The 142,094-nt window shown below is 45.7% G+C and overlaps 7 protein-coding genes across 10 annotated transcripts in view; 3 read left to right on the forward strand and 4 right to left on the reverse strand.

Annotated features, from left to right (window-relative positions):
• Nucleotides 1–45,662: 45,662 nt before the first annotated feature.
• On the forward strand, nt 45,663–49,119 carry HIGD1B (HIG1 hypoxia inducible domain family member 1B). Of its 3 annotated transcripts, none has more exons than XM_063081216.1 (5): nt 45,663–45,744; nt 45,902–46,033; nt 47,452–47,602; nt 48,215–48,349; nt 48,989–49,119. In XM_063081216.1, exons 3-5 carry the CDS (start codon nt 47,503–47,505, stop codon nt 49,051–49,053), a joined length of 300 nt encoding a protein of 99 aa, XP_062937286.1. In that variant the 5' UTR covers nt 45,663–45,744; nt 45,902–46,033; nt 47,452–47,502; the 3' UTR covers nt 49,054–49,119. The 3 variants fall into 3 exon arrangements, with proteins under 3 accessions (XP_062937286.1, XP_062937287.1, XP_062937285.1); XM_063081217.1 differs by lacking the exon at nt 45,663–45,744 and adding an exon at nt 46,522–46,614 and having other exon boundaries at nt 45,999–46,033; XM_063081215.1 differs by lacking the exons at nt 45,663–45,744; nt 45,902–46,033 and adding an exon at nt 47,177–47,363.
• A 468-nt stretch (nt 49,120–49,587) lies between these two features.
• EFTUD2 (elongation factor Tu GTP binding domain containing 2) lies at nt 49,588–86,250 on the reverse strand. The gene is made up of 28 exons (XM_063080325.1): nt 86,169–86,250; nt 82,949–83,057; nt 75,489–75,654; nt 74,702–74,780; nt 73,353–73,428; nt 72,799–72,864; nt 71,893–71,928; nt 70,745–70,835; nt 69,681–69,763; nt 67,492–67,658; nt 65,401–65,525; nt 62,044–62,107; nt 61,585–61,675; nt 59,869–60,004; nt 58,220–58,347; nt 57,308–57,501; nt 56,272–56,383; nt 55,718–55,858; nt 54,796–54,897; nt 53,678–53,760; nt 53,138–53,224; nt 52,772–52,898; nt 52,350–52,437; nt 51,607–51,725; nt 51,342–51,436; nt 50,703–50,856; nt 50,410–50,517; nt 49,588–50,044 (listed from the first exon to the last, which is right to left on the reverse strand). Exons 2-28 carry the CDS (start codon nt 83,051–83,053, stop codon nt 49,949–49,951), a joined length of 2,919 nt encoding a protein of 972 aa, XP_062936395.1. The 5' UTR covers nt 83,054–83,057; nt 86,169–86,250; the 3' UTR covers nt 49,588–49,948.
• Nucleotides 86,251–86,578: 328 nt separating this feature from the next.
• Nucleotides 86,579–89,815, forward strand: CCDC103 (coiled-coil domain containing 103). Its single transcript, XM_063081462.1, has 4 exons — nt 86,579–86,659; nt 88,013–88,163; nt 88,567–88,699; nt 89,363–89,815. Exons 2-4 carry the CDS (start codon nt 88,015–88,017, stop codon nt 89,813–89,815), a joined length of 735 nt encoding a protein of 244 aa, XP_062937532.1. The 5' UTR covers nt 86,579–86,659; nt 88,013–88,014.
• A 969-nt stretch (nt 89,816–90,784) lies between these two features.
• On the forward strand, nt 90,785–92,029 carry FAM187A (family with sequence similarity 187 member A). The gene has a single exon (XM_063080348.1). It carries the CDS (start codon nt 90,785–90,787, stop codon nt 92,027–92,029), a length of 1,245 nt encoding a protein of 414 aa, XP_062936418.1.
• Nucleotides 92,030–92,812: 783 nt separating this feature from the next.
• On the reverse strand, nt 92,813–101,974 carry GFAP (glial fibrillary acidic protein). 2 transcript variants are annotated; one of them, XM_063080557.1, is made up of 10 exons: nt 101,514–101,974; nt 100,510–100,570; nt 100,220–100,315; nt 99,241–99,402; nt 97,962–98,087; nt 97,540–97,760; nt 96,949–96,992; nt 96,472–96,591; nt 95,128–95,213; nt 92,813–94,443 (listed from the first exon to the last, which is right to left on the reverse strand). In XM_063080557.1, the coding sequence occupies exons 1-10, from the start codon at nt 101,972–101,974 to the stop codon at nt 94,402–94,404; spliced, it is 1,419 nt and encodes a 472-aa protein (XP_062936627.1). In that variant the 3' UTR covers nt 92,813–94,401. The 2 variants fall into 2 exon arrangements, with proteins under 2 accessions (XP_062936627.1, XP_062936626.1); XM_063080556.1 differs by lacking the exon at nt 96,472–96,591.
• An 8,474-nt stretch (nt 101,975–110,448) lies between these two features.
• KIF18B (kinesin family member 18B) lies at nt 110,449–120,572 on the reverse strand. Its single transcript, XM_063081028.1, has 15 exons — nt 120,260–120,572; nt 119,481–119,638; nt 119,060–119,164; nt 118,743–118,853; nt 118,465–118,662; nt 118,133–118,309; nt 117,402–117,476; nt 117,161–117,261; nt 116,547–116,733; nt 116,076–116,203; nt 112,756–112,948; nt 112,570–112,581; nt 111,949–112,499; nt 111,024–111,113; nt 110,449–110,548 (listed from the first exon to the last, which is right to left on the reverse strand). Exons 1-15 carry the CDS (start codon nt 120,570–120,572, stop codon nt 110,449–110,451), a joined length of 2,499 nt encoding a protein of 832 aa, XP_062937098.1.
• A 17,475-nt stretch (nt 120,573–138,047) lies between these two features.
• C1QL1 (complement C1q like 1) overlaps nt 138,048–142,094 on the reverse strand; it is a 6,827-nt gene continuing 2,780 nt past the window's right edge. Inside the window, exon 2 of the mRNA XM_063081235.1 lies at nt 138,048–138,695. Coding sequence (XP_062937305.1) covers nt 138,516–138,695 — 180 coding nt within the window. The 3' untranslated portion in view covers nt 138,048–138,515. The remainder of the gene's footprint in view (nt 138,696–142,094) is intronic.

A 142,094-nucleotide genomic window follows, 5' to 3' on the forward strand; every position in this document is an offset into this window, starting at 1 on the left:
ATGTATAAAAACTGGGGGCTAGCCCGTTAGCTAGGTTGGTTGGAGCACGTTGTTATAACACCAAGGTCAAGGGTTCGAATTCTCATACTGGCCAGACACAAAATAAACAAACAAATAAAAACTGGTACTCTCATATACCTCTAGTGGAAATATACAATGGTACAATCACTATGGAAAAGTTTGGCAGTTACTTAGAAGTTAAAACGTATACCTACTATGCTAGCCATTCTGCTCCTAGGCATTACTCAAGAGAAGTGAAACTATATGTCCATAAAAACATCTGTACACAAATGTTCATAACAGTTTTATTTGTAATAGCCAAAACCTGGAAACAACACAAAGACACATCAGCAGGTTGATGAATAAACAAATTGTGGTATATCCATACAAGGGAATGCTATTCATCAATAAAAAAGAATAAACTACTCATATATACAGCATGGATGAACTTCAAAATAATTAAACTGAATAAAAGAAGCCAGACAAGAAAGAGTACACACTATATGATTACATTTATATAAAATTCTAGAAAATGCAAACTAATCTACAGTGAAGAAAATCAGAACAGCAGTTGTCTACTGACGGTTTATAGGTGTGGTGCAGGGAGGAACAGGACGATGGGATCACAAAGGAGTAGGAGGAAACTTTTGGGTATGATGGATATGTTCATTCTCTTGATTGTGGTGATGATTTTCCATGTGTATACATATGTCAAAACTCACCAAACTGTATACTTTAAATATGTGTAGCTTACTGTTATGTCAATGATATCACAATAAAGCTGTTAAAAAAAAGATAAAGACTTTTTTCCAAACATATAAAAGCTAAAAGAAGTCATCCACAGCAAATCAGAACTGTAAGAAATATACCACTAGATGGAAGTCTGAATCTACACCAAAGAATCAAGAACATGTATGAGTAAATATAAAAGACATCTTTTCTCATCTTTAAAAATTTTTTTAGAAGATAATTGGCTATTTAGAGCAAAAACTGCAACAACTTATTGTGGGATTTAAAACTTTTATACATACTTCTTCTACACAGAGGTAAAAGTATAAAAATAATACCACAAAAGGCTGAGGGAAGAGAAATGAAAATATACTGTTAACAAGGTTCTTATACTGTACAAGAAGTGGTTTAATATTACTCAAACACAGACTGTGATTAAGTTAATTATGAATATCTTAAACCCAAAATCAACTACTAAAAAACCAAAGTTATAGCTAATAAACCAACAAAGTAGACAATATGGAATCATAAAAAACAGACAAGACAAAAAGGAAACAAATAGGAAGATGGCAGAATTAAATCCAATCATATCAATAATCACATTAAATGTAAATGGTCTAAACATCCCAATTAAAAAGCAGACCGTCACACTAGATTAAAAAGCAATCTCCGACCCGAGGGCGGCGGGGAGAGCGTGCCCTGTAGCAGGTTTCTTTAGGGCAGGTGGGGAATGTTCCTTTGGGAGCAAAGAGGCCCAGGCCGCGCAGCTAGGCTCTGCTTGCACACCACTGTCAATATTAGACAGATCATCTAGGCAAAGAATCAGTAGAGAAACACAAGATCTAAACAATACTCTAGACCAATTGGAATTGGCAGATATCTACAGAACATTCCATCCAACAACCTCGGAATATTCATTCTTCTCATCAGCACATGGATCATTCTCCAGGATAGATCACATATTAGGTCACAAATCAAGTCTCAGTAAATTCAAAAAAATTGGAATTATCCCATGTATTTTCTCAGACCACAATGGATTAAAACTAGAAATTAATAACAAATGAAACTCTGGAAACTATACAAACACATGGAAATTAAACAGCATTCTACTTAATGACATATGGGTCCAAGAAGAAATCAAGAGGAAATCAAAAAATTTCTTGAAACTAATGAAAATAATGATACATAATACCAAAACCTGTGGGATACTGCAAAAGCAGTATTAAGGGGGAAATTTATTGCATTAAATGCTCACCTCAGAAGAATGGAAAGATGGCAAGTGAACAACCTAACACTTCACCTTAAAGAACTAGAAAAACAAGAACAATCCAAACCTAAAGTTAGCAGACGGAAAGAAATCATTAAGATCAGAGCAGAACTTAATGAAATTGAAACCAAAAAAACAATTCAAAAGATCAATGAATCAAAAAGTTGGTTTTTTGAAAAGATAAATAAAATTGACAAACCATTAGCATGGCTAACAAAAAAAAGAAGAGAGAAGACTCAAATAACAAAAATTAGAAATGAAAAAGGCGATATTACAACTGATTCATCTGAAATATAAGGAATCATTCGAGACTACTATAAACAACTATATGCCAACAAATTTGAAAATCTGGAGGAAATGGATAAATCTCTGGACACACACAAGCTCCCAAAACTGAACCATGAAGATGTAGAAAATTTGGACAGACCAGTAACAATAAAGGAGATTGAAGCTGTTATCAGAAGGCTCCCAACAAAGAAAAGCCCAGGACCAGATGGATTCACAGGAGAATTTTACCAAACATTCAAAGAGGAATTGACACCGATTCTTTACAAACTATTCCAAAAGATTGAAACAGACGCAAATCTCCCAAACTCATTCTATGAAGCAAACATCATCCTGATACCAAAACCAGGTAAAGATATAACCAAAAAAGAAAACTACAGGCCGATATCCTTGATGAATATAGATGCAAAAATCCTCACTAAAATACTAGCAAACAGAATACAGCAAGACATACGTAAAATTATTCATCACGATCAAGTGGGATTCTTCCCAGGGATGCAAGGTTGGTTCAACATACGCAAATCAATAAATGTGATACACCATATCAATAAACTCAAACACAAGGACCATATGATCATCTCTATAGATGCTGAAAAAGCATTTGATAAAGTTCAGCACTCATTCATGACAAAGACCCTCTATAAGTTAGGTATAGAGGGAAAGTATCTCAACATAATTAAAGCCATATATGACAAACCCACTGCCAATATCATCCTGAATGGGGAAAAGCTGAAAGCTTTTCCTTTAAGAACAGGAACTAGACAAGGATGCCCACTCTCACCACTCCTATTCAACATAGTGTTGGAAGTACTAGCCAGAGCAATCAGAGAAGAGAAGGAAATAAAGGGCATCCAGATTGGAAAAGATGAAGTCAAACTGTCCCTGTTTGCAGATGACATGATCCTATATATCGAACAGCCTAAAACCTCTACAAAAAAACTCTTGGAATTGATAAATGATTTCAGCACAGTAGCAGGATACAAAATCAACACACAAAAATCAGTTGCATTTCTTTTCTCCAATAGTGAACATGCAGAACGAGAAATCGAGAAAGCCTGCCCATTTACAATAGCCACCAAAAAAATAAAATACTTAGGAATTGAGTTAACCAAGGAGGTGAAAAATCTCTATCATGAGAACTACAAACCACTGCTGAGAGAAATTAGAGAGGATACAAGAAGATGGAAAGATATCCCATGCTCTTGGATTGGAAGAATCAACATAGTGAAAATGTCCATACTATCTAAAGTGATATACAAATTCAACGCAATCCCCATCAAAATTCCAAAGACATTTTTCTCAGAAATGGAAAGAACTATCCAGACATTTATATGGAACAATAAAAGACCACGCATAGCCAAAGCAATGCTGAGCAAAAAAAATAAAGCTGGATACATAACACTACCTGACTTTAAGCTATACTACAAAGCTATAATAACCAAAACAGTATGGTACCGGCATAAAAACAGACACACTGATCAATGGAATAGAATTGAGAATCCAGAAATCAACCCACACACTTACTGCCATCAGATCTTTGACAAAGGCACCAAGCCTATTCACTGGGGAAGGGACTGCCTCTTCAGCAAATCGTGCTGGGATAACTGGATATCCATATGCAGGAGAATGAAACTAGATCCATACTTCTCACCATATACTAAAATCAACTCAAAATGGATTAAGGATTTAAATATACACCCTGAAACAATAAAACTTCTTAAAGAAAACATAGGAGAAACACTTCAGGAAATAGGACTGGACACAGACTTCATGAATATGACCCCAAAAGCACGGGCAACCAAAGGAAAAATAAACAAATGGGATTATATCAAACTAAAAAGCTTCTGCACAGCAAAAGAAACAATTAACAGAGTTAAAAGACAACCAACAGAGTGGGAGAAAATATTTGCAAAATATACATCTGACAAAGGATTAATATCCAGAATATATAAGGAACTCAAACAACTTTACAAGAAAAAAACAGGCAACCCAATTAAAAAATGGGCAAAAGAGCTAAGTAGGCATTCTCTAAGGAAGATATACAAATGGCCAACAGACATATGAAAAAATGCTCAACATCACTCAGCATCTGGGAAATGCAAATCAAAAGTATACTGAGATGCCATCTAACCCCAGTTAGGATGGCTAAAATCCAAAAGACTCTGAACAATAAATGCTGGTGAGGTTGTGGAGAAAAAGGAACTCTCATACATTGTTGGTGGACTGCAAAATGGTGCAGCCTCTATGGAAAATGGTATGGAGTTTCCTCAAACAATTGCAGATAGATCTACCATATGACCCAGCTATCCAACTGTTGGGAATATACCCAGAGGAATGGAAATCATCAAGTCGAAGGTATACCCATTCCCCAATGTTCATCGCAGCACTCTTTACAATAGCCACGAGTTGGAACCAGCCCAAATGTCCATCATCAGATGAGTGGATACGGAAAATGTGGTACATCTACACAATGGAATACTACTCAGCTATAAAAACGAATGAAATACTGCCATTTGCAACAACATGGATGGACCTTGAGAGAATTATATTAAGTGAAACAAGTCAGGCACAGAAAGAGAAATACCACATGTTCTCACTTATTGGTGGGAGCTAAAAATTAATATATAAATTCACACACACACACACAAAACCGGGGGGCGGGGGAGAAGATATAACAACCACAATTACTTGAAGTTGACATGACAAGCAAACAGAGGGGACATCGGTGGGGGGAGGGGAGAGGGAGGTTTTGGTGATGGGCAACAATAATCAGCCACAATGTATATCGACAAAATAAAATTTTTTAAAAAATAAAAATTAAAATAAATAAAAAAATTAAAATAAAAAAAAGCAATATCCAATAGGTGCTGCCTACAATAAACTCATTTTAAATACAGACACAAAAAAAAAAAAAAAAAAAAATACAGACACAAATTACAAATGCACAATTAGCTTCAGATTTCAATATTTCTCTTTCAATAATTCATAGAACAGAGAAAAAGCAGCGGATAAAAGACTTGAACAGCACTATCAACCACCATCAACCAGAAACTGATATTTATATAGTACAATCTATCCAACAGCAAAAGACACATTTTTCATGTACACACAGAACATCTACTGAGATGGACCATAACAAAAAGGGCATAAACAAGAGGCTCAATAAATTTAAAAATGATTCAAAAGCATGTGCTCTGATCACAATGGAATTTATTAGAAATCTTTAAAATTTAGCCATCTTTCCCCCATTCTCTTCCATCAGTGAAAAATATCCTTATGGGGCCGAGCCCGTGGCGCACTCGGTAGCGTGCTGCGCTGGCAGCGCGGCGACGCTCCCACCGCGGGTTCGGATCCTATATAGGAATGGCCGGTGCACTCACTGGCTGAGTGCCGGTCACGAAAAAGACAAAAAAAAAAAAAAAAAAAAAAAAAAGAAAAATATCCTTATGGATGTTCTAGCAAAGAGGACATGTTCCTAAAAGTACTAAGTATCTTCTTTCCCTCCATCTCAACCCTGTTTACTTCCTGCACTTCCATTACCAATTAATAGCACTGTGAATTTCTTTTCCTTTTTTTTTTTTTTTTGGCTGGCCAGTATGGGGATCAGCATTGTGAATTTCTTCAGAAAGTAATCCTTAGTTTCCCTATTAAAAAAATAAACAACAATAAATCAATTTAGGATTTACTGGAGACCTGTGAGCCAGGAACTACACTAAGTGTTTGTTTACTTTAATCCTCACAAAACCTTATAGACAAGAGACAGGTTCTGAACCATTAAGCAACTTGGTCAAAGTAACAGCTGCTGGCACTGGTTGGATTCAACAGGTTGGTTTAACTACAAAGTTTTCTATTTTCACTATGCATATTCTATTAACTCCAATATCCAATAAGCCACCAATCTATGAATTATTACTTCATGATGCTCTCAAATATATACATCAAATCTGTATATCTGAAAATATCTGAAGAATTGAAAACTACCTAAATGACTAACATTGGTGATATATATAAACTATATATATCCACATGATGAAATGGTACACACTCCAATAAGCCTTCATACCACCCATATACCAAAATTGCCTTTGTCGCTGATAATTCAATGGTGAATTCTCTTATCCAACCTTTTAAGCCATATTTGATAAAACTGATCACTCCCTTCTCCTTAAAATACTTCTTTTTTTTCACTTGGACCTCCTAATACCATACTCTTTATTTTTCTGTCTCTATTTCAGTCTCATTTCTCCTTTTATAAACTTCTAAATACCCTCATAATTTTTATCCTATCTTACTAACCAAAGAACATTTCTCAGTGTTCTTTACTTGTTCCTCCACCACTATTCAAGCTGTAAATTATGTCCCATTTATGAATCTCACACTTTAAAGATTAACCTATATGCTAAAGTTCCCCTAATTTCTACTCTAGCTCCAACATCTCCCTTGAATTTCAGATCTGAAATTCAGCCCCTACTCTAAATCTTCTCTTGGGTGTCTAATAGGCACATGAAACCTAATATGTCCCAAACCAACATTCCCACCCTACAAAGACCTACTACGTCTTTGGTTTTCTCAATCTCAGTAAACGGCTCCACCATTTATTCAGCTTCTCAGACCAAAAACCCTCAAGTCAACTTCTCTCCTTTTTCTCACTCCAGAGCCAAACCATCAGCAAATCCTGTCAGTTCTATCTTCAAAATACATTCCCAATTCAACCACTTCTCACCACCTCCATTGCTACCACTCTGATCCAGGTTACTCCATCTCTCACCGAGATCACTGTTAAAACGAAAGCCTCTAACTGGCCCCCTAGCTTGTGTTCTTACCCTCTCTCAATCTGTGGTCCAAACAGTAATCAGAGTAAAGATTTTAGAAGGTGAGTCAGACTACTCCCTTCTTCTCAGAACTCTCTAGTACGAGCTTCCCATCACACCTGGAATAAAATCCAAAATCCTTCTGTAGCCTGCAGCGCCCTCTGTCAGTTCACTTTCTGGTCTCATCTACCTCCATTCTCCCTCTTGCTCATTCTGATTCAGGAATACCTGCATCCTCTGTTCTTCAGATCATAACAGACATGCCACGCTTTTGCCTCAGGACTTCTGCACTTGCTGTTTCCACTGCCTGGACCATTCTTTTCATGGATATTGGCAGGACTCTCATGATCTACTCAAGTCTTTCATCAAACGTCACCTCCTTAATGAGGCTATCCTCAGACTACTTTTTTTTTTTTTTTTTAAAGATGACCGGTAAGGGGATCTTAACCCTTGACTTGGTGTTGTCAGCACCACGCTCACCCCGTGAGCTAACCGGCCATCCCTATATGGGATCCGAAACCGTGGCCTTGGTGTTATCAGCACCACACTCTCCCAAGTGAGCCACGGGCTGGCCCCTATCCTCAGACTACTTCTAACAGCTCCTGTCATTCTCCAGCCCCTTTACTCAGCTGTAATTTTCTTTATAGAACTTAATCCTCACATTACTTACTTATATATAATTTTTAAATTTTATAATAAATAGTTCCTCCATTAGAATGTAAGTTCTCTGATGGCAGAGAGATTTTGCTCTTTTATCCCCAGTATCTGAAACTCCAGGGCGTTGCAAATAATGATTCTCAATAAATATCTGTTTAATAAATTCAAACATTTAGAAAAATGTTCACAATGCATTAACTGAAAAATGTAGAATACAAAACAAAATTATCCTAATTTTGTGAAAATAAATAAAATTTATGCATAAAAAAAAACCCTAAAAGAAAAACAAAAACCCTAAGAGGCTATAAAGCAATACCTGTTCTCCCTTCTTCAGCCTGTCTTCTACATCTCCATCAGAATTCTCTCTATAAAACGGATGTTTTACTCCTCTGCTGAAAAGTCACTAAGGGAGGTGCCTCCTCAAATCAGTGGGGGCAAAGATGGAATTTTTAATTAATGGTGTTTGGGCAACAGGATAACCACCTAGAAAAAAAGATAAAAGAATTCATACCTCACATCAGATACCTAAATAAACCCCAAATAAAATATTTAAGTATAAAAAACAAAACCATAAGAAGTATTAGAAAACAGCTGATGTCTGTTATAACTCTGGGAAAAGAAAGAAGCCAAAAATGTTTTTATAAATATGAGTCCCCCCCCAAATATATACACACACACATATATATATATATACATACGTATAAAAAAAAAAAGGTATAATATCCCCATGGTTTTAAAAAAAACATGCACCATAAGCAACACTGAAAAAGAAAACGAACTGAGGAGAAAGTTTTTGGTAGTTCTTTTATAGGCAAAGAGCTGATCTCCCTAATATATCAAGAAAATCTACAAAAACAGCCAATAATACAATAGAAAATGAGCAAGAGACATGAACACTCCACAGAAAAAGAAACACAAATTTCCCTTAAATGTGATGCACAATGTGAATAAATCCTGAAAACATAATAAGTGAAAGAAGCCAGACGCAGAAAAAAAAAACATACTGTATGATGATTCCACTCATATGAAATGTCCAGAATAGGCAAACCCATAAAAACAGAAAGTAGATTAGTATTGCCAGGGGCTGGAGGGAATGGTAAGTATCTACTAACATATATGGTGTTTCTTTGGGGGATGATGAAAATGTTCTAAAAACCAATGAACTGTTACTTAAAGGGTGAATGTTAAGGCAGCTTAATTATATCTCAATAATTAAAAAACCTATTTTGAGATACAATATTTCTCCTATCACATTGGCAAAAATCCAAAAGTTGGGGAAGCAATGGAGAAAGAGACATTCTCATATATTGTTGATGGGAATGGTACAACCTGTGGTGGCAACTTGGCAACATCTAACAAAACTACAAATGCATCTATCCTTTAACTCAGTAATCTGACCTTTCGCAATTACATCAATAAATACTTGCACATTTACGAGGTTAATCACCACAGCACTTTTTCTATAAACAACTCAAATGTCCACTGTCAAGAGATTAGTTAAATGCACTATGGTATTTCCATACAATAGAGTAACATGTGATTGTAAAAAATAATGAAGGATATCCAAGACATTTCATTGTATTGAAAGATTGCATAGAAATACATCCAAGACATTTAAGTAAGCAAAAATAGCAAGGATATATAAATGTATACAATGTGTGCTTTTTAAACATATAAGGAGGGAAAAAATCTGTTTTTGCTTATATTTCTATAAGGAGACAAGGATACATTTTCAAAAAAACTAAGAAAAGTGGGGGAGGAGATGAAGGAGGAGGATGTAGGATCAAGACTTTTGATTACATATCTTTTCACAGTATCTTGTTTTTTGAACCAAATAAACATACTGCCTTTCTAAGGAAAACACCCCTAAAAGCAGTCCACTGTCATGGAGAACACAGCCTGCTATGGATTTTTTTTTTTTTTAATTGAAACATAATTGATTATACATATTCGTGGAGTACAAAGTTGAATATCAATACCTGTGTACAATATGTGATAATCAAACCAAGATAATTAATATATTCATCATTACAAAATGTAATATATGACCCCAAAAGCACAGGCAACAAAAGTGAAAATAGATAAATGGGATTACATCAAACTAAGCTTCTGCACAGCATAGAAAGCAATCAACAGAGTGAAGAAGAGAAAACCTATGGAACAGGAGAAAATATCTGCAAACCATACATCTGATGAGGGGTTAATATCCAAAATATATAAAGAACTCAAACAACTAAAACCCTGGTTTAAATTTTTAAAAATTCTTAAAGACTTTTTAAAAAGTTAAATGTTTTATTCAAAGTATCATCTTGGGAGCTGGCCCTCTGATTAGAGCATGGTGCTGATAACACCAAGGTCCAGGGTTCAATCCCTGTACCAGCCAGTTGCCAATAAATAAATAAACTGATTGATTAAATTTAAATTAAGAAAGTATCATTTCACCAAAGGAACAAAAAAATTATATTTACATTTTACAGCACACATTTTCCCATATGCATTTGTTGTTTCCTTGTATGAAACTGTCTTCCCCTGGAATCCTCATGGTTTGCTCCCATTTCATTTATGCTTCTCTCCAGATGTCACCTCTCTTGGTGAGGCCTTCACTAACTACCTCCCTACAATCACACACCTCCATCATTGTCTATTCCCTTAAGGGAAAAAAAATCCTTGGCTTGGGATATTAGTACCTAAGCATGTCTCACTTTTTTCCCTTACAATTAGATTTATTATACATTAACACTGGTTTACACCTCCAGAGAGCAAAGTTTTTGGTCTAAAAATGTAGGGAAAGACTGCTCCAGTGTTGTAACACCAAGGTCAAGGGTTCAGCTCCCCCAATGAGCCAGCACCAAAAATAAATAAATAAATAAAATTAACTTTCTATAGTTTCCTACCTGGAAAAAATTTTCATCCTTTAATATCTAAGTGAAAGATCACTTCAAGTTTCCTTGACCTCCTCAATTAATCTCCTCCCCAGAAAGCCTGTAATAATTTTTCCACTTCACTAATATCACTGCTCACTCTATTAAATCAAGGTTCGTTGTATCAGTTTCAGCTGCTAGAATGAGTTTCTTGAAGTAAAGTCCATGTTTTTAATTTTGTGAGTCCTTATTACCTAATATGCTGCCCAGGACACAAAAGGCACTCAATACATGGTGGGCTTTATTAAACTTAACACCTAAATGAATTTGTAAGAAATAAAAAATATAGAGCTGGCCAGTTAGCTCAGTTGGTTAGAGCATGGTGTTATAAAACCAAGGTCAAGGGTTCAGATCCCCATACAGGCCAGCTGCCAAAAAAGAAAAAATATAAAATATGTTCACCAATACAACTATATTACAAAATAATACAGTCAATGGTATTAACAGTACAAAAAGTGGAAACACACAGAGAAGGGAAAGAAACTAATTCCTATGGATTAAAAAGTATAGGCTTACTGCTGAAGGCAAGTGGGTCTTTGAAGGACAGGTATGGTTTCACCAGGCAGAGCTGGGGTGGGAAGTAGAGGCCAGGCAGATGGAGAAAATGGTGTGAGTGAAAAGCTGCACAAGAAGTCTCTTGGACTGGAACATGATGGAGGATGTTTGGGAAGTAGTTGGAGAGAAGGCTGAACAGAGAAGTTAAAGACCAGTTTGCCGAGAACCTTAGCACACCGTGGAACCTGAAATTAAAGCATGTAAGTAATAGTAAGTAAATGTTCCTCAAATGTGGCCCACAGATCACCTTCATCAGAATTATCCAGAGGGCATGTAGAAAATGCTGATTCCCAGTTCGTATTTACCTAACTCCCACACCCAGGCCCACCAATCAGAATTTAACCAATATTCTGGGCTGGCCCCGTGGCTCACTCGGGAGAGTGCGGCGCTGGTAGTGCCGAGGCCGCGGGTTCGGATCCTATATAGGGGTGGCCGGTGCACTCGCTGGCTGAGCGTGGTGCAGACAACACCGTGCCAAGGGTTGCGATCCCTTTACTGGTCAAAAAAAAAAAAAAAGAATTTAACCAATATTCTATAGTTAGACATTTAGGTTGTTTACAGTAGTTATTATTCTTATGACTTCGCACACACTGCGAATGACAAATATTGGATAAATTTCTAAAAGAATTGCTGCATTAATATTTGTGAGAACTGTGTAAATTTATTGGTGTGTAAATAAAGTCAACTTCTTTGCCAAATTATCTCTCCAAAAATTCTAAAGCTTTCCACATGTATTACACTGGCAGAGTCGGAGAATGTTGTTGTACTCATGGTCTCACCAACATCTTTGTTTTTTTTTAAGAAAAGGCACAGATAAATCAGAATTTAAACTATAAGAAGTTTTAAATTATCACTAATCACTAGAGAAATGCAAATCAAAATCTCAATGAGACACCATTTCATGACCATTTGGATGGCTATTATATTTTAAAAAATAAACAAATAAGAAGTAGTGGTAAAGATATGTGGAAATCGGAACCCTTGTGCATTGCGCTGGTGGGAACGTAACATAGTGCAGCTGCTGTGAAAAACAGTATGGCATTTCCTCAAAATACTAAATATAAAATTACCACATGATGCAGCAATACCACTTCTTGATATATAACCAAAAGAATTAAAAGCAGAGACTCAAATAGATATTTATACACTCATGTTCACAGCAGCATTACCCATACAAAAAGTCATACAAAAGACAAATGTTGCCCAATTGCACTTATATGAAGTGATTAGGTGGCCAAATTCAGAGACAGAAAGTAGAAAGGTGGGGCTGGCTGGTTGGCTCAGATGGTTAGACTGTGGTGCTGATAACACCAAGGCCCAGGGTTTGATCCCTGTACCTGCCAGCCTAGCAAAAAACAAAACAAAAACAAACAAACAAAAAAGAAAAACAGAATGGTGATTGCCAGGGGATGGGGAAAGGGAAGAATTACTGTTTAATAACTAGAGAGTTTAAGTTGGGAAGATAAAAAAAAATCCTAGAGATGGTTGGTGGTGGTGGTTACACAACAGTGTGGATGTACTTAATGCCACAGAACTGCACACTTAAAGAATGGTTATGTATATTCACAATAAAAGTATTTTTAAAAAAGTCTTAGACTAAAATTCATTCATGCAATATTTACCTATCGTCAAGAAGCTTGCAATCTAGCAATTTATAGGAAATTTACAAACACTTTTTAAAAAAACTATAGTTGTACTCATGAGGTGTTCAATATGCAGTTATATATGCTGTGCAACAGAAGAGCAGAGAAAGGTGACTGGAATCATCTGTTAAAGTTAAACATAAGACGTGTTAGGGCCGAGCCCGTGGCGCACTCGGGAGAGTGCGGCGCTGGGAGAGCAGCGACGCTCCCGCCGCCGCGGGTTTGGATCCTATATAGGAATGGCCGGTGCACTCACTGGCTGAGTGCCGGTCACGAAAAAGACCAAAAATAAATAAATAAATAAATAAATAAACAAACATAAGACGTGTTATATTCTAGTGACTCCACAGGGAAATGCTTTACTTTCCAGTTTATCTGATTCACTTTTTCCATTACAATTTCTTTACTATAACATAGGCTGCAAAACCACTGTTAATCCAAAAACATCACTTTCATATCTATCTTTGGAAAAATCCCTCTACTAGACTCATATTTAAAAACCACCCAAGGTTTTTAGATTAAGAACTTATTAAATTTTTTTCCAAAATTTTTTATGGTAAAATACACATAACAAAATTTACTATCTTAACCATTTGTAACTGTACAGTTCAAGTATTAGATACATTTATAATGTTGTGCAACCATCACCATCATCCATCTCCAGAACTCTTTCCATCTTGTAAAACAGAAACTCTTTGTCCATAAACAATAACTCTCCATTTCCCTCTCCTCCTAGCCCTGGCAATCACCACTCTCCTTTTAGTGTCTATGAATTTGGCTATCTAATTACCTCATATAAGTGAATCACACAATATTCGTCTTTTTACATGACTGGCTTATTTCACTGAGCATAATACCTTCAAGGTTCATCCATGTCGTAGAAAGGGTCAGAATTTCCTTCCTTTTTAAGGCTGAATAATATTCCGCTGCATGTATGTACCACACTTTGTTTATACATTCATCTGTCGATGGACACTTGTGTTGCTTCCACCTCTTGGCCATTGTGAAAAATGCTGCTATGAACATGGGTTTACAGACATCTCTTAGAGACCCTGCTTTCAATTCTTTGGGGTATATATAAAAAGAAGTGGAATTGCTGCATCATATGGAAATTTTATTTTTAATTTTTTAAGAAGCTGCCATCTTGTTTTCCACAGCAGGTATACCATTTTACATCCCTACCAATAGTGCACAAGGGTTCCAATTTCTTCGCAACCTCACCAACATTTGTTTTCTTTGTTTGATAGTAGCCATCCTAATGGCTGTGAGGTGGTACATCACGTAGTTTTGACATGCATTTCTCTAATGTTTAGTGATGTTAAGCATCTTTTCATATGTTTATTGGCCGTTTGTATATCTTCCTTGGAGAAATGAATATTCAAGTCCTTTGCCCATTTTTTCAAAATTGTTTTGGCTATTTGGGGTCCCTTGAGATTCAACATGAATTTTAGGATGGGTTTTCTATTTCTGCAAAAAATGTCATTGGGATTGTCACAGATTGCACTGAATCTGTAGACTGCTATGGGTAATACTGACATCTTAACAATATGTCTTTCAATCCATGAACATGGACTATGTTTCCATTTATTTACATCATCTTAATTTCTTTCAGCAGTACTTTATAGTTTTCATTCAAATCTTTCACTTCCTTGGTTAATTCCTAAGTATTTTATCTTTTTGATGCTATTGTAAATAAAATTATTTTTGTAATTTCCTTTTAAGATTATTCATTGTTAAAACATAAAAGGGCAACTGATTTTTGTGTGTTGACTTTGTATACTGCTACTTTGCTGAATTATTTTATTAGCGCTAATAGTTTTTTTTTTTTGATGGACTCTTTAGGGTTTTCTACATAAAACCATATCATGTGAACTGAGATAATTTCACTTCTTCCTTTTAAATCTTGATGCTTTTTTTTTTTCCCCCTAACATGGCCACAGGAGTGAGTTGATCAAATTTGGATACTTTTAATTTCTTTTTCTTGCCTAGTTGCTCTGGCTAGGTCTTCCAGTACTATGTTGAATAGATGTGGCAAATGTGGGTATCTTTGCCTTGTTCCTTTTCTTAGAAGAAAAGCTTTCAGTCTTTCACCATTGAGTATGATGTTCACTCTGCATTTCCCATACATGGTTTTTATCACGCTAAGGTAGTTTCCATCTACTCCTAGTTTGTTGAGTGTTTTTATCACAAAAGTGTGTGGAGTTGTCAAATGTTTTTTTCAATTGAGATGATCATGTGCTTTCCCTCCTTCGTTCTGTTAACGCAGTATATTATGTTGATTGATTTATATGGTGAACCATTTTTGCATTCCAGGAATAAATCTCACTTGGTTCTGGTGTATAATCATTTTAAATATGCTGTTGAATTTGGTTTGCTAGTATATTGTTGAGGAATTTTGCATCAACATTCATACAGGTATTGATCTGCAGTTTTCTTTTCTTGCGGTATCTTTGTCTTGTCTTGTATTATTAGGGTAATACTGGCATCACAGAATGAGTGAAGAAGTGTTCCCTCTTCAATTTTTTGAAAAAGTTTGAGAAGTACTGGTATTAGTTCTTTAAATGTTTGGTAGAATTCAGCAGTGAAGCCATCATGTCCAGGACGTTTCTTTGTCAGTTTTGTTTGTTTGTTTTTGGCAGCTGGCCAGTATGGAGATCCAAAGCTGTGACCTGGTGTTATAAGGCTGTCCTCTAACCAACTGAGCCAACCAGCCAGCCCTATCAAGAGATTTTTGATTACTGATTCAATATCCTTAGTAGTTATACATTTATTCAGACTTTCTATTTCTTCATTATTTACTCTTGGTAATTTTTGTGTTTCTGTATTTGTCCATTTTATCTGAATTATCTAATTTGTTGGTATTCAACTGTTCATAGTACTCTTATAATCCTTTTTATTTCTGTAGAATTGGTAGTAATGTCCCCATTTTATTTCTGATTTTAGTAATTTGAGTCTTCTCTCATTTTTCCGCAGTCCATCCAGCTAAAGGTTAGTCAAGTTTTGTGGATCTTTTTAAAGAATCTGCTTTTGATTTCACTGATTTTCTCTATTGTTTTTCTATTCTCTAATATTTATTATTTCCTTCCTTCTGCTAGCTTTGTGGTTAGTTTGTTCTTTTCCTAGTTCCCTACATTGTAAGATTATGCTGTTGATTTGAAATCTTTCTTGGTTTTTTTTTTTTTAAAGATGACCGGTAAGGGGATCTTAACCCTTGACTTGGTGTTGTCAGCACCACGCTCTCCCAGTGAGCAAACCGGCAATCCCTATATAGGGATCCGAACCCGTGGCCTTGGTGTTATCAGCACCACACTCTCCCGAGTGAGCCACGGGCCAGCCCCTCTTTCTTGGTTTTTAATGTAAGCATTTATAGCTAAAATTTCCCCTTAACACTGCTTTGGCTGCATCCCATACATTGTGACAGGTTGTGGTTTTGTTTTCATTCACCTGTAAGTAATTTCTAATTTCCCTAGCGATTTTTTTTTTTTGAGATGTTAGTTGTTTAAGAATTTATAAATTTCCACAAATTTGTCAATTTTCCAGTTTTACTTATGTTACTGGTTTCTTTTATATTTATTTTTGTTGTTATTATTATTTTTTTGCAGCTGGCCAGTACAGAGATCAAACTCTGAACCTTGGTGTTATCAGCACCACACTCTGACTGAGCTAACTCGCCAGCCCCTCTTATGTTACTGATTTCTAACTTTATCCAGCTATGGTCAGAAAAGACACTTTGCATGGTATCTACCTTTTAAAAATTTTTAAATTTTTTTAAAAAGATGACCGGTAAGGGGATCTTAACCCTTGACTTCATGCCGGCCATCCCTATATAGGGATCCGAACCCATGGCCTTGGTGTTATCAACATCATACTCTCCCAAGTGAGCCACGGACCGGCCCTTACCTTTTCTAATGTATTGAGACTTAGTTTGTGATATAGTCTATCCTGTAAAACGTCATTTTTTGTCTCATAACCTTTTTGATTTAAAGTCTATTTTGTCTCAGTACAGCCACCTCTGCTCTCTTTTGTTACTATTTACATATGTCTTTTTCTATCATTTCACTTTCAACCTATTTGTGTTTTTGAATCTAAACTGGGATTCTTGCAGACAGCATACAGTTAGATCATGTGTTTTTATCCATTCTGCTAATCCCTGTCTTTTAGAGAGTTTACTCCACTACATCTAAAGTAATTACTAATAAGGGATGATCTACTTATGTCATACTGCCATTTGTTTACTATATGCCTTAACAGCTTTTTTTGTCCTTTATTTCCTGCAGTGTCTTCTTTTATGTTTAGTTGACTTTCTGTGTATATTCTATAGCTATTTTCTTTGTGGTTACCATTAAGATTATATTTAACATCCTAAAGTTAATTAAACTTATAACAGTTTAACTTCAATAACATACAAAACTCTGCCATTTTACAACTCCATCACCACCCCTTTCAGCTGTTGTCTCAAAATTACATCTTTATACATGTGTGCCCCAAAACATATTTCTTAAAAATGCATTAGTCTTGCTCTCACTCTTGCTAGTCTTACCATGTGATACCCTGGTCACCATGAGACCCTAAAGAGCTCACACCCAGAAGGTTCTCACCAGCGGTACCCTCTGGACCATGGACTTCTCAGCCTCCACAACTAACTCTGGAGAGTAGGACACACATGAGGAATTAGCACTGGAGTAATCTATCTTTGAAAATGATATAGGATGCCAATAAATTCCAGTGGAAGGCAGGGTAGCCTATAACTGCTAAACAAGGAACACGGATTGTACCCAGCTTCTAAGAGATGCTTGACTCAAGATAACAAAGAATGAGTGGGGGAAAACAGTAAAAAAAGGTGGATGCATGGTGGTAATGGAAAAAACTTAGAAATGTTGCACAATGAAGGTGTGAACCAGATTTCCCTGTTATTCTGAGGACCACTTCCCCGAAGAGATAATCAGATAGTAACACGTATGTAATGAATCATATATAAGGCATCCCAGTTAAAGTTATATAGACTTAATTTAAACCACCTTCAATCTCAAATAAAATTAAATGTATATAATAAAAATATATAAATGCATTAGTTTCTTTAAATTATGCATAAAACAATATGTGGAGTTACAAACCAATGTTGCAATAATATTGGCTTTTAAACTAATAATAGTTTCAATGTATTAGTCTTTCATGTAGAAAACAAAAAGTAGAGTTATAAACCAGTTACAATATTACCAGCTTTTACAACTGTCTGTGTACTTACCATTATTGAGATCTTTACGTCTTCAAGTTACTTTCCATTTCATCTTGCAGGACTCCCTAGAGCATTTCTATCGGGGTAGGTCTAGTGATAACTCCAGTATTTATCCAGGAACGTCTTAACTTCTTCCTTACTTTTGAAGGAGTTTTGCAAGATACAGGATTTCTGGTGGACAGTTTTTTTTCTTTCAGCACTTTGAACACACGAGGGTACTTCAAGTTGTTCACGGAAAAATAGAATTGAAAGACAATACAAATCTCTCCATGAACTTAAGTACCCTCATATCAGCCCACTGCCTTCCAGTCTCCAAAGTTTCTGATGAAAAATCTGCCAAAAATCTTACTGAGTTTCCCCCTGGTATGTGAAGTCACTTATCTCTTGCTGGTTTGAAGATTTTCTCTTTGTCTTTTGAAAGTTTGATGATAGTTTCTCAGTGGGGATTTCTTTAAGTTCATCTTATTTGGAGTTTGTTGAGCTTCCTGGGTGCTTATATTCACATCTTTCATCAAATTTGGAGATTTTTCAACCATTATTTCTTCAAATATTCTCTCTGCTCCTTTTTCTCTCTCTCCTTCTAGAACTCCCACAATATATATGTTGGTCTGCTTAATGGTATTCCATATGTCCCTTAGGTTGTTTACTTTTCTTCAATCTTTTTTTCCATTATGTTCCTCAGACTCATGATAATTTCCATAATCCTGTCTTCAAGTTCACTGATTCTTCTGCCTGCTCAAATCTGCCTTTGAATCCCTTTAGTGAATTTTAAAATTTCAATTATACTTTCCAGCTCCAGAATTTTTTCAGTTTCTTTTTACATTTTCTATCTCTACTTCCATTTAGTTCCTACATCATTTACTTAACTTTCTCCACATGTTCTTTAGTTTTTTGGGCATCACTAAGATAGTTGTTTTAAAGTCTTTGTCTAGTAGATCTGCTATCAGGTCTTTTTCAGGGTCAGTTTCTGTTGACTAATTTTTTTCACCTTTGACTGGACCACACTTTCCCATTTTCTTGTATGCCTTGTGATTTTTTTTTGTTGAAAACTGGACATCTGAGTCAATTAATGTGGCAATTCTGAAATCTGATTTGTGGTTATTGTCCAGTCTCTCTCTTTCTTTGTTGTTGTTATAGGGTGTTTCTGCCAACAGTCAGCCTGAGTTATACACTAAAGGTCTTCTCAGGTCTTTTCTGAGCCTGCACCCTTCCCTGGGTATGCATGATTACTTCCAAATTATCCCCATATATCAAGTCCTTTCTTGAATATCACAGTCTAATGTCTGGCTTCCAAACAGAAAAAAGAGAAAAATGAAAGGGGGGAGGGGATATGCCAGACCTTTAGATCCCCCAGAAGACACTTAAGGTAGAGAAGGTAGAGGGGGAGTGGCTTGCAACAGTGGGGGAGAATGCAACAACAATGACCCCCTACTTCTGTGTTTACATCTCTGTGATCAGAGGCAGCAATCAACATCAGGGCAAAGATCTCTGATATTTGGAGGACAGTGTGCTTTTTGCTCAACCTGGCTTCTGTAAGCTGTGTGCAGGCTAATTTGGAACACCTGCCCAGCTGCCTGCCACAGGGGTGGAGAATGGATACATGCTACTGTGCTAACAGTTGAAACTGATCAAAATTAACTGCACTTTACTTTGGTCTCAAGCGTTCTGCTGGAAGATGCAAGCCTTCAGTACCCTCCAGGGTCAAAAATAGTTACATCAGGCTGTCCCAGTGCAATGGTGTTAACAACTAATTGATCACAACCAGTTACAAATTTCTTTGTTCCTTCTCTACTCCCACTGCTTCACTTAACTTGCATAAAACAAAAAACAAAACAAAAAGTTACATCAGAAAGATTCTGCCAATGCAACTGCTGTCTAGGTGGGGAAAAAAATTCCTGGTGCTTCCTACACTGTCATCTTCCCAGAATTCTGACAATTTTTTTTTCGGGGTGGGGGGGAGAGTACAGGGATCAAAATCTGTCCATTTTTATTGCTCACTAAACTATAAAAATTGGAAATTAAAAAATTTAAAATAGGTAGTGCTGCTGTTTAAGTGCACTGTAACTGCAACAACCAAATGCAAATAGATTAGAACTAAATTTTAATCTCTGAAACACACAAACACACAATAGATAATCCATATTTTAAAATCTTAATTTCTTTCTTTTTTTTTTTTTAAAGATGACCGATAAGGGGATCTCAACCCTTGGCTTGGTGTTGTCAGCACCACGCTCAGCCAGTGAGCAAACTGGCCATCCCTATATAGGATCCGAACCCGTGGCCTTGGTGTTATCAGCACCGCACTCTACTGAGTGAGCCACAGGCCGGCCTAAAAAATCTCAATTTCTAAACAAAAACAAAATCCAAGGTGAAATAAAATTAACATTCTAGACAAGGGATTCTTAATCTTGAATTTTATCAAACAGAGAGCAAGCAATGGGACTAGGAGCCAAGAGATTCTTTGTTGTTGTTGTTGTTGTTGTTGTTATGGCCGGCTGGTGTGGGGATCCCAACCCTTAAACCTTCGTGTTACAAGGCTGCGCTCTAACCAGCTGAGCTAACTGGCCAGCCGAGCCAAGAGATTCTAATCCCAGAATGTGATCTTCGGGAATATGTTCTTACTTTCCATACTCTCATTTGGAATAATGCCCCTTCCATTAACATTTGGTGATAATTATCTCAGGCAGAGTAAAATTCACAAAACAACCAACAAATTATGCGGAATTCAGAACTCAAGGACAAGAAAGGACAAGAAAGAAGCAAAGTAATGGCAGCAAAATTAAACAATAACAAGAGGTTAAATTTTGAAAAAGGCATTTCTCAAACAGTAATCCCAGAAAATTCGTGGTTGGACTAAACTAAAAATTTCAACACTGGCTCACCATGATTCCAAAATAAGTATTAACTGCCTGGACATCCCAGATCATGAGCTGAGCAATCCATTAAGAATCATGCTAGTGACTCACAGCCCTAAAAGGAGACTGCTTTATGTGCAAAGACAAAGAATCAATTAAAGTGTTTGCAATGAGGTTTTGTTTAACTGGAACATTTTAAGTGGAATTTAATTCCACATGAGCGATAATAGATGTTTAATAACTAGCTAGTGACAATTTCTAAGGAAAAGCAGTATGGCAGCTAACTAGCAAACAGTAATTTATGTATTACAAACATGAAAACATTCAAAAGAGCTCCTGTCTACAGACAATATTTGAAAAACACAAAATATAATTTGTTGTGAATTAAATAATAAAAGTTCACATAGAGAGAATAGTTTGAAATCTTGGCTCTATCAACCAACAAGAAAACAAAATGCACCATTGTGGGTTGAAGTGGCAATTTACGCTGGCACACAGCCATTCTATTTGAATCTAAGAACCTTCAGGAACCAGCTGGAGAAGTATAGGGAACCTATACTGAGACAATGCATTCATTCACTGTGCATCGTATGTAGTACTGTCTTCATGCAAAAACACCAGTACCTTTGCCCAAAACAGCCTAAGCTTAGGTCAAACCAGCTGTTCTGAACAATGCTTAGACTAGGAAAGTGGACAGGTCTAAGACAAAATAAAAATAAATGTATAATATTTCCAATATGTCTAGGTTTACAGTACGATTTCTAAAAAACACCGTCATACACTGATGGTGAGTATGGTATGGTACTACCTTTCTGGAAAGCATCTCAGCAATATTTATCAAGAACTTTAAAATATTTACAGACTTTAATCAGTAATCCCATATCTAGTAATTTATCCTAAATAAATGCAGGACATTTATTATAAGAAGAATCTTATATAATTTATGGTATAACCTCTGTAATGAAATATTATACAATTATAAATTTTGTTCTAGAACAGATCACAAAGTTCAAATGTCTACAATTAAATAACAAAATTCAAAATTACATAGACAAAATTCGAATGTCTAAAACTGTACAGATAGATTAGTGGTTACCCAGGAGGAGAGTAGGGTGGGGATATGGGGAGGGACTGCTAATGGGTATGAGATTTATTTCTGGAGAAAAAAAAAAAACATTGTAAAATTAGATTACGGGATTTTGGTTAAGGACGGTCAGGGATGGTCAGGGAGAGTAGAAGGGGCAATCTGGAAGGGAATGCATGCAGGAGGTTCGTGATCTGGCCATGGAGGGGGAGCAGGGGAATGCAGAGGAACCTCGCATGACAAAAAGGGCTTGAAGACCTTGTCTTGATGAAAAACAAACTCAGAGAGGAATGAATTGTCCAAGTGCACAAAGTTAAGGAGCACGGATTAAAACTCAAGTTCTCTGATTCCCAATTAAATAATCTTTATAATAGGCTGTTTCTTGTAGGCTTCTCAAATTGCATTTGCTAAACTATGTTTGGTTGCCCAAAAATATCTTCAATAAAGAGATTTCTATCCAAAAAAAAAAAAAATTTAGATTATGGTGATGGCCATATAAACCTGTGAATATACTAAAAACATTGAATTGTGCACTTTAAAACAACTATGAACTGTATGGTGTGTAAATTATATCTCAGTAATGCTGTTTTTAAAAAAATGTTAATATCTAGATACCAGTAAGGTGATACAAATAACTAACTGAAACAAGAAAACAGGGCCTGGAGCAAATGGAGAACACAGGTGCCATCTAAAGAAGGCTATGTTTAGCAGCTCCAGCTATGGGAGTTACCAGCGTGTCAAATCTTTCAAAAGAACTCCTCAACCTGGATTTTTATGTGATATTTGATTTTTTTGGTAAATTTTCAACTGAAATATAAAACACCTACAGAAAGACGCACAACGTAAGTGTACTGCTCAATGAATTTTCACAAACTGGACACACCCACGTAAGCAGCATGGAGATCAAAAACAAAACATTACATTACCAGCCACCCAGAGCCACCATGTCCCTTACTACCCAAGGGAAACTACCAACAGGACTTCTAACAATGTAAATTAGTTTAATTTGGGCCAGTCTTGGCTTTACTGACATTTTGGATAATTCTTTGTTGAGGTGGGGGGCTGTCCTGTGCACTGTAGGATGCTCTGCAGCATCCCTGGCCTCTTCCAGTTGCGACAACCAAAAATGTGTCCAGATATTGCTAAATGACCCTTAGGAGAAAAGATTGTCCCCCACTGAGGACCACTGGTTTAACCTGTTTTTGAGTTTTATAAAAGGAATCATACAGAACAGATCCTCTAGTTAGAATCACAAAGAATATACTCTTGTGTCTGGCTTCTTTTGCTCAACATCATTTGATAACATCCATCTTGTTGCATTTAGCTCTAATCTGTTCATTCTCTTTCTTCCATTGTATTGCTATTGAATAAATATATCACAATTCATTCATTCTACTGCTGACGGGCATTTGAGCAGTTTCCAGTTTGGGACTATTATGAACAATGCTGCTATGAACATTCCATATATGTCTTTTGGTGAAAATACGTATGCATTCCTGTTGAGTATCTAGAAGCAGAATTGCTAGTCATATGGGTACACGTGTATCAGCTTTAGTAGATAAGTAGTTCCCAAAAGGGTTGTATCAACGGACTCGCCTACCTGTTTTTTTTTTTTTTTTATGTTGGCAACTACCAAAAAAACATTTATTTATTTTATTTATTTTGGAGGGCAGCTGGCTGGTACAGGGATCGAACCCTAGACCTTGGTATTAGTAGCACCATGCTCTATACAACTGAGCTGACCAGCCAGCCAATAATAATAATAAAAAAATTTAAATCTAGGGCCGAGCCCGTGGCGCACCTGGTAGAGTGCTGCGCTGGGAGCGCGGCGACCCTCCCGCCGCGGGTTCGGATCCTATATAGGACTGACCGGTGCACTCACTGGCTGAGTGCCGGTCACGAAAAAAAAAAAGACAAAAAAAAAAAAAATTTAAATCTAGACATTTGCTATCTGTGAGAAAAAGAAAGGAAAAAATTCAAATAATACTGAGCCAAACAACTTATAAGCTGAATAAGAGCCACCAAATTGTGACCCACAAGGGCTAGCCTGTGGCTCAATTGGGAGAGCGTGGTGCTGACAACACCAAGTCAAGAGTTAAGATCCCTTCATCTTTTAAAAAAACACAAACAAAAACAAATTGTGACCCACAAAAACCCACCAAAAACAAACACACACAAAACGATAATATGCCTGAATGGAAATATACCAACATTAATGGCAGCATATGTATGATCTCTTCTCTTTTATATGCTTTTCAATATTTTCTACAATAAACATGTAATAATGGAGTTGGCTTTACTATGCAATGAAAGCCTCAAGAGAAATTTAAAAAATAGGTCAGGGTACAAAATTTTGTAATATTTGCATGTATTCATAAAGACCTAATTAAGTAATGGATATATACAGAAGAGTATAAATATTATAATCCAAACCTTGCTAGAGCCCAGATTTTGATATTTATGCTATAAAACTATCTCACAGAACCTTGGTATAGTTACTGCATCCCCTTCGGTAGAGTGGTCCAAGATAGAACTAATAAAACGTTCCACTCCAGAGTAAAATATGGAATTATGAGTCCAGAGGATAATTCTTAATTTGTAAATATATGTCAAAGGACAGCAGTACTCTGACATTATAACAGCTTAGTACCGACAGCACTGCTCTTCTCTTCCCTTCAGAGACCCACTATAAAATGGTACAGAAGCAACAAAGAAAATTAATATACCCAATATTCCCTTGACATACATAGTTGTTGCTATTACTCCCTAATGGTTACTGCCTGGCATTATTTGGAAGGAGTTACCTTTATTTGAAAAATTATTAAAACAGCCATCACAAACTTATCAGTATCCATTACAAGTGACATGTGAAAATGCTACTATAAAACTCATACTTCCTGTCCTAATCACTGTGTCATTTTCTCTCCTTCATAGCTAGGATTCTTCTGTTGGAATAAGAATACGCCCATGAGATTGAGTACAAACTCAACAGACCTATCTCTCAAGTAATAATGAATATTAATATATAGCCCTAGATGGATTTTTTATTTTATTTTATTATTATTATTTTTTTTTGGAAAATAAAAATTTTATTTTATTTTTTTTTTAAATTTTATTTTGTCGGGCCGAGCCCGTGGCGCACTTGGTAGAGTGCTGCACTGGAGCGCGGCGACTCTCCCGCCGCGGGTTCGGATCCCATATAGGAATGACCAGTGCACTCACTGGCTGAGTGCTGGTCACGAAAAAGACAAAAAAATAAAATAAAAAATAAAAAAAAAAAAAAAAAAAAGAAAAAAAAAAATAATAAATTTTATTTTGTCGATATACAATGTGGTTGATTATTGTGGCCCATTACCGAAACCTCCCTCCCCCTCCCTCCCAACAATGTCCTTTCTGTTTGCTTGTCGTGTCAGCTTCAAGGAATTGCAATTGTTATGTCTTCTCCCCCCCCAGTTTTTTTTGTGTGTGTGTGTGTGTGTGTGTGTGTGTGTGTGTGTGTATTTATTTATTTATTTTTAGCTCCCACTAATAAGTGAGAACATGTGGTATTTCTCTTTCTGTGCCTGACTTGTTTCACTTAATACAATTCTCTCTAGGTCCTAGAGGGATTTTTTAAACCCAAAATAATCTGTTACTTTACAGCTTGAAGATTAGCTAAACTGGAATCTATCTAAGACCACCATCCTGAACACTGATCCCTTATCTCCATTTTCTTCTCTAACTCAAGAAACTACACTGATCTGTATATAATTTCAAACCGGGAAGGCAAAAAAAATTTCTTTCCTTGAGCAAAATAAATAAAAACAGTAAAAAATAAAGTTTCTAACTATTAAGAGCATTCTATCTGAGGTTAAAAATGCTAAGGCTGCAGGGCTGGCCCGTGGCTCACTTGGGAGAGTGCGGTGCTGATAACACCAAGGCCACAGATTCGGATCCCTACATAGGGATGGCCGGCTGGTTCACTGGCTGAGTGTGGTGCTGACAACACCAAGCCAAGGGTTAAGATCCCCTTACCAGTCATCTTAAAAAAAAAAAAAAAAAAAAAAAAATGCTAAGGCTGCTTTAAATTCTAACTGAACTGGTAACCACCATTAACTGGTAACCAAAATACATCTATTCAGCAGAACACTTTGCAAGCTGTACATAAATAATGTTCCTTCCAGGATACATCCTCAAATCATAAACATTATTTTCCATCTTTTCTTTCTCAAGTTCAAATATAATAGGATATAATGGCTTCAGATAACACAATTCAATTAAAAAAAAAAAATGAGGTCTAGACCTGTGGCTCACTTGGGACAGTGCGGTGCTGATAGCGCCAAGGCCGTGGGTTCGGATCCTATATAGGGGTGGCCGGTGCGTTCACTGGCTGAGCGTGGTGCAGACGACACGGAGCCAAGGGTTGCGATCCCCTTACTGGTCAAAAAAAAAAAAAAAAAAAAAAGAGAGAGAGAGACCCCCCCCATCCTAACAATTTTTCCAACTCAAAAGAAAGCTTTCCTTTCCAAGTGAATTTGAGAAGTTCACATCTGTTTGAACCGCTCAATCTATAATAAATACAAAGTTTTCACTCTGAATAACATGAACTTCTACTACTAAATTGGAATGTGAGGTCAAAGTAAGCTATCTGAATTAGACACACACAAATAATAAATTCCCTTTCAGGAAGTACTACATGGGAGGCTGGCCAGTTAGCTCAGTTGGTTTGAATAGCCTTGTAACTCCAAGGTCACAGATTCAGATCCCCATACTGGCCAGCTACCAAAAAATAAAATAAAATACAATAAAATAATAAGAAAGTACACATGACCCTTCGCACTAAAGTATTTTCAATACAAATCTAGATAGGCTACTCAATCAGGTCTTTAAAAAATACATCCTTCTAAAACTAACATTTCTGACATTATAAGCTTAACAATCATTATCTTAAGGAAAAAAAAAAATCACCACATCTTCCACAAACACACTTACAGTTTCATAGATTCACTCACTGTTAGTACTGAAAGAAACTCTAGAGATTGGCAAGGCCAGTAGTCCCCAACTTTTTGAATTTATGCACCCTTATGTAATTGCAAAAGATTTCTTGGAGTCCTATGTAATAATGGTCATACATTTATTATGTCTGGAGAAAACAAATGAAGTTAAAAAACTACTACAAACTGGTTAAGTTTTAAATCACAACAGCATCTACATAAACATTTGAAAAGATCATACATATTTTTAAGACATTACTTTTATAGTTCACAGATAATACCTGTGTGGATGCTAATTATGCAGTGGTCCACTGTCTGACACTACAATATGAGACTAATAGCCTTATTTTACTGAAGAAGACACTAAAGATCATGATAACTTGCTTAAGGTAACACAACCAGTTAGTTGTAAAGCCTAGAATATAACTCAGGACCTAATAATCTTTTTGCTATACTATGTGGGCTTGGTGTTTAATTTCATTTTAAGACTATGCAGAAAGTCACTGAAAAGTTGATAATCATAAATAATATAAATATAACTGAAGTTGATAGTTACAAACAATATAAATATAACTGAAGAGAAGAACCCATTTACAATAGCAACAAGTAGGTGAAATAGGAATAAGCCTAACAAGAAATGGACAAGATTTAAATGAAAAACACTTAAAAATACTACCAAGGAACATAAAAAACTTAAATGGATAATCATTCCATGTTCTTGGATAGAAAAGCCATCATAATAAGGTATTAATTCTTGCAGGGCTGGCCGGTTAGCTCAGTTGGTTAGAGTATGGTGTTATAACTTCAAGGTCAGGGGTTTTCAGATTCCCATACTGGCTGGCCACCAAAAAAAAAGATGTTAGTTCTCCCTAAATTAATCTAAAATGTAATGCAATCTTGATTTGAAAAAATGCCAATTGAATTTTCTGAGTCTAAAGTTAATGTGGAAAAAAATAAATAGCAAGAATGGTTGGGAAATTTCTGAAAGAGTAATGAGGATATACTACAACCTCCTGTAGACATATATTGTAAAGTTATAATAATTTATTTTTTCTTTTATTTTGTTTTTTTGGTGGCTGGCCAGTCAAGGGGATCTGAACCCATGGCCATAGCATTATAAGGCTGCACTCTAACCAACTGAGCTAACTGGCTAGCCAAGTTATGGTAATTTAAAAAGGTACAACTAAGGGCCGGTCCATGGCTCACTTGGGAGAGTGCGGTGCTGATAACACCAAGGCCATGGGTTCGGATCCCTATATAGGGATGGCCAGTTGGCTCACCTGGGAGAGCGTGGTGCTGACACCACCAAGTCAAGGGTTAAGATCCCCTTACTGGTCATCTTTAAAAAAATAAATAAATAAAAGACAACTAGCAAAAAGATTAACAGATCAATGGAACAGGTCCAGAAGATTCAAATATGTCTGGGAATTTACTGTGTGATAAATGGAAAAATATAAAATATTCAATAAATCATATTGAACTACTGTGGGTAGCCATTTGGGAAAAAAAGGTCGATCTTTAAATTCCAGACGGATCAAAGTTTTAATATTAAAAACAAAACACATTATTGCTAGCTGGTTACTCAGTTGGTTAGAGCATAATGCTGATAACACTGGCCAGCTAACATTAAAGTTAGAAGAAAATATGGAAATTTCTTTCTTAACAATCTGAATAGAGAAAGCTTTTCTTTTTTTTTCTTTTCTTTTTTTTTTTCCGTGACCGGCGCTCAGCCAGGGAGTGCACCGGTCATTCTTATATAGGATCCGAACCCGCGGCGGGAGCGTCGCCGCGCTGCTAGCGCAGCACGCTACCGAGTGCGCCACGGGCTCAGCCCGAGAAAGCTTTTCTAAAATGACACAGAGTCTAGAGGTCAAATGATAGGAATGATAAATCCAATCATATAAAATATAATTTCTACAAACCAAAACAACACCATAAACTACTCAAAAGATACACAAATGCTTAAAATTATTTGCAATTCTTAGAATAAAAGGCTAATTTCTCCAACACATAACGAGCTCCAACAGATTAATAATAAAAAGACCACTCAACAGAAAAATATACCGTAAATATAAAGAGACAGTTCCCAGGAAAAGAAATATAAATGGCTTTTAATAATATAACATGACAAGATATTTGACCTCACTTGTACCTAAAAAATTTACAAATTAAAACTACACCAATATACTGTTTTTCATTTATCCTATTGGAAAAGATTAAAAATTTGATAACAGACCACTGATACTCCTTGTGATAGTGGTGAGGCAAACTACAGGACAACTGGGAAACATCCATAAGAATTGAAATTGCACATATCTCTTGATCCACCAATTCCAATTCTCAATATATAGCCAAGAAATATGCTCAAAGACATACAGAATAATATACAATACTCACTGTAACACTGTCAATAATGGGCTGAAACAAGTATATCAGTAAAGTACTGGACAAACAAAAAATTATGGCACATCTAGTACTCAAAAAGAATGAGGCAGCTATATCTGCAATGACACAAAACAAACTAAGATATAAGATATATTAGTAAAAAATACAGACTGTAGAGCAGTGTGCTACAATTCATGTGTTGGGGAGAATATTAAAAAACATATAGGATATCTCTAGGAGGATTCACACAACAAAGAAAATAGTAATTGCCTCTGTGGAAAAAAATGGGCTGAGTGAGAAGAGAATAAAGAGCAAGCTTACTTTTCACAGTATATCCTTTTATACCTTTAGGATTTTGCATTACATAATATATTACCTACTCCAAAAAACAATTTTTAAAAAGTCAATGAAGCCTGGCCCAATGGTAGTTGGTTATAAGAAGTCATTAACATTAGTGTCACTAAAGTTGATATACAACCCCTCACTGCTAAATTTGACTGGCTTGAAAAAAATAAAGTGGGGAGCCGAGTTTCTGGCCAGTTAGCTCAGTTGGTTAGAGCACAGCCTAATAAAACCAAGGTCACAGGTTTGGATCCCCATACTGGCAAGCTGCCAAAAACAAACAAACAAACAAACAAACAAACAAAAGTCAGTGAAGTGAAATATTCAAATACAAAACTGTCAGCTTCTCCTTCCTTGGGACATTAATTATACTGACCCTTGGCCCAGCAAGTGGGAAGAAATCAATATTAGAACTAGATACAGTATGTCAAAGAAAAAACCCTAATCTTCAATTTCTTTATTCCACCTGACATCCTAAGCCTAGCAGAGATAGTCTTCCTGGGAGACAGGATTCTCCAATGTTGAATATATTATGCCATGGACGATCACCATATTTTTGGTCTATTAAAACTGCTGAAGATTGATCAGGTCATGGCTATTGGTAAGTTTACATTAACAACTATTTACTAAGGACCTAGCACTGTCTCAGTATAGAGGACAAGTAATGTGGAAAAACAACATACAAAAATGAGGCTTCTAGTTCAAAGCACAAAAGCTTTGTCAGAAGTACTTCACTACAACCAGCAACTATAAATAAAAAATTGTTAGGCACCCAAATAATTGTTGAATACATAAATGAATTATGAGCTAGGTGCTGGAGATACTGGGCTTCCAAGGTAGACATTACTGTTGACTTTACAGAATACACAGTTGTAGAGCTAGAGCTGGGCCTGAAGTTCACAGACCCCTCCAGCCCGTTCACAAACCTTTCACACACAGGTAGTAACCGGCAAAAAAGTCCTTGAAGACTTGAAGAGAGAATAGTCTTTATTCAACACACACACACGCACGCACGCACGCACGCACGCACGCACACACACACACACACTCTCTCTCTCTCTCTCTCTCTGAGAGTTAGGCAGTCCAAAGAGAAAACTCAGAAACTCAACTGCTACTGCAAAGTCCAAAGAAAGACTGAGCAGCTGCCAGCAGAGTAAACTTGTTCTATTTTTAGACCCGAGCTCTGCCTGCCAGCTCTTCTTCACAAACTGAAGAACAGACAATAGCAACAAACTAAAAAGATACATGGGTGCACATGTGCACTAACTCCAACCACACACTCACTACTTGTTTACAAAAAAGGTGCTGCAAGACCCCCAACCGGACCTAAGGGGGGGGCGGGGGCCTGACTAAATTATTCTATTTTCCCCACAACAGTACATTCAAATTGTGAGACATGCATTATACAATTAAATGAAAATTGTGATAAATTCCACAAAGGAGAAGCACAGGGTGCTAGCCTAATCTAGGAAGATCAGAAAGGTTTTTCTGCAGAAGTGACATTTAAGCATGTTCTAAAGAATAAGGAGCTGCCTTCCAGGCAGAGAGATTAACAATAACATGTGCAAGGCCCTTGGGTGAGCTTCGAACTTTCAGAGACTAGGAAACAATCAAAAAGATCACAGTATAGCTAGATGATACAGAATAAGAAAGAATGTAAAAACAAATGATGCTGGGGAAGTAGGCAAGGCCAGATCACACCTTGTTGAATAAAAATTCAACAATAAAGGAAAAACAATGTAAGTTTTTGATAAGTGACTTCATTAATAAAGACTTGTTTTATGAAGACAATTTTAGCTGCTATGAAAAGAAAGGGTATATTGCTTAGGGATAAACACATATGTAGTAAAAGTATAAAGAAATGCAAGGAAATAATAAATCAAGTTGGTGATTACTGCTGATAAGGAGGACTATAATGGGGGTGGGGTGTAGGATGCAATCAAGTAGGGAATCAGAGGACTTCAACTGAATGGTAACATTTTATTTCTTAAGCAGCAAGGTGGATACACAAGTATTTATTGTATTATTTATTACTTTTTCTGTCTTAAATATCTTATGTTAGATTTTAAAACTAAGAGTGAATGAGGAAAGACCACTTAGAAATGACTAATATAGCCTTAGGAAGGGGTGGCCTGGACTAGGATGGGGAGACTGGAGGTGAGAATTAATTTTAAGAGTCTGGCCTCAGTAAATTGGTGATAGAGCCACTTAATGAAACAGAGTACACTGAAGAAGGTCGAGGTTTAGAGCCAAGATTAAGAGCTCAGTTTGAACTCAATTCAAATTACTTCTGATTATCTCAGTAGAAAAGGTTGAGCAGGCAGCCAAAGATCTAAAAAGGGGTGTGGCCTACAGATAAAAATTTGGGAGTATTCAGAACATATATGGTAACTGAAGCCACAGAATGAATAAGATTAGAGTAAGAAGAGAGGAAGACTTGAGAAAGACCATCAATTAAAGATCTAGCAGAAGAGGTGGCTGGAGGAGACCTGAAGGAAGAGCCAGAGAGGAACAAAGGAAAATTAGAACCCAAGAGGAGAGTATTTTAGGAAGGAAAAATTTGAATCCAAATAAACACCTACTCTGGATGGGCAATTAGAAATCCCAGATCCAAGGATGAGTCAAAGGGAATTCCTTAAAAATGGAGTCTAGCTCCACTTTACTCTGAACATTCCCAAAAGGAATGTTATGACTCATTAGTTAAATAGCAATAAATTGAGTCAAAACTGATAAATCCTACAAAGATGTGGATGAAAATAATTTTTATAACTCTTTGGGAGTTAAATATAGTTTAGAAATTAGAGAATGAGAATATGGGTGGGAGGGGCTGGGTTAGCTCAGTTGGTTAGAGCTCAATAAGAGTTCAGATCCCCATACAGGCCGGCTGCCAAAACAAAACAAAAAAGAATAGGGGTGTGTGAAGTTTATTCCATTTCTATAGAGGAAAAACATCAAAACTTACTATGAAATCCTATACAGTTCTTTGTTTTCAAAGATTTTAGATAATTTCAAGACTGCTAAACCTTTTTAGCATGTTAAAAAGCATTTTGAAAGCAAAAAAGAAAAAAAAAGTGTAGTATTCATCTCTGTATCTTCAATATCTAGATCAGTGCCAGACACATTGATTAAAAAAAAAAGTTTGCAGAATGAATATGTGCACCAGAACACTTTTGTCCAAATTGTGTTGGTGCTACAGCAACACAGCCTCAAAAAATAAGCTTTAACTGAGTGCTCTACTCATTCATTCCTACATTTCTTTAGAAGTAAAATGCTATCTGTGAAAAGATCATCTCACCCTTGTCTTAGGAAAACCCTCTGGGCAACACATTCCACAGCTCTCAAAGATAAAATAACCTCTATTGTCAAGGAGTGCTGTCAGCCAACTGCAGTTTTTGCAAAACCCAAGAATGTATTACTGTATGCCAGGCAGTACTGACTATCTGGCCATTCATTCTTGAGAGCTGTAGAAAATAGCAATGCTCAGACTTAAGGGTAAGATGAACAATACATTTTAATAGGTCCTTACTTCCACACAATCTGAACTCATCAGCTGTAGTAGTAGCATATTTGAAAAACAATAGTTGGCACTTAGCTGGTATTACAGTTCAGAACGGTCTTCTATGCCTAAATTTTAGGTTAATGACATTTGCCTAAATTTATCTTCTCAAACCTGTTCTCAAAGGAATGTTTTACAAAAATAATCCTACCCTCTCTTTGTCCAAATATATATATATATATTTTTTTGTCTTTCTTGTGACCGGTAAGGGGATCGCAACCCGTGGCTTGGCGTCTCCCGCACCACGCTCAGCCAGTGAGTGCACCGGCCATCCCTATGTAGGATCCGAACCCGCGGCAGGAGCGCGGCTGCGCGCCCAAGTGCCGCACTCGGGGCCGGCCCTTGTGCAAATTTTTCTAATTTGAACAGGAGCAACATGTGTTTCTATACAAAACAAGCATGAATTTAGAAATAAGTAATTTATATCCCCAGTTGCATTTAATTATCCATCCAGATTCATTACATTAAAAATAAAAAAACACATCACATTAGTTTTGAATTTATTTATTTATTTATTTTGGCAGCTGGCCAGGATGGGGATCCGAACCCTTGACCTTGGTATTATAACACTGTCTCTAACTCATTAATTTTGAAATGTGAACAAACACTGAATAAAGCAACAGTTTTTTGGAATTGATCACTTTGCTAAATTAGGCATGGAACAAACACTATGTATTTATTGAGACTGATGCTCTGGATTTTAATAATATATATCTTGTAGTCCAAGATGCCAATTACCGAATTGATAGGCAAGCCTGGAGCTGGAGGGGGCTAATCAGAGACAGAACCCTGCATTCCTTCCCTTTGGCTGATTTATACAAATATGGAATAAGAACAAAAATTATTTGGGGCTGGCCAATTAGCTCAGTTGGTTAGACTGTGGTGCTGATAACACCAAGGTCCAGGGTTTGATCCCTGTACTGGCCAGGTGCCAAAAACAAGTAAATAAATAAATACAACACTTACATGACAATATCTATGTTGTTAAAAAAAAAAAAAAAAGAACTTAATTAACAAAGGATAACAGTAGTACTCACTTGTAAGTAAGATTGTTACATTAGAGATATGTAAACTTCTTAAATCCTTTGGATTAATGGCTAAATCTCAATTTTACCTTCATGAACTGAACAAGGAGAAAATTAATGGGTCCTTTGCTCCTTTTCTAAGAGAACTGTGGTGGTTAACCTAGAGCAAGTTGCAAACCAATTCTGAAGTCTCACAACCTAAAAAGTGCTGACTTTTGGAAAAGATGTTTGATATGTTTGTTTGCAATGCTTTGGAAAAACGCACAATGGTTTAAGACAAGTAGTAAACAATATTAAGCCATTACAGATCAGGACAAATATTAACAGAACTTCCATATAACTTCTACGTATTCGCTTCAAAATGCCCTTTGCCTACAGCACTCTGAGCACTAGGGTCTAGCAAAACCTCAGACACATTTGTCTACTACAGCTTTTTACCTTTTACCCAGAAGAGTTAGTGTTTCTTTCATTCTGCCATTACACAGAAATTAAGAAATCCAGAGCAACTGCAATGTACATACACCTCAATGCTAAAATTTAAAAAAAAAAAAAAAAAAAAAAATCAGCAAGCTCAACCCAGTTCACAATATTTTTAGTCAGGAGCTCTGGAATTAATTTTGCTTTCTTTTCTTTCTTTCTTTTTTTTTTTTTTTTTTTTTTGACGGCTGGCCGGTACAGGGTTCTGAACCCCGGACCTTGGTGTTTTCAGCACCATGCTCTACCTATTGGTCTAACTGGCCAGCCCGAGGTGTTCGTTTTTTGTTTTTTTTTTTACAAAAGGATTTGATGCCTAAATTACATTATTAATCCTTTTTCTACAGATATGAATGTACTCCAGTTATGCTGCTTTCGGCTTATCAGGGAAATATAGTCCCTTTCATTTATGTAGTTTGGTGGGGAGGGGAGGTGGCTGGCCGGCATGGGGATGCAGTTTGGTGTTTCTGGCGCCTTCACATGTACTCACTTGAACACGTACACAACGCAAACATATAGTAATTTTAGGCTTATCAGGCATACACGGTAACCCTCATCCAGAACTTACTCAAACTTGATTTACTCGATTTCAGTCTTGACGCTAACAAAACAAAGTACGAGCTCAGTGAAATCCGCCAGTTCTCAATGAACAAAAATTCCCTCAAATGATAAAACCAAACGCTCCCATTTCGCAAAGAAAAAGTAATCCCAATCAAACAAACCCAAGCCACTGCAAAAACAGGAAAGGAAATCTAAACCACACACTCACGCAAACCTTTTCAACTCCAAGCTCCAAACAGCCGCCCACCACACGACTGCCTCCAATCCCAACGTCAGCGCCTTCCCTGAATTTTGAATCTGGAGGCTCAAGGAAAAACAAACCAACAAAACACTCCAAAGTTTCGAGAAGTTGGGAAAAAGTCATTTGAAGTAAAGAGAACGTGTTCATCCAGAAGCGCCCAGCCCAGTCCTCCCGCATCCCCCTCTCCCGCGTCCAGCCCTGGAACTAGGGGTCCAGCTCCCAAACCTCCACGGGAGGCAGCAGCCCTGGCGGGGAGACGGGAGAGAGAGTCCGACGAACCCGCACGCCGCACCGGGACACGCTCGGGGAGACAAAGGCCGGCCCGCGGAGCGCCCAGGCGGCGAGCGGCGGCCCCGGCGCCCCTAACCGACCGGAGCAGTCGTGAGCGCCGCCGCTGCCTCGGGTCCCCGCCCCGCCCCCGGCCCCGGCGCGGCCGCCGTGGCCCGGGTCCTCCCCCGAGCCGTTTCCCTCCCAATTTGGAAATTGCGCGCCTGGGGACAAAGGGGGAGGGCGCGCCGGGACGCGGGCGGCGACGCCCCTCCAGGCTGGGCGGGAAGCCCTCCCAAGCGCTGTCCCGGCCGCGCTCCTCCCGGACCGCAGCTCTCCGCGGCCCCTCTTTGGGCTCCCCGCGAGTTCTCCCGCCTCCCCGGGGTCCCGCCCCTGGCCCGCTTCTCTTCAGCCGGCCCTGGGGCCGCCCTCACCGGGCGGCGGGTTTCCCCGGAGCCGCCTCCTCCGCCGGGCCTCGGCCCGTCCCGCCGGTCGCCGCCTCATGGGCCCCGCGTCGCCATCGCTGTCGCCGCCACCCTCGCGTGTCCTCCACCTCTTTCGCCGCCGCCTTCGCCTCAGTCTCCAGCCCAGGCTGAAGCCACTCCCGCAGTCCCCGCTCGCTCCCGCCGCCGGGACCCGCGGGAGGCGCCTGCGCACTAGGCGCCGCGGTGGGGGCGGGGGCGTCCCGCCGCGGCCTGGGAGCGGGGGGCGCGCGGCTCGTGGCGCTCGGGTGGGAGGCGGCGCCCCGGAGCGCGCGGGCAGCGGCGCCGGCGCCAACTTTCGGCGGTCGCGTCGGCGCGCGCTCCCGGGAGGTCTTGCACGCGGTGGAGGCGAAGCGCAGGTGCGACCCACCCGCCTGGGGTCTGGATCCCGGGTGGGCGCAGACTTCGCTTCCGGGTAGTTCGTTCCTCCAGCCTGATTCTTGGGAGGGCCGGGAGTGCCCCTTCGGCAGTGCCTTAGTTTGAGTGAGTTCCTAACGGCGCTGTAAGGACACGCCCTAGCTGGGTATCCCGGGTTTGTTCAACGAGCCTCGGAGTTGTCCTAGGTGCGCTCGGCCAAGGCCTCGGTCCATGGTAACGCGGGATGCTGATGCCCCGGGCGAGGTCCTGCTCTACTCGAGGATCCTACGGAACTCAGTGGGTCGGTTACCCTAGTGTCTTTGAGTCGTGGCTTTTAGAGACGGTCGAGATGTTTTTGAGGCCCTGGACTTCTTGGATTAGCAAGACCCTGTAAGCCATTTCCTCTTAACTCCTTGAATCCCAGCAAGATCCCTTTCAAAGGACTTTCTGAAAACTTGCATGCATAGGCATCTCTAGTTTTAAACTGCCTGGTAAGAAACTTAAAATTCCCCAAATGTAGAGTAACAAAGGAAGGCTTACTAAAGAGATGGGAAAGTACTTACTTTATATAGTGTCTGGCAACTCCTGTGCTCGAGTTAGCTCATTTGAGCATCACAATACAAATGGATAGGCTTTTATTTTGCCCTTTTGACCAGAGCGAAAATTAAGCTCTAACAAGTGAGGTGATTTGCTGCAGGTCACACTCCCCCTGACCCAAAGCCAAGCCCTGAGAGCTAGTCCAGAGGTTGAAAACTTGAGTGCTGGCCTTGCCGCCCACCGATCAGTTTGGCCAGTATGGTGTTTTCCAAAAATATGTATTAATTGTCAAAATGTTTAAATCCAGATTTCTGGCTTCTCCCTAAAAAGTAAAAAACGGCTCACTTTGAGCCTTTTATTTTTCACATGGCAACTACTTCTGAGTAACATTTGTTTATTCACAGCAGACAATGTCCTCACTCAGCTGTTTGAATCATTTACATTTCCTGCTTGGCCTCTAAGTATTTAAGTACTTCTTCCTACACTGTGTCAAAAGACAAAACTACAACAAATTTAAGTTGAAGATCTCAACTGTCTTTAGTGCAATTCTAGAATCAGTCAACATGCCATTCTATAAAATAGATATAAGTGTTCCAATGAGCTGAGCAGAGGAGGTTGGTTTTGTAGACAGGAAAGGCTAAAGAAAGCAGAAGCAAGGAACAAAAAGCAAATCGGTCACTTAAAAATTTCTTTCCTTGTAAGGTGGAGACACAGAGAACAATAGAAAAATAACTGACTAGGTAACATCAGGGGCTGGCAGGTTAGCTCAGAATATGGTGCTGATATTACCAAGGTCCAGGGTTAGATCCCAGTACCAGCCAACCACCAAAAAAAATCAGATTGATTACTTAAGGCAGAGGGAACTTTATTATCATATCTATGGAATATTTAAACTGGCCTGTTTGGGGAGGTGGCTGTTTTCTCTTTCTCCTTATTTCTTAGAAGTTAAGACCACAACCTAAATGAGGTAGAACTTAGCAGGGGTGACTCCATTTTGGTTTTTAGTCTTGGTCTTTTGGGTCCTGGTACAGTAACTTAGTTCAAAACAATGGCCTCCTATAATTTTTATTTAACACTTGCCACGTCCCAGCCTACATTACCACTCTACAGATGTATTTAAATGTGAAAACCCTGTAAATACATGGAAATATTAATGAAGAACATGTGAGTTTGTCCAAGGGTTGTGGGTTATTGTCAAGCTGATTAACATTGTCTCCCCCCACAACCACATTTGTGTAGCTTTAAAAAAAAAAAATAAAATGTTAACTTAAAATAACACAGGAGGGCCGGCCCGTGGCTCACTCGGGAGAGTGCGGTGCTGATAACACCAAGGCCCCGGGTTCGGATCCCATATAGGGATGGCCGGTTCGCTCACTGGCTGAGTGTGGTGCTGACGACACCAAGTCAAGGGTTAAGATCCCCTTACCGGTCATCTTTAAAAAATATTTAAAAAAAAAATAAAAATAAAAAATAATAACACAGGAGACAACATCGTTGTGCGTGTTGACTAAAATATTAGAACTCTCTCACAGCCTGCTAGTGCAAACGTAAATCGGTACAAAACACTTTCGAAAATTATTTGATCATGTATACTGTTGGGGCTCAGAAAATGGTACCCCAAAGTATGGTGGTTTGGTATGTTGAGTAATTTGAACTAAAGGAGTTTGGAAGACCTCAGAAGCAGCCTCTTTTTTTTTTTTTTTTTTTTTTTTGTCTTTTTGTGACCGGCGCACTGGCCATCCTTATATAGGATCCGAACCCACGGCGGGAGCACTGCTGTGCTCCCAGCACTGCACTCTCCCGAGTGCGCCACGGGGTTGGCCCAGAAGCAGCCTCTTTTTGACCTTCTCCTGCCTTCCTGCTTTTCATCCCTCTTTGTCCCCAAGCATAGAATTCCTCTTCCGCAAGGCGGATCATAGGAGCGAGAATCCTTCTCCCCTAAAGTAAGTCAAAACCTGGAAATGTCACTTCTCCCTTCTTCCTTGTAGACCCTCTTTGCAGAGGAATTGCGTCCATCCCCTGGAGGAAGGACTGTTGTACAGAGAGACCAAGAAGAATCTGAACTGACAGGCCTTGCTGGGTTTCCTCCCTCAGTCTATTACTGTCAGATCATACCCTTTTAGTCCAATCACATTTCTATCCAGCTGTTCATTCTATGTGAAACTTAAGCATAAAAACAGTTTTCCCTGGGTCTTTGGGGGTTCATTTCTGTTACATAAAATTTTGATTAAATAAGTTCATTATGTTTTTCTCTTTTTAATCTGTCTTTTGTCATAGTAGTGTTGGCCATGACCCTTACAATGGGCGAGGAAAAGTATCATACCTTTCCACCCTACACTGCTAAAGCTGAACCTATGAGTACACTATGACTTTGAGATTCCATGGAAATTCCACAGACATGTGTACAAATGTTCACCAAAGTACTTGTACTAGAGTATTTATAGCAGCAGTATTTTTAATAGCCAAAAAACTGGAAACTACCCAAAATACACATCAACCATAAAATGGATAGATAAATTGTGTTATATTCACATAATGGTACATTACGCAGCAATGAGAACGAACAACGGTACAATTACACACAGACGGGTGATTCTCACAAAAGTTTCCATTTCTATAAAGTTCAAAAACAGGCAAAATTAATCTGTGCTATTAGAAATAAGGATTGTGTTGTGTGAAAGGAGGGACGGTTAGAAGTAAGGACAGTGGTTACCTGGTAAACAGAACAGTTACTTTTGGGGTGGGGGCTGCTCCTGTTCTGTTCTCGATCTGAGTGCTGAATACAGAGATGTCTTCAGTTGGTACACTGAGCTGTGTCAAAGGATAGAATTAAAATAAATTTAAAGATCTCATTTGGCTTTATTCTGATTCTACAATCAAGCAACATGTTATTCCATAAAATAGAATAAGTGTTCCAATGAACTGAGCAAGAGGTTGATTTTATAGACAGAAAAAGGGCTGAAGAAAGCAGAAATAACAAAGCAGATTGGTCATTTCAAAGTTACTGTTCTTGTAAGGTGGGGGACACGAAGACAGAATAGAAAAATAATTGACAGGGGCTGGCCAGTTACCTTAGTTGGTTAGAGCCTGGTGCCAATAACATCAAGGTCTAGGGTTCATCCCTGTACTGGCCAGATGCCAAAAACATAAATAAAATAAAATTTAAAAAGTAAAAAAAGCAACTGATTAACATTAGGCTATCTCTTTTGTGTAAGGATTAAGGCATGGGGAATTTTATTATTTTATATATATATATAAAATATATTTATATATAATGTGTGCGTGTGTGTGTGTGTGTGTGTGTGTGTGTTTTGGCAGCTGGTGGGTACAAAGATCAAACCCTGCCTGGATCTTGGTGTTTCTTCAGCACCACTCTAACCAACTGAGCTAACTGGCCAGTCCCCCATCCCCCCAATTTTGACTTTTAGTCTGATCTTTTGGGGCCTCATACAGGAACTTAGTCTAAAAAAATGGCTTTCTGTAATTTTTATTTAGCAGCTATATCCTTTTTTTTTTTTTTTGCTTGTTTTCCTTTTCCTTTTTTTTTTTTTTTTGTTTGTTTTGGCATCTGGCTAGTATAAGTGTCCAAATCCTTGACCTTGATTTTATAACCACTCAGCCTGAGTTGCATACTTTTGTATACTTTTCTGTGGCAATATTAAGACTTCAATAAAAACCTTTAAAATGGTGTTAAAACATTTGATTACTACAGTGCAGCCTTGTAACACCAAGGAAAAAGGTTCAGTTCTCCCTACCGGCCAGCACACACACACAAAATTTTTTATTACATCTATGTATATATATGAATAAATAATACATATGTAAATAAATGTGTGCGTGTATACACACAGACGAGGGTACTTCTCAAAGTTCGTGGAAAAATGGGATTAAAAGATATGAATCTTTCCAAGAACTTTTTGAAGACCCCTCATATATAAAATTAAATGTTTATTAGGTACTATCTTCCTATAAATTCACGAATGGACCTACCAGGAAGTCTTCCGTTCTTTTACCAGTGCCCATTCTTCATGGAGATTGTGAACAATATACTTTCTAAATTTGTTACCTTATTACCAAGCAGCCCTGACTCTCTTCTGGTACAGCAATCTTTTAAAGATGGTAAAAATGAGACCCAAGGAAGTAAAGTTGTTTTACCTATAGATGGTTTAAAAACCAGAAATATAACCTAAGTCTCTTTTCTCCAAGTCAGGACTCTTCTTTCTGTTCTCTATCACTTTGCCAGCTAGTGACAACCTTTGTTCCCATTACAGGTGGGAAACTGAGGTCAGAAACTTAAGCCAGAGGCTCTTGGGCCTGGGCATTCACCAGGATCCAGAGCAAACCAGTGTGTCCACTAGAATGAGAGCTCCCTGAAGGCAGGGGCACTGCGTCCCAGCAACAAGGACAGAACCCAGCACATAGTAGGTACTTAGGAATTATATGCTGAGTGAACAAGTGAATGAAGTCTTGCCATTCCTAGAACAAAAAAACACGGGCTACTGGAGGGAAGGGAAAAAAAGTCCCAAACTTAAACAGGGAAATGGGTCTGGTTTCCAGCCTCTGGCAAGGAGTGGTGGAGCTGGGCGCTGTGAGAACCACTTCACTTTCTATTCACATGGAGCCCAGGAAGGAAAGGATCAAAACCCAATTTGAGAATTTGAGAGTCGCCCTGGGACTCTGTGGTTTGGGAACAGTAGGACCAATTTGAAAGTTACAATGTGTCACTATTTCCATTACACATTTTCCAGGGTCCCCACTTAGCTGGTAAACTCAACAGATTCCACCATCTTGGAGGATAGAAACAGAGGCCCAGAGAGGTAGGATTTGAGAATGCTCACTTGACAACAGAGTCCTGCCTGCCTGCCCCAGACTGGCTGGATAATAAGGAAGAATTGTTAAGATTCTTGATTACTGCTGGTGGTAGGGGAATATTAGTAGCACAAACCACCACTAACTCTCCGCTAATCCCCCACAGTTTTGGTTAACCTGTGGGATACATTACACTACTTTTCCCTGCCCTTTCCCACAGAGATGTTGGCTGAAGCAGATTCTTTTGTTGTCAAAAATTTTTTTTGAATAGGTAATAGAAGTAGTATGGAAAGAACAGTAAGACGATCCCCACCAGGTATCTCTCAGGAGAGCCCTTTTAACAGTGTTCTCCTGTAGGAATGCTGGATTTTAAATTAAGGTCAGTTTCTTTGCAGGAGCGAAGGGTAAATATGTGCAATAGTTGGGGGTGGGAGTAGGAGGTTGGGGAGAGTTAAGACCTGCTCTGGTACCACTCACTGGGCAAGGACTTCTGGACAAGCCCAGAACACAGTGTGCTGGCCCAGGACCGACCCTGCGTAGGTGAGAGGCAGTGGGGTAGGAGCATACTTCTTGAATGTCTGGAAGCCCTGGGTATAAAAATTCACTCTGCCCAGCTATTTGTACTCATTTATTTGTATTTTTAAGATGGTTGTGAGAATGAGATAGTGAAATGTATATGAAATCCCATTATAAATTATGTTTTCATTGTAAAGTGATTGATAGTGGTTATTACTATTGGTTGGGAGGCTCAGCCATTTACTTGCTGTGTGGTCTGAGTAAGTTACTTAACCTCTCCGAGCCTTGGTTGCCTCATTTGTAAAATGGAAATAATGAGATCTACCTGTTGGGGCTGTTGTGGGGATTAAATAAAATATGTAAAGTGCCTAAATCTTGCAGGCTCTCAAGACATTACTCCCTTCCCATAGTGCATTTTAGAGGAAGCCAGGTAATTTGGGTATTCAAAAGCACCCAACAAAAGGACCTTAGCAAAACATTTTAAATCTCTGGAGCACGCATTCATCATCTGAGGCAGGGGTCCTACTGTTGTCTTCTGCAGCTCAGAGAATTGTTCCTTCACAAGACATGATTCTATAATGTCACCATTATTACAGTCTGATTCAGCCTTCCAATCACCATTATCCATGCCCTCTTAAAATCTTTAAAAATACTTGAACAGTCTCCCCTGAAAGATTAGAGGGTACCAAAGGCAGTTTCCCAGACCCACGCCTGTGGATCTCGGGGCTGTCCTTGGACAAATGCTGCAAGGTCCTTGGAACCCAATGCTAGTTTTTAAAAGAAGGGGTGTTATCCTCCTTCCCAGACCCCTTCTAGAGGCTGCCTCTGTCTAACCATGTTATCTGGAAACTTCCATTGCTCATACCTGTTCCTGTTCTTCTACTCTTTGCCCCTCAAATCCCCCAGACACTATTATATGGCTTAATGTTTTCCCCCCTGTGATTCTCCCAGCCCTTCAGCCTGGTTCCTTTCTATCCCAACCCCAACTGGGAGTGTAGCCTATTCCTTGTCTAGTTCATTCTTCATCATGCCCTCACTCACAGCTCTCATTAGCTCAATGCAAAAGCTACATTTCCCTCTGCTGTCTGGTCACTGGGCTCCCTTGGGCTATATATAGCATAGCTGTGCCTCAGATTGTGTTGAAGGCTTCAAGAGTTAGTCCCCCCGCCCCCATCTGTTCATCTTCAACACAATAGGGAAGCTTCTAGTTAGGGAGAAGAAGCCCAACTAGATGGGGGGAGGGTGTGCTGGGGTGGGGAGGAGGATGAGAAAGGCTGTGCTGAATTTGGGACCACAAAGAATATGGTAACCTTCCCACCCATTGTCAGGGACTTTCCGCTTCTCTTCCAGCCTGCTACCCATTCCCTGCCACTTGCTCATTCTGGAGGAAGAGGAGCAGGCAGTATACAGGGGAATTCTAACAATCATCCTATTTAACACTTACAATAATCCTTTGGGTAGATGCTACATCCACTTTACAGATGAGGACACAAACCCAAGATCGAGTGTCATAACCAAATATTTAAGGTGACTTTTTGTTGTTGTTGTTTTTATGGCTGGCCAGTATGGGGATCTGAACCCGTGACCTTGGTATTACAAGGCTACACTCTAACAAACTGAGCTAACTGGCCAGCCCAATAACCAAATATTTACAGTGGCCAGTCTATGGCCTAATTAATCTCACATCTGACTCTAGCCTACATTAAATGTCTGCATCATTAATTGGACCCCTGTAAATCAGAACTTCTATTCATGTAACCTGATTTGGAAGAAAAAGAGGTTTACTAAGCAAATTACTAATGTAGTAATCCTTAAATGGAAACAATTATTAAAGACTTGACATACTGGGCCGACCCATGGCGCACTCAGGAGAGTGCGGCGCTGGGAGTGCAGCAGTGCTCCCACCACAGGTTCGCAGGTTCGGATCCTATATAGGGATGGCCGGGGCGCTCACTGGCTGAGCGCGGTGCGGCCGGTCACAAAAAAGACAAAAAAAAAAAAAAAAAAAAAGACTTGATATACTAACAAAAATGACGCTATCATAATTTTATCTTTTTTGGGGGGTGGGTACAGGGATTTGAACCCTTGACCGTGGTGCATAATTTTATCTTATTTGTTTACTAAAATAGGACTCTACAGAATCCGTTCCTTGAAATTTTAGTTACTGTATGTTCTCACAAGTTTTTAAAATAAAAGGCAATTTTATTTCTTCTATTTCAAGATTTCCCTTGCACTTTACATACATTCTCCCAAGTTAATCCAGAGCAGTGAGATTTGACTTTAGGAATGGTTGGAAGGCTGGTCCTTCTCTCTGTCACTTACTGAGAACTTTAACCGAGCCTCAGTTTTTCATCTGTGAAATGAGAATATTAATAGTACCTATCGCACAGTTATCGTGAGGATTAAATAAAATAATCTACATAAAGCAATTAGTGTAGTCCTTGGCCCATAGAAGGTGCTCAGTAGATCGTATAAACTATTATTTCTCAGCTGTGGGCTAAGATACTGTGGGAACAATATAATCTCAATAGAGAAGCTGAACTTCACTCTCCATAGCTTGGCCCGTGTTCATCAAAGGACTTGGAGTTGATCCTGACTCCTGCCCCGTCTAATCCAGACATTTTCATCGCCCCCCATATCTAGCCTAGACCAATAAAGGCATATACCATCCATCTCTTGAGAATTCAGGCTACTGTTGGGACCTGGAGAGGCAGCACAGGAGGGAGTGTGTGTGAAAGACCTGGAGGACAGTTCCCATGGACGTTGGGGATATGTGAAGGCCCTGGGGAGTTGCTGTGACCTTGAGTCTCTTCCTAGAGCAGCGAGGAGAGAAAAGAAGGACATCAGCTGCTGGACAAACTTCCAAAAAAAAAAAAAGCTGTTTAGGACAGACACACAGGGCTGAGAGTAATCTAAGGAAGGATCGAAAGCCTGGGATGGACCAAGACTCTCCATGCCGTACCCTGATCTTTCTCCATTTGCTTAGCAAGTACTTTTTCTTCTCCTAATCAAGGGTGGCGTGATTGATTAGCATCCCTAAGCTTCAGTATCATTCCGGAGAGGGTTTTAGCTTGCCAGCCCCCTGGAGGTCAGTACCGCAGTTAGGAGTGCAAACTTTGGAGCCAGCCAGACCTGGGTTCAGATGACACTGCCATGTAGCAGCTGTGCATGCTTCGGTAAGTCATTTAGCCTCTCTGAAGCTCAGTTCCTGCTCAGTAACTGCTACTTACCATATGGATTAGTTGAGAGGTCTGAAATATAGATATTTAGTAAGAACAGCGTTAATGCCAGTCACTGTCATGCTTGTAACTTGAGTGAGAATCACTCCCACAGGCAGTGTGAAGAGGTCTGGAGACGTGAGGGAAGTCCCTGTTGTTTCGACCTCCTGGACAAATCTCCTTGGTCCAGAAAGCATCCGTGAAGGACTCAAGACCAAGACCAGAGAGCCTGTCTCCCACAATCAAGGTATTTTATTTGCACATCGTTTCTAAGTGTGCTTGAGGCAGTTTATTTATTTTATTTTTAAAAGATGACCAGTAAGGGAATTTTTTTTTTTTTTTTTTATAAAGATGACCAGTAAGGGGATCTTAACCCTGACTTGGTGGTGTCAGCACCACTCTCTCCCAAGTGAGCCACGGGCCGGCCCCTGAGGCAGTTTAACTTGGGGAAGAACCCAGGCTCTCTGCCCATCCTTGCTTCTGTAACTCCATCTCAGTTCTCTACATCAAGCCAGTCTCTGATCCAGCCACTTACGTCCACAAGAATTAGAGGACTGAATCTAGTCAAAGACTCTTCTCTATCTGGTCTTTCATTACTTTCCAGTGCCTGGAGCTCCGGCCAGGAACTCGGCAGATGGGGGGTTAAGACTGATGCCCTGTCCTATCCCCTCCCCTATCTATCCCTGACTTCAAAGTCTCTGTAAAGCCTAAGTCACTGCTTCCCTGACCCCATAGTGGCAACTCTATCATCAGCTCTCAGCTGGTTCAAAACAGCAGACATCAAGCCCAGGACCGGCTGCTCACGCTTCTTTCTAGCAGTCTCCTAGGGTAAGCACCAGCATGCTGAGGACCTGTGGGGCCTCCAGTCCTTGATTTTCCAGGAGAGGAGGAGAGGCAACTAGTAATGGATAACTCCAGCAGGGAGTGTTTGGCCAATGGTTAGACCCAGAAGGCATTCCACTGGCAGAACCCCTGGCCTCAGGACCAGTACTCTGGGACTCCATCTGGTTTATGATCAGAGCAGACAATTTACGGGGGTTAGCAAATAGAGCAATAGAGGTTCCCAGCTCAGAGAGTGGTAATTAATTGTGAAGAACCTAGAAAGAGGTGACCTGGAAATGGGAGCAGATCAGGGACCAGAATTTGTTCCTTTAATATCAATGAGCAAAATATACACAAAATTATACCCAACCCATGTCCGATCATTTAAATCTCTGGCTCTGGCGATTTGGTAACCAGTGACATAACATTGTCTGAGATGCCTCTGGATTCCTGGGGCCAGATCCTGCTCTGTAGCTCCCTCAGGAGCAGCCATCACAGACCCAAGGCCAGTGGGTCCCCAAGGCTCAAGGGCTGTTTCTCTGATGCTCATCTTTTTTTCAGCTGTTTTTCTTGGCCCCAGGATCACACCCATAGAGATGCAGATGAGGAAGGGAGAAGCAGAGTAAACAATGAAGTCCGAACGAGCTGGGGAAGACGCAGATAGTAGGAAGAGATAGAGAAATGGCACTAGTGGCCTAGCTACCTGAGACAGGATATCTGGGACAGCTTTTCAAGCAGAGGCTGTGCTGGGCATGGTAAGAGAGAATCTTAGCAGGTAACCCCCCTCCTTTCCACTCCAGAATCAGGAATATCGGAGTTCTTACTATGGGTGCCTTCTTCTAGGACTGTGCTGAAGCCTAGGAGCCCCAGCTGTTAACATCTGTATCCAGGATCATGTCTGCTAACAAAGGCTGGTGGGTGCCGACTGAGGATGAGGACAGTGTATCTGAGAGGTTCCTGAGGAAGACCCGGGAGTCTCCACTGGTGCCTATAGGTGAGTAGAGAAAGAAATATGGGGAGAGGGGAGCCTTCCTCTCAGAAACCATGTCTCCTGGTCCTTTCAAAGGAGAATGAAGCAGAGGTCACAAGTGGACCTACCTACTTAACAAATGAACCCACAGCAAAGGTGCCAAGGGACAAACCCTTACAGTGAGGGAGTCTGGATGGGTGGAGGTAGTGGCCAACTCAGTACATAGGATATGGGGATACTTGGGGCACCAACACCAGAGTCAGGATGGGGCCAGGTGAGCAGTCTGGGGTCTCCCATGGCTTCTTTCCTCAAGGCCCTGGGAGATTAGGAAAGTAACTGTACCAGGATGTGGAAGCTAGCTGTGGTTGGAGAAGGGCCCAGAGCAGAGCTAGGAGTGGGGGGCAGTCATAATGATGGGCTATTTATATACGGGAGGGGGTGTCACTGGAGGGAGGCAGCCACTTTGAAAATGCCATTGAGGGGAAACAACTTAATATTTCAATGAAATCCCCATCCCCTGTGAAGCTGCAGGAAAGCAGCTGTTTATCCAGGTGCCCAGCCTGCCTAATGAGGTATCTCTCAGGAGATCACTGTACTTGGTGGCTGAGGCCCAGGGTTCACGTTCTCTGCCTATAGGTTTAGGAGGCTGCCTGGTGGTGGCAGCATACAGGATTTACCGGCTGAAGGCTCGTGGTTCCACGAAGATGTCCATACATCTGATTCACACCCGACTGGCAGCACAGACCTGTGCTGTGGGTGCAATCATGCTAGGTGAGTAGTTTGGTGGGGTCAGAGTAGGACGGGAACAAAACAGATTAGGTGAAGTCTGGCGAAATCAGTTAAAGGAACCATGACCCAAGTCCCTGTTCTGTATATGAGGTTCCACATCAACTCTTTGGTGAAGCTCCCACAGAGATGTTTTCAGGGTTCCCTGTTTAATCTTCTGTCCCAGGCCTGTCGGGATGGTGCACAGTGTACTTTCATGACAGTTAGCTCTAGAGGTGAGAAAAACCATGCAGTAGAACCCATACTGGATTTCGCTTACTCTCTCAATCAAAAAGCAGACAGCTTCTTGCTGTGTGACAGTGGACAAAGCTCTCTCACTGAGCCTCGGTTTCCCATGTATAACATGACAATAACTACCCCCTACTTGCCTACTTCACAAGCTACTGTGAGGTTTCTCAGATATATAATGTACATGGAAGTGCTCTGTGAACCATCAGATGGGTTGTTTCCTGACTGCATGGTCAGGTGCTTGGAGCAGCTGTTAGGACCAGGGGCAGAAAGATGAGCAGGGAAGCTGGACTCAAGGGAATAGCCAGGGCTGAACCCCTGGGACACCCGGGGGAGAGTCTGAGGACCGGAGAAGGGTTCAATGTCAAGGGGCGTTCTTCCTTCTCCTTCACATAGGAGCTGTGTACACCATGTACAGAGATTACATCAAGAGGACAGTACAGGATACTGGAGAGAAGTAGGACTCCTAGAGGGGCTGGGGAAGCCCCCCCAACTCAATCCCTGGTATGTTAATAAAGTCGTTCTGAGGAAAGTCAACAGGCTCTTCTTCATGGGGGAGAACAGAGTGAGGGATTGGTGGTGGCTGGGGAGAGACTTCAGAGCCAAAGGCGGGGTACTGAAGTGCTCTGACCCTCACCTCTGGGGCAAGGGCGACTCTTAAGGGGCAGTGGTCTCCTAAGGAGATGTACTAGGCCTCTAATCCCAGGAATCCCAACTCCTAAGGCACCTCAGGTCCCACCCACGAACATCATGAAGTGGGATGGGAGGCTGGGAGCAGTAAAAGGGCCTCGATGCTCATGGGAACACTGAATCAAGAGGCAGGCATTCCTCCCCCCATGGGCTGCTTCCCTGGGGACACAGGCAGGAAGGCGGCTGCAGCTGGAGCAGAGGCAGTGAAGCCTCACGGGAGAAGACATATATCCAGAACGGAAGCGCTAGGACTAGACAGGGCGGGGCTGGGGGTTGGTGGGGGATGAAAGGAGCAGAGCAAGGCAGAGGTCAGAATGTTCTGTTCACTTACAAACCATAGCTAAGGCAAACTTATAAAATATAAAATTCCACACGTAAATCCTGTAGTCACGGCCCCTCGGGGTTTCATCCCCTTCTCCTTCCCTGAGCCCAAGCTCCTCTGTTCCCTGGGAATGGAGCCAGGTAGAGACCACAGAAGGAACCAGGAGGCCAAATGCTCCTCTCCTGCTGGGGCTCTGGGTTGGAAGTCTGCAGGTTGTTCAAGATGGCAACAGCAGCTCTCAGGTACTCTCTGACAACATGAAGGCCAAGTCACACGCGGTCTCAGCTTCAAGTCCAGGGGCTGCGGCCATGGCGGGGAGCAGAAGTTGCCATGCGTCCCTGCACTCACATGGGGTAATTGAGCACAACATCCTGTTTGGCGAGCTCCAGCAACATAGGATCATCGAAGAACTTGCTGATGCTCACGTCTTCACTCAGGCCCTGAAGAGGACAGGGCAAATCCAAGAATAAGCCTTCTGTGTGGCTGACTGAGCCGGGGGCTGCCCCAGCCTGTGCTTCAGGGGGAGACCGGTGGAGGCTGGAATGCAGGTGGGGCTGTTTGTCAAGAGCCCTGCCTTTGGGGTATCATCACAGTGGAAGAGAAGGCCCTCCTTTCCCAGCCAGACTGGGCCCTAGGTCTGGCTGCCAGAGGAGTGTACAGACAGCATCTCTCTACATAGTGTAGTAAACTGTTCTCAGCCTACAGGTCCTTAGGAAAAGGAGCCAAAAGGAAGAAATAGAGAGGGTCAACTCCTGCTGGGACTGCTGGGGGCTGAGGGGTGGCAACAGGCCCAAGTAACACATACCTTCCTACGGCGCGTTTTAATCATGAATTCCCGGGCCAGGTGAGGAGCCGGCTGTGGCTCCAAGGGGCGGATGACGATGCTCTTGTCCAGAGGATCACCAGGTACAATCTAAAAGGCAAAGAAAGGACTTTCAGATGGCCCAAGCAGACTTCCAAGAGGATTGAGGCCCAGAAGTAGGCCTCCTGTCCAGGATGGTGGACATCTCACTAGGGGTTCGGAAGGGAAAAGGTCAGAAGGGGATCAGCTTTGGAGAGGTGGGAGACCAGGCTGGCTGGCCTGCACCATTTTCTCACCTGCCAATGGTGGAAGACAGACAGGGAAAAGGCTTGTCCCTGGGTATGAGTCCGGAGATCAGTCTCAAAGCCAAAAGAGTCGATGGCCGGAATGAAAGCTTTGATGGTGTAGAGAGGGGAGCCTGGGATGGGTGCATCCTGAGTCACGTGCCCCCTGAGACAGAAAAACAAAAGCTGAGTCCCTGCTCATACAGAGGCCAAAGGACTGCACCGAAGCAATCCGGTTTTTGCTTCCCAGCCCAGAATTACCATCAAAGAAAGAATAACAGAGTAGAAAAAGCCTGGGACTCTAAGCCTAATTCCCTGTGAAAGTCAAAGGGGCAGCAACCTCTGGACAGAAAAAGGAATGGGAACACTGAAGGCACAAGTCCCTGTAGACATTCCCACCACTGACTTGCTTCAGCACTTCCCCCAGGCGCTCTCAGAGGAGGAGCCCCAAGAAGAAATCTCAAATTTTAATCTACAGTATAGCTGGGGATTGCCTCATTCCTTTCCTGCTTCCTTCTGGAAAGCCAGCTCGTGGGTTTCTGGAGTGAACAGGGTGGGGGAGGCTAATCGTTCCTCTTCCACAGAAGCCGGGGTGCTTCTAGCCCTGCTCTTGTTCTCAGCACTCTCACTGCTATGCCCGGGGCTGCTTACCTGCGTCTGGCCAGGACAGTGTAAACAGCAGAGACACAATCTGCAGGGGCCTGGACCTCTACAAAGTAGTAGGGCTCCATCAGACGAGGAGTGGCCTGCAACAGAGCAAGAAGAAAGGCTCCTCAGCTTGGGGAAAGCTAAGGAAGTGAAACCCTGGATAAAGGGAAGGCTGGGGACTGTAGTGTCGAGGCCCCAAAAGCTTGGTCTTCTACTAAACCCCCTGTGTGGGGAAGCAGAATGGTCCCCTCCAGCTTCACTCTCTTACCATGAGGAAGGCAGAGTAGACGACTCTCCTGGCTGTGGGAATGATTTGGCCCCCACCCCGGTGCAGGGGCTCCTGGGCAACCACCGCATCCAGGATCTTAAACTTGACATTCCGAATCACTGAAAAGGAGATGGGGCTAGACATGGGGCCATGGCAGAGCAGCAGAGTCTCTTGCTATGCTGCCACCATCTTGCAGTCATAAAAAAACGGTACAAAAACCACACTGGAAATGGGAATTCTAATTGGATAAGCAAGGCCTGTGGCAAAGAGGTCAGAATTTAAGCATAAATTCTTAGTGTTTGTTTCAGGCCATGCTTGGACATACAGATCTTTCCTAGAAGTTTATATGCTTCTTCTGAGGACATTTAAATTTTTTTGGATGTAGGATAAGTTTTAGGAATTGCACATTTGGACCCACAAAGTCCAATCAGGGTCTATAAACCATTCCAATCTCATTGTCCTCTTGATACCTTTCTTCAAACACAACCAAAGCCAGATCCTCAGGAATGACGAGCAAATGTCAGTCTAGAAATGACTTAATTTTCAGGATGTACCAAACAGTGCCACTAGGACAGGGGAAAGGAGGAAGCTGGCCCAGGATACGGATGGCCATAGGTGGCCCTGTGCTCCTGCCCCAAGCTGCTTCTTCTGCCAGGTCTCAAAAATGGTGAGTCCACCCCACCTCCCACACACGGGGGCAAGGACCCTCGACGACTGGGGCGGGGCAGGGCCGGTGGACTTACACTCATCACAGAGGGGACCCTCCCTGGTTCCCCACTGGAAACCTTGAACGATGCTGTCCTTCACTGAGCCAAGAAGAGCCTTGTCCACCTGCACAGAAACATGAGGGCTCCTGAGCATGCCCCTGGCAATAGCCACAGAGTTCAGAGGCAGGAGTGGACACATCTGTAAGAGGACACTCTACTTCACAAGAAGACAAAAAATCCTTCTTTTGGGAAAGGAAGAGCACTTCGTAGTTTCTTCCATTCAAGAGCTCAGAGATGAAAATTTAAAAAAAGGGCCGGCCCGTGGCTCACTTGGGAAAGTGCGGTGCTGATAACACCAAGGCCAAGTGTTCGGATCCCCATACTGGCCAGCAGCCAAAGGAACAAAGAAAAATCAAAGCGCTAAAAGACGACGACAGGTCCCCCGAGCTCTCCCGTACCTCAGAGGGCAGGGTATCATCCACCAGGATGTTGGGGCCAGTGGCGTCAGGGCCAAAAGCCCAGATGGAGCGGGCGGCCAGCAGGTCCCAGTCGTACTTGGTCTGGAAGAACTCTCCCAGCTTCTTCCTGTGGAAAGAAGAGGACAATAGAGGTGGCAGACAGCTTGGTCATTTCCGGCTCTTGGGGCCACGGACTCTCCTCTCCTGGAAGACAGTCACCTCATCCTGCCCACACTGTGCCTAGGACAACAGCCAAGGGGAAGATGCAATTGCTTCCCAGAGGGTGTATGGTATTGGAGCCCCAGCAGGTTAAGCCATGGTGTCCCCATGTCCCTTCAGCCCTGATATCAAGAGTTGTGTTCCTACCTGTTCCATGTGATCTGGACCACCTCATTCTCTATGTCCTCGGCAAGGCCCTTCTCAAGAGGCTCAGCAATCATGGTGATCTTGTTCCTAGTCAGAAAGGAAATGGGGGAAGAGGAGGGTTAACAGGATGAGCGGAAGGAGCATTCCTGAGAAAAGGGTAGCAAAATGGACAGTTAAGGCAGTGAAAGCAGTGAAGGCCACGGGGCAGGTTAGAGCAAGAAGCGCTCATCTTCTGCCTTCTTTCATTTAAATCTACCAGTCTTTAAAAAAAGTAAGGTTTGGGGTAAATTTTTAAGATGGTCATATTACAGAGCAGAGGTGGCGATTACGAAACTCCTCTTGGGAGCACATACGGCAAAGAATTCCATAGCATCATGTCCAAAGGCATAAGGGACGAGAGGGCTGGGGTAAAGCTCAAGTATCCTAAGCACCCCCGCCCAAGACTTAGGGGTCTCTATGCTCACAGCACTTGAGGCTGGGGTAAAGTTGGGGTAGGGGTGGGGGCCTGTCAGTCCCAGGGACACTGTGTTCCCAGCTTACTTCTTATTGGGCGTTTCAGCAAAGCACTTGAGGGAGGACGTTTCCACCACTGTTTCACAAAACGTGACAACTGGGTCAGCCACCTGGGAAACAAAAAAAAAAATTGTTGAAGCGAGGCCTATTTTTGTTGGAAGGACAACCTCTTACCTAAGGGAATTCTGAAGCTTCCTTTACACTAGCTCTGTGAAAAGCCCCTCTGCCTTAATCAGCATAAGTGACAAGTACAAGAGCAGATTAAAAAAGCTATCCAGGGCCGACCCCATGGCGCACTCGGGAGAGTGCAGTGCTGGGAGCGCAGTGACGCTCCTGCCGCGGGTTCGGATCCTATATAGGAATGGCCAGTGCACTCACTGGCTGAGTACCGGTCACGAAAAAGACAAAAAAAAAAAAAAAAAAAGCCATCCAGGGCTGGCTGGTTAGCTCAGTTGGTTAGAGCACAGCTTTACAACACCAAGGTCAATGGTTTGGATCCCCTTACTGGCCAGTTGCTGCCAAAAAAAACCAAAACCAAAAAACAGCTCCTGTTGTCCAACAGAGCTGGTGCTGGAGACCTACTGGCAAGTACCTGTTCCCGTCTCAACCTGTAATGTCTGGGTGCACAGCTCTTTCCTGAAGCTCGGGAAGCCCAGTGTCTTTGAAGCACCAGTCCTGGGCATATCAGTAGAAGCGTTTAAGAGCAATACTGAGGGTACTCATCCCAGCATCACAGGGCCACAGAGAAAATGTGGGAGAAAAACTGAGAGATGGAGGCCAATTGAGGGATTACATCAAGACTGGACAATGAATCCCAAGATAGCCAGTCCCTACTCTCTCCTTGAAACCATCCACTCTGAGCCTTAATCACCACAGATGGGTTAATTGTGTAATTTCATAACAAAGGACCAAGAGTAACTTTGGCTTGGGAGCCTTGACTTCAAACATACGACATTAAGAATAACCCAACAGAAGGGGACAATCCAGTTCTCAAAAACCTTCCCATAAAAGAGATCATGCTTTTCCAAACAGATCTCCTCTAGTGTATCCCCTCTTCCCTTGGTGTTTCCAGTGGAAATCAGTCTGGAGTTCTGAGCTCAGCTCCTGGCCAGGCAAGAGCTGAAGAAAGGGGCACACTGATTTACCTTGATGTCTATCTCCGAGTACATCTTCCGCAAATCGTGCATCACGCAGTCCAGGTAGAGCTCCCCAGTGCCCAGGATCACATGCTCGCCGGACTCTTCCACCTGAAATGTAACAGCCCTGGCGGTCATAGCCTGGACTCTCTTGTGCTAGCACCAGCAGATACAAACAGAATCAAGGCCGGAACCCAAGAGGAGGTGCCTCAATGCACCATCAGAAATATCTACTGCTCAGCATCTGTTTCAGCCTCTTTAGGAAGGTTCTGTGGGGAGCATCTACCTGCAAGTCAGTCCTTGAGGCACTGGGACCACTCAGCACAGTGCTACTGGGTGTGAGGTCACTGATTTAATTCCCATCTTGGTCCTTTTGGGAAAACCCTACCCTATGCCTGTGGATACAAGTGAACCATTTACTCCTGGCCAGCTACACAGAAAGGTATGCGGACAAGCTTGAGTGTAAAAGAATCAGAGTAACTCACTTTTCCTTCTATCTTTACTGAAAAACCAATTCAAGGAGCACTCTCCAAGGAATATAATTTTTCCTATCTAAAGACATTTGGGAAACACACACACACACACACACACGTACAAATGGGGATTACTCCTGATATAAGTTGCCAGAAGCAGCATATCAGAAATGTGATGAAGGCCGGCCCGTGGCTCACTTGGGAGAGTGTGGTGCTGATAACACCAAGGCCACGGGTTTGGATCCCTATATAGGGATGGCTGGTTAGCTCACTTGGTAGAGTTTGGTGCTGACAACACCAAGTCAAGGGTTAAGATCCCCTTACCAGTTATCTTTAAAAAAATGAAAAATAAAAAATAAAAAAAGAAACACGTGATGGGTGTAAAGTAAGTGGTAGGTGGCACAGACCAGTCAGCTGGGGCAATAGGGTCTGGCAGCTGCTGCAGGTCTCAGGCATACCTTGGTGGTGAGGGACGGATAGCTCTTGTTGACCTTGCGCAGGCCATCAAGCATCTTAGGCAGCTCTGAGGGGTTGACTGGCTCCACAGCAATCTTGATAACAGATGTGGTATTGAACTTCAAGGGCCGGAAAATCTGAGCCTGAGATCCAAAATGCAGAGGAATGAGGGCATCTGGCCTGAGTAGGCACAGAAGGTGCAGAGGTAAGAGAGGAGCTGAGGACTTGCTTAGGACCAAACCATTCCCCAACCAGGAGCCATGGCACTACTTGGGGACAAACTGAAGGGCCATTTATTCCCGAGTATTCTGGCAGAACAAAGAGAGGAGGAGAATAAAAGGCACCCCCTCTTAATTCTTAGCATCTGAGCCAAGTATAGAGAACCTAGCAGGGTCAGAACTAGAAGGCTAAGCCCATACTGGGGCCTGGAACGAGGAAGTGTCAGTGACTCTGGGTTAGTCCCCTGCAAGTTCCACTGCTTGTTGCTCACATGTGCCATAGTTCCTTCTGACACTCTAGCTTAAACCAATCTAGTTGGCCTCTCTAGAAACTCTACCTCCTCATTGCCTCGGGGTTCAGTTATGGTCGCTGTCTTCACAATTGGTTGATCAACACCTTCAATCAGAACCCAATTGCCAGCAGGAACACGGTTCACCTCAATGTGGTACCTGGAGCAACATCCAATAAGCAGGAATGGAACTTAGGTAGAGCATTCATTGCATAAAGATTCACCGAGCACCTGCTATGTGCCAGCTACTGAGCCAGACACAAGGGTAAGCAAAACAGATACATTCTAGCAGGAGAGATGCGACAAACAACCACATATTCACACACATATACGGGGTTACAAACTGATGGATGCTATGAAAGAAAAGTGCAAGCTATTCTAAGAGGACATAATGGGAAAATCTAATTCCAATTGGAGGTTCATGGTAAAAAGTGCCGCTCATGGTGTCAAATGCAAGGGGATGCCAAGAGCATGACAGAAGATGCTTTGACTCTCTTAGTTCTCCAATTTTCTTCTGACTTCTAGGAAATAGGGTGGGTTATGGAGGAGGGAAAAGGGGCCACCGTTGCGGCAGAGCAGCCACATTAGGGAACAGGACTGCCTTGGTCTGCTTGCCAGCTGAGATGCCAAACATAAACTGACAAGAAGCCCAGAGGGCCAATCTAAGTTTGACTGTGCAGACTGGGAGGTTACAAAGGGTCCAGCGAAGCTTTCTGTCTTGGTCAAAGAATAGACAGCGGAGGCTGGGAAACAATTTCTTATGGGAAAAAACACGAAGATTATGACTTAAGGAACACAAAAGAGGAAATGAAAAGAGGATTAAGATAAATAAAAAATGTTCATACGAGTCATCCAAAATGTGAAAGCAAGGTTTATGGCTTATCACAACAGTAGCTCCCTTTTGGCCCTAGCAACCCTGAGTAGTAAGAACTAGAAGTCAACGATCTGCTCGGGGAGGGTCATCTACCCCTACTGTGTGGAGCCAGGCAGCTACTGTTTCTAAGGAGGATTATCCCTGCCAGCTCCTTGGGGGCAGGCCCAGGACAGAGGCCAAGGCATGCCAGCAGGCTCCGGTTGGCAGTACCTGGCCACAGAGATCCAAAGGCGACCCACAGTGCATATCTGGGAGTCTTCCTCATCCTCCAGGGTGTAGTTCTCCCCCAACACCTTCACAGGTTGCCCAGCATGGATGGTACCACTCAGCACCCGGCCAAAGGCGTGAAATTGAACTCCATCATCTGTGCTGTACATCTTTGTAGTGTGGCACATCAGGGGACCCTGGGGACAAAGTGCAGCTTTAAGCACATATACCCCCTGAGCAAGGACCACTGTCTCTACCTCCCTTGACAACAGTGACATGAGCTCTATGAGGAGGCAGCCCAGACCTAGAGTAAGATGTGGTGATCTCCCAGGAAATCTCCAAACTATCTCTACCCTTTCCCTCTAAGAAGGGTTAATAGGAGACAGAGGCATAGCAAAAAAATTCTCTTCCTTTTTTGGGGGGAATAAGGGCCATGGGGAAGAGAAACAGGTTTAGGATGGCAGATTGGCACTGTTGACATTACTTATCCCAAATATCCTTTGAAGATGTAAGTCACAATTCTCAACTGGCTGCAAGTTTATGATGAGCAACTAGATTGCCTAAGGAATGGCTGGGAAAGATGTTTTTAAAAGCCATGACTGACAAGATTAGCTACCATTTGCTGAATCTTTACTATCTGCCAGGCACCATGCTAAACACAACCGTAACACTTCCTTGATCTTATTTAATTCTCATAATAACCACTCACATATCATCCTCCTCATATTATAGGCCAAGACCTTGAGACACAGAAAGCATAAGTAATGTTCCCAAGGTCATACCACTAGTAGTAGCAATATCAGGCATTGAATGCAGGCCTGACTATGCTCATGGGGAGGGGCAAGCAAGAGAGGTCAAGAAGGCATGACTCCTGTGACTAGAAATCAGAGAACTGGGGGGGCCACGTTCCCTTACATCAGGGTCACAGTCGCTCATGGCCTCGCCAAGGTCGGAGTCCACACCGCCAGTGTAGGTATGCTCAATCTTGGGCTTGGCGCCCACCTTTGGAGAAGGAATATGCTGCACGCACATGTCCACAAAGCCTATGGAGGGAGAAGAGAAAGCCATTACCACCCACTCTCCCAGGGAGAAGTGAGCGGGGATTAATGATCCACTCATGACGATCAGAAAGCTAAAAGTGAGGGAACTGATTTCTAGCTCTAAACACTGCGGCACTATGATTCAGGGGGAAGTGATACCCTGTTTCCTGGGAGTAAGCTGATAAAAGATCTGGAGTCACACTGATGCCAAGGAAGAGCAAGAAGCAGGACTCAGTGTATGGTTCATTGGAACTCAGCTGATAAAACATTTAAAGTATCTACATCAGTCCATGAACTTTACTGAATATAAGCATTTACTGAGCACTTACATTGAGCTAAATAAGCACCCCGTCTCTTTCTCGATCTACTTAGAATAATCTCTGAATTGACTCTTTTGCCCATTGAGAAACTCTGCATACATTTCTGTTCAACAAGTAACCCTATTCTCCTATCACATTAAATAAGCCACACAAAAGAGAACCCCCATTAGCGCACTGGGATAGGCATGTTTGCTTTTAAATGATATCTAATGTGTCAGACTGATGGCCAGGCCAGAATGAGCTATTAAAACTATGTACTTTGGGGGTTCAGACACCTAATGCCCACCAGACTTAAAATCAGAGATTGCAGAGAGGACGCTTAGCCATCACCTTTTCCACCTCCCTTATTTTATAGGTGAGAAATCAAAGTCACAGAAGAATTAGGTGGCTGGCCCAAGGTCACCCCATGGGAGGGGCAGGGACAGGGCAGGATCAAGACTCAAAGTCTTTTTTCAACCAGTCCAGTGCTCTTTCTACTATATCACCTGCCTCTGTCTAACTAAAATACAAGACAGGAGCTCAGGAAAGAGAAACCTGGTTTGTAGCCCAAGCCTCCCAAGTCCTAGCCCAGCTTTTCCACTGCTTCACACCACCTAAGTGTCCACCTTCTTGACCGCCCCCTGGCAGATCTACCAGAACCTCAGAGTCTGCCTCCCTATCTCCTCTCACTCCTCCTGGTAGGAAATTTAATTCCTTTTGATTCCCAAGATAGAATTTTTTTCTTTTTTCGTCTTTTTCGTGACCGGCACTCAGCCAGTGAGCGCACCGGCCATTCCTATATAGGATCCGAACCCGCGGTGGGAGTGTCGCCACGCTCCCAGCGCTGCACTCTCCCAAGTGCGCCACGGGCTCGGCCCCCAAGATAGAATTTTTTTTTTTCGTCTTTTTCGTGACCGGCACTCAGCCAGTGAGTGCACCGGCCATTCCTGTATAGGATCCGAACCCGCGGCGGGAGCATCGCTGCGCTCCCAGCGCTGCACTCTCCCGAGTGCGCCACGGGCTCGGCCCCCAAGATAGAATTTTTAATGCCATCCACTAAGAAAAGCAGCTTGGGAAAAAAGCAGGTGTTTTGTATTCCAACCTGTGGATTGTTTAAAAGAGCCTCAGATCTCTGACCACCACTGCAGGGTAAGAAGTTGTTCCCGTGACACATGCGGCAGGGTCTGAGGACGGTAACGTTAATGGGCCACGAGCTCTTTCTTACCTGTGAACTCGCCAAAGAACTTTTTGCAGACCAGCCTGAGCAGGGGGCGGATATTCAGCTTCAGCTCCTCCTTGGTCAGGTGGATGCCAAGCTCGTCCAGGGTCCTTGGGAGGCTGGTGTCCACATCACCCACAACCTGAGGGTACCAGACACCATGTCAGTTGTAGTGACAGCCCTAGTGTGACGCTAGAGAGGGTGACAAGGGAAGGCCAACAGGCAACTTGAAGAGCTACTATACTGGGTTTTCTTCTACAGGGAGAGCTCTTGGCAAGAGTAACAATTTGGTTTCAGGGAAGTCCTTGGCACCTACCCTTCAAACCAACTCTGGGTGAAGCTGACTTGGTTAAATCCCCACATCAACCCATAAACTATGTGCTCAGACTGACTATTGTCAGTGCTGCCCCCCGGTGTCTGAAAAGCAGCACCTCATCCCACTCGGGAAATACCTTACCCTTCCATATTTAGACACTTCTCAGATTTAGAGGATGGTTGCACTGGAAGGAACCAAAAAAGGTCACCTAGCAGTCCACCCTGTCAGGCCAGGGCCAAGTTAAATCATCCTCGGCAGACTCAAGGCCTCTGCTGGGGCAGATTCTATAAATTTCTTTTATTAATCTTTTCCAGCCTGACACAAGATACTAAGTATTTTTCAGCACTAATAAATTTCAATCATTATTTTGTCTCGTTGCTATGTTTTGTTACTTTGTTGGTTGGAATGGCCACACACATTGTGTGTGTGCGTGTGTATGTGTGTGTGTGTGTGTGTGTGTGCGTGTGCGTGCGTGCGCGTGCGTGTACAGTCCTCATTAAACACGTGCATACTTTATTACTGTCCTGGGAAAAAGGTCTCTATAAAAATACCTGTACAACCTTTTTACCCTTTTAGTCCTGCCTTTAGATAGCACAAATTCATATATACATAATGTTATATTCCTTTCTTTGGAGCATCCCACATGTTTAACTACATCCTTACCACTTTCTGAGGCATCCTTTCAATCTAACATCACATACCTACATGTCCAAACAGTCATCAAAACTAAGTTCATACAGCAATTTTCTTATTTATTGATTTATTTTTTTGGCCATTCTCTTAATGGCTGCAAAATACTTCATTTTATGGGATATGCCAAAATCAGATTATCACTGATGAACATTTAACTTATTTCCAGTCTTTTTTTCCATTTCTTACAGTTAAAAACAATGCTATGGTAAACACCTTTATTTATATCTATATATAAATAACCTAGAGGACTTTCACAATTATATCTGTAAGATAAATTACCATAACTGAAATTATTAGCTCTAAAGAGTCACATTCTTCTGAACAGTCAAGATCTGTCCACAAACTTTCTCTAGATTATGCCTTTTCTTTCTTTCATACCTTCCCCCTTTCCTCTGATTTCAATATCACCTGGAGTACTGTATGTCCTAGATCTAGAAGATTACTAATAAACAATTGGTGACCAACCATCCTTCTACTTAGTAATACAAAACTGAGCAGGTTTAGGGGCAGAGGGAAGTCTGAGTTCACCAGCTTTTCCACCTTGTGCTTAGAAGAGCAGAACTGGGGCCAGGCTGGTTAGCTTACCTGGGAGAGCATGGTGCTGATAACACCAAGGTTGAGGGTTCAGATCCCCTTACTGGCCAGGTGCCAAAAAAAAAAAAAAAAAAAAGAAAAGAAGAGCAGACCTGAACCAGGTGGCCTGACACACTCACCTGAGCGAGGATCTTATAAAGGGGCTCCAAGATAAACTCCACAAAGCTCCTCTGGGAGCTGCTGGTTGGGGCCTTTTTTGTGAACTTTCGCCTAAAGAGAAAAAGAAGAGTTCTGATCCAGGAGGGAGAAGACAGTGGCACTTGCCCCAACGGTCCATTGCTTAAGTTCTGAATCTGAGCAGGAGTCAAGGGGGAGGAATGTGTGTGATCATAAAGTTTCCAGAGAGAGATTCCTGAGAGGACATCCCTTCTGCATGCCTGAGCAGAGATGTGAAGACCTCAGGAGAAACAGCCTCTCATCTGATTAGAGCTCAGGAAGCCAACCTACTTAGAGGAAGAAAGATGGTAGTTCATGTCTAAGGAAAGTAGGTTTTAATCTTGTAAACTCTTCCTTTACCTGTCCTCACTTACTGGGAAAATGGATCACCCCTCCAGAGTCAAGTCCCACACTCTACTTACGTCTTAGGGTTGAAGTAGATGTCACCCCAGAGTCTTTTAGCAAATTCCTGGTAATTAATGTCACCTATAGGAGAAGCCACACAATTATAATCTGCTTAGCAAAGTGTTTTTCGAAATTCTGTTTCAAGTGCCACAAGTGGTTCACAGCTGAGGAATTCTACAGCACCTTCCTTTCCAGGGTCCAGACATTTCCGTCTAACCAGGAAGACAGGCAGGGACACTGAGGCACAAAGAAGGACAGAACTGGCCCCAAACTGACAAGGGTGTGCTGAAGCCCAAATGAAAACCTGGTATCTCCACTCCCAGCAAGCACTAGGATTGAGCAATGGACAGGGCATGGCTCACATCCTTTCTTTTGATGGGACAGGCTCAGCTGCCCGTCTGCCACCCTCTGTATCTAAGCCCCTTCTCAGAAGTGGAGATTAGCGATTCCTTTGTACTTTTCTCATCCACAGAGAAGCTCTAGTCTGCTGCCAGCAGGGCCACCTTCCAGATGCAGCGTCACCATAAGGTTCTGACTAGCCACCAAGCCTCTGGTAGGCAAGCACCAAGCCCTTTGGAGAGAAAGCACCAAAGCCAACCTTTGTCTCATCTTTTACCAACTAATATTGGTAAAAGTTTGATTTTGACTGCAATTGTTAATCATGGTCATACTGAACCCAGCAACTGTGGTTTTTAAAATTCAAGATCTTCTCAGTCAAGAGCTCCTATAACACTCAGTTAGATTGCTAATACCATCAACTACCCCTACATATTTCTACCCAGACGTCAGACTGTTCCCTCTCACCAAAGATCGCATAAAGGGAATATCACCTTTCTCCTAAAGCCACACCTCCCTTCAAACTTTTCTATCTGTATCAGTAAGGCTACCTCTGGTTTTTTGTTGTGTGTGTGTGTGTGTGTGTGTTTCTTCTAAAGCCACACCTCCCTTCAAACTTTTCTATCTGTATCAGTAAGGCTACCTCTGGTTTTGTTTTTTGTTTTATGTGTGTGTGTGTGTGTGTGTGTATGGTTGGCTTTTATCTCTGGTTTTTCATCCAACCTCAAAATCTTTTTCTTCCCCAATTTATTAATTAACAAAATTCTCCCCTTCTTTCCCACATTATTAGTGACTGAAACTTTCCTTCCTCTGTGAACCACTGTGCCTTTTACTTTTACACCCTTTATGATTGTACTTATCAGGCTGTATTATAATCACTGGACTGAACTTGAATATTCACAAGAGCTGGGCCTAGCATATAATAGAGGTTTTAAGTGCTTACTGAAAGAATGAGTGAACATTTCTCAGATCCGTCTCCTTGTCAATCTCACAGATAGCAATAATGCAGTACTCACAATCCTACATCTGAATACTGGCAAAAATGTCTAAACAGGTGGCCCTTCCTGCATTCCTTCCTCTGTCTGGTCTATCTTTCCTCAGCTTTGCAGATATCACCCACTTCAATCTTTAATAGCTCCCTACTGTCTACAGAATAAAGTCTAAATTCCTTAACCTGGCATCCCAAACCCTCAATGTGATCCCAACCCAACCCGTCAGCAGTTTTCACTTGAAATTTTCTCCTTGGTGAAATAGGCCATGACCAACACCATCTGCCTCTGTGCCTCCTCTTCCAACCCTGACAATCTGGAATTCCTGGAGCCCTACCATCTACTTGCCTAAGCCCCATCTCCTTCTCACAGCCTGCCCTGGCCCCTAGGCCACTGGAGCTGATGACTCCGCCGCCCCAACTCTCTCAGCACTACCTGCCTACAGCAGCTACTTGGCACTTAGCTCACGCTTACACTGCCATACCTCACCGTGGGAGTCTGTCTACTCACTGGATGAAGTTCCTAGAAGTCAGATTATTCACCATGACTTGTTGTATTGTATTCCTAGCAAGGGGACATGGTATAAGTTTTGGCAGTGTGGTGTAAATGGATTCTAGTCCAAACTATCAATAAATTCTGTAAACATGGGCAGTTTCCCCAAATGTTAAATGAAGGAGGACTCGATGATCTCTGACATTCCCTTCAGTGCTGACTTTCTAGAAGACTATCCACGGCTTTTCACGCTAATGATGTTGGAGCCCATGGCTGGCTCCTTCATAAACTAACAGTGAGTTCAAAGGATGAGTAACAATCTCTCCTCCCATGGCTCAGGGCCATTTTCAATTAGAAATTAAATCATCTGTACATTACAATTACAGAAAGGGTCCTGGATTTTGCTTCACATGCTGATACAAAGGACATTTAGAAATACATAAACTTCTACTGGAACCCTGTTCAGATGAATTTCATTTATTGTCCATTTATGCATTTTTAAAAAAGGAAACAACTAAAATAGACATCTAATGATGAGAAAATGGTTAATGAGTCAATGCTGAGTGAAAAACACAGAAAAAAGAAATATATAAAAATATGATCTCATTTATGTAAAATAATAAACAGAAAAAGAGGCAATTATAACAAAATGTTAATAATTATGGTAATAAAGTTATGGTTGAATTTTGATTTCTTGACTAGATTTTACTATATTTTCTACTTTTCTACAGTAAGCATATTTTAAATATATACATATTTTTTAAAACGACCACATTTTAATCGCCTGTTGTTTCACAAGAGCAAGGGGATCCATACTGAGAGAGGCAGGACAGCTGCTTGGCGAGAACAGAGACCCTGGCACTCCACCACTATCAGCTGTGACACCTCTCACAGAGCTGGAAAGTAAGAGCAACGATGACTCCCCTCTAAGCAAGTATAGCATTTGAGACACACAAGACTCTCGGAACCTGGTTCCTGCTGGAATCAGAGGTCATCGGAGAGGCACAGAGATGGAAAGCCAGGGAGCCTCTTGGGTTGCAAAGCTGGTCCCAGGGACCTGGTGTCAAGGCTCCTGGGATCCACAAAATCATTCAACTGGACATGCCAGTGAAAGCTTGTACATGCTGACTGCAAGTCCAATAGAGTTCTCGATTAGGCCTGTCAACTCTTTATGTGCCCAGACACGCTGGAAAGATGGCCAGAAGCACTAACAGTGAGAGAGACTCCACCCACGAGAAGGAAGTCTGAAAGTGCTTTCTGGGTATGGATAATCCTTATTTTATAAAATCTGTCTCATTCTTGGAGAGATTTCTATTCCTAAAATGAGCTCTCTCTCCTCCCATTTCTTCCTAGTCACTTTTATTTTTCTTTTGTTTACCAATTAGACTGAAAAAAGGGTCTAGAGGCCAAGAAAAGCCTCAAATGTGATAATAACGGGTAATAAAATGCTCCCCCTGCAGGGTACTCGGACATGGAGCCAATTTCTGAGCCATTCAGCAGGAAAGGCACACACGACTCTGGGGAAGCTGGCAAGACAGACCGCCAGCCGTAGCTTACCAAAGGTGTCAGCGTAGATCTTGGCAAAGGAGCCCAGCGTGAAGCAGATGCTGTACTGGGAGCTGGAGAAGCAGACGTTGCCCAGGAGCGGGGAAAGGATCAGGTTTTCATCAGTGGAATACATGCTGAAACGGAGACAGTGGTGAACACAGTGCCAGGCCGTGCAGCAGCCCTGACACACTGCCAAGGGGAAGGGCAGGAGCTCAGTATCATAGCCGCTCTCCAGCCTTCACGAGGGCCTTACATAAGACACGAAGCTTTGCCAACAGCCTGGTCCAAAAAAGTGACATGATGGAGTTGTTCCCTAACTTGTTCCCAGTAACAAACTGATTTCCCAGAGCTGGGAACATTCTGCACAATCTTGGAAAAGTTAACCACATTGGACATACAAGGGGAAACCTGGAGGACAGAGACAAAGACCTTGGAACACAGGAAATGAATCTAACGTGAGAAGACAGGAAGACACTTGAGAGAAATCTCAATTTCACAAATACAAACAGACATAAGAACCATGAAGGCAGGCAGGCAGCTTTGCTCCCCTCTCTCACTGCCTTACGCTTCTTTACTGTTTTGTTTGGCTTTTTTTTTTTTTTTTGGTGGCTGGCCAGTAAGGGGATCTGAATTCTTGACTGAAACACTAAATCTTTTTTTTTTTTTGTCTTTTTGTGACCGGCCATACCGCGCTCAGCCAGTGAGTGCACCGGCCATCCTTATACAGGATCCGAACCCGCGGCGGGAGCACTGCTGCGCTCCCAGCACCGCACCCTCCGGAGTGCACCACGGGGTCGGCCCTAAAACACTAAATCTTAAAAGCTATGCAAAAGCCACAAGCATCTCAAGTTCACTAACATGTATAAGAAAACCAGTTGTACACAGGGATCACATCACGACCCTAGCTTTGGTACATTATTTTATGGAATTTCCTAATTAGAAATAAAAGTATTGGCTTATAAAGAACAGTCCCCTACCCTATTCCACCCCACCCCCAGGTTATACTCCCTGGAGGCAACTGCTCTCAATTCTTTCAAAGCTGCTTTTAGAGTATTTACCTCCTTATTTCTAAATATATTTATGTTGCTTTTGCTTTTTCTTATTTACAAGTTTGAAACATGACCTCTTGACTCCCTATTCTGGTAGATCAGGATTTAGCACTATCCCGCCTCACTTTTTTTTTTAAGAAGCTTATCATTTCGTCTTTTGGACTGATGACATCTTGTTTGGCTCTAGTCATTCTCAGCCCTGCAGAGATGGAGAGAAGGAATTCCAGCTGAGAATTAATGCTACAAGCTGGGGAGGCCCCTGAAGATGACTCTGTCTCTGGCCGTGTAGACACCATCCCAAATCCTCGACTGCAGAGGCATTCTTTCAGTAGGACGGCCTCATCCTGGGCCCATTGGAGGGGCCTCAAGAAGTCATCCAAACCATTTTTCAGCCTGCAGATAAGACTGTCTTTAAGATATATTTAACCTATGCTTCAATGCCACTTTGACTCTGTTATTCTAAGGTCTCCCAAACATCACTCATACTTATTAATGTGAGCCCTAAATCCATCTTGTTGATAAACAGGTATATCCACAGAAACACCGCAAACAGCACCTTAATCTACTTAGTCTGTATTAACAATAAGATAAAAGCAGCTAACATAGTCAGAGATCAGTTGCCATATGGTAAGCACTGTGCTAAGTATGTTATATCAAATATCTATTTAATTTCCTGTAACATCCCATTATGCAAATATTACAATTATTCTTTTTTTTAAAGAGGTGGAAACTGAGTTTAAGTAATTTGCCCAACTTTACACGGTTGGTATGTGGTGAAGATGAGACTGATTCTAGACCCCAAGGTACACAATAATAAATTGAAGATGTGTTAAACTGCACAACTGGTTAGGGCACAGAGTAAATAAGGCCAAGGAGGTGGAGTCAATCCCTGTAGAGACCCAGAATGTGCCTCTAGCCTTGCCCAACAAGCTTACCAACACACGCCAAGAAATAAACCAGAGTCGTTCCCAGAGGTACTGAGGGTTAAAATTAAGATTTATAAAAACCCGAGTCTCTGAGGACAGGAAATCCACTCCCAGGGGTCTCATACCTAATTAATCCATTGACCTCATCCACAATGTGGCGCAGCTTATAATAAGCATCTGTTGGAGGCAGCTTCAGCTCCAGGATTAGCCGGTCAATCTTGTTGATGCACACAGTGACCGCCAGCCTCTCTTGCACTGCATGCTTGATCAGCCGCTCTGTGTTCAGCATGACCTGAGAAACACAAGGCTCAGAAAGTGGTGACAAGGGCCGAGCCCGTGGCGCACTCGGTGGCGTGCTGCGCTGGCAGCGCGGCGACGCTCCCGCGGCGGGTTCGGATCCTATGTAGGAATGGCCGGTGCACTCACTGGCTGAGTGCCGGTCACGAAAAAGACAAAAAAAAAAAAAAGAAAAAAAAAGAAAGTGGTGACAAAAGCAAAGAGGGCAGAAAGTCCAGGGCAGAACCAAAGAGGGCATTATTTCAAAACACAAAGTATGGGGCCGGCCCGTGGCTCACTCGGGAGAGTGTGGTGCTGATAACACCAAGGCCCCGGGTTCGGATCCCACATAGGGATGGCCGGTTTGCTCACTGGCTGAGCGTGGTGCTGACAACACCAAGTCAAGGGTTAAGATCCCCTTACTGGTCATCTTTAAAAAAAAAAAAAAAAAAAAAATCACCATTGGCAACTATCATAAGAATAAGCCAAGAAACATCAAGGGATGATAAAACTGGCAGATAAAGCTTGATAAGGAATAGAGTGTATACATAGACTCAGAGTATCTCCCCACAATTTATTTATTACAAAGGGGAAAATAGTAACTTTACACTGGAGAAACATGGCCACCCACCTTAACCAACTGACCAATGTTAAAATCACCAATTATGGGATAAGGTGACATCATGCACCTCCTGATGTAATGGACTAATAACACAACTTTATTTATGTAGTACTTCTGCCAAAAATAACCTGAACCTAATCATGAGGAAACATCAGACAAACCAAAATTGAGAGACATTCTATAAAATAAATGCCCTGTACTCTTCAAAAATGCGATGTGATAAAACACTAAGAAGGGCTGAAGAACAGTTTTAATAAAAAGAGACTAAAGAGACATGAAAACTAAATGATATACATTATCCTGTATTAGGGAAAAAAATTCTAAAAAGAACAGTACTGGGACAATCAGTGAAACTGAATAAGATCTGCAGAAAAGCATCTGTACAAAAGCACTGCATCATGATTTCAGTGACTGTACTATAGTTATGTAAGTGAATGTCCTTGTTCTTAGAAAACACATTCTGAAATATTTTATTTTATTTATTTTTATTTTTTTATTTATTTTTTTTTTCCGTGACCGGCGCTCAGCCAGGGAGTGCACTGGTCATCCGTATATAGGATCCGAACCCGCGGCGGCGGGAGCGTCGCCACGCTGCTAGCGCAGCACGCTACCGAGTGCGCCACGGGCTCAGCCCTGAAATATTTTATTTTCACATGGTTCAAGAGGAAAATACACGCACAGGTGTGTGTGTACCTGCAGAGAGCAAGAATTCCAAGGCAAATGAGGGTGAGTTCCTTGTACTCTTCTTGCAACTTTTTGCTAAGTTTGAAATTATTCCAAAATGAAATGTCAATTAAAAAAAGATAACTCTGGCTCCCTCTGCTGGAAATCTTACCAATGACAATACAAATGATGTTAGCCAAGTTACATCTTTCAATTTAGGAATAAAAAAGACGCTCTGGCCTTCTAACTCCAATCTCTAAGAAACACTCACTGATATTTATTTATTTATTTATTTATTTATTTATTTATTTATTTATGTCCTTTTTCGTGACCGGCACTCAGCCAGTGAGTGAGTGCACCGGCCAGTCCTATATAGGATCCGAACCCGCGGCGGGAGCGTCGCAGCGCTCCCAGCGCCGCACTCTACCAAGTGCGCCACGGGCTCGGCCCCTCACTGATATTTAAAATCCATTTATATGAATATATTCTCCTCTCCCCCTTTTATTTACATCTGTCCTTTTATCTTTGTGTTTCCTGAATGACAATGGGTCATTTTGAGCTTTACTGGGCAGGGAGCAAGAGGACCCATGCTGAGAATTAATTTTGAATTCCATTCGTGGCCCTAATTTTAGAGCAAGTCTGAGCCTTAATCTCACAGACATTCACGTTCTCTGGTTCGTGGCTCACTCAGTGCTCTGGGCATTGTGCAAACATAGGGTGGAAGAGGTTCTCAGAGAACTGTGTCAGACTCACGCCCTCAGCAGCATCGATGAACAGGACTACTCCATCTGAGATGCGCAAGCCAGCTGTGACCTCATCAGAAAAATTCACATGTCCTGAAAAGCAAATACCAAGTAAGTCGCCACTTGGTGCAGAATAAGGCACAGTTAACTTGTAGGGTGATCTGAGGGGCCACAAAGCTTGTGAATGCCCAAGTATTCCCAGAGCCCCCATTAGAGTCACATCCTTGGATTAGCTTTTCTACAGGAGACCCCATACACAAAAAGAGGGAAGTGTTTTGCCTAGGAGGGCATAATGAGTTCACACGCACATCAGCTCAGTCTAATCAGTAGCAAGCAGAGTTCTGTGGGACATAAGACAACCTGGAGGCAGGAAAAGGGGCAAAGGAAGACCTGGAGCATGGTGAGCTGCTCCAGGAAGACAGTTCCTGGCTGAGACGCATCAGGGCATTGGATTGGGTAATGTTGGTGCAATGAAGGCAAATCTGCCAAAACCCAACATTTTTCAAAAATTTAAAAAACTCTGCCCCAAGTTGGTCCTTTCCATAAAGAGGAAGAGTCAGCCACAGGGCAAGGTACGCTGCCTCCACGGTAATCTATGTAGTCCACTAGTCTCCTTCAAAAGTCTGAGAGATCCTCGTACTGGCCAGCCACAAACAAACAAAAAACAAAGGACCGAGAGTGTCTGTGGCCAGGCACCAGGTCTGACTCGCCTTTACTTCCCTAGGGACTAGCACGGGGCCTGACACAAGCCGAAATGAATAAATAAATAAGATTCTCTAAAATTTAAATATTCCAGAAGAGAATAAAGGGAGGAGTGGAATAGAAGGCCTAATTGCTAATTAACTAGTCATGAGCAAAGGAGAGAGTTAAAAATGAAAATTATCGCGGGTTCGGATCCTATATAGGACTGACCGGTGCTCTCACTGGCTGAGTGCCGGTCACGAAAAAACGACAAAAAAAAAAAAAGAAAATTATCTCAATGCAGGTGAAGGGAACATAATAACAAAAATGTCTACTCTGCTCTGCTTTAGAAAGTGGGAGCACAAAAAACAAACAGGGCAAGAAATGTCCTACCTGGAGTGTCCATGATATTGAAGAGATAAGACTTTCCTTTGGTATCTGGCAAGACCACCGTCACAGGAGTGCTTTTGATGCCAACACCTCTCTGAAGGTCACAAAGAGAGGGTGGTCAAGACTTCTTCCTATGTAAGAGGAGTTCATTCTGCTTTTGGGACTTGCCAATTGCTAGTAAATTACATTGATGGAGACATATAGTGGGTATGATTTCTACACAGTCCTCTAACCAGCATGACCCTGAAGATGAAATATTTTGGCAGTAGACAGCTTTCCTTTTGGGGGGGTGGGTCGGTAGTTAAAAAAAAAAAAAAAGAATAAAAATGAACAAGTAAGCAAAGTAGTATTAAACCTTAACAGAGAATTCAGGGTCCTGGAATTTTATCCTCCTCATACACTGGAAACAAAATTAATACCTGAGTGTGTCTTAAAAGTAAAAAGAAACAATCTGGGGCATGTTAGGGTTTTTTTGAACAAGAAATATTAAGAAACTTAAAATAGGAAATAAGTATTTTAAAAACTCCCATCAAACAAATATATAAATATACAAAAAAATAATAATAGCTCACATTCGTTGATTGCTTATCACATGCCACTGCTATTGCAAGTTCCTTTAGTTAACCATACTTATGTACTTGAGCCTCCCATGTGGTCATTTAGAGAAAGAGACAGAAATAAAGGAGACAGGAAAGAGAAGGGGTCAGAGGAGAGGGATAAAGATTCAGGTGGAAAGACAAAGAGAAACACAAAAACACAAACTCATTCTCAAAGAGAAGCTACCCCTAGAAAGATCACCATATGGACAGAGTCATCTTATAGATTTTTAAAATCATGTTGAGCTTCTGCATAACTCACAGCATGGATGCAGACATCATCTCTTAGTATTTGCCCTATTAGGTCAAATTAAATCCAGTCAAGCACAGGGGGGTCTCCCTCTAACCCTACAGCTTGTCTACCCCGTTCTCTTTGGAGTTGTAATCATGGGATGACTGGGAGCAGCAGGGAGATAAAGAAGCGGGGGACAGAACGGAGAAAGGGGTGTGGGGCATCGACTAATATGCTATTATACAGGCCCCCGACATTCCCTCTGAAATGATTACTGGTGGGTCTGGTGTGGACGACAATCTGATTTCCCAAGGCACACTTACCTCTTGTTCTGTGAAGAGGATGTCAGTATAGCACAGCTGAAAAAAAATTAACTGTCGTTACCACCTGAATTCAGACTCCTCTCCTACATCCAAACCATCAATCACTTTCCCTCACCACCTCCCAACTCAGGGGTTTCTGCCTCAGGAGAAAAGATTGAAGACAGCAGGGTGTCGCCACAGCAATTCCAGGCAATGAGACTAGTGCCCTCCCAGCTGGAAACTGCTCCTGGATACGTGAAGTTTTTTTCCCTTTTTTGAAGTGGATAGGGATGAGGGGCCACTGAAGACCAGGAATGGCTGGAGAGCTAAATTGTATCAAATGCACTGAATTCTTAGAGTGGTAAAAGGAGACACTTGCCAGCCTTCTTGGAACCCTCAAATGTAACAACAGTCAACCTGGCAGAGACTCAATACTTATTGCACTGAGACTTGCAGCCACAGCTGGCCTCATTCACAGGCATTTAAACTTACCATGAAAACAACAAGGTCCAATTGTATCATATTTATAGAGCAGGTTATTAATACTATGACAGGAAAGAATAGACTATAAAAGTCAGGATACATCACAACAGAGGAGGGATCTCAAGTGCAGACCAGACCAACCCAAAATATTGCAGGTTAATATTCTCTATGCTCCTGAGAAAGTTGAAGTTATTTTCTTACAAGCTATTAATAGAGATTACAATTATAAAGCAGCACTCTCTAGCCATCATTATTTATAAAGAGAGTGGGAAGGGGCTGGCCAGTTAGCTCAGTTGGTTAGAGTGCAGTGTTGTAATGCCAAGGTCAAACGCTTGGATACAAAAAAGAAAAAAGAGTGGGAAGGGTGAAGGAAATGGAAGGAGAGAGACATCCCTGTCTATTTTGAATGGTTCATCCTAAACCCTCAACAGAAGTTCTACTTACATCTTGGTCATAGCGTTTTCTGATTTCCGGGTGAGTCTGCTCTATTAAACAATCTACAAAACACGTCTGAAAAGGAAGAGATGATTAAGATCTACCAACCACAGAGGAAAATCTATTGCACCCTTCCCCCAACTCCCAACACACCACATAATTTAGGGATAAAAAGAGGAAAAGGAGAGCAAGGAGGATTATGGGACAGCAAAGGATTAACACTGAAGCCACAGGATTATTTTCAAATGAAAGACGAAATCTTTCTTGGAAAGGCATCCCCTAGGAAATGAAAACTTATAAAAATAAGAGTAAGGTTCAATTTCTTTTCTTCTGTCCAGATGTAGATACAAGGGTCAGGCATTCAAGTGGCTTAAAAACAGGCTTCACCCGCTGCTCAGGAAAAGGTAGAATTTCACTGCACAGTTTTATAACAGCATGGAATCCCCTCAGAGTCAGGAGGTCCAGCCCTATGACCTCAAACATCAGCCTCTTTGACTCTGAGGGCTCAAAAAATGAGCAGGAACAAAGAGGAATCCTGTCCCAATAGCTGAAAGTTCTCTCACCTTGCCATGGTGGAGATGGCCACAAAGGGTCACATTTCTGATAAGCTCTGAGTTATCCATCAGATCTGCCAAGAAACTGAAAGGAGAAAGGAAAAGAAAAGGGACTTTGGCACAGGTTTTCAAATGGACAGTGGTGCAAAGGTATTTTTGGTACTTTCAGCCCAACTGGAGAATGTTCAGAGGGCAGATGTGAATGTCTATAGTTCTGGCTTTGGGAATGGAACAGACTTATCCATGAGATAACACAATCTGTCAATAAAATACCACGGGATTTCAACAGTAAAATAATGAAATTAAAAAAGAAAGAAGTAAAACAAAGTCAAATACCTAAACTAACACACATACGTGAGTAGTGTCCCTTTAAACTCTTCAGGCTAGTTACAGTCCACTGATGCCAACGGAGCTTAAAATCACTTCGGGAGCTTCTCTTGAAACTGGTGTCAGAGCCAGTTAACGAGCCATTCTCATTAATGACGCTGAGCCCAGGGGTCTTCCATCTTGACCAAAACCAACACTGTCTTTCTCGCTTATCACCCACATTACTTATGGCAAGAAGCCTTCAGCTTTGGCTCTCAAAGATTGGAGATTTTATTTTAATTAGTTATTATTATTATTATTATTATTATTTTAATTTTTACAGTGACTTAGAATAAGACTGGAGTTATAAAAAAATCACCATTGAGAATGCAAAAGTATCTGAAACAAATTATGAAGACAGGTGAAAAGTTATTTCAAAAATAACTGAATAATGGCAGGTGAGCTGGCCATTTCAGAAGGGACCCCTCTCTTTTGGACATTTAAGAGATCAACATATTTTTAAGACAAAAAAAAGCTTCATTCTCTAATAATGTGTCACAAGCACTCCAATACATGGAGGCCTTACAAGTGCATTTCCTCAGTGAGAATGTTTTCGAACACAGTTTGTAGTATGAAGAATCTAAATGATCCTATACATATATCTGCCTGCCCGTGTCCTCCTTTTAAAAACCAAGAGTTGCTGTGTTCCCAAAATACTCAGCAGTCTTACTGAGTCAAAAGGGGCACTGGTGAACCAAATACTGATAATTATACTATCCCATTCTGTCCCAAAGGCTGGCTTCCAGTATTAACCTAAGGGTGTGCAAGAAGAAGAAACAGCTGAGATCTGGATGAAGGCCCAGAGTAAAGTTAGGACTGAGCGTAAATATCCCAGCAGCCACATAGGCTGAAGGAAAATTTTGGCAAATTGTAGGGAGAGATTTTTGCTGCCACAATTCACTGGCTATTTCAACCACAAACCACCTCCTGCCTCCACAAAAAGGTGAATCCACACTATTCCTGCAGAGAAGTTGAGAGACCTTATAACTTACTCCATTTCATATACTGTGACAGGTAATGTCTGCTCCATCAGAGTGAATTTCTTGGTTTTCACTGGCTTAATAATGGGTTCTAGAAAAAAAAATATTAGTGATGTGCAGGTAGGCATAAAACATAAAAATACAGAATCCTATTCCATTAGACTGAGCTTTCAGAATGTATGACATATGACATCCATTTATTTTATTCTCAAGGATCACTCATAAGTTGAGAAAGTTCTGGGAATGCTGTTTGGCATGAGTCAGTGAAGGATCTTGAATTGTGGACTGAGGAGTTTAGACTTCATTTTATAGGAGGGTGGGAAAAAGGGAGAGAGAATGGGTACAGACTGAAGTCAATGTCAGTTCAAAATCTCTCCTTTTATTTATAAAATGCGATTACTTTCCAGAAAATCAATGAAAACTATTAAGAAGTAGATAATAAACACTGTGAGGACTGGAATTAAAGGGACTGAGATTATTTGGATGGAAAATTAATCAGATCACAGGAATATCAGAAACAGAAAGATCAGAAAACGTCAGATCACAGGAAGAACTTAATAACAGCAACTAAACTGATATTAGATAAATGAAGAAATAACTTATTTGCTTAGTAACAAGCTAAGAGTTTTGCTGAACACTAAAACAGGGTTAACCAAATCTTAATCCAGAAACAGAACCTGAAAGCAGTAATGAAAAACTGATAATTCACGCACTGAACTTTTAAGATGTGCTGACGGCTATGAAGCGAAGTTCTCCAGTCGCAGCTTCACCGCTCACAGCCCAGCGCCTCCTGACTCACCTGTGAGAGGCTGGGTGTCTTCCTCCTGCACTATGGTCTCCACCTCAGGACCGTACACCTCCTCGGCTGTTGGGTAATACTTCTTGTCCTCATGCAGCACCACCTCCATCCCAGGGTGATCTTCATCATGATCGCCTGTGTCGTCGTCGTCATCATCGTCGTCCATCTAGAAGGAAGAGAGGGGAGGAGGAAGGAAGGGGAGTGCACTGTTTCTGCTCCAGGACTGACTACGTCACTACGTGAGTAAGCGCACTGACTTCACAGGCTGCACAGCTTCTTATCCTGAGTTCTGTGCCACTGGGGCAGGTTGCACTCCTGTGAGATCCTTCACAAAGCCATGGCTACGGATGGCTCTCCTGATTCAAAATTGCCCCTTCCTGAACGTGGGCCACTGGTCATAAGTGGACTGAGACTGGAGAAAACAAATGGCTCATCACAACACAGCCTTTTAAAGAGAAAAAACAACTTTCCCCAAGGGCAGAAACCAGGAGCCAGAGGCAGAATCAAACTGCACCTTTAAAATTTTCACTTAGGGGCCGGCCCGTGGCTCACTCGGGAGAGTGCGGTGCTGATAACACCAAGGCCCTGGGTTCGGATCCCATATAGGGATGGCCGGTTCGCTCACTGGCTGAGCGTGGTGCTGACAACACCAAGTCAAGGGTTAAGATCCCCTTACCGGTCATCTTTAAAAAAAAATAAATAAATAAATAAATAAAATAAAATAAAATAAAATTTTCACTTAGATTCATAGAATTGTTTTTGAAAAATTACTGTGACAGATAACAGGTGTTGGTGAGGAGGTGGAAAAATTGTTACCCTTATACACTGCTGGTGGGAAAATGATGTAACTGCTTTGGAAAACAGTTTGGTAGGTAGTTCCTCAAAATGTCAAACACAGAGTTACATATGACACAGCAATTCCAATCCTAAGTACATACTCGAGACAAACGGTAACTTATGGACACACAAAAACTTATAAATATTCACAGCAGCATCATTCATAATAGCCAAAAAGTGGAAACAACCCAAATGTTGATAACTGATAACTGGATAAATGAAATATGGTGCATCCGTATAATAGAATATTATTTGGCAATAAAAAGAAATGAAATACACATACATGCTATCTGTGTATACATGCTCTAACACAGATGAGCCTTGAGAACATGATGCTAAATGAAAGAAGCCAGACAAAAAGGCAGTATATTGTATGACTCCATTTACATGACATATCCAGAACAGGCAAATCTATAGACAGAAAGTAAATTGCCTAGGGCTAGAAAGGGATGGGGGTTGGTGGGGGCAATGGTTAATAGGTGTGGGGTTTCTTTCTGGGACGTTGTAAATGTTCCAAAATTGATTGTGATGACAGTTATATGACTTTGAATATCCTAAAGGCCACTGAATTGTACACTTTACAATTAAATGACTTCAAATCCATCTTCTTACAAATTAACCCTTGGTCATAAATAACACTGAACAAAGCCATTACCTCTTCTGCTAAAAAGTACTTTAAATAATCTAAGGTGGCTACTACATTACACTTTTATGTTCAAAAACACCCAGTTTTATTTACTCAGTCACTCTATAAATACTTACTGAGCACTTACTATGTGGCACTGATGTAGGTGTTGGTAATAGAGCAATTAAAAAAAAAAAAAAGAGGTGATGCCATTAGAGCAAAAATCTGCAGGAAGAGAGAGAGTGAGCTCTACAAATACCTGGGGCAAGGGCATTCTAGTTGGCTGAAACGGCAAATGCAAAGGCCCTGAGCCATGCACATGTGGCAACTTTGAGGATTAGCAAGGAAGCCAATTTGGTGGCAGCAAAGTGATTAATGGGGGGAGAATAGTAAGCTGAGATCACACAGGAGGTGACCATATAGGATCTTCTGGATCATTCTAAGTAATCTGACCTTACTTTTACTTCAGGACAGCACTTCTCAACCAGAGGTGATTTTTGCCCCCCAGGGAACATTTAACCATGTCTGAAAACGTTTTTGGTTGTCACAACTACATATGTTTGTGTGAGATCTAGAGAGTAGAGGCCAGGGATGCTACTCAACATCCCACAATGCACAGAACACCTGGCAAAAAGAATTTTCTGGCTCCAAATGTCAATGGTGCTAAGATTAAGAAACCCCGCACCGGGGGTTTTGAGCAGAAGAGTGATAATGATCAGACTTTTTTTTTTTGGCAGCGGCCAGTACAGGGATTGAACCCTTGACCTTGGTGTTATCAGCACCATGGTCTAACCAACTGAACTAACTGGCCAGACAGACTTTTGTTTTAATAGAACAATTCTGGTTCCTATGCTGAGAATATACTAGAAAGAAGATTAGTTAGGAGGCTGCTATAGTAATTCAGGAAAGAGATGACACTGGTGGTGACTTGGACCAGAGTCACAGCTGTGAAGGTTGTGAGGAGAGATTGAACTCTGGATATTATTTTGAGGGCAGAGTCAAAAATGTTTTCTGATTAATTGAACGTAGGTGTGAATTCCCATACCAACAACAGAAATGAAAGGAAAGGGAAAGGAAAGAAAAGTGTAAGAGATAAGAGAAGAGGCAAGGCTTCTGACCTGTGCAACTGGAGAAAGGCATCATCTTTACTGAGATGAGGAAGACTTTAAGGGCAGGCTGGGTGGACGGGTGGGTAGGGGAGCTCAGTAGTTAGGTTTTAGATATGATAAGTTTAAGATTCCCTATTAGACATCAAGTAGAGGTGCCAAATAGGAAGTTGGACATACAAACTTGAGGTTCAAGAGAAAGGTCCAGGTTGGAGATATAAATCTGACAGTCCAATTATTTCACAGACTGGATGAGCTCACCGGGGGAGTGAGTGTAGATAAAAAAGAGGTTTAAGGAATGGAGCAGCCCTGGGACCTGTTGACGTTTGGAGGTCAGGGAGATAAGGAGGAGCCAGCAGCAAAGACAGAGAAGGAATGGCCAATGAGGAGGAAAACTAAGGGGTTCTCTGGAAGCCAAAAGAAGAGAATACTTTAAAGAGAAGGAGGGCTGGTGGGTTAGCTCAGCTGATTAGAGTGTGGCGTTGTAACACCAAGGTCAAGGGTTCAGATCCTCATACCAGCCAGCCACCAAGAAAAAAAAAAGATGGAATAATAACATGTCTGTGTGGTGATGGGGGTGATCCAGTAGAGAGGAGGGGAACTCCTCGGCAAAGGTCTTGCCAGGTGAGAAGGGACAGGATCTAGTCTCTAGCAGGCAGAAACAAGAACCAATCATCCATAAGAACAGGGGCGACTGCATATGGGCAAGACGCAGAGAGGTGGGTAGATATAGTAGTGGGTACTTGTTTTCCTTCACACAAATTCCAGCGTGTCAACCTCTTACTTAGAACACAAAACCCGCCGGTGGTGAGCCAACTGACTACCTCCCACCAGCCTTACACTCTACTTCTGTGAAACTGGCCTTGGCAGCCACACATATCCTACTGGTGGTGGCTCCAAAATAGCTATAAAGCCAGTTTTCTCCTGCCCCATAGTGAATGCATTATGAATCTAATTGCAGGATTTTATGTAATAATTTCTGACTGCCTATAATTATCTCTACCTGGGTATCCAGACAGCAGCTCAAACTCAACAAGTCTAAAATAAAACTAAACAAGCATCCTTTTATCATTTCCTTTTGTCTGTTAATAACCAGTGCTCCTCTAGATATCCCAGCTCCGTCCACATTCAAACAGTGGCCCAACTCCACATCTTCACGTCCTTGATGGGACCACCATGATGAACTTCCAGCTGGTCTCCGGGCCTCCCAACCCTCCCTTCTCTAAAGACAGGGTCCAAACATTTTGCTTTGATCATCTCACTCCTTATTCTCCATCCTCCATTCAAGCCCTTCTACCATGTGGCCCCACCTCTTCTGCTTCACACCCACAGGTGTCCTCCAGGGACTGTGCTTTGGTAATCTGGAGACTTGTTCCCCCTTAACCCACAACCTCTGAATCCCTGCTCATGACATTCCTTCTCTCCTTCTCCATCATCAAAATCCTATACATCGGGCCGAGCCTGTGGCGCACTCGGTAGCGTGCTGCGCTAGGAGCGCAGCAACGCTCCAGCCGCGGGTTCGGATCCTATACAGGAATGACTGGTGCACTCACTGGCTGAGTGCCGATCACAAAAAAAAAAAAAAAAAAAAAAAAAATCCTATACATCTCTTCACTGCTACATACTTCAATAAAAAATTTAAAAATAAATCTAAGCATGTCACGTAGACTAGGAGGCTATAGAACACTCATTTTACTGGAAGTATAGACTAGTACAGCCATTCTGGAGAGTAATACAACAGTACTTAGTATAAACATATTAACTAAGTATAAACACATTAAATAAATACATAAATATGCACACATACACACATTCTGTTCTTGGGAGTATAACTCCCCAAAATTTTCACATGGTGCATAAAAGGATACATCTGAGAATGTTCACTGCAGTATTACTTGTGGTGAGAGAAGGCTGGGAGTGGGTAACTTGGGTATCCATCACTAAGAGAGTGATGCACACCAGGGAGAAGTAAGCAGCAGTCAGATGCCACAGACTAGACGGTCACATAACAACAGAGATGGATCCTAAAATGCACCACACATTACAATACTAGGTGGAAAAAATGAGGAGAATGATGTAGAAAACATGACGCCATTTACTTAAATTTAAAACACATGCACACAGGGCTGGCCAGTTAGCTCAGATGGTTAGAGTGCAGTGTTACAACATCAAGGTTGAGGGTTCGGATCCCCGTACCAGCCACCCTCCAAAAATAAATAAATTAATTAAATTAAATTAAATACATGCACACAATGCAACTATACACATCTTGCAACTCATACAAACAAAAAGGAACATATATATTAGAATGATTACTACGGGGGCAGGTATGGGAATGAGATAAAAGGGAATTAATAAGTTAAACCAGAGCAGAGCCTTGCATGGCAATGATACTGAGGAGCACAAAGTAAAAATATGATCAACTCAACCCTCTGTACTGAGGCAAAACATTCACACACTGCCTCACCATTACTTTATTTTTTCCTTTCATTTTTTTGTTAACAGCTTTACTGAGATAATTCAAATTCCACACAATTTGCCCATTTTAAGTACACAACTCAATGTGGGTTTTTTTTGTATATGCACAGAATTGTACAATCATCACCACAATCAATTTTAGATCATTTTCATCACCCCATAAAGAAACTCTGTACCCTTTAGCTATCACCTCCCAATCCTACCTCCCCAACCCACATCATTCTACTTTCCGACTCCACGACTCTGCATGTGCCTATGCATTCTTCAAGTGCACTTCACATGTCACTTCCTCAAATACCTCCCTTTGTCATTCCAGCCAGGGACGATTCCTCCTTATATACTATTACTATGGCACTAAGTTAATATCACTTAAATGGCACTTGTCCTTCACTGCTTCACATTGCAAATATTTTTGTACTTCATCTCCCCTGAAAAGCAGTAGGTTCCTGGAGGGCAGAAGCTATGCCTTGGCTCTCTCTGCATCACAATTCCCTGCACACAGAAGTGCTCTATAAATACTTCAAGAATGAGTTATTGGGCTTTATTTAGTCTGGAACTCAGGTTTGTTGGGATCACTTTGAATTTAGAATCTGTTATCCAATATGTTAGCTTTATGTCATGTGTGAATTTTATAAACCTCCATTTTCTATCTTCACCTAAGTCATTGATAAAAAGGTTGAAAAGGACAGGACCAAGCACAAATGCCTAGGGCATGTCACAAGAGCTCTGGTGGTGACCCATTAATCAACACTCTTTTGGTCCCACTGTTCAATCAGCTGTGACCTCTCCTAATGGTATTATCACCCAGCCCATGTCTTTTTCACAAGGGCATCATGAGTTACAGAGTTGGAAACGGGAGTGAAATGGAATGAGAAGGAAGGAAGGAAGCCTTTTCCATCTATACCGTTCGAATGAGAACATATTCATGAATTACTTATATAATGAAAAAATTTCTTGAAAAAACAATGTTTTTTTGGGGGGTAGCTGGCTGATAACAGGGATCAAACCCTGGACCTTGGTGTTGTCAACACCACACTCTAACCAACTGAGCCAACCGGTCAGCCCTCTTGAAAATAACATTTTTAAATAGGAAAAAAAAATGGTTTATAAAACATGAATAAAAGACTTCAGATGCCTTGCCCAAATCAAGATATATAGCCACAGCATACCCTTGACCTATATCTCAACCTAGTAATCCTGTTAAGAGAAAATTATTTTTGTAAAACTCATTTTAGCTTCCTAAGTGTTCAACGGACATCTGTTTTAAAATTCCATCCAGAATTACCATGGGCTTATATTACACTTACTAATCTGTAGTCTCTGAAATGCATTACCTTATCTCCATCTTTGAAAACTGGGATAAGTTGCCTGATTCACTTTTTGGCACCATGGCCACTCCCCACAGTTTCTTAAAGATGACCATGGTGGCTCTCGGTTTACCTCTGCAAGTCTCTCCCCACACCCCAGCCAGGATATAATTCACCTGGGCCTAGAGACCTGAACACATCTAAAGCTGCAAGGCGCCCTTTCGCCTAACCTTTATGGCTTCAATTTTCTTCTCCCAGGGTTTATTCTATTTTTTCTAGTTTGAAGAACATTTTCCTTGATGGAGAAGACATATGGCACCCAGGACTTTTGTGCTCTCTTGCTGTCCCATTAACATCACACTTCCATCACTAAGCATTGCTAATCCACAGACTATTCACTGCTCAGCACTTCTGTTCATCTTGTTCTGAACATGGCTAAAACAATAAAGGCCACCTTTAGTGCCTCTGACAAGCCTCAGACCATTCTGTACTTCATCTTCCGTAGCCCTTCGCAGGGGAGTCCAGGAATCTGCACCTTCCCTTTCTACTGTTTTGTTTTGTTTTTTTTTTAAAGATGACCGGTAAGGGGATCTTAACCCTTGACTTGGTGTTGTCAGCACCATGCTCTCCCAAGTGAGCTAACCGGCCATCCCTATATAGGATCTGAATCTGTGTCCTTGGTGTTATCAGCACCACTCTCCCAAGTGAGCCACTGGCTGGCCCCCTTTCTACTGTTTTATGCATCTTTAAAAACCTGAGCTTGTGAGGGCGCTCCCAGTGCAGCTGTACTTGGAAAACTTATAACCTTTTCTAAATTGGAATTATTCATGATTGTCAAAAGATACTTCAGGCAAGTGGAAGAAGAGCTACTATCAATGAACTAGAGCACAGATGACAAAACCACCTCATCAATGAAACTATCTCATATTCCCTTCTGGAACTTTAGTAACTAAACTTTCTTGGGTGCAGTTTAAGACTCCAATAAGTCATGTTATAAAAAGGGCAACGTTAGAGATGCCCACAGGATATTATGAGAACACAGAGGATTCAGTACTTGATTGCTTTTTTAAAAACCAGAGATGAAAGAAAGCAATATATTTGTTTTACCTCATCAAGATCTTTGGTCTCTCTACCCAATTCATCATCATCTTCATCAGAATCAAGCTCTGGTCCAATATAATTCCCAAATTCATCATACAAGTCAGTATCCATGATGCTGAAATTCAAGGTGATAAGAGTTAGATTCTGGCAAGGTAATCCAGGCCTCCATGACATGGCCCCACCTTTCTAGTCTTAACGATTGACCACAGCCCTTCATACAACTCCTCTCCAGTTACATCAACCTACTGACTGCTTCCCCCAAAGCCCAGTTTCCCCAATTCTCTGCCTTACTCCACATCTCTACTTATATCCTCATCCCTCCACTTCTTTTTTTTGGGATGGCTAGTGTGGGGACCCGAACCCATGACCTTGGCCCTCCACTTCATTTTTTAATATTAAAATAAATTTAATTTTAAAATAACATTATCAAACAGTGGCAAGAACAGTACAAATAATTTTCTTTTTCCTAAACGATTTGAGACTAAGCTGCTGACACAATGCCTTATCACCCCGGAATATCTTAGTGCAGGAGTTAGCAAACTCTGGCCAGTAGTCAAATCTGGCCCCTCCACCTGTTTTTGCATGACCCTCAAGCTAAGACTGCTTTTCACATTTTTAAATAGTTGGGGAAAAAGTCAAAAGAAAAATATCTCATGATACATGAAGACTCATAATATTCAAATATCTCCCCCCACCAGCCAGCCGCCAAAAAAACAGAAACAAATATCATTGTCTATTAAAAAAGTTTTATTGGAACACAGCCATGAATACTCATTTATATTACCTGTAGTTGCTTTCACACTATAACAGCAGAGGTAACACAAAGCCTAAAATATTTACTATCCGGCCCTTAATAAAAAAGTGTGCCAACCCCTGCTTCAGTATGATTCCTATAAACAAGGACATTCTCCTACATAACCACAATACAATCATCAAAATTAGAAAATTATTGAGACATTACTACCACTTAATCCAGACCCCATTCAAGTTTCACAAATTGTTCCAACAATATCCTGCAGTCAGGATTCAATCCAGAATCACCTGTTTGCATTTAGTTGTCGTGTCTTTAGTCTCTTTCAATCTAGAACAGTTCCTTAGTCTTTCCTTGACTTTCATGACTTGACACTTTTGATTACAAGCCAGTGATTTTGTAGAATGTCCCTTAATTTCCTGATGATTATATTCAGGTTATGTATTTTTGGCAGGAATATCACAGAAGTGATGTGTTCTTCTCAGTGCATCTCCTATCAGGGGATACATGATTTCAATTTGTCCTATTAGTGGTGATGTAACTTTGATGACTTGATTAAGGTGATGTAGGCCAGGCTTTTCCTTGTAAAGTTACTCATTTTCTCTCCGTAATTAATTAGGACTTTATGGGTTTTCTCTACTTCAATTATTGAAATTCTTTTCAAAGGAACAGTTCAAATGCCACCTCCTTCACGCTTTCCTAGATCCTCAACTTCTCATTCTCCTGTGCTGCTACAGGCTTTTGCATCTTTATCAGTATTTAATTTTGTCTTGAACAATAGTGAACTGTCCTAATTACCCTCACCAACAACCATAATTTACAAGCAATAAACAATGGACTACAGCAGGGGCTAAGTGGCAGGACTCTGGAGTTGGAGACCTTGATTTGGAAGCTAACATGATCACTAACAACTACATTACTTCAGATTCATTACTTCACCTTTCCAAACCTGTTTTCTCAACTGGAAAACGGGGTGAATAATCCTCACTGCATAAAAGGGTGGGGATGATTCAAAAAATACCCTGTGTAGGGCCGGCCCGTGGCTCACTTGGGAAGAGTGCGGTGCTGATAACACCAAGGCCACGGGTTCGGATCCCTATATAGGGATGGCCGGTTAGCTCACTTGGGAGAGCGTGGTGCTGACAACACCAAATCAAGGGTTGAGATCCCCTTACCGGTTATCTTTAAAAAAGAAAGAAAGAAAGAAAGAAAACAAAAAACAAAAAAAAAAAACCCTGTGTAGAGTTTAGTACAGACTCAGACTCAAATATTAGCTAACATTATTTTTAGCCATTTTTCCCCTCCCCTCCCCATTTTTAGCCATTCTTAAATAGAACCCCGTGTTCCTTGTGTTTACCTGTCAATGCCCAGGACAGCATTTTGCTCAAGTAGGAACTGGACAAATGTTAACTGAATGGAATGTTTAATTTTGAGATACTGATATTTCTTGCATTAAGCTAATGCCTCCACCTCCCTCAAAGCCACCTGCTGAGGGCTGACTGTAGACAACTAGAAAATTGGAGAGCTCCAAGGACTGGTAATTAAATGTAAATTATTATGGAAACTTTCATATGCATAGAGTTTTTTTTTCATTTCCAAAGAGCTAGCATATCTATATTCATTTCAGTCTACCGAGACCTTCATCAACTGACTGCAAAAATGTTCATAGAAGGCTGTTCATGAAGAAGCCAAGCTCATTTCTGACACAGGGCCACTGCGTTTGCCACTCTCTTGTTCCGAAATGCTCTTCCCTTGGATACTTATTTATACCTTGTTCCTTTTTTTCACTCAAGTCTCTACTAAAATGTCACCTTCTCTATCACTCTAAAAAGTCCTCCATACACACTCTCCAACCCCCATTTTACTGTTTTATTATTATTATTAACATTTATGACTAGGTGGCATTTATCTATTCATTGGTTTACTGTTAATTTCCCCAACTACAACTTAAGCAAGAGCTTTGTTTATCACTTAGAACAATGTCTGTTACGAAATAGGCCCCCAATAACTATTTGTCGAATGAACGAAGGACTCCAACAAGACACACAGAAGACAGCTTGACTTGCCCACAGTTGCACAAAACTAGTGACTCCTGGAACTAAACCTCACTTGCAGTTTCCCTCTGTAACACGGCTCACAAAGGAGTACCGAAGAAAACACGGAGGGAGCTTGGCACAGAAGGGGGGAAGATGGAAGAGGGAGTGAGAAAGGGCACTGGAGAGTTAGAGCACGACCCCTGTCCCAGAGACGGGATTTTACAGAGAGAAGATATCGAGGGAACCCCGGAATCGGGGCGTATGTGTGTGTTGGGGGCGGGGAGTGTCTTTCATTTTCTTTCCCGCTCTAAGCCGCAATTTACCCATCTGTAAAGCGAAAAGGGCAGATAGCATATAGCACCTCTTCCAGATCTGACGTTCTTTAACTCCTCATCCCACCCGGAACAACCCTCCCGTGCCGCTGACCCGCGCCGCTCACCTCCCGCCTGCTCAGCCGAGTGCTCCAAGTCGGCCGCCCGAGACCGCTCTTCCGCCCCACGCCGCGGCCACGCCTGCGCCCGCCGCCAGGAAGGACCCCGCAGACGCCGCCGCCGCGTTTCTGCCCCGGAGGACAGCCCTCCGCCTGAGGACCGGCACCAAGAGAAGCCGGCCTGTGGAGACAGGAACTGACAGGTGGAGTTGTGCGTCCCCACATCAAGGCGTGTGCTGTTCTAAAGAGAGTGAGAACTGAGGACGCATAAATTTGATCAGGCACCTTGGGACCACCCTTAACGGGAGGGGCCTTCGAGTCGATCACGTGGGCAGGCTGTTGGAGCAGTTGCTGGGCAACCACAGCAGCTGGGCGTGGTCTGTGCTGAGCTGCTTCCAGTTCTGCTATATCAGGGAATCCTGAGAAACAAGAAAGCAAGGGGACCAAGGCCTGGGCTGCTGAGGCGAAGGTCCGGGTGGCTGAGTAAGGGAGACGGAAGGGTTAGTTCTACTTATTTAATGACTGGGGGAGGGCTCAGAACTGGACAGGAGCCAGGACACCTGGCTTCAGTTCTCGGCCAGCCCAACTCCCTTCTTGGCGTTCACCTTCCACACTTTGGGGTGGGGGTGGCTATGGGACTGGTTGCAGACTTCCTACTTTCCCGTCCTAGGGCTGTTCATGATGACTCTGCCACAAAATCTAGCTGAACTCATCAGGTGTCTGAGGTTCAGAGTGGTCTTACAACAAGTAAATGCCAGAACCTAGACTAGATCTCATATAGATGATCTCCCTGTAGAAGGGGTCAATCAGCCTCAGATACGCAGAGGCTGCAAAAGTACAGTGATAGAACTAAAGACATTGACCAGGTACCTAAGCATCAGCGCTCCAGCCCTGGGCTGGACTGAGGGATTTGGGGATGGAGATCATTGAGCTCCTTCCTCTGCCATTTCTACCTGATTCCTTGCTCAGGTGTTGCATCTGGTTTCGGTGAAAAATACTAGCCTTCCGCATTGAAGACATTTAATGAAAGATGAAATTTTATCCTTGCACTCAATAGTGGCTAGCAAGAGTTCTGCTTTTGTGTGAAATCCTGTATCGCAACAACTTGCTACAGAGCGATCCTATGTGGGAGAATGAAAGGACTGAATTCTGAGATCCAAATGCCTCCTTAACTGAAGCACTAAAATTAAAATATTTTTAGAGGAAAGGGCCGGCCCGTGGCTCACTTGGGAGAGTGTGGTGCTGATAACACCAAGGCCACGGGTTCAGGTCCCTATATAGGGATGGCCGGTTAGTTCACTTGGGAGAGCATGGTGCTGACACCAGGTCAAGGGTTAAGATCCCCTTACCAGTCAAATATATATATATATATATATTTAGAGGTAGAGAACAAAATTTAGACAGGACTCTGGGCCGGCCCGTGGCTCACTCGGGAGAGTACGGTGCTGATAACACCAAGGCCCCGGGTTCGGATCCCATATACGGATGGCCGGTTAGCTCACTGGCTGAGCGTGGTGCTCACAACACCAAGTCAAGGGTTAAGATCCCCTTACCGGTCATCTTTTAAAAAAAAAAAAAAAAAAAAAATTTAGACAGGACTCCGAACCAAAAGTCAGGACTCCTATCTTATTTTCAGTGACGTCTTGTGTAAGTCCTCATGGTGTCAGTCAGTTCATCTCTATAAAGTAGAAAACTAGATTTTTGTAACAACCCTTCCCCCCTGCCCCACCAAGATAAGTGACATGATATCCAGAGTGCTTTTGATCATTTTGTGTTCTGGCAAAGAACCCAGAGGCATCCTCTTTCCCCTGATACTGACCCTCTATTGATGTGCATTCCTTCTGCCTTCCCAGGCATGGCCATGGAAAGGAATGATGTCATCGACTTTATGGCTTTGGAGAAAGAGCTGCAGGCTGCAATCACTGCTGATGAGAAGTATAAACGTGAGAATGCTGCCAAGCTACGGGCAGTGGAACAGAGGGTGGCTTCCTATGAGGAGTTCAGGTTGGCTCACCACCATTTTTCTCAGGCCCTTCTGTTGTGGCAGACTATAGTGGTTAACAACAAGTGCTCTGGAATTAGACCACTCTGGGCTTCAGTCCTGACACCATTCTCTATTACTTGTGTGATCTTGTGCAAGTTCTTTAACCTCTCTGAGCCTCAATTCCCCATCTGTAAAAGAGAGTAACTGTTGTTATAATTAAATGAGCTACTGCACGTAAGACTCTGAGCATGGTGTCTGGCACGTGTGAAGTGCTCAAGAGCTGTCAGCTGTCGTTGATATTGTTGTTATTATTGTCAAATTGGCCTGTGAACAGGTTCAGCCTATATCACGCAAAGTCCAGCTGCCTCCCACCTGCAGACACAGCATTAAGTCCATCCCCCAATCTTTGTCTTTTGCCCGCAGGGGTATTGTCCTTGCATCACATCTGAAGCCACTGGAGCGAAAGGATAAGATGGGAGGAAAGAGAACCACACCCTGGAATTGTCACACTACTCAGGGAAGGACTTTACAGGATGAGGCCACTGAAATCTCCCAGGTTGGTGAGGCCCAGACTCTTAGATCAGCAGGATTCTCTGCCTGAAAGCTCCAAGCCTGTCTTATTTCTCATGTTAAGCCAACAGAGACAGGTTTCCACTTCTGGAAAGGAAATCAACCAGCAGATAGTGAGGCTGAGCTCAGCTGGGCAGAATGAGTCAGAGAGGGAAGCTAGGCAGGTCCCTTTCAATCAGTCCTTTGCTTTTCATTCCCAGATCAGATTTGGGATGCTCTGCCTCTGGGTTATACGGTACACAGGATAACAACCCTGTGGCAGTGTTGGGAGAGAGACCTAGCATGTCAGATCCTTAATACTCACTTAGAGTTATTTATCTCTTCGCGAGATTTCCGATCAACCCCTCCATCCTACTCAAAGTAAATCCTGACTTACTGTTGAAGACCAGAGCTGTGTCCCCATTCATCAGTGGGGAAAATCCCAGTACAAATGAGAATCTCAAGTCGTGGACTGGATTCCTTGGGACCCTCCCTTCTAGTCCCATCCCCAGTTCCTTCATCTGAAAACTAGGCCCACAAGGACCACAGACTTCCCAGTGCTTAGTGAGCAGTACCAGAGTGAAGATGAAAATCCACAGGCTCCCTCGCTCTCACTGTCCCAGAGCAGCTGGAAGAGCTCTGGATTCCCTTTTCCTCTTTTGTGATCCAGGAGAAAACACTCCTCCAGCCTGAGACCTCAGCAGAGTTCTACCGTGATTGGCGGCGACACTTGCGGAGCGGGGCAGAGCGATACGAGGCCCTGCTGCAGCTCGGGGGTCCAAAGCTGGGCCACCTCTTCCAGACAGATGTGGGGTTTGGACTTCTAGGGGAGCTGCTGGTGGCACTGGCTGATCACGTCAGGCTGGCCGACCGGGCAGCGGTGCTGGGGATCCTGCGCAGCCTGGCCAGCACCGGGCGCTTCACCCTGAACCTGAGCCTGCTGAGCCATGCAGAGAAAGAGAGCTGCAGAGGATTGTTTCAAAAGCTGCAGGCCATGGACACCCCCAGACCCAGAAAGGAGGGACTCAATCAGGAGGAGCAAGGTCTGGAGGAGCAGTCTGGTGGGCATCAGGATGAGGAGAGGCTCCTGCAGGAGCTGCAAGGGCTGTACCAGATCAATTAATAGGACTGGGTACCTACAGAGGCCCCAGTGATCACTGGAAGCTTTTTTTTTTTCGGTTATTGTCTTGGGGTTTCTGCAGGACTATAATGAGAAATCCACACCTAATTCCCTTCTCAACTTTGAATTTTCAGAGAGAGAGAGCAGGAATCGAGCCTTCCCCACTTCTCCAGTCCCCCAGTGCCTCAATATTTTGAACTGTAGGGATCCATGGGACAGTCAAGGGCCCAGGAAATTGAAAGCCGTTTTGCTTCTCACCCTTCCAGTATGCTAAGCCTCTAGCCCACTGGCCCTGAGAGATGGGTGTGTGCCCAACCAAATGCTGACTATACCAGTTACAGCCTCCACTCAGAAAAAGGAAAAAGCAAAATCGCTCATCTTCCATGGTAAATAAACACTGAGCTCCACAGCTCTTAACGAGATTGTTTATAACCCAAAACCAATGAATGGACATTTAACAAATGATTAAATGCTACCTCATTTGAGGTGTAGCATATTTCCCTAGGGACTGAATTCTTGTTCAGATTGGGCCTGGGAAAGCTCTGGCACTAAAGGCCTATGTGGCTTCTAGAAATCATTGCCAAGACGAGGCCTCTATATGAGGAAAGGATTAAACAACCAGAAAAGAAGCAACAATCTACAGAGGAAGCAGCCAAGTGAAAGGTGATTTATTCCCAGCTGATGTACAAGGTGCTCTTCTAATGTTTCAGAACTGATCTCAAAGGAGACCATTCTAGAACCTGGCCCTCACTCCCCTTTCTAGAACTCACCCAAGAATGGGTCAAGGGAAACCAGAATGAGAAGTAAGGGCCCAGGTGCTGGGGCAGGGAAATCTCCTCTGCTGCACTGCTCCAGGCCCTGCCCCGCCTGCCTGCTGGAAAAGTCTTCCCCTTGTCAATCTAGCAGATGAAGGAAACCCACCTTTGGTGCCTTGGTTTTGATTTACCCCTTGGACCCCGCGCTCCTGCAGGCATGAGCCTGGCCCACACCACTGTGTTCCTGTGGGCATGGGGGAGTCTCCAGACCTTTGAAATTGTGGAAAAAGAAAGCATTTTTCAGAAGACCCCTTGCCCTGCTTTCCTCATGTTTGACAATGCAGCCTACCTGGCCGACATGAGCTTCGAGCTTCCCTGCCACTGCAAGCCCGAGGAGGTGTTGGCTGTGGTCTGGTACTACCAAAAGCACCTAGGTAGCAGCCACACTAAAGTGCTGACGGACTTCGATGGGCGGGTACTGACAGAGGCAACTCAGGTACGTGTGGGCAGTGACATGCTGGCCCGCTTCAGCATCCGCATGTTCAGCCTGTTGGTTTTCCGGGCCCAGCCTGAGGACTCAGGCCTGTACTTCTGTGGCACCCGCAAGGGGGACTACTTTTATGCCTACGATGTGGACATCCAGAGCAGTGAAGGAATGGTGGCCACCTTCCAGGACGAGGGCCAGGAGCCCTTTGCAGATGAGTACCACGGGAGCCTCCATGTCTTCACCACCTTCTGGGAGTGGACCCCCTGTGACCGCTGTGGGGTACGTGGGGAGCAGTGGCGCATTGGCCTCTGCTACCTGCAGAGCCCAGACCTCTCTCCGCGCTACCACAAGACACAGCCCGACGTGGTGTCCTGTGGCTCGCGGGCTGTGCCCAGGAAGCTGCGGACCATGGTCAGGGACCACACACCTGAGCTGCTGGTTCGGAGCTGTGTGGTGCCCTGCGAGAGGAGGAAGTCGATCCAGGAGGGCGTGCTGGCCATCTTCAACTACGTGTCCAAAGTGGGCAGCCGGCCCTGGCTGCCCCAGGTGCCCATTCAGTTTTACCAGCAGAGACTGGGTCACAGCCTTGTTGTCTCCTGTCCTGGGGCCCGGCCAGAGCACGCTGTGGCCTGGGACAAAGACCACCAGCACCTCTACCGCACACAGTACCTGAAAGGCGTCAACAGATCCATGAGGGTGTTCATCGACCACGGCAACCAGCTCCACATCCGCTTCACCCAACTGGGTGACCGGGGCATCTACTATTGCTGGCGGCAGGGGGTGCGAGTGGCTGCGTTCCGGCTGGGCGTGGCATCTCCAGGGCGCTACCGGGCCTCATTCTCGGACCCTGAGACTCGCTCTGCTGTGCAGCTCACCCTGCTGGGCTACCTGCTCATCACAGCAGTCTTTGTCACCATTCACCTCTATCGTTGCTGCTGTTACTTATTTCACTTTTGTCCCTACTTCTCCCCTTAGGCTCTCTCTTCCCTAGCTCTGGAAACCAGTCGTGCTTCAATGTGTTTGTTAAATGATACCAGATGCCTCCGGGCGGGCACCCTGGACTGGGACTTGGGGTAAGGAGGCATGGACAAATCTTAGTTACAAGCTGCTCCCCATTTTTGTGGGCAGGTCTGGGGCCTGGTCTGGGAAGTAGGGAAGCCTGAGGCAGGTGGGAGATTGGGGACCAAGGTTAGGATGGAAGTGGCCAGGGTGCACACACTCAGGTCGGAGAAGGAAGAAATGAACTAATATTTCAGTGTTGAATGGTGTTTGAGGTGCTTTATCTTCTTGCCTTTGAGGATTGCCAAGTGGGCCCTGGTTGAATTGGGGGGAGCGGGGAAGGGGAAGGAATTAAAGAGCGGAGGGACTAGTGCATGTCCACTTTGGCTTCCTGCCTGGCCTGTTCTGGGACTGGCAGGTGAAAATAACAGGTTTGGGAGTAAAGGTAGAGACTACAGCAGGGGAAATGGCTGAGGAAAGTGGAGATCAAATTTAGGGCTTTCCTGAGAGATGGTACCCTGGCAGGGGACTGGAGGTGAGCAGGGGAGGGAGCGAAGGACAGGTGGGGGGCACCAGGGCTGTTATGGCAGAGCAGGGTTGAAGGTGGCATTTGGCCTGTGGCTGCTGCCCCGGGGGTGTGGGCTCCGAAGACAGTCAGTAGTAAGAAGCGAGTTGGGTCTTGTCCGGGGCTATATCTTGGCCCCAGCTGCACCCGCACATGAACACATCAGAGTCCACTCTGGGGAAGACCACAGCATTTGTCTTTATTTTTCCTCAGTGACTACAGGCAGCAGCAATGCCCTGAAGGTTAGCAGCAGCAGCAGGTGGCAGGAAGGAGTGGGGGGAGAGGGCACCAAGTCTTGGGAAGAGGGAGGGACCCCTTCCTCTCCCTCCCTTTGACCTCAGAGGGGAGAGGTAGACCCTGGAGTGAGCCCTCTCAGCCCCATTTCTGGGCAGATGCCCACCAGTCTGCCCAAGGAAAGCAGAGCGGGTGCCCTGGGGTGGAGGTGTCGGCCCTGAGTGCCCTGAGGCCCCTGCTCCAGGCTGCAGGAACACAAGCCAATGTCTTCACTCTGCTCGTGCCTCGATTTCCCAAATTATAAAATAGATTACTACCTAAAATATGGGGTACATTTTGTGTGTGAGTAAGAGGGGACCATGAGGGGCCCTTGGCATAGAAAAAAGGCGCTGGCTGTTATAGAGTGGAGAGGGTCAGATGTATAGCGGTGGGGTCACTGGGGTCAGCAGGCAGCAGTTCCAGGGGCTCAGAGGCCTGCGTGGACAAGGATTATGCAGCGAGGAAAAGGCCTTTAGAATTGGGAAAAAGGTGGCCCACCCCGCCCCCGTGGGAAGCAGGCTCTCTCTCCTGTTTCAGCATCTTCAAGAGGATGAGTCACTTCCTTGATATCCACAACCCAGAGGCCAAGTGCAATCGGTCACCCACAGCCCCCACCGATGTCTAGCATCATCCCTCTGCCTCCTCCACCATCTCCGCTAGCGCCCCCTACAGCGTGCATGGGGCAGTCCTCCTGGGCTTGACCTCTCCGGACCCACACTTATGGGCCAGGCAGCCCCCCTCAACTCCCTCCCAGTACCCCTTCCCTCTGCACTTACACTATAGATCCCCCAAGTGCTGAGAATCAAGCTGCCTCGTGCTCACGGCATGCCTACCGTCTGGTCACCTGGATGGCAGCTCAGTCAGGCCGAGATATTTGAATCATCACTCAGGACGCCCCTCTGGGATCTGGGCAGGCCGGGACTTCTGTCTGGTGACCACCCAGGTAGCAGGACATCCCCACCCACTCTTAGACCGGTCAGGGTCCGTCCAGAAGAACCAGCCTCCGGCCAGAGCTACCCTGCCTGTGGGGACTTCCCCTTCCTGTCTCAGAGTCTTGGTTTTCCTGCAGCAGCCTGAGGAAACTCAAAAGCCCAGCTGCCGGAGAACTCCAGAGACCTCCAGAGACCTCCAGCTCTGGCAGCAGTTGCCATAACAACAGGGATTGAGATGCAGAGCGTGATTTACTAGGTCCTCCTGCCCTCCCCAACTTCTCTCCTCCCTCCCAGTTCTGGCCCAAGCTGCTGGCCACGCCCCTCCTGACTGCCCCTTTGGGGTGAGTATCCTGTTAGTTGGAGTTGCTGGGTGCTGGGTGGGTGCCATCTGGCAGGCCTACTGCTGATGGAGCCTAGGGCAGCAAGCTGGTGTAGAGACAGAGGAGGGAGGGGAGAGGTTGGCGGCAGGGGGGCAGGACTCAGGTCTGGGGAAATGACCTATCAGAGGAGGGGCAACTATCCTGCTCCTGCTGCAGGCCCCTCATGTGTCGGGCAGGGGTGACTATGTGGGTCCCGCCTCACATGACGTCCTTGTGCTCCTGCTTGGACTCCTTAATGACCTGCAGGGGACAGGGAAGGTGCACAGTGCAACAGCTAGGAGCTCACACAGTCCCCAGGTCTACCACTGCTAGGCTGTGTAACCTTGGGCAAGTCCCTAACCTCTCTGGGTCTTTCTTTTCTTGATAGTAACCACAACTACCTTATGCAGTGGTCCAAGGGGTAAGGAGATAACACTTGTAAAGCATTTAGCACCATGCCTGGCATATGGTAAGCTGAGGGTGTAAGATTAGCTATTACTGTTGCCGGCATGAGTGGGGATGGGGTGTGCCAAATCCCCTCTTCCCAGTGCTCTGGCAGGTGCCTTTTACCTGGCTGGACATTGAAAGCCCTCTCTGCCCCCAACTGTCCCAGCCAGAGTGGGGAGTGAAAGCTGCCAACTTTAATTCTCCTTCTCTCTCCCCCAGGCCTGGCACTGGGGGCACCTGAGTCTGAGGGAAAGGGAGAGAGCCTGAGGCAGGACCCCATCTAGTGGCCTAGGTACCCAGGCTCCCCTTAGAACTGCCCTGGAGGGGCAGGGAAAACTGGATGACATTCAGGTCCTTCCCTTCTTCCAGAGTTCCCAGGGGAGCTCCGGGGAGTTTTTGAGGCTCTTCCATGTGCCAGTCCCAGACTTTCTTTCACAGCCTGGTCCCAAGAATTCCTGGGGACAGCCCGAGCCTGATGGGGCCAGAATCCCTCCTCACCTCTCCGTCTCGCATCTCCACAGTCTTCACCACGATGTTTCTTTTGAGGTGGCCTTCTGACATGGACTTGGTGTCCAGGTTAGTTTCTGCAGGCGTGAGGAGAAGAGGTCTCCCGTGGGCTCTCAGGGTACCAAACATCCTCTCCCCGCCTTAGCATCCCCATCGTGTGCTCCCAGTCATGAGTGTGAGAGCCTATCCAACCTCTCGGGGAGAGCCTAGGCTCTTCCAAGGGGGCTGGAGACCCCCCAAATCCCCACGCTACTGGGCAGTCCTGGCTATTCTGTCTTCTGGCCTGGCTTCATTTCATCCCCTCTGCCAGCCCTTGCCTGGCACCTGGCTTTCTGACAACCCAGTGCCACACCAAGGGAGGAGCACACAGGCTTTGAAATCAGGCATACCAGAGCTTGAGTCCTAGCTCAGCCACTAACCAGCCGCACGACTGTGGGCAAGTTAGTTGACCTCTCCCAGCCTCAGTTTCCTCATGTGCAAAATGGAGGTGATAGTGTCTCCTTCTCTAGGTGGGAGTGAGGAATCAACTAGAATAATGTATGTGAAACATCTGGCACGTATTAGTGCTCAGTACATGTGGGTACCTTTCCTGTCCCCCTTTCCTACACCTCTCTGCCACTTATCTGGACCCTAGTGACCCTGGACTGTCTAGCACTTGGCAGTATCACTTCTGCCTGGTCAGCTTAGTTAACCCTCCTGATGCTGAATTGAGCCCTGGGACGTGCATATCTAGTATTCCCAAATATTCTAACCCAGAAGAGGAATTTGTTTTCCTTACCTAAGAATCATTTGAGGGCCACATACAAGTAAAAAGTAATTTAGTTTTTCCCTGCCTCTGAGAGAAAATACAACATGTCACACTAATATTTAAAATTTAGAGCAGGGAACATAAAACTTTTACTCACTACAAGAGCAGCAGTCCAGAGGGAAATAATCCTCTGGGCCGAATCAGCACTGAGCTGAGCAACGGAGACTCAGGGACAGACGAATCCAGCAGAGAGCCTGGCCAGCAGGCACAGTGAAACCCAAGGGGCCCTCCCAGTGACAAGGAAGAGGTGAGATAGAGGCTGGCATTTGCTCAGAAGACCCAGAGCATCTTACCCGAGCACCCAAGGACATACTACCTTTAACACTAACCAGCTCTGCTAGTTTAACCTACAATTACCCTGCTCCAGGTCCTGGGCTGGGCACTGGGGTTCCTGGGAAAATAACACAGTTGGGCACTTTAGGGGAAGCCTAGGGGGACGGAGCCCAAGAAGACTGGGAAAACGGGCCTGGTGAGGCTCACTCCCTGTCAAACAGAAAAGCACCACGTCTGAGAGGCAGGCAGCTAACCGAGCGCCGGTGGGGCTCCATTTACAATCTGGTGAGCCTGTATGGGTATAACTTGTATTGAGAGCCTTTTGAGATGTCTTGTGACCTTGTGACCTTCCCCTTCTTTGGTGCTTTTGCCCCCTGTAGTGACAAGCAGTTAAAAAAAAAAAAAACAGAAAACACTCAGAAGGGCAGCGTTTGCTCAGGGATCTGCAGACTGGGCAGAGGTTAAGACCTCATTCAGTTCTGCAGTGGAATGGGGTGCAGGGAGGGGGTATGGGGCACAGGGCAGAGCAGGACAGGAGTGGCTGCAAGCCCCACTCAGAAATGCCCTGGGACGGTGTACTCTGGCTAGGAGCTCTGCGATGAATCATGAAGGCCCGCAAAGGGAGTCCGGACCCCTTTGCCTTGGTCCTCAGTCCCAGGCCAAAGCGGCCCCTTGGCCTGGGGGAGGGGGCAGGAATCCAACACCCTTCCCACAGGCCTTGCTTTACTGACCTCGGATCTGCAGGTTGGAGAAGGTTTGCACAGGAATGGTGATGCTGAAAGAAAGCAGAGGGAAAGGCGAGACCAGTCTGCCTTAGGACATCCCCAGGCTGGGTCCTGGCCCAGGGTCATCATGACAGCCTTGAGGCCCTTTCCCTTGCTGGGAAAGTCTGACTCCATCTCTTAGCTTTCCCCAGCAGCTGGCGTGCTCCCTGGAGCTCCAAAAGTCTGCAAGGGCTTAGGTGTTATCTGTGAGGGGAGCATCACTATTTGAAAGAGTGGCAGCTTGTGGTGAAGAAAGTTCCAAGGAGGCAGAAGGGATCTGCCAGGGGGAAGGAAATCCAGTCTTGATCGGGAGGGTTGGGAGTGGGCCTCTTAGTCGGGGGTGATCCAAGTCCTTGGCCCTGGGGCCCCATCAGTATGGGTGGAATCCGTTCATTCATGGGACATTCATTAAAGCCCTGCTGTGTATTAGGCAGGCGCTGTGCCGGGCACTGGGCGGAGCGGGTGGGACACAAGGCTGAGTGAGACTCAGCCCCTGAAGGGAGCAAGGCAGACTCTACAGACGGGCGGGGGAGAATTCCCGGGCTGTGGCGGGCTCACCGGTTCTCCTCGCCCTCCAGCAGCTTCCTGTAGGTGGCGATCTCGACGTCCAGGGCCAGCTTGACATTGAGCAGGTCCTGGTACTCCTGCAGGTGGCGGGCCATCTCGTCCTTGAGACTCCGCCCCTCCTCTTCCAGCCGGGCCAGCGCCTCCTGGTAACCCGCCGCCTCCCGCGCGTGGCGCTCGTCCTGCTCGCGCATCTGCCTCTCCAGGGACTCGTTCTGCGAGATGGAGCCGGCGGGTCCCTCGGGGCCCCGGCCCGGTCCCAGGCCCCGCCTCCAGCCCCGGGGCAGCTTCTCAGAGCCGCGCCCTCAGCCCTGGTCCCCGCGCCTGGCCCTTCTCCTTCAGAAGAAGAGTGGCCAGTCCCCTCTAGAGCTGTGGCCGGTCCCCTCCCGTCCCTGTCCGGCCCTGCCCGCGCTCACCGTGCCGCGCAAGGACTCCAGGTCGCAAGTCAGGGCCTGCAGCTGGCGCCGGTAGTCGCCGGCCTCGTGCTTGGCCTGACGGAGCAGCTCCGTGTTGCGGGCAGCAGCGTCCGTCAGGTCTGCAAACTAGATGGGGAGAGGGCCGCGGGCTGAGGGGCAGGCTGGGACCCCGGGGCCATGCGGGGTGAGCACCAATGGGGGGCGAGCTGTGTGGTCCCATGGACAAGCACGGTCTCTGGGGAATCAGGGAGGTGGGCAGCACCCCATGTCAGCCCCGGAACACTGGCCCTGGCTGGGATTATTCCCAGCAACTGTGACCCACAGACAGAGGGCAGGTAGCCACCACTGGGCCTCAGCACCTAGCACAGTGCAACAGAATCCAGAACCTTCTGCACTAGCAGTGGCATCTGCCAGACTGAAACCTGGCCTCCCTTACCCCAGACAGTGGGCTCTGACAAGCAGAACCCTGGGTTCTCATGGCCCTTTCTCCACCAGCTTGCAAGGAAGCCCTCACAGCTCCATCAGGCCTCGACCCTGCTCAGACGGTCACAGGTCACCGCTTCTGCTACTCACACTCCTCAACTTGGCGCCCTGGACCCTGCCCCTCGGTGCTTTTCTGCCTCAGGCCCCTGCACAGACTCTGGCCTCCACTCAGAATGGCCCTTTCCTCTTCTCTTCGTGTCCATAGCCTGCCTGTCCTGCCTCGCCCCAATGCCACCCCCCTTCTATGACATCTTCCTTGGTTCCCGCACTGCGTATAAACTCTGCCCTGTGGTGTTCTCTATGGGCACCATATTTGGGTCCACATCACGTCTCCCCATGTGTCCTGGGAAGTGCCTGGCGTACAGTAGATGAACAGTAACCCAGGACATAGATTGGCAGAGGCGTCAAGAACGCAGGCTGCCAAGTGAGAGGGGCTAGGGTTGGAACGCTACCACTTAGGAGCAGTGTGACTTTGGGCAAATTAATTAGCCTCTCTGGGCTTCAGTTCTCTCATCTATCAAAGAATAGTACCTACTTCATAGTAAGATAATCCATGCAAAGCACAGAGCCTGGCACACAATAATGTTGGCTGATAATAATAATAGTAGTAAAAGCGGCAATAATAATAATGAGTATTTCTGTAAGTAATAGTGCCTGTGTGACCCTGGGCAAGTCGTCTCACTTCTCTGGTGAAGGTCAGAGGGAGTATTCTCCATTTCTTCCACCCTCCTTCCTCCATTTGTATGGAGCAAGGACAGCTGCCCAGAGGAGGCAGGCTGGCCCACGGCAGGGCTACCTTGGACCGGTACCACTCCTCTGCCTCCTGCATGTTGCTGGATGTCACTGCCTCATACTGTGTGCGGATCTCTCTCAGGGCCGCTGTGAGGTCTGGCTTGGCCATGTCCAGCTCCACATGGACCTGCTGTCGGGCCAGCTGCTCCTGCAGTTCCCGCACCTCCTGGCCAGGGTGAGAGAGGGTTACCAGGGGTCAGGGCCCTGGCCACAGCTGAGGTTCCCCACAGCATCATGCCCTCTTCTGCCTGTCCCTCGACCATGGGCATTGGCTAAGGGAAAAGGGGCAGCCCTTGGAGAAGGTAGCATGGCCCAGGCTAAGGGAGGCAGTTTGGGGACCCCATAGCATCCTCCTCCCAGTGCTGAATGGGCAGGAGCCAGGCCCTGAAAGTGTGCCCATATTCTCATGGGAGATTGACTGACTGCATCCCTGTGGGCAGGTGTGATGTGGGTCCCCACATTGCATGGGGTCATGGATTCTGAATCCAGGGCCTGAGGTCAAGATCTCAGTGGGATTGTTTTTTTATGAATGGCTCTCATTTTAATGGGGACAGATGCAGAGGGGGTGGAGTCAGAGAGACTAACTGGGACCTAAGCACCTTCCTTAACTAACCTCTCTGGGCCTCAGTGTCCTCCTCCGTGAAAAGGAGATGATACTGGAAGGGTTCTCTCTCACAGAGGTGTTGTGAAGGAGCAAGCAAGGCAGCAAGGCCTGCTGCTCTCAGTCGTGCTGTGTTGCTGTTGCACTCTCAGCACACGGAGTGTGTGTCTGTGCGCGTTTTCCCGGGGTTAGGGATGCTCTCTTGTCTGTCTCTCTGTCTCTCTCGGTCTCTCTCTGTCTTCACTCTCTGTCCCTCATTTTCTCTCTCTGCCAATCTCTGTTTCTCTCTCTCTCTCTCTCTCAGTCTCACTGTCTCTGTCTCCATTTCTCTCTCTCAATCGCAGTCTCTGTGTTGGGCTTTCCACCCTCTGCTTGGCCTCACCTCCTCATGGATCTTCTTCAAGAACCGGATCTCCTCCTCCAGTGACTCAATCTTCCTTTCCAGATCCAGACGGGCCAGGGTAGCTTCATCTGCCTCCTGGAGTGGGGAGGGGGCAAAGGGCCACTCTGACCCCAGACTCTTCCCCCCTTCTCCAACCTTGCCTTACCCCTTCTTCTGGGGCACAGGGGAGCATCACATTGCTCTGGGGGTCTGAGCTTGGGGTCTGTATTTGGATGGGTTGCTGGCATCCCCCGCCCCCGCCCCCCGTGCCTCCCGTCCACCTCTCTGACCTGTCTATAGGCAGCCAGGTTATTCTCAGCCTCCAGCCTCAGATTGGCTTCCTCCTGGAGCCTGGGGTGGGGGACACATTCCTGGGTCCAAGCTCTTCTGAGGACTCCTGGATCCCTGCCCCAATCTCCCTGGAAGTGGCCATCTCAGAGGGAAGCCCCCCACCCCAGGACGAGTAGAGTAGGCAGGAGGGTCAGAGGGGTCATAGACAGAGGCTTTGGCTGAGACGGTGAGCAGACAGGGACTTTTGCTTTAACTCATTACTAAGGTGCCTTGTTAGGGTTGGAGCACCTGCTCCTGTTCGCATAGGCCCACCCAACAACTCACACTCGCTGCTGTGTGTACAAACACATCCTCCTGCACTTGATGGCACATGCGCATGTCCTGCCAGCTCAGCAAAGCTTCATGCCCCTGGGGTTTCCTCTGACCCCAGGTAACTACCTTTTGAGATGGATTTTATTACGATCTCCACTTCATAGCTCTGCAAGTCAAAGTGACTTGACTAGGGTTGTAAGCTGGTGACAGGTAATCACCTGTGTTCTGTACCCAGGCCTGCCTGCTCTTTCGCCCTTTTCTTTCCCCCAGGGCCCAATCCTCTTCATGGACACCAACCTTTTACTCCACCTCCTCCTTTATACAGCCTCAGGCTCAGAATATGTGAGCTCTCTGCCCACAGTCACAAGGCCCAGCTGTGAATGAACTGTAAATACCGTCTGCTGGTGACCCTGACTGCTCCCCACACAGCTTTTCCCAGTGGGGAGGTGCTAAAAGGGCCCCGACTCCCTGGCAGAAGGTCATTGGGAATCAGATCCCCGAAGCCCAGGACCCCTCTCCAGTCCCTGCTGTCCTGTTGGGGAGTAAGGCTAGCCCTCCCATCCCAGAGGTGGGGACGCCCAGGGAACGGGAGGCAGAGCCCCTGCCCGAAACTCTGCAGGCCTGCGGGCACTCCCTCTTAGGGGCTCAGTCCCCTCTGTTCGCGAGGCCCTCTCCCTGTCCCCCTCCTCACTTCTGCCTCAGAGTGCCCAGGTCCTGGGCCAGATTGTCCCTCTCGACCTCCAGCCGGGCGCCGCTGGCGGTGAGTTGATCGAGCCGCAGCCGCAGCTCGCGGAGCTCGGCCTGGTAGACGTCGGCCAGCTTGCTGGGCTCCTTGGACCGCAACTGGTTCAGCTCGGCAGCCAGCGCCTTGTTCTGCTGCTCCAGGAAGCGAACCTTCTCAATGTAGCTGGCAAAGCGGTCGTTGAGCTCCATCATCTCTGCCCGCTCACTGGCCCGGGTCTCCTTGAAGCCGGCGTTGAGTGCCCCGGCCAGGGAGAAGTCCACCCGGGCCGGGAGTGGAGGGGACGTTCGAGCCAGGGAGAGGCGGGCGCCAGGCCACGGGCGGCGGCCGGGAGTCAGGCCCCCCGCCACCATCTCCGCGGAGGAGACGTAGGAGCGGCGAGCAGCCGAGGTGACACGTCTCCTTTCCATCCTGCCCTGGCTCTGCTCACTCTGGGGATGTGAGGGCTTTATGGAGGAATGGGCTGGGCTGGCGCTGCCCAGGCTGCCCCTGGCAATGCCCCCTGGCATAGCCTAAGGGGGTGGGGCTGGACCGAAGCCCAGCCATGGGGAGAGTGCCTCTCACCCCACCGAGATCACTATGCCCAAGAGCAGGGCTTCCTGGGCATGTCAGCCCTGGCCTGAGGCAGATGGTGCCTGGGGCTGGATGCTGGGTCTGGGTCACTGACCACTGAGCAAAGAGACCCTCTCTCTAGGAAGGTGGGTCAAGAAAAGGCTGGACCAGACGACCTTTGATCAGGCTGGTTAGCTCAGTTGATTAGAGTGTGGTGCTGGTAACACCAAGGTCCAGGGTTCGATCCCAGCACCCGCTAACCAGCAAAAAAAACCAAACGAACAAGCAGATAACCTCTGACCTGCCTTCCAACTCAGAGATTCTCCCCTCACTTGGCACTTCTCCAAGTGCCGGTCAGATGCTGGGAATTTGGTGAAGAACAACCCTGTCTCATACCCTCCAGGAGCAGCCTCCTACCGAGCCCCACCCCCAGCAGGTCCCTGGAGTCCTCCCTTCTGAACACAGTGCCCCACATTCCTGCTTTCTTCCTGTTCCATGGAGTTCTGGGGCTAGGGGCTGGGATTGGACACCGGCCCTCTGGAGGGTCCATCGAAGCCTCTATCTAGCCGTGGGGGCACGGCAGAAGGAATGTATGCAGGTCCTGATAGGGCAGGAGGGGGCAGACCCTCTCTCTGGGCTGCTCTTTGGCCCCCGCATCCATCCCCCTGGGCTCACCCCTCCCTTGCCTGAGCTCTCTGAACCCCTCCCCAGAGCCTGGGCCTTGACAGCTTCACAAAGCAGTTATGAATGAACTGGCTGTGCTGGCTCGAATCTTTGTTCCTGCAACACCCTGTTTCCCTGGCCACCCTTTTCTGTCCCACTGGGGATTTATCTCCTTCGAGTTCCCATGCATCAGGCTTAGATGGGAAAAGCCTCCGGCGATGGGTGGGCTTGGGAACCCAGGAGTTGCTGGGCCCACCTGGGAGCCTGGGGCCTTGGCCCTGTTGACCCTTGAGACTTCAGGTCCATCTACCCCTTCCGCTCTGGTCCCACAGGGTCAGAGCCCCACGCAGGCCACTCGCCCATTCATGTCCTTGCACTTTCGGGAAGCAGACAGCCCTCCTCTCCCCCCTGCCTCCCCAGCCACCCACCGCCCATGCCTGAGCCTCTCATCCCCTGTCCTGGGCACTTGCTGAATAGAGCCTTGTTCTCCATCGCTGGTGAGGGCGCCACATAGCAAGGGCAGCCCCCAGGGGGCTGTGCCGCTTTAATCCCAAGAGGCCAGGCTGTCAGGCTGGGGTGCAAGCAAGCCCCCTGTTCAATGGACTTCTCAGAAAGCGTCCGAGGGGGTGCTGGGGTACAGTGGGAAGCAGGCTGTGTGCCTACCCCTGGCCATTGTGTTTGTGCCAAGGTGAGTCATCTAGTGGGCACGAGGAGAAGGCCCTGGGGGGTGGCCAGCCCAGTGCTGCCAGGTCTCCAGCTTGCAGACAAGGCCTGGATGCTTGCCCTCTCCCCAGCTCTCAGAGCTGGCTCAGGCCCCTGAGCTCATCAGAGCAACACCCCTCCTCCCCACCAGGGGATACGTTCTTCCTTTGGGCATGTCATGGGCTGCCTGCTGAGGTTTCCCCTGTGAGTCCCAGCGTAGAGAAGCGGGTGTGAGCCCCTTAGGCTCTAGCCACATCTGAGCCTGGGTCTGAGCAGTGACAAGGGCAGAGGGGAGCCTTGAGGACGGGTGTCCAGTGACCGCTGACCTGCTGTGGGTTGGGGAGCTGGGGAAGGACAGGAGCTTTAAAGGAAGAGCAAGACTAGGGATGAGTCCTTGTCCCAGCTCTCGTCTCCATGGCTAGGAGTGGCTCACCCCTCCAGGTTGCCCAGCAAGTCAAAGTGTGCAGTCTTCCCTTTCAGTTCAAGTGAAATCTAGTTGAAACGAGGGCAAAGCTGTCCTGGAGAGAAAAGTTGTAACCAGAGCAGGAGGGGCTTGTCAGCGCAGCTCAGTGAATTGTACCTGTACGTGTGAGACACAAGTTTGCTTCAGCACCAGCGGATGGGATCTCCCAGCCTTCACCCCCTCAGCTACCTCCCTGGGCCCCTGTCACAAGCCCAGGCTCCTTCCTCAACCTCTACCCGATCCTCAGACCCATCCCCACATTTAGCCCTTAACTATCTAAAGGTGTCTGCACAGAGAACCAAAGAGGCAAGACAGACTTGGTTGTGGTGGTTTCCAAACTTTTATTATTATTATTTTTATTACACATTTATTGTAGAAAAATCAGAAGATACGGATAAGCAATACAAAAATAGTTAATTAGCCATAATTTTGCCACCTGGAGATAAACACTACCAGATTTTTTCCACATGTATAAACTCATTTTTTGAAAGTGGGCTCATGCTGTACAAATTATTTTGTAATTTGCTTTTCTCACTCCACAATATGTTGTGAACGTCTTTCCATATCCATAAATATTTATGTGCATCATCGTTTTAACAGCTGCATGGTTTTCCACTATATGCGTTCATTTAACCAAGCCCTATTGTTGCACAGTTATGTTCGCTCTCTCTGTTCTAAACCACACTCTGATGACATCTGCCCCAGGCAGACACAGCTTACAGAGAGGGCCAGGCCCTCAGCCCTCCCAGCCTCTGCCCAATCCTCATCCTCCTGGCCTGGCTCAGGCCCCATTCTCTGGGGTGCCTCCTTTCTTCCTTCCCCCAACCAGAAGTCCCCCACATCCAAAGCCTCAGGCCAAACCCTAGACTGACTTCTAGACTGCACAGCCAGATGCTGCCAGCACGCAGAGAGATGCCCGGATGCCAAGCCACACCCTGCTTCAAGCCAGGGTAGGGACAAGGTGACCTCCCCATGCCCCTCCCCTGAGTCAGAATCTTCCAGATGACCTCCTGCCTACAGGGCCAAGCCCAAATGCCTCCTGGGACAGACCAAACCCACATCTCAACCCACATCCAAGGTACGTGGTGTTTTCCAAACATTCCACCCTCTCATTCAAGCGCCCGTTTTGTCACTTAACTACCACTTGCAGCTCCGCTTGTGCCCCTGACCCTCGCCTAGTGCCTGGCACAACATGGTTGCCAGCAAGCTGGGTGGAACGAAGAGAACATAGTCTCTCTGGCTGACCCCTTGAAGACCACCGAATCTATCCCTCCCGTGGCCCATCCCTGAGGCAGGGAACTGAGCCTAGTGGCCACTAGATGGCAGTGCTCAGCTGCCCAGGTCTGAGCTGCACCAGCAATTTAAAGGCCCGGAGAGAGCCCAGTCTCACAGCTGTCGGTGAGTTTTCTAAAACTCAAATTAGTATCACCCAGAGGGATCACCCCCTTTATTCTCTAACTTGCCTCTAGGACAGAGAGAAAAGCCTTGGCTATTCACTAGCTGTGAAGTCAGCCTTCTCTGAGTCTGTATTTCCACATCTGTAAAATGGGGATTCACAATACCTACTTCCAAGGTAGTAGCGAAGATGAAATTAGTGAAAGCTGGACACAGCAGGCTTGACAAGTCATAGCTTCCAAGTGCTTTCTCTGTCTCTGTTAGCACATCTAGGATGATGTTGGCCTGGACGGGCGGGAGCTGGATCTTCCAGGAGGCTGTCATGTCCTATTGACTCCACTGGGAGTATGTGGGCACCCCAAGGGCAGTTACCTGGCGGTGTGGATGGGACAGAGGGGCAGCAGCCAGTAAAGACAGGACGGGAGTCAGCACCATTTGCACCTTAGACCACTAGTTGTTGGTGGCTTCAGGTCTTCCAGGGTACACATGCAAGTTATCTCCAACTGCCCTAGAGACTCAGAGTAGTGGCTGTTTCCTAACCTACTTTCTTGCCTCCCTGGCTCCCCCAATGGGCTCTGTTCTCTCCATCCTTGTCCTTTCCCATCCCTAGACTTGAGGCCCACAATGCCACCCAGTTTGAGAAGCTGTTGGTGTGTCAACACCTCTGGTGTGTGTGGGTCCTGTCTGCACCTGTCTGAGGCTACCCAAAGAGAGGCGCCATGTCTTCCCCCAGACAGGGGGCTTCCTGATGCTAGGACCTGTGTCTTCCCATCAGACTGGGGTCCCCCTAAGGATAGGGTCTGTGCCCCAATCCCCTCATACTAAGGTACCTGCAGTACAGGAGCCATCCTATTCCCTTGGATGGGAGCTCTCTAATGCTAGAACACGTGGTTCGCTGTCAGGTGGGAGTTCTTTGAGGGCAGGGGGTGTGTCCCCCTTCAGTTGGAGGGGGGCTGCCCCAGAGCAAGGACCATTCCTTCTCCCCATCCTCAGCCTGTGCCCAGCCAGGCTCTGCTAGTTAGAAACGGACTCCTGTGGCTGCACAAACAGTTCCTGCTGCACCCCCAAACTCCTTTCCTTTCCTCTTCCCTGGCCCCTCTCAGCATGTTGGAGGCATCAGCTCACTCACCCTCATGGACCCTGGGGGGCCAGGCTGCTGCACTGGGGTTAATAAGCTCGGGCCCTTTCTCCCTTGCTTCTCGCTACCCCAGCCAAGGCCTTCTCTAGCCTGCCCCCAACCTCCCAGCCTCTAACCCTGAGATCAGCTTTTTAATTGCTTTCCCTGATCTGCTCTGCTCCCTGCTCCCCTCCGTCTCCCTGCCTGATTAGGTCCCTCTGGGAAGGCAAGAGGTGGGGACCAGATGTGGCCCTGGCAGGAGGAGAGGGCTGGCGGGTGTCCTGTTATTTCCAATCCAGCAGTCCTCCAAATGGACAGGATGAGCCAGAGGGTGGGGGCGGGAGGGCTGAGGGCAAGTGAGGGAAGCCCTGGGAGTGAGATGTAAAACACAGCCAGTCTCCAGGCCCCTGGGGAGACTCTGGTACTTCCCCCCACACACCAACTTTCAATCCCTCTGGGATCCCTCTTCACAAAAGAACCAGAGAGGAGGAAAGATAGCCATGAACTAGATTCTGGCTGGGATCTGGGATCCCCCAAACATAGCCAAGAGCCAAAGGGACATTCCTGGGTGAATCTGGGGACAGAAAGAAAGCCCAGTCTCTTACTTAACCTTGACAGGTACCAACTGATGGAAGTTTGGCTTACACTCAGGTGGCACGGACAGGTGCCATCCCGACTCCTTGCATGAAGGGACCACGTCTTGTTCTCTGTGTTTTCAGCTCCTGGCACTGAGTCAACCCTATTAATGCAAATTTGGGGTGCAAATTCCTGTCAACTGGATAGGAATTTGCACCCCAGGGTGGGGGTCCAGGCTTGAGCTGTGGGGACTGAGGCAAGCAAGAAGGTGGATGTGAACGGCCTGGGGAGAGAGGACTTCTAAACTCATAGAGGTGGAGTGAGGCGCCAAGTCCCCCAAGGTGGAGGAGGCAGGGAGAGGGGGGCATTAGAAGCAGGTGAGCCTGCAGGGGATGGCATGGCCATTGATTCCTGGATGGCTCTCTTTATGTAAGAACAATCCAATCTCAGTCTCATCGCCACCCACAGAGGTCAGCTGGGAGCTGGCTGTCAGCCTGCTGCCCCCCAGCCCCTGCCAGTTCCCTGTGAAGCTTGTGTGGGACACGGCACAGCAAGCTCCCAGCCCGACCTCCAGTGATTGAGGGCGGGAGCCGCACGTACTTAACTCCATCGGCACAGAGTCTTTGTACATTTAACGGGTCATCCAAGAACACCTTCTGCACCACAGAGCCACAGATATTTGCTGATCAAATGGCCCGCTGCAGAACACCCTTGTTGAGTGACCTCTTCCCCTTGCAAGCTGCCCGAGCCCAAGCAAACTCTGCCTTATCCACGGGCTCCATTGTGTGAAGGTTGTCCCCTGGCCCTAGTCACCAGTCACCCTTCCCCATGACTGCTGCCTCCACACGTGCAGGAGTGATCGTGATCAGATGAGAAAACGTACGTGAGGGCCCCAGGATATGGGGGAAGTTATTCAGTTTGATTCAACCAACACTCAGAGAGGCCTCCTGCGGTCAGGGCGCCCTGCCAAGCTGCTGGGGGCTACAGAGGTGAAGCTGTAACTGCTCCTGTGGGAATTACCGTACACAGAGAGAGAAAGACTCATTATGACTAATTGGGGAGGAGGAAGCCCCAGGCACGAGAAAAGAAATGATGTCCGTTCACTTCCAAAGGGCAGCAGCTTGGAGTGATGCAAAGAAGCAGAGTCCATTTTGGATCCTGAACACTTGCTCTCTAACTCTGTGCAAGTTTTGTGAACCTTTTGAGCCCATTTTCTCATTATCTGCCTCATAAGGTTGTAAAGCTTTGTGAAGATGCCTGCAGCCAGTAGGAACTCCACGCTCCTCGTCTTCTCTTCTGCACTCCTCCAAAAAGGGAGGGGAGCTGAGCAGGGAGGGGCTCACCAGGTAGCCGGGAAGCTGCTCCCCCAAGCAGCTCGGACTCATCTGAAATTAGCAGCATTATTTACACACTACTCACAATGTGCTAAATACCTTTAACATGTTTGTTTTCAGAAGTAGGTTAAATACAGACTCCTATAATTTTGTTTACACTAGTAATTCATTCAGCCAATCATGTCTTCATGGACAGAAGAGGTAAACCTGTGTGGCACTGTCATACAATCCCAATGAGTGACGAAAGCCGGGAATGGGCGGAGGGGGTGGGGGCAGAAACAGATGACACTGGCTCAGGTTGGGAGGGGCTCAGCTAGGAGCCTCACTCGAGACCTGGGGACTACCCAAGACGCTCTCCCCGACAGCAGGACTTCTAGCAACCCACCCAAGGCTGTAGAAGGATGGAACAGACCTCCAGGTGTAATTGCTTCCTCCCCTGTTGAGGAGCAGAGGCCCTGCTCAGAGGATTGAGCTGTGGAGTAAAGAGCAGGCCTCAGCCCTGGGCCTACACCTAAGGCTGCAGGAGGAGGCTGAGGTTTGTTTTCTATGCTCAGAAGTTTCTTGTGGTACTGAAGAGTGGGAAGGTGAGAAAGGGAAGGTATTGCTCCTACCTAGGTGTACAGAGAAAAACACGCTCCGAGGATAGAGACAGTTTATTAATCATTATAATAAAAAATATATATCTGTTCTTGCTCTCTCTGCTTCCACCATCTTGCAAATGTGAGACCCCTGAGTCACCGTTGCCACCACCAGATGACTGTGAAACTCCATTTCACCTTCTTGAAGAGTAAAGGGAAGTTAAATGATCATGTCCAGAGTGTATAACCACATTCCTCAAGACAGAGCTCTTTACAGCAGCCACCATGGAGGTGCCCCACATCCACTCTACTTGCACAAATCCAACTACACCAGTTCAAAATAAGGGCTTACAAAATATATCCCTTTGCCTCCTGCAGTTCCATATACTTTCTCCCTCAAAGCTTTTTTAAAAATACAAAGAAAAACTAGAAGAAAAAATACATATCTATATCTGCATGTATATATAAATGTGTATGTATTATGCAGAAATAAAGGATCAGGAGGATATAAACCCAAGTACTATTAGCATTTATTTCTAGGTGGTAGCGTGAAGGCTGAATTCCCATTTCTTCTTTACACTTCCTTTGACACTGAATGCATATCCTGTTTACAATAGGGTGAAAACAATAAAGCCCTCTTCATCTGGAAAACAAGGCACCACCATTATCTGCATCGTCACCAGGACTGCGGCTGCACTGGGGCTCCTGCTCCGGGCTGCAGGGAGAGGGGCTGGAGGTGCCGCTCTCTGGGAAACCAGCAAGAGTGGAGCTGGGGCTTCCCATCCCATCTTTATCCCTCTTCTACTGCCTGCGGCCATCACTGTACTGATCTGTGTTAGACAGGGGTGGGGGAGGGGGTGGGGTGGGGGGAGAACAGAGCCCCAAAGAGCCACACGCCTGCACAGAGGGCATCATAAGTGAGGGGGGCAAACATGGTAGCAGCCTTTAAAATAGCAACACGTTAACACTCACAAATGAATATGTACATGCTGAGAAGCTGAGTGTAACAGGAGATTAATAAAGAGGGTGAGTAGCACAATGAATGGTTGGGGAAGGGGTGTTAGAAAGGAAAGGCCTGCTGGCATTAATTGCTCCGAGGTGTGGAAGGCAGGTCCGGGCTCCCGTACGGGTGGCCCCAGGGATCAAGCAGGGGTGGCCAGCCTAAAAGCACTGCTGGCTCAGGACAGTTGGTGTTGGTCACGACACCCTGGCAATGTGGCTCCTAGATGAAAGTGCTCCCCCAGCTGTGATGAGTTCCTTCCAGCTCCTCTGTTCACCGGGGCGGATCTGCAGAGCAGTTGGATGGGAGGGGTACAAGGAGGAAAGAGAAAAGTAAGGCTCTGTCCCCTGTCCCCGCACCCCTATCCCATTTCCCACCTCTCATCAGGGTCCCTGAGGTACGTGGCAGTACCTCAGTCCCTCCTCTCACCTGGGTCTCAGCCCACCCTGTCTCCCTCCTACTTCCTGTCTTCATCTGCCACTGTGGCCCAGGCCATCCCTGTCCTCAATGCCAGTCACCTGAGATTGCAAGGGGCCCAGCTGGCCTCTTCAAGGTGCTGCTGGGGAGGCGGGCGATGCGGCTGCGGCCCCGACAGACTGAGGCACTGAGGGAGGGAGGGAAGGTGGGAAGGTTATAGCCTCGCCTCTGGACGACGGGGGCGAGGATTAGGCAGCGGGTGGGAAGTGAGACTGAACACTCGGCCTTGAGAGCAGCAGAGGCTGAGTACAAACAGGAGCTTCCGAGGCCAGACTTGAGGGTGGCGAGGTGGGGGGGGGGAGAGGCTTTCGGGGTTTGGGACATGGGAGGGAAGCAGAGGTGAGGGTGGGTAGTCCAGTCCCGGATTAAACACTGACGGCGGAACGTCTGCCTCGTGGCTAGGGAGCCTACGGCCCCCGCACCTCTAGGACGATCCTGTGGTAGCAAGAGCCAAGGAAACTTCAGCCACAGAACTAGACGCTGCCCCTGCTCACAAGGCCTCAGCTGCTTGCTCCAAGGGGTCCAGAGACACACTGAGGGCCTACTTTTGGCCCAGGTACCCACTGCCCTGGTGAGAGCTCCCCCATTTCCCCAAACCTCACCTCACAGTGCGCCTCTTCCTGCAGGCTGAGGTCCCAGGGAGGGAAGCTGTTAACTGGGGGCCCTTCATGGTGAACAGGAGCGCGGGTGCACTGGGGAGGGAGGAAGCGGAAGGAGTCGGATCAGCAGGGAAGCAGAAAGAGCACCAGCCCCTTCCTCCCTGCAGCCCCAGCTCAGGGCAACGGCGGGAGGTTGGGCGAGATGACCTCTGAGGTTTTTTCCTATTAAGAGGTGGACTCCTCTGCCTGCTCTCGGCCTGCACTGACAGCTGAGTGACAGGCCTGTTCTGGGAGAACATCCAGATGTCAGTTTCTGGTGTCCCGGGAACTGGAGTTCAAACAATTCCACCCTTCCACCTGCCCGGCTCTGAGCTTGTTACTGAGAGCTGGTTCCGGGGCTGTGGAAGCGGCGGGGTGCTGGTGGTGAGACCTTCATCTTCTCACTGGAAAATACTGAATAAAGTTTTCTGAGGACCCCCTTCCCGTTCCAGATGCTGGGCTGGAGGGCAAAATCTAGGGGTGCGAGAGGCAGCAACAGATATTTCCCAGTGAGACACAGAACTCAGAACAGGCTAAAGGGCCCAAGCAAGGCAGAGGAACTGATAATGTTGAGCTCCCCGTTAATTCCTGTTCCCTGCTGACTCTTCCCAGGTTGGGGTCCCATCAGCTACTCATGAGCATGCCACAAAGCAGCAGAGCTGGCAGCTTTGCAGCATGGCCAGACAAGGCTGGGCCTGTGAGAAGCAATGCCCTGTAGCCACTGCATTATGCTCTCCTAGGCCTGGCGGGGCGAAGCTGATCGGAGTCAGAGGAAAACAGGCAGCAAATGTCCCAGCTTTGACAGTCAGGTTGTTTTCCACTCTTTTTGGCAGCACCACTGTCACTCACTGACCCGACCCCCTGCTGGGAGCGGTGAGAGGAGACCCACCTGGGAATGAAGGGCTGGTCCAGTCTGTTCGGCTCCTGGGGGACTTTCTCCCAGCCAACACATTTGTGGAACCCGAGTTTTGAGGGGGTCTCCTCAGAGAGATCAAAGGTGGCATTGAGGTCCCGAGTGGCTAGGGCCAGAGGGGTGGAGCAGTTCTGCATGGCGGAAGGACCCAGGGGCACCTGGTTCTTGATGACTGTGGCTGGGCAGAAGCGAGGGGAACGGCAGGGGGCTGAGGTCCTTCCCCCTTTGGGGGTGCTGGGCCCGAATGAAGGCTGGGCCTCAGGCAGAGACCCCCTCTTCAAGCAGGGCAGGAAGGACTGGTGCTGGCACTTAATCCCCCGCTTTGGGGCTGGGGGACTGTCTGGCTCTGAGGGGCTCGTTCTCCTCCTCCTCTTCTTTTCCATGGGCTGTCGGGGTGCCTGGGCTGGGATGCAGTCAGGCCCAGGTGGAATCCCCAGAGTGTGCATGGGGCCACTCAACTGTCTTGCCATGGTCCGGGTCATGGGACCAGAGTACCCTGGAGACTCTGGGAAGAGAGAAGGAGGATGCTGATGGGAGATCAGGGACTGGCCAGAGGAAGGAAAATTTGTAGAACTTGAGGAGCCAGACACTGGAGACAGGAAGGAGCTCCTAACTCCTTAGGTCTCCTGGGCTTCTCTGGGTGCAGAAGTCCATGATCCCAGGGCTCCAGACTCCTGGGAAGCATAACCCAGCAACTGAGGACTCCAGCTACCTTTGGCCACAGCTAGGCCTTGGAGATGGCACCGACAGGCAGGGCAGAGCAGGGTGAGACTCACTTGACACGGAACACAGCTCCTGAGCCAGTAATGTCCCCCCCGTCAGGCCAGGCATTCTGGAGGCCTCAGGCTCAGCTTTTTCCTCATGCACAAGCTGCTGCAAAGTCTCAAACTCTGCGATCATGTCAGGAGTCAGGAGACTGGCTGCTTGGAGCAGGGAGTACTGTCGCTGGGCCAGGCACAGAACCTTCAGGGCCAATCTGGAATGGAGGGGGGGATCCCCACCCCTATTCAGACCCAGCCAAACCAGGGTCCTCTATGCCCTGCACCTGTCCCATCCTTCCAGGGATGGCAGAGAAGCACATCTGGGCTGGTCCCCTGGCTCCCTCCTGCCTTGCCCCAGACTGACTGGCCAGCCTCACCACCCTCCCAGCCATGGCTCCTGTTCTGCCATGCCACTGCTGAAGGCCAAGGCTGGCCAAGATGGCCAGAGGTTATGCAGGGAGATGTCACCCACTAAATATGCTCCATGACAAAGATGGTGACCTGGGAACTAGAGAAAGGGCACTAGTGGCCTTGGACTTGGAAGGTTTCCGAGTTTCCCCTCAGCTTTGCCACTTACTAGTACTGTGATCATATATGTTCATCTAGCCTAGAGGCAATGTAAGGAAGCAGTTAAGAACCCAGCTTGAGTCAGGCTGCCAGCTTGCTGCTCAAATCCCAGCTCCAGCCTTTCCCAGCTGTATGATCTTGGATGCACTGGTTAACTCCAGTCTCCATAACCTTAAAATGGGGATAACAAATGCACACACCTCACATAGCTGTTGAGAAGATGAAACAAGTTTTTATTTTGTTTTTAGCAGCCAGCTGGTACAGGGATCTGAACCCTTGACCTTGGTGTTTTTTTTTTTTTAAGATGACTGGTAAGGGGATCTTAACCCTTGACTTGGCCATCACTATGTAGGGATCCGAACCCGTGGCCTTGGTGTTATCAGCACCACACTCTCTCTCCCAAGTGAGCCACCGGCCGGCCCTGACCTTAGTGTTATCAGCACCATGCTCTAAGCAAGTGAGATAACTGGCCAGCTCTAAATGAGTTATTTTATATTCAAAATGTTTGAAGAATGCCTGGCACATGGTAAGCACTATAAATTTAGCTATCATTTTCTGTAAAATGGAAATAATACCATCTACCTTGTTAGGATAAGAAGAGATTAAATAAGATAGACTATGTTCATCTTGGTTCTGAGAAGACCCTCAAAAAACACATTCAGTCTGTGTTTTCTAGTTAATGTTTGGGATCTTTAAAAAAGTATGTGTGAATCAACACATATTTCACATGCACTGGGGGACTATTTAAGGGAAGTTATGAGGGTAATACGATTGTTGATGTAAATTTAGATTCTAATAAAGCAAATTTTCTTTCTGCAAGGCACACCTATGATAAAAGAATAAACACAATTATCTCGGTGGGGATTATTCACGGAAAATGATTTATCCTCAGGTAGCTCTACCTGCCTGGACATCTCTGAACCCCCTCCACTGCCCTCAGTCAGTGTGTGCTCAGGGAACACAAATTCATTTTATAAAGGAGCCTCAAGGCCTTTTTGAAAGAAGGCAGGATATAAATTAAAGAGGACACAGCAGAAACTCGTTCTATTATAAGGAAAATTAGACAATTGAGAAGAGTGGGAATATGGGGGAAATGCACTGACCTGGATGTCAGATCCAGGGGCTGGCCCTGTCCCTCTTGCTGTGACCCTGGGCAAAGTCCTCCCTACCCCATCCGACAAATGGAGAGTTGGTTTAAATCAGGGGTTTTCAAATTAGTTTCAAAAACCCATTGACAGAGCAACTCTGTTTTGTCTGTTCTGCATATTAGACTTTGGCATAAGATTTCATTTCAAGAAAGGACTTTGCAGCTAAAAAAAATCCGAAAAATCACTGAACTAGAAAATCTAAGATCTACTCAGTGCCCTGGTGATCCAAGAATCTAAATTCTTTTTTTTTTTTTTTTAATTATCTTTATTCCTTTTTTTTGGTAGCTGGCCAGTATGGGGATCTGGACCCTTGACCTTGGTGTTACAAGGCTGTCGTCTAACCAACTGAGCTAACTGGCCAGCCCAAGACCCTAAATTCTAAAGTCAGACATTATTTTAGATCATCTGGTTTTTAGGGTGTCTCCAAATATGGAGATGATCTAGAATGTTCTGCAACTCCTGATATTTGGGGTCTTCTGTCATGTTTTATCAGTACTTCATCCCCAAGAATAGGGAGAATAAAAGGGCTATGAGCCCTAAATCATAGCCAAGGTTGAAGCAACTTGCCGGAGACCACAAAACCAGAGGCAAAGCAGAAATGAAGACCCTGGTGTCCTCGTTCCTCATAACAGGGGACCCCAAGCAGAGACTGAATCATCAGTGGGAGCCTGTAGTTGTTCCCTGGGGGGCCAGGGGACACCCCACCAGTGCATGCCTGCCTCTCCAGGGCCGCAGGGAGTCAGCAGCAGGAGACAGATAATGAGCCGCTGATTATTCAGGCTGCAGCATTTTTTGCTGAGTCGGGAACAGACACTCCCCAACAAGAAATAAAATTAAACAGGCCCTTCTGTCCAGAAGCTTTAAATACACTGCCTAGCATGAAGCGTGCTGGGGAGGGAAGAGTGGGGTTGGCAGCAGCAAAGCCAAGTGGCAGGGGATTTATGTACTGGGGGCTGAGGAAAAAATACTAGCAGCACCTCCTTGTTAAGCACAGAAAGAGTGGTACAAAATCCATTTCTGTTTGGTGCTGGTTTGTATTTACTTTTAAGAAAAAGTAGCCACGGTCAATCTGGTGGTGAAGACACATGATAGACACCTGACTCGGGAAGGCTGTCCCTTCCTCAGCCTGATGTTCAACCTCTCTTGGCTGCTCACTTTGCTGAGGACAGGCAGCTTTGTCCTCAGACTGGAAAGCAAAGCCCTAGCCCAAGCAGACCTGCCCTGTGGTGGTGCGTGCCAGCTGTCCGGATGGAATCTGGTGTTGTGTTTCCCTTTCCTGTTGGGCTGCCAACTATGTGGAAGAATAAATAGAAATGATACGTAAACAGCGTTGGTGATAATATCAAGGAGTTGAAAGCAGCTAAGAGACAATGTTGATGAAAAGAGAGTAGACTCTTAACTAGACAGAACCAGAGCTTTTTTGGTGGGGAGAGGGGGCGCTGCTGGCCAGTGTGCGGATCCAAACCCTTGACCTTGGCGTTATAACATCATGCTCTACCCAACTGAGCTCACCAGCCAGCCCTGAGCTGGAGCTTCTGAGACGTGCTTAACACCAACACCCACTCCTGGGGGGCTGAACCCCTCACCTCCCACCCTGCACTCCAGAGTAGAGCAGGAAGACACCTACTGCTTAGAATGGTCCCTGCCCAGCTTCTGGGGTGAGAGGTGGTCTGTGACTGGCTTGGGCGGCAGGGTCAGGCCAGGGGACCCCGGCAGTGGGTGTCTGAGGTTCTGCTCTGGCATCAGGGTTGGAACCTAAAGAGGAAGGAGGAGGCACAGGTAGAAGAGCCAGAACGGCCTCATTCCCTTTACTTAAGCAGCTCCTAAAATCCTTCCGTCCTCCGGGAGTGGGAATGACGGCTCTAGAATGACCAGATCCTGGGAGAGGCTATCTTTCTCCCAATCACTGCCAAACACAAAAGGATCTGAGACAATATTTCTCCTTCTGCACAGGATCTGAAAAGTCTCCCGATGACTATGACGTAAGACATCTGGGTAGAGAACCGAAGCCGAGGGCTGAGTCAGGGAGAGGCATTTCTTCTGATAGTCTACCATCTTCAGCCTTCCTGCTGCCTAAGCCTCACACGCCAGGCCTTACCTCCTCCACTGGGCCTTCATCCTTGTCCTTTGGAGGCTGCTCCTGGTCTGAAGAGTTCTCTTCCACGGCCCTCTCCACTTGGGCCTCTGTGCCCAGGTTCTCCTCTTGAAGGTCTCCAGACCCCGCATGGAGATCTGGGGTGCAGGGCTGACTGGGAGGGCAGGATGGTAAGGGAGAGCTGGGAAGGCGAAGTGGAAATGAGAGTTTGAGAGGCAGGGTGTGGGGGCAAGTGGGGAAAGCAGGGACCAGGCAGGATCTCTGTAGCACCCAGGTGACAAGGAGCCCATATGGGAAAGATGCTGGGTGACAAATGGGCAGGAGCTGACGGTAGCAGAAAGAGGCAGGGATTTTCTGGTTTAAGAAATGACAACCAACCCTAAGTCCACCTTCTCTTGAATAGTAGATACGCCTTATATGGGCTGGAGTGTCGTTTACGGATTTAACACAGGGCACTTTAGGTGACAATCAGTTGCTGCGCACTGGGTGGGAACCTCTAGCCCTAAGTGTTGGAACAGAAGCAAGGAGTCCTAGCCCTCCAGAAACTGGAGACGTCGGGGCTGGCTCCTGTCTGGGCCAAGCTGACGGCTGGGACAGGTGAGGGCAGTCAAACTCACTGTCGTTGTGGCGGACCCAACTTGGGGGATGGTGGGAGGTCCCGTTGTGGGGACCGGGCGGCTGCCTCATACACTTGGAGCTTCTTCCTCAGGGTGGCTACCTGGACCAGAAGACGGCCAGCCCCTCAGAGCCTCAGCAGAGCACGGGAGGTAAGGGGCGGGCACAGAGCGCCAGCCGTACCCCAAAGCTCCTGCCTCCCGCTCCCTGCCCCCAAGCCTGCTCCTCCAGTGGGCTCCTCACCTCAGCCTGGAGCTGTTGGCAGATGGTGGCATACTGGCTGATGTGGCAGTCCAGACTGATCACGTTGCTCTTCGGCTGAGATAGGGGCACAGGGGAGAGACTGATTTGTTCATTCAAAGCGACCTTATCAACCATCTGCAACGGCCAGGCACTGCCTAGGCGCCTCACTCAGATTATCGAGACCCACCCTCACAAGTGGAGAAACAGGCCAGGGAAGGCCAGTAACATGCCTGAGACCACAGCAAGAGGCAGAAGGTGGCCTTTGAGCCTGACCCTTGACTCCCTGACCAAGACATTCTCGCCAGACATGGGGCTTTTCTGCAGCAGCTCCAGGAGCATCAGGGCTCCCTGGAGGAGGAGGCAGGGACGGGGAGGCCAAGCAGATGTGGCAGAACCCAGAGAGACTTCACTTTTATCTCTGTTAATATGTACTGGTGTTTAGATTTTGCTGAAAATATAGTTCTGCTGCTAAGGACAAGTCTGAACCAGACCACTGGCCAATACTAGGCCACCCCGCCTATTATCTCCCCTTGGTTTTGGAGACTGTCCTGCCTCTCCCTGGCTGGAGTCTTCCTACCCAGGGATGGGGACTATGTCGCTTCTATCACCAAGAACCACCCTGAAGACAGAGCCAAGGGGAACTTCTTTCCTCTGCCTTGGGGCGCACTTGGTCCAGGGGTCTGAGGCAGCTGCCTGGGTCCTACCCCTTCTTCCTTCTAGCTGGCACGCACCGAGAGTCTGATCTCCTTGGCCCGGTCGGCATACTTGAGGGTGTTGTAAGTGTCCTCGTAGGCCAGGCTGGAGGGGCTGATGGCGGCAATCATCACTGTGCGGCAGTTGCCCCCGATGGAGTCCTTGAGCAGGCGGGTCAGCTTGCTGTCCCGGTAGGGCACATGAGACTTGCGGCCCTGGGGGTGGCGAGAGGGTGTGGGGTGAGGCAGATGTACTAGACTGGCCCAGGTTGGGGCCCGGTGGCCTCTGGCTCAGGGTGGGAGGGAGGGCCCACTGGGTTCAGGTGCTCAGTCGCTATCCTGGGGAGGATGATGGGTCTGCACTGCTTTACTTTTGCATCGGCCAGGGCGTTGAGGACGTTGATGAGGGCCAGCAGGGAGCGATTGATGTTGGCACCCTCCCGTAGCCGCTCCCCCTTTGCTTGGGTGCTGGATGCCCGCTCTGAGCCAGCCAGGTCAATCAGGCTCATCTTGGCCACCTGAAGGGCCTGAGTCAGTCCCAGGACCCGGTCCTGCTGCTTCACGAAGATCTGGGGGCAGACAGCAGGTGTCAGGGGGAGCTGGGCACCAGGAGTACCACCTTCGGGCTCTGACCCATGACCCCTCTTACCTGGAAGATGGCATGGGAGCGGGAGGAAGTAGCGTTGGCGTCAGTGGAGTGCTGCGTGCGGTTACGGTTCCCCCTAGTTAGCATCTCCAGGAGCTGCTCAGCAGAGGCTGGCTAGAGGAGATGCCCAGGAAGGGGGCTGTGGTCTCCCCCACCAGGATTTCTCCCCTAACAGGAAGGGCTGCTCTTCAGAACCAATATCACACCCCTTGCTACCACACTGTCACCACCACCACAGGATGCAGGGCATCCCCAAACTGCCTTGGGAAGGGACCCTGGACCAATGGGGCTGCTCGACCCACCCGAGCCCAATCCCACACCTGGTGGAAAGAAAGTCCTTGCACCACCACCCCCTTGTCGGGGTCCTCGCGGATGGCAAGGGGCCCCTTGGGCTCCAGGAGGTCATGGATCTGCTCATTGTACACCTGGGGAGAAAGGAAGCAAGGAAGAGACCTGAAAGAGAGGGCCTGGTCCTGGATGAGGGAGCGTGAGACTGGTGCGTATTTGAGACGTCACGCCACGAGTGGCACTTTGCAGGACGATGTTAAATGATGAGAGTAGGGAGGGCAGGTTTCGTTCTCACGCTGTCCCCCAGAGAGCTGCATCTATGCCCCCCGGGCTCTCACTGGGCCTCAATTCCCCCTTCCTACCACCCTCTCCCCCGAGCAGCTCACTCCTCCTCAGAGGGCTGAGAATGAGGGATGGCGTCGACCAGCCGGGGGAGGGGACAGCCCTACCTACCTCCTGGTAGCTGATGAGCACCTCGAATCGTTTCTCCTCCTGCCGGGCCTCAAGACGCCTATATAGTTCCATGGTGGTCAGGTACATGATACCGGGGTCCCCCTCCCTTCCCAGCATGGTGTGTGTCTTCCCGGCCCCGGTGGCCCCGTAGGCAAACACTACAGAGAAGAGGAGGGAGGAGGGTGGCAGTGGGGCCCAATCTGCCCCCTCCAGGGTCACCCCAGTGCATTTCCACCCAGCTCAGCCCTCCCTTCCTCCCCAAGCCCCTTTCCTTTGCCTTCCACCGCTCCTACCCCTCGCAAGCCACCACGTTCATGCTGCCGCATCTGCCTTCTCCATGTGTCTGTCCCGGCTCCCCCCAAGGCCTATGGATCGGAAAGCAACGAGACCTCCTTCATGGATGGGACTGTCCCTTCCTTCTCCAGTCTAGGTAGCTTCCTCTGCTGAAGGCCCACAGTTCTTTTCCTCATATCACTGACCTCGGTTTACAACCACACACTGGTGGGTGTAATTTTATGATTCGTGTCTTCTCCCCCTCTAGCCCATAAGCATCGAAAGGACAGGAACCACGTCTGTCTGGAGTGCTAAAGTGTCCTAAGGCCCCACAGGTGCCTCACAAATAGAACGAATGGGGCCCCACAGAGAACAAAAGGGCCAGAGCTGTCCCCAGCAAGTCGTACGCAGCTGAGGGGAGGCGGGCACATGTCAGGAGACACACACATCTTCCATTAGACAGAAGCAGGGAGGCGAGGCCGCTCCCGGGCAGGGCTGTTTCTCACCTGAGCAGTTGTAGCCCTGGAGGAAGCTGTCCAGGATGCTGAGGGTGGTGTGCTGGAACACATCTTGTTGGGTGGCTGCCTCACCAAAGACCCGGTCAAAGACGAACGTCAGGTCTTTGCCCTTCTTCTTGGGGCCGTCATGGGTGCCACCCCATTTCAGGCCAGGGAACCCCCCATCGGTCTCCTCAGGGTCAAACACCAGTGTCCGCTCATCCACCACCTGAACCACAGGCCGCCGCTGACTCTCCAACTCGCGAGGGTTGGGGGGCCGCACCCGCACCACCACCTGCACCACACTGTCCTCCACCGCCATCACCATGGCAACACCTGGGCAGAGACACGTGGAGATGGGGACCGATCCAGCCAAGGCCTAACCAGGCACCCCCTCTGCATCCATGGGCCTCCTCCTGCCCCCTTCCTGGTGGCTGATCTCCATTTTATACCAAGAGAGTAAGAATATTGGTGCCAGCACCAATTATTAATTATAAATATCTCTTTCTCACTTGAAACACCACCTTTGTCACATTCAAATGACTGTATTATCAGAGGTCTATTACTGAGCTTTCTATTATGTTCCACTAATCTACTTGTCTACTCTTGTGCCAATCCCACACTGTTTCCATGATATTACTGTACAGTGTGCTTTTTATCTGGTAAGGCAAGAACCCTTCACTACTCTTTCATAACTTTGTTGGCTATTTTCAGGCATTTACTATGCTATCTGACCTGAAGAAAATTTTATCAATTCCATCCCCAACCCAGAACCCCCCTTCTCCCGTTGAAAAAACCCTATTGGGATTACAACTGAAAGGGCATTAAATTTATGTATTTATTTTGTTATATTAAACCTTTTCGGGCAAGAACATGGCTACTGCCTTTCTGTTTGTTCAGATATTTTTATGTCTCTCAATAAGATTTTATAGTTTTCTATTTCTTCAGATAGATTCTGTAATTGTCCTTTTAATATAATTCCCAAATATTTTATGGACTTAATTGCTCTTATGAATGGAACAACTTCCCCCATTTCCATCTCCAGCTGGTAACTGCTAGCATGGAGAAACACAACTGATTTTTATGTGTTTTATGTATATATCCATCATCCTCAAGCTCTCTTATTTAATTCCAATTGTTTTTATTAGGGCTTCTTGGGTTTTCTAAATATACAATTATGTAACAGAAAAAATGTTTTGCCTTCTCCACATTTATATGAAATATTTCATTTCTTATCTATTGCAGTCTCTAGAACTTCTAAAACAGTGTTGAATAATAATGATGATAATGGTCACCCCTGTTTTGTTCATGATTTTAAAAGAAATGGCATTAGTGCTTCACTATTTAGAAATTAATTTTGGACAAATACTCTATCATATTAATAATTCCTTCTATTCTTATCTTACTTAGAGTTGTTATCAGGAAAGTCTGGAATTTTATCTAATGCCCTTTCAGCAACTCCTGATATATTTATGTGTTTTTTTCCTCCCTTGTTTTGTTTATATGGTAAATTATTTGATATTATTCCTGGTATCAAACCAACCATGCATTCCTGGAAAAAAATCATATACTGAAAAGAAAAAAATCTTTTCCTTTATAGCCTTTAGGTCATGTTTAAGAAGACATTCCTTCTCCATGGTAATAAATACTTTTCTTATTTCTGCCTAACACTTTTTCTTTCTTACATTTAGGTGTTTATCGAGACAGAATTTAATTTTTTGTGAACTGTATGAACAGTTTTCTAAGTATCTTTTCCTTCCAATTGGTAAGCAATTATCTCAAGATCATTTATTGAATAGTACACTCCTTCTCCCCCAATTTGAAATGCCAAATTTAACATAACTAAATTCTCATATAAACATGAATTTGCTTCTGGACTTTCCATTCATTTTACTGATAAGTCTGTTACTTTTCCAGTACCTAACTGTTTTAAGTACTGTGGTTCTATATTACCTCCTTGCTCTTTTCTTGGCTATTCTTGGGCATGTTGTCTTGCATATGATTTTAGAATCAGCTTATGAAGTTCTATGAAAAATCCTGCTAAGACTTTAATTTGGATTATTTTGAATTTATAGATTTATATGAGAAAAATTGGCATCTTTACAATGTCAAGTCTTCCCATTTAGGAACTGATAACTCTTTCCACATTTATTCACAACTTTAAAATCCTCAGTAAAATTTCGTGATTTTCTTCACATGGTTATTGTATATTTCTTGATAGGTTTATTACTAGTTATTATATACTCTTTGTTATGTTGTGAATAGGCCTTTTGAAATTACATTTTCAAATTCATTTTTGCCACAGTATAGGAAAGCTCCTGGTTTCTGTATGCAGATCTTGTATCTGGCTACATTGCTAAACTCCCTTATTAGTTCTAATAGATTGTCATTGATTCTCTTAGGTCTTTCAATTAAATGATAATGTAGTTTGCATATAATGACAACTACATTCTATTTTTAGCTCTTCTATATTTAGTTCCCCACCTTCCACTGCCTATTAGGAATGTAGGAATGGGTGTTGAATTTCATCAAATGCTTTTTGGAATTTGCTGAAATGATCACACAGCATTTCTCCTTTAATCCATTAATGTAGAGGGTAACACAACAGATTTCCTAATGTTGACCTGGTAATAATATCAAACACTTACTTGCCTTTTCCTCTCAGAACTCTCTCCCTGGTTTTTCATTTCTCCTTTGACCCAGCTTACCAATGGTAGGAATGGTAGTTTTGGAATGCAAGAGTCATGGATATCCTGGAAAAATTCAGCCCAATTCTAGGGAGAGATTAACAGGGGGAAGGAACAGAGGCTGTTCCTGGGGGTATAAATAGGTGAATCTTTCCCAGTAAAGACTAGGTTCCACTGAGGGGTCACAATCACCAAGGTCATTCAGCAAAGAAAAATGGCATTTCTACCTAATACTCCAGCAAACAGCTCAGGGTTTCCTTGGAGAATGAGGCAGCATCGAGTTGATCTGAAACTCCTATCCCCTTGCCCCTAAATCCCTTAACTTGTTTCCCACACAAAACAAGAGAGAGATATTAACCAACAATAATCCTTCTACATGTGTATACTTCTATTTCTGTCCCAGCAATCAGGTTGCCATAATAAACGTATCAGCTAAGTGCTTACTTTGTCAGGGATTGTTCAAAGCACCTTATTCATATCATCTCCTTGTACCCCCATTGTTATTCCACAAAATAGATGCCACTGATTTTTCAATGAGGAAATGGAAATAGAGAGGGTTAAGCAACTTGCCCAAAGTACCAATGCTAGTGACTGATGGATCTGACTGCAGAGCCTGTTATACTGCCTGATAATGACATTATATATTACGCTATTATGATCACACTGTTGTAACAGTCTCTTATGTTTGTATAATAATTATAATCCCTTTATGGACCCAGCATGAGACATTATGCAAACACTTTCAGATATACGGACTGAACCCAATCTCTGACACTCAGAGAGTCCCTGTCCCCTGCCCTTGCATTCCTACCCCCAGGAAACCCCTTTTCTGTACCTGGGGAAGTGAAGGCGGAGGATGTCTGGGTCTACATTGGCTGCCTTCTCGGCAGTCCCAGCTCCCCACAGGGGGAGTTTTAGCTGAGGAGGAGCATAGAACAGCCCAACATTCTAAGCAGGAAATTAAAAAGGGCACTGGCAAAGGAGTGCACATAACCTTTACAGTTCTCTCCTCTCCGCCTCCTGAGGGCCAGTGAGGCCATCCTGTTTGCCTAATGAGATGTTTTCCTTCTTCATGAGACAGTGCTGGGGGCACAGATGAGGGGTGCAGGTGACACTTGGCATGGCTGCCAGAAATCCTGGGTTCTGGTACCTGTTCTGCATCTGACTAGGGGGGAGGTCCTCCCACGAGCTGCACCACGTCCACATTGCATCAGCTTCCCCCTTTTAGAGCCAGAGAGAACAGCTACCAATCTGCTCCCGCCCCAGGGGGATGGGGAGATTAATGAGAGAACGTTTGTCAAGTTTGCTTTGATCCTCGGTTGGAAAGAGCATTTCAGCCCAAAGTACAAGGGACATGATTCTTTAATAAGATCTTCAGGGTTCTCAGCCAGCCACAGTCACGTTCTGTTTCTAACCCAGGGCAGCTCATTAAAACCCAGAGGCTAGTGTGCTGCTGAGCTGGGGCTGGGAAGCCAAGATTCATTTGGTTGTTTTTGGGGTGGCCTCCTCTGCCCGCTGTCATAGGGACAAGCCCAACAAGCACAGGCTCCTTAGAAGCCCCCGGAGAAGAATTTCTGAGGACTTGAGGGGATCCCCCTGCAGACACTGGGAGCTGGGGAAGGAGCCCAGCCCTCAGATGTTCGACTTTTATAGGGGTCACCGTAGCCCCCTTCACTGCTCCTTCCCAACCCTTATACACTTATGTTTCTTGTCTCTGAGAGAACAGGACCCTGTTCAGACACAGTCTGTGCACCCCAGATGCCTGGACACCAGGCCCAGCATGCAGCAGATGCTGTATAATATTTGTCCTATGAATGAATAAGGGTCAGAGTAGGGCAGAGTCTGAATCCAAAAGTCTAAAAATGATTATTATTATAGCTAACATTTACTAATGCTTATTATGTTTTTTTCTTTTTTGGAGGCTGGCCATCAACTGAGCTAATCAGCCAGGCCTAGTGCTTATTTTATGTATCAGACACTATGCTAAGTGCTTTACAAATGGTGTTGCTTAACTTTCACAATCGTTATGTCCCTACTCTACAAAGGAAGCTGGAGACACAGGGAAACTTGTCACGCAGGCGCAGGCATTAAGTAGCAAGGCCAGAACTTGACCTTGTTCTGTCACCAGAGGCACTACTCCATCCTTAGGTTAGTCTGCCCTGCATTTGGGCTTTGGCAGCTCCCACCTCCCCCTCACCTCTGCACCCACAGAAGAACAAAGACCAGTGATCACTGGTTCTTCCTACATGTGGTGGTGCAGAGGAGGAAGCTGTATTCTTTTGTTTTTTAAATAGACAATCATAAGGCTGTAATTGATGATAGTTTTGTTTGTTCCTTTTTAATCCTATCATTTTAATTTATTTTTCTTGTCTTACAGTTCTGGCTAGGATCTCCCATAAAATACTGAATTGAAGCAGTAAAAGTGAGCATTCTTGTCTCTTTCCTGACTTTATAGGGAATGGTCCTATTATTTCATACTTTGTTGGTTTAAGGAAATATATCTCGGGCTGGCCCGTGGCTCACTCGGGAGAGTGCGGTGTTGAGAACACCAAGGCCCTGGGTTCGGATCCCATATAGGGATGGCCCGTTGGCTCGCTGGCTGAGCGTGGTGCTGCCATTTTTTTTTTTTTTTTTTTTTTGTCGTTTTTTCGTGACCGGCACTCAGCCAGTGAGTGCACCGGTCAGTCCTATATAGGATCCGAACCCGCGGCGGGAGCGTCACTGCGCTGCCAGCGCAGCACTCTACCAAGTGCGCCACGGGCTCGGCCCGAGCGTGGTGCTGACAACACCAAGTCAAGGGTTAAGATCCCCTTACCGGTCATGTTTTTTAAAAAAAAAAAAAAAAAAAAAGGAAATATATCTCCATTTCTAGTTTACCAATATATATTTTAAAAAATCATGAATGGGTATTGAATATTACTGAATTCTATTTCTGTGCCTAATGGGATATGTTTTCTCCTTCAATCTGTATACATATAAATTGTATTAATAGATTTTAACCATTCTCATATTCCTGGGATAAACTCAACTTGGTCATATATTTTTTTTTAATACACTGCTGGCTTCTGATAACTTTCTAATTACTAACTTTTTATTTAATATTTTTACAACTACATTTATAAAAAAGATTGACTTGTAATTATCTTTGTCTCATTTCTGGTATCATAAAATAGACTGGAAATGTTTTCTCTTCTTTTTAGGAAGAGTTTGTGTAAGGTTAGAATGGTCTTTTCCTGGGCCGGCCTGTGGCTCACTTGGGAGTGTGGTGCTGATAACACCAAGGCCACGGGTTCGGATCCCTGTGTAGGGATGGCCGGTTCGCTCACTTGGGTGAGCGTGGTGCTGACCACACCAAGTCAAGGGTTAAGATCCCCTTACCAGTCATCTTAAAAAAAAAAAAAAAAAAGAATGGTCTTTTCCAGTTGCCTGTGCATTTCTGGGCAGAATTTGGTGGGTTTTTCTGATGTGTGTGAAGGTAGATTTTAAACTACAGTAATTCAATTTCCTGAATGGTCCCTAGGTCTATTCAAAATTTCCATAACTTCTTGAGTCAGTTTTCGTAAGTTGTTTTTTCCTGGAAAATTGTCCAAAAGCACTGTCAAAAATGATGTTCCGGGCCGACCCTGTGGCGCACTTGGGAGAGCGCGGCGCTGGGAGCGCAGCAGTGCTCCCGCCGCGGGTTCGGATCCTATATAAGGATGGCCGGTGCGCTCGCGGTGCGGCCGGTCACAAAAAGACAAAAAAAAAAAAAAAAAAAAAAGATGTTCCATTGAAGTCTCTCCCTTTTAATCTCTGTAACTGAAGTTATGTCCCTATTTTTGTTCCTAAGATCATTTTTTGTGTGAGTTTCCTTTCTTTATTTTTTCATCAATATTGCCAGAGGTTTGGCTTTTCTGTTAGTCTTTTCAAAGATACAGATTTTGGCTAAGTTAATCTTCTTTATTTTATAATAAAATCCTAATTCACATAAATTTCTGCTTTACTTTATCTTCTTCCTTTTATATTCTACATACGTATTCTGTTGTTCTGTTCTATCTTATTAAAGTTAGATATTTGCCTCACTAACTTTGTTTTTTAGACAAAATATTCTAATGTAAGCATTTAAGACTATAAGTTGCCCTCTAGGTATTGCTTAAATTGCATTCCACAAGTTCTATAAATGTTATTTTTATCATTGTCCCATGATATTTATCTTTTAATTAAAATCATGATTTCCTATTCGACTGGGTTAAGAGTATTTTTTTAAATTCCAAATGTGTATTTGCTTTAACTTTTTTTTCATTTGTATTTATAACTTAATTGCTGTGGAAAGAGAACATAGTTTGTACAATACTCTGATAATTGTTTAGATTTGCTTTGTGGCCAGACAAAGAAAATTTTTATAAATATCTCTAAAAATATACTACTTGTATACTTTTTTTAAAAAAAGGTACAAATGGAGCTGCGTTGGATAATATAAAGACCAGCAAATTGAGACAATTTAAAATATCTCTCTGGGAGTAGAGGAATTCAATAATGAAACGAGCAGAGGACTGGATACAATTACAGTTGTTGAAACCTGAGATGCTGTGATGAGAGAAGAAACAGAACAGAGAGGAGGTTGTAGAAAGCAGGTGACATTGAGGAGGAGCCCATTCAAAACATTGTGCAGTCATTCTCCTCTGAGATAGGCTTAACTTCCTTGTGCCTCAGTTTCCCAATCTGTAAACTGTAAATAATATTAGTATCTACACCACAGGGTTGTTGTGAGGATTACGTGAGTTTATTCAATAAATGTTAGCCATTATCATTAGAATTATATGGCATATGGCATTTTCCCATGATGCCAGAAGAACCAATGTCTTCAATAAAATTCCCTAAGTTCTTTGGCATAGACCAGGCTTTAGCTTTTCTGTGTCCCTTCAGTACCCTAAAGGGTCCAAAGCTAAGAGGAAAAGTGTGCTAGGAGCACTAACAGAGGCCTGGTTTCTGTCATACAGATGTTCTTTCATTTCTTCCTTCATTCAGTCAAATATTTACTGTGTGCCCCAGTAACAAGTTACAGCCATGGGCCGCCCGTGGCTCACTTGGGAGAGTGCGGTGCTGATGACACCAAGGCCACGGGTTCGGATCCCTATATAGGGATGGCCGGTTGGCTCACTGGGAGAGCGTGGTGCTGACAACACCAAGTCAAGGGTTGAGATCCGCTTACCGATCATCTTTAAAAAAAAAAAAAAAAAGTTACAGCCACTGGCACGACAGCTCTGCAGTCAGCTCTGTAGAGACGTATGGAAAGGGGTTTATCTACTCGACACTTATGTGCAGGAGGTCCCAGGTCCCAGCGCACCAGGTCTCCTGCTCTTCCTCACATACCAGCAGAAGGACCTTTCACAGAGCCGTCGTCCAGAGGGCCGGGCCCCGGCGCAGACGTGCAGGCCCCAGTCTAGGTCCTGAACAGCTGAGCGGAGGGGTCCCGATCTCGCATGCAGATGTGTAAGGAAGCGCCCAGCTCCCCACCCCGCTCGGAGGCGACCACTCAAAATCCGCCGAGGCGGCGGCGGCAGAGCTCGGCCTCCGCGCTGCACCCTCACGTCCGGCACACAGTGGAGCAGCTGGGTCCCCGCATCCGACACCCGAGCGCAGGCACTCGCGGGGCCTGCTCTGTCGCGGGCCAGACTTACCTTTCGTCGGTTCTCCGCCGCCGGTGTCGCCAGGAACCCCCGACCACGGGAGAGCGCGCCCTACGCCCTCCCCGACCCGCGCCAACCTCCAGCCGGCGCCACGCGTTCAAATGAGCCGGGTCGGCTCGTCCGCGCTTCCCATTGGTCACCGTGCGGATCGCTGATTGGCTGTTTCCTAAGTAACCCGGCCCCGCGCGGTCCGGAGTGGCGGGCGCTGCGCAAGGGCGCTTGCGCACTTCCCCTTCCGGCTCGCCGGAGCCTCCCGGGCGGTGTCTCCGCGGCCGGACAGGCAGGAGTGGCCGAAAGCAATGAGTGCGCGGCTGAGGACCGGGGCCTCGGCCCGGCTCTGTGGTGCCGGGGCTTGACTCGTCACCATTTGTAGCAATCAGACATCCAGCAGGTGTTCAAACCTGCTTTTTCTGTGGGCTGAGCTGGCACCCGCTTATGCAAGAGGGGATTCCCAGCCGCTGTCCAGAATTTCTTCCTGCCCCGGGACTATCCCAAGAATGAACTTCAGGGGCAGTCTTGATGTGGAAAAGCCGGCGGAGGCTGCGAATGGCGGTTCCGTCCGCTTGGCTTAGACAGTGTCAGGAGCAGCTCTACTGATCGTTGTGTATGAGGGTCGACCCCTTAGGGCACCGGTGGGCCGCACTGCCTCCTCGCTCCACAGCCGCCCGCTGCTTGTGTTCTGTGGGCCAACCTCCTGCTGGTCGAAGAGGGAACTTTGCACTGGAATCAGGAGACCTGAGTTTCCAGTCCTGGCTCAATCACTGACTAGTGCTGAGATGCGGGAGTCACTTTAGCACTCTGAGTGTCATTTTCCTTATCTATAAAATGGAGTAAATATCCTGCCCTTCCTACTCACCTAGGAGAGCATGGATATGAAAGCCCTCCAAAACCCCAGCATATGTAAGGGGATAGCTTTCTATGAATCTGATTAGGACCAAACAGATGAAGGCTGTGAGGAGCCACTTGCTCACCACTGTCAGTAAACCTGATCTGCCCCCACTGTCCTCACTGGGACTGTGAGCAGGTCTGGGGCATGTAAGACAAGGGGAAGGCAAAATTCCCTCATCGGACCTGGTTGACTTGGCCAAAACTCTTCATTCACTTCCCTGGACCTCGATTGTCCCTCTACAATAGAACAGCACTGCCGGTTTGGTGAGCGTAAACAAGAAAACTATGCAACGGTGCTGTCATATAAAGCTACAAGAAAACTGGGGTATTCTGCCATCTTCACTACCCAAGGGAAATAAAACTGTTAAAGGATGGCTTACAGCTTTACAGTCCCCTCCCCTCTTACAGGGATGTGTATTTTAACAGAGGTTTGGGATGAAGTGGAGGGTTTTGAATCCTCAGGAGCCATAAGGGGAGCAGGTGCCTCTTGCATCCTGGTCTTGCCCTGGTCCTCTGAAAATTAGCTGGACGTGAGGTGAGCCAGGGTGAAGCAAGGGGCAGAGGCAGGCCCTGCTGTGGGCAGTGGGAAGGGGACTCTTATTTTCTGGATAGTCTCAGGCAAGTCACAGCCTCTCAGTGCCTCAGTTTCTGAGATTATAAAACATGGAATAAAATAATACTTAGCTTGTTACAAAGCTTTGAAATAATATAGGTAAAGCACCTTGCAGACATTCATTGAAATGGTAATGGATGTTCTGTTCATTCAATAAATATTTACTAATATGAGACAGGTGGGCTCAGAGGATAGGGTGGTATTTTAGTCTGTTTTCTGTTGCTTATAACAGAGTACCTAAAACTGGATAATTTATAAAGAAATAAAATTTATTTCTTACAGTTTTGGAGGCTGGGATGTCCACAGTCCAAATCTGGTGAGGGCCTTCTTGGTAGGAACTGTGTACAGAATCCTGTGGCAACTAGGGTATCACATGGCAAGAATGGCATGAACAAGAGAGTTAAGTGTTCTCTTGCTCTCTTTATAAAGCCATCAGAACCACTCCCTAATGATCTATTCAACCATTTACCCATTACTCTAATGGATTAATCCATTCACAAGGGCACAGTCCTCATGATCCAATCACCTTTTAAAGGCCCCACCTTTCAAATACTATAATGGGATTTCCCACCCTCTTAACACTGTTATAATGGGTGTCAAGTTCAATGAGTTTTTTTGCGGGGGGGGGGGGGGGGGACATTCAATCCACAGCAGGTCGTGAGTGATAAACACCCTCCTGTGATAAACACCCTCCTCCTACCCTCATAAAACTTGCAGTCAATGGGAGAAATTAAGTTCTAACACCGATGTGAGATAGGAGCTATACTGAGAACATTCAGGGGCATTGAGGGTGGTGGCATGCTAAGTGAGGTCTGAGGAGAATTGGGAGCTAGCCTAGCAAAGGGGGCTGTTTACTGGGTCTCAGCAGCCAAGGGAAGGGAACTTGACAGGTGAGAGAGTCAACTAAGCCAAATGATGCTGAGAGGCATTGGTAGGGCCTGGCTAGGCCCTCCATAGTGGACACAAATGGAAAACTCCAGGGCCCTACACCACACATGCTGATAAGGGGAGATTGGTCTGAAACTGGCCCAACAAGAATTTTCATACCTAGAACTTGGACCTGAGGTCTGGGTGCAGAATATTGTCCTTGTGTGGAGGCAGAAGGTGTTCCTGGGTTGATGTGGTTGGGGGTGTGAAAGGCACCAGGCTCTGTGCTCTTATGTGTACATGTCATTATCTGTGATTGCCAAGATCACAATACTAGGTGCTCAAAGGAGGCAGAGGGGAGACACATAGTCTCACCTGCTCCCTTATCACTTCACATCTTTTGCACCGAGTAGTGTTGTTAGCTGCTTCAGATATAGACCAATTTTATTTATTTATTTATTTTTAAAAAGATGATCGGTAAGGGGATCTTAACCCTTGGCTTGGTGTTGTCAGCACCACGCTCACCCAGTGAGCTAACCGGCCATCCCTATATAGGGATCCGAACCCGCGGCCTCGGCGCTCCCAGCGCCACACTCTCCCGAGTGAGCCACGGGCCAGCCCTAGACCAATTTTAAAAAGGCCTTGAATCAAGTCCAAAGCATCGTTCTTACCATCTTAAATCCAGGCCCAATGTTGAGGTCTGGCCTCACACAGAAGCCGAGTATGATAAGGACCATCCACTTGGTTTATCAACAAAGAGGCCACGGTTGGCCTTGACAGGAGTAGTTTCAGCGGAATGGGAGCGTCCAGATTAGAGTGGGATGTGAGGAAGAAGTAAAACATCTTTTAAGACATTTGGCTGTCAAAGGGAGCAGAGAAATGAGGTAGTAGCTGGAGGGAAATGTGGGGTCAAGAGAGGATTTTTAAGGATGGCGGGAAGGAGCTGATACGGAGTGAGCAGCTGAAGATTCATGGAGAGGTATGATTATCAACTAGAGTCCCCAAGAAGGTGGGAGGTAGCATGGTCAACCATCCCAGTTTTCCTGGCTGGGACTGGGGTTTCACAAAATGCAGGATTTTCAGGTTTAAAACTGGGACAGTCCTGGGCAAACAAGGACAGGTAGGCCACCCTGGTAGGATACAGGACGCAGAGCATCTTCCATGGAGGGAGGAAAGAAGGAGAGCAGGGAAGTGTGTGGATTTTGTGGTGGAAAGTTGATGGAGTTTCCATCTTGTGACTTCTGGCCTCTCTGTGGGGCAGGGGATGTGATCACCCATTGGATAGTTAGCTTCATGCTCTATCTCCTGCCCTTGCTACTGGGCCTGACACATAATAGGTACTCAATAAATATTGCCTGAAAGAATCAGTGAATGAACGAGGCTGAGGGTAGGTGTGACAGGTGGGGCTCTCTATGGAGCACCCTCTGGGATGGAGATCAGTGTGCAGGAAGTTGACGGGGGAGTGCTCCCGGAATTAGCACCTGTGGAAGAGGAGGGAAGGCAGCAGCATCAGGCAGAAGGAGAAGTTCCAGCGCATCCCAGTGTCCATGACAGGAGGGAAAGCTGGAAATTTAAGGAGCGTGAGAGATGCTTGAAATAGCTGCTATCACGGTAGAATGGTTAGTACTCGCATGTGGCAGCACAATGTTATGCACTGAGTGAGACACTGTCCTACGTGAAAGATACTCTCAGTCTGGCTCTGGAGACAGGCTGATACCTGCTGGGGGCGTCCAGGAATGCCTCATGGAAGAGCAGGCTAAGGAACTGGTCTTTGAATAAGAGGAGGTGTTCTGCAGGCAGCTGAAGTAGCCAGGGTCTTAGCAGATCCATCCCTGGCTCTGGTCAGGCAGGGAGAGGACTGCAGCTCTCCTAGCCTAGGCGGTTTTCTTACTCCAGTTCAGGGATCATCACTCAGGGGGCAAAGGGGCCTGTGTATTGGGGGCCCTCAAATATGCTCTTTACCATCTGGGAAGAGGCAGGAGCCCCACGCCCTGCACAAGCCGCCCTGGCCTGGCAGCCTGCATCTTGAGAAGGGTGCCAGGTGACTTAGGGGAGGAAAGACTACTCTGACTGGGAGGGAGTGAGATTCAACCCTTCCTCTCCTTGAGGGACAGAAGAAGGAAATGGCCAGTCAAAAGGGCTGTGCCCAGAAGGGCTAAGCCACATGACCTTTGGTGAATTAATTCACCTCTCTGTGCCTCAATTTTCTCATCCCAAAAATGAGGATGATGATATTAACTACCTTGAGGATCGTTGTGAAGCTTAAATGAATGAGTACATGTGAAATTCTTAGACCGGTGCCCGATGCATAAGCTACTGTCATAGCTTAGCTGTTGATACAGACGTGAGAGTGTACATTGTTCTTCCAGCTCCAGTGTTCCCCAAGCCCTTGGGCAAGAGGAGGCAAATCCTCAGATGCCTGGGTTCTACCCCTCACCCCCATCACCCGAAGGGCAGCTTCAGCGACAACTCCAGGCACAGGCTCAGATTTTGGAAGAATTTACATTTGTAAAACCTTTTCAAACATTATAGTAAGCCACTTAGTCCAGCTGCCTCAGAGGTAACCCCTGTTAACAGTTTGTGAAGGCTTCCTGCTCTCTAAGCCATCATGTCTTGGATGTATTTGTGTGATTTCTGCTGGAATCTTGAATCTCTGGGTGGTCCATCCCTGGATCCTCACCGCCAAGCTAGGGCCTTGCCCATAGGAGGCGCTCAGTAATGTTTGTTGAAAGCAGAGCTAGCTGAGACAGGCACAGAGGAGTGGCCAGGGCCTCGGGGGTACCCCTGTGCTCTCACCCAAACTGGAGACCACAGAGCAGAAGGGTGGGGAATGCTCACTGGAGACCAAAGGACTCGGGCACTCCATTCTCAATACTTAGCGCCACATCCTGGATGCCCAAACCCAGACCTCCCCTAGTGCCACACACTCACTTTGGCGTTACCAAGGTAGAACAACCCAGGTGTCTTCATCTTCTTTTTTTTAAAAAAAGATGACCGATAAGGGGATCTTAACCCTTGACCTGGTGTCGTCAGCACCACGCTCTCCCAGGTGAGCCACGGGCCGGCCCCATGTCTTCATCTTCTTTGATGATCACATCTCCATCCTGGGCATTGAAGTACAACCAAAAGAACTTGAAATCATTGGGCTCAGGAGACTTGGGTTGTAATAATAATGACACACTTGCTTCTTGCTTCATAACTTACCAAACAGGGTCTCATCCCTTGCCCTTCAAGTACATATTTTTCTTACCCAGCCCCATGGGTGATGCAGAAACTGAGGCTCAGAGAGGTAAAGTATTTTTTCCTGAAACATTGAGCATGGTCAGGACTTGAACCCAGTTCTTCTGACTCCACTTCCTGCATGTCCACCGGGTCCTGCTATCTCTGGTTCTAGCTTTTCCTTGAGCCAACCTAAGCAACCTTGGGTTCCTCTTGGGTCTTAAGTTTCTACAGCTGTGTAATGGGAATTGCCCTTTCTGTGGCTTTGATTTTCAATTTTGGCAGATGGGGCAAAGGGGTTGCACATGGAAAACATGGCAGGCCGGTAGCCCTCTGGTCCCTCTCTCCTCCAGCCCCTAGCTGCCGCCTCTCAATAATCCATGCACCCCCTTCCAGGCCCAAACATGTGCAGACTTTTCACCTCCAATTTATTATCACCTCATTTGTAGGATTTTAAGGTTTGTTACCTGGAAAGGAGTGAAGAGCTCACACCTCCAGTTCTGCTTTTCAAATATACCTTTATCAGTTATGAAAATAACCTTATTAACAGCATCTAACCTGCTACAGCTTTATCCAGAGGGCACCCAGATAAATAAATGCAGAAGGAAGCAGGGCATGGGAAACAATGCAGCTTGTTGGGGTACTGTGGCCTCTGGAACCCTGGCATTTTCTTCCAGCCCTTGGCGGTCCTGGAGCTGTTGTCAGGGTTAGCGGAACTCAGGCAAGGCAGGGAGTAGCCTTGAGCGATTGGCCACCTTCTCCAGGTCTTCGCCTCCTGCCTCATCCTCTTGTGCTCAGAGCTCCTCCAGGAAACAGCTTCCCCAGCTCCCCTGTCTCCTGGACACTTGTCCAGGATTGATTCTCTGGGCAGCTCCCCCTCTAAGCAGTAAATGAAATATCAGGAGTGCACGGGAGGCAATTAACCCCTAGACCTCACCATGGCAGATGTGTTTGTAGCAAGCTGAGGCAGAGAGCCCAGCACACCTGCCTGGCCTTCCTGCAAAGTCATCCAATTAGGGCAGCCCCCAGTGGTGGGCCGGCTGCCCCCGCTGGTCCCCATAACCCTAGAAACCAGGGCAGCACCAGCCCCTAGGGCTGGCAGCTGCACGGGCACAGGATGGCCTGTCATTCCCCATGTGGGTGAGCTCCAGGGGCACCTCCATCCTCACACCCCTCCTGGCAGGGACATTGTTTGTTAATTAATCACACATCTTTCTAAGAGGGAGGGAGCCTGGGGGGCTTCTTGCTTCCTTCCTCCAGAGTCAACTGCCATCCTGCCTGTCCAGCCTCCTTTCCACCACCTACTCAGCTCTGCCCCCTGGAATGTTCTTGTGCTGGAAAAAGCCCCTGAATGTAGAAGGGGGAAACACATGCCCTGCTTTCGGGGAACCCCCAGTCTGAAGAGGAGACAGCCTCTGCTCTCAGAGAGCCCCTAGTTAGATAAGGAGACAGAGTTGCTCCCTGAGGGAACCCCCAGTTCAAGAGTGGATGCTGTCCCCTGGTCTCAGAAAAGTCTAGTTTCACAGAAAAAGTAGTTTCTACCCTCAGAACCACTAATGGAAGCCACAGTCTCTGCATCTAAGAAGCGCCAAATCCCTGGTCTCAGTGGAGATACATATCCCACCCTCAAGGAGCTGACAAGGAAAAAAAACCAGTCTTTGTCTTTGAGGCCCTCTAGTCTGACAGAGGAGACACAGGTCTTGCCTTCAGGAAGTTTCCCAGTCTGAGGGTGGAGACACAATCCTTACCCTCGGGTGTCCCAAGTCTGAGGGAAAAAACAGATTCTGCCCTGGGGAGCCCCTGCTTGTTGTGGGAGACACTTCCCCAGTATGTTTCCCTGCAGTTGGGATGTTGCCTGAGTGACAAGCTGCTGGCTGCTAGCCCTGCAGGACACTCCTGGTGCCTGCAAAGGTAGAAAAAGTCCTAGGCTTCAGCCCCGTCCCAGCTGTGCCACATACTTACTGCATGACCACGGGCAAGTCATGAATTTTCTTCAGACTATGATTTCCTCATCGGCAAAATGGAGATTTTCATCCCATCTCTCAAAATGACATGAGGACTGTCAAGTCACCAGAAAGAAAAGAAAGCAAACCAGCCAGCCAGCTAGGCACCCACTACAGAAATGACTAACATGTTTCTTATTGTAACACAGGCTTAGGCCTGTCCCTGTAGCCTTTGGGGAAGGGCAGGGAGCCCCCAGGTGTGGTGGCTGGGTAATTCCAGGCCAATGAGGCCATTAAAGAATCACAGGGGTCTGTGAGTGGCACTGGGGGACAGGAGGTATGCCTTCTAATCTAATCACTCTTCTCACTGAGTCTCTAGTTCTAGCCAGACCTGCCGGGGGTTTTATTGGGTTTGTGGGGACCCGCAGATTTCAATCTCGAGACCCCACAGGGAAGGAACAAGCATTAAGCTAATTTTATTAAATGGCCACAGCTGGCAGTGGGGGAAGTAGGGGAGAGAAGGGAGGATAAAGAAAGTCATTCAAGTCTACCAGCCATGGCAAGGGTCCATACATGGGGTCTGGCCAAGAGGGAGGCCACCCCTCCTTCCTGTCTCTCCAGCTGAGCCAGACTGGGGAGGGGAGGCCAGATGGGACCTTTCGTCAATGTAGAGCCTTGAGATTCTCCAAGAGGCTCACCCCGTGGCTGCTGCCTAGGGCAGATGCTTGTAAACACATCAGGCCTCTGCAGGGCTGGGGTGGGAGTGGAAGGGCTGAGCTCAGGCTGCCCCATAGCCATCCTCAGTTCTGCTTTGGAGATCTCGACTCTTTATGAAATATGGTGTACTGGGTAAGAGCATGATTTTTGGTTCAAATACTGGCATTTTCCTGTTCCTGTGATCTTGGTAAGTTACTTAACCTTTCTGAGCCTCAGTTTCTTCATCTAAACTGAGAAATGGATAAAATAACAGCATCCATCTTAAAGGGCATGAGAACGTTTCCCACAAATCCACTCCCTACCCCACACACATATCCGTAAGGTAATACCTATAAAGTTCTTACATAGTATCTGATACATAGCGGGTGCTCTCTAAACATCAGCTATAGTTATTTAGGAATGTCATGTGTGGCTGTCATGGCCCCCAGTTACAGGAGGTGAGGGAGGTAGTGTCAGGGCAGGAAGACTTAGTGTGTCTAGGGTTCAAGTGCAATCACAGAACTAAGCACCTGGGTCACATTAAGCAAGATGTTTAACCTCCTTGGAAGAGTAAAATCTACTCATCCAATAACTTCCCAGGGCTGTTTGCACAAAACTTGAGATGACATATCTGAAAGCATTTTGCAAACTTTAAAATGATGTGTAAATAATAAAAGCTCTGTTTATTGAGCACATACGTTATACCTCTGTCATCCTCAAGTGAGGTAGGTCTCCTTACCTACACATGAGAAACTGATGTACCAGTGGTAAAGAACTCGGACCAATGTCAACCAGACTTCAGTGCAAAGCTTGTTCCTTTCTATGCCTGTCACTAACACAGAATTGAATCTGAGAGGAGTGACTTGCCCAGGATCACACGTAGTGGCACAGGGACAAGAACCTAGGTCTCCCAGTTTAAAGATTGCCTGTGCCTTTGCAATGGTGATGGCACTTTCAGTGATGCCAAAATGAAACTTCTCCATCCCGGAAGATGATGTGACCAGGCTGTTCCCATTCCAGCTGCCCAGGCCCACTCGGGCCGTGGTGAGCATTGGGTCTTTTTGTCCATCCCTTCCTGGAGCAGGTCTGACTCTGGCATCGGGTTTGCCCCAGAAGCTGTCACCAGAGCCCTTCCCAGTCTGGAGGAAGGCAGGGTCTATGGGCCCCTCCTGCAGCCCGCCCCTGGGCACAGACTGAAACCCCCATGGGGTGGAAATGTTTTTATTATACCTTTGGTCAGACAGGGAGCAGCCTGGCCGGGAATCTGGGGGTACTGGGAAACTATCCAGCCCCCCCCCCACCCGTCCCCCAGGCGGTGCCACCCAGAGCCAGAAGGCAGGTCATCAGAAGGCGGGAAGCAATCCTGCCCCGACCTCTCCCCAAGCTGGGGCGGGCTGGCAGGCGGGGCGGGCGGTAAATGGTCCTATTGTACAGATACACAGCGCGGGCCGGGGTCCAGCGCAGTCGACCGCCTCCAGGACCGGGCCGGGGGCGCTGGGCGCGGCTCTGCGGGAAGGCGGCGGGAGGCCCCAGCGGCAGCGCAGGCGGCGGTGAGGGCAGGCCGGGGGCGTCAGAGCCGGGGAGGGCCGGCAGCCGGGCCAGGCCACGAAAGGCTGGGCAGGGGACGGGTCGTCATCTGCCCCGCCCGGGAGGGGAGTCCGGGGTGCGGGGCACGCGGGGAGCTCAGTCGGAGTAGATGATGAAGCCGGAGAAAGTGCTGTATTTGTTGCTGTTGCCGCCGTGCGCTTTGCCCCCGTCCAGCTTGATGAAGACCTCGTCGCCCGCGTCCAGGTGCAGGATGACGCTGTTGCTGGCGTAGTCGTAGTTCTGGTCTGCGTCCTGGGCAATGGCGCTGGCCCGCACCTGCGGGCGTGTGGGGACGGGTGTGAGAGGGTAAGGAGGGGAGGCAGCCACCTAGGACTAGACGTGACTGCAGCCGCTCAGCCTGCTTCTCCCCGGCTTCCCACCGCACCCCCTCCAATCACAGAGGGCGCATTTTAGGAGGGGTCTCGGAGGGGTCCCGGATTCCTAGGGCAGGTCTAATCTGGGCCTGAATGTGGAGTCAAGTCTAGTCTTCCTCCTTAACTCCTCCAAGTCAGACCATCTGGCCTGCTGAGAAGCTCAACGTCTCCAGGGTGTCTCAGCCTGGAAGTCCTTCCCTGCAAAGAGGAATTCTCTGGCCCTGCAGGAGGGCCTTGCCTTCTCTCCCCATCACTCCTTCCTCCCTGCTTTGATAACTGTACTGATGTCTTACATTTCAACGACATCTGCCCCATCTTACATCAGTGGATGCATACGAGGGTGCACCTTGCCCCCACAGGTCAGGTGGCTGGACCAAGGCCAGGCTGCTAATAAGCAACCTGGGCTGGGTCTTTGGACTCTTTGTCTGACGTTCATTCCAGAGTCTCTCACAAAGGACAATGAGATGGAAGGCCTGGTAATTCTTTCCCGTCTCAAGGCTCGGACTGGGCCTGGGTGCCAGCCTCCAAGGAGTTGTAGCTATATACCTGTGACTGTCACCCTGCCCAAAGAGGACTTTTGGCTCCTCCTGTCTCACCCTAGGGTGGTAGAAAGGAACTGGGTGGGAAGAAGGGAATTCAGGCCTTGCATCCCTCTGTGATTCTATCTGATCTGACATCCTTGCTGGTCCTTATCTTGATGGGTGATGAGGAGGGACAGGCAGGACAATGGGTCAAGGGAGCCCCAGCATTTGGGTTTGATGCCTGCTGTCACTTTTGGGGGCTCTGACTATAACAATAAGATATTCTTCTCTAACCACTGATGCAACACAATGCCTGAGCCTTAGGATCTGGGGCCTTTCCAGGATATGCCGGGTGGAAAATGGAAAGAGAACAGCCATGTCCAGGACTGTGGCTTGTGGTGGGGACGCTGCATGGTGGGGTTTCTCGGCCAGGCTTTTGGACAGCCCCTGCCTATCCTGCCCCTTCCCTGAAGGGGACCCTCCCCTACCAGGGCTGACCTCTGGACTGAACCAAGCCACTTTAGGGCAGGGGCCCTTCTCTCTCCTGGGCTGAAGGCAGAACTGCAGGTAAGCTGTCCCAAAGCTGCTGCCTCAGCAGTAAAGCTGCAACCAAGAGGACCCAACGCCTCTTCATGCGACCCTCCACTTAAAGCCCAATCTCTCCAGACCCTCTCTTCCCTCAACCTCTCCTTCCCCAGCCTAGGAAGGAACTGTTTGTGGTGGTTAGCTGGGAAAACTCCTGGTCCAGCTGAAGGGGGAGGGTGGGGGGGATAAAATAAGGGGAGGTGCTGTCTGTCAAGGAGCTCAGTTTCTCTGTCTAGAAAAATGGATAAGACCTTGACTCACCACTGCCATCTTTGTAAAAACCTTTTGATAGTAAGGGGAAAAAAAATTTAAATCTTGGTGGGGCTTTAAGCTACTAGGGAAGAGCTGAAAGCAAGCAACCAACTCTTCTATTGTTCCCTGGGCCCTAATCCTGCTAGTATTTATTATTATACATGCATTTCATTATCTTTGCTAATAAATTACTACTAATAACAATTATTTTTATTACCCAGATTAATTTAGCCTTAACTCATTAAAACAGTGTGCTCCTTAATAGCCAAATCCATTAGAATACAGTCATCTGTCATCAGGAATCTCCTGGTGATGTGACAGGCATCAGAACTATTATGCTTTTGTTTATTATTTATTCATCACCATGATTGTTGCTGTAATTATCCTAATTATCCATGGAGGCAGGGACAATTTATGCTCTTCCATCCTTAGACAGTGGGGGACCAGAATCCAGGGGTCTCAATTATCTGCCCAACACTGGAAACCATTGAGACAACCAGCTCCTCCTGAGGGCAAAGGGGAAGTTTGGGTGATTGAAGTTGCCATGGAAGCAGGAAAGCAAGTCTGGGCCTTGTCACGAGGGGGCGCTGTAAAATCACCTCCTCAAGAGTTGCCAGGAGGGGAAATTGAGGCAGTGGTCTGACCAGGGGAACTGGGTGAGGAGGGAGTGGTATTCAGGAAACATGTCCCTGTCCCCAGATTAGTGCTGGGGTCTTGGATGTGCAAGTGTGGCTCCCAGAGGCAGCCAGCCTGGCTCATAGCAGACATATTTTTACACATTTACTGCATCCGTACTGTGCCAGGCACTGTGCACTGTGCTGTGAAAGGTATTAGGGGCCAGAGGGAGTAGTTGGGGGCCATCTCCCACCACCAGGTGAGAGGCTGATCTCCAGTTAAGTCTTTATACTGCAGCCCTCAGTTTATTTACTTATTTGTTTATTTAAAGATGACCAGCAAGGGGATCTAAACCCTTGACCTGGTGTTGTCGGCACCACGCTCAGCCAGTGAGCTACCCGGCCATCCCTATATAGGATCTGAACCTGTGGCCTTGGTGTTATCAGCACCGCACTCTCCTGAGTGAGCTACGGGCTGGCCCTAGCCCTCAGTTTATATACGCCACCACCTCTCACCTCAATCAGACTGCGTTGTCCAAGCCCTTGCCCATTTGTAATTCTCATCTCCCCACAGCTCCCTTCCCTGGACAAGTAGCACCCTGACCATAGGCCCTGGCATGTTCCCACACAGCCCCTGTCCCCAGTCCAGTTTAGCAATTTTGCATCCTCCCTGACCCATCTGAACTGTGGATCTTGGAGGCAGCGAGGCAGCTCTCTTCACTCAGGCACAGCCCCCAACCTAGAGCTCTTTCCTCAGCCTCCTCAAGTCTTAATGGCCAGGGCTTGGTGTTATTGGGTGGAAGAGTGTCGACTCAGAGCTGCCCCCAGGGCAAGGGGCCAGTGGGTCTCAGAGAACGACAGAGAGGGGGCCTCAGCACTGGGCATGGAGGTGGTGATCCCCCAAACCCATCTTGCTGGGGAAAAGAGCCAGAGCCCAGATTTGGTTCTGCCTTCCCAAAGAAATTCTGGAAGCCTCTCTGCAGGCAAAAAGCTAGGAAAGAAAAGTGCAGAGCCAGGGTGGCCCCTGGTCCTGAAGGCATGGGTGGTGCAAGCTCCTCTATTCTGTTCCCATCACTTGCTCAGCCCTGTCATTTTCCCTCTGCTGACTTGAATGTCCTCGTCCACCTCTGAGCCAGGCTTTTCCCACACTTGACCTTTTATTTTCTCCCTAGCCATGTCTCCTCACCTTGGGGGACCCAGGTTCACCATCCTCTCCACCCACCAGGCTGGTCTGAGCCATGGTAGGCCCAACTGGGCCATTCCTCCCAGCCAACACATTTGGGGACAGGAGTCACCAGTTGGGCTCCCAGCCCATCTTTAACACAGTAC

This window comes from Cynocephalus volans, chromosome 16, assembly GCF_027409185.1.
Source record: "Cynocephalus volans isolate mCynVol1 chromosome 16, mCynVol1.pri, whole genome shotgun sequence".
Lineage (NCBI taxonomy): Eukaryota > Metazoa > Chordata > Mammalia > Dermoptera > Cynocephalidae > Cynocephalus > Cynocephalus volans.

Bases quoted from the DNA above. Each gene is read 5' to 3' on its own strand.
- HIGD1B (XM_063081216.1), top strand. From the start codon at position 47,503: ATGTCTGCTAACAAAGGCTGGTGGGTGCCGACTGAGGATGAGGACAGT. The intron at 47,603-48,214 runs GTGAGTAGAGAA...CTCTGCCTATAG, and splicing joins GTCTCCACTGGTGCCTATAG to GTTTAGGAGGCTGCCTGGTG. The intron at 48,350-48,988 runs GTGAGTAGTTTG...TCCTTCACATAG, and splicing joins TGTGGGTGCAATCATGCTAG to GAGCTGTGTACACCATGTAC.
- EFTUD2 (XM_063080325.1), bottom strand. From the start codon at position 83,053: ATGGATACTGACTTGTATGATGAATTTGGGAATTATATTGGACCAGAG. The intron at 54,898-55,717 runs GTATGCCTGAGA...GTTACATTTCAG, and splicing joins ATCCGTCCCTCACCACCAAG to GTGGAAGAGTCCGGCGAGCA. The intron at 52,438-52,771 runs GTACGGGAGAGC...GTTTCTGTGCAG, and splicing joins ATGATACCCTGCCCTCTGAG to GTGGACAAGGCTCTTCTTGG.
- CCDC103 (XM_063081462.1), top strand. From the start codon at position 88,015: ATGGCCATGGAAAGGAATGATGTCATCGACTTTATGGCTTTGGAGAAA. The intron at 88,164-88,566 runs GTTGGCTCACCA...TTTTGCCCGCAG, and splicing joins GCTTCCTATGAGGAGTTCAG to GGGTATTGTCCTTGCATCAC. The intron at 88,700-89,362 runs GTTGGTGAGGCC...TTTGTGATCCAG, and splicing joins AGGCCACTGAAATCTCCCAG to GAGAAAACACTCCTCCAGCC.
- FAM187A (XM_063080348.1), top strand. From the start codon at position 90,785: ATGAGCCTGGCCCACACCACTGTGTTCCTGTGGGCATGGGGGAGTCTC.
- GFAP (XM_063080557.1), bottom strand. From the start codon at position 101,974: ATGGAAAGGAGACGTGTCACCTCGGCTGCTCGCCGCTCCTACGTCTCC. The intron at 100,316-100,509 runs GTCAGAGAGGTG...TCCCCACTCCAG, and splicing joins ACCTGGCTGCCTATAGACAG to GAGGCAGATGAAGCTACCCT. The intron at 98,088-99,240 runs GTAGCCCTGCCG...CTCCCCATCTAG, and splicing joins AGGAGTGGTACCGGTCCAAG to TTTGCAGACCTGACGGACGC.
- KIF18B (XM_063081028.1), bottom strand. From the start codon at position 120,572: ATGGCGGTGGAGGACAGTGTGGTGCAGGTGGTGGTGCGGGTGCGGCCC. The intron at 118,663-118,742 runs GTAAGAGGGGTC...GTCTGCCCCCAG, and splicing joins GCTCCCATGCCATCTTCCAG to ATCTTCGTGAAGCAGCAGGA. The intron at 116,734-117,160 runs GTGAGTTTGACT...ATTTCCACTTCG, and splicing joins TTGGGTCCGCCACAACGACA to CCTTCCCAGCTCTCCCTTAC.